The sequence below is a fragment of the Cnephaeus nilssonii genome, assembly GCF_951640355.1.
Source record: "Cnephaeus nilssonii genome assembly, chromosome: 13".
Classification (NCBI taxonomy): Eukaryota; Metazoa; Chordata; class Mammalia; order Chiroptera; family Vespertilionidae; genus Cnephaeus; species Cnephaeus nilssonii.
Genome location: NC_137084.1, coordinates 6,459,981 through 6,575,313, shown reverse-complemented (window position 1 = coordinate 6,575,313; position 115,333 = coordinate 6,459,981). Strand labels below are relative to the sequence as shown.

At 43.7% G+C, this 115,333-nt stretch overlaps 1 protein-coding gene across 2 annotated transcripts; it reads right to left on the bottom strand.

Moving 5' to 3' along the window:
* Positions 1 to 9,517: 9,517 nt before the first annotated feature.
* On the bottom strand, positions 9,518 to 96,535 carry KDM2A (lysine demethylase 2A). 2 transcript variants are annotated; one of them, XM_079787534.1, is made up of 21 exons: positions 95,699 to 96,535; positions 94,409 to 94,534; positions 60,372 to 60,510; positions 58,894 to 58,972; positions 57,973 to 58,019; positions 50,962 to 51,140; positions 45,315 to 45,421; positions 44,857 to 44,950; positions 43,537 to 43,690; positions 42,454 to 42,569; positions 38,121 to 38,247; positions 34,173 to 34,567; positions 23,798 to 23,881; positions 22,020 to 22,289; positions 21,343 to 21,474; positions 19,781 to 19,870; positions 16,616 to 17,328; positions 14,636 to 14,799; positions 13,908 to 14,066; positions 13,109 to 13,324; positions 9,518 to 12,651 (listed from the first exon to the last, which is right to left on the bottom strand). In XM_079787534.1, the coding sequence occupies exons 2-21, from the start codon at positions 94,448 to 94,450 to the stop codon at positions 12,470 to 12,472; spliced, it is 3,489 nt and encodes a 1,162-aa protein (XP_079643660.1). In that variant the 5' UTR covers positions 94,451 to 94,534; positions 95,699 to 96,535; the 3' UTR covers positions 9,518 to 12,469. The 2 variants fall into 2 exon arrangements, with proteins under 2 accessions (XP_079643660.1, XP_079643661.1); XM_079787535.1 differs by lacking the exon at positions 95,699 to 96,535 and adding an exon at positions 86,999 to 87,119 and having other exon boundaries at positions 94,409 to 94,517.
* Positions 96,536 to 115,333: the final 18,798 nt, after the last annotated feature.

The window sequence follows — 115,333 nt, the reverse complement described above, 5'->3', positions numbered from 1 at the left end:
CCTAAACCTTGAACTTGGGGGCAGAGCCCAGACTGGGTCTTGGACCATCAACACCAAACTAGGGTCCTAGACCCAACACCAAGAAATCTGGACACAAACCCAGGACCAGGACATCCAACCAGAACCCAGACTGGACTTAGAACTGTAACAGGTCGCCAGGAACCTGGGACCTGACAACTGTGGTCAGACTCCAGGCTCATCCCATTCCCCATCCCCACCCTTCCTGCTCCAGACCCAATCCTGGCTTCAGGACTCCCACTCAGGACCAAGGACACTGCACCAACCCTTGCCCTCCCTGGACCAGCTTGTAGACGCAGGTCCCTGGCCTGCACCCAACCCAACGACAGATTCATGATGGGATCATCGTAATTCCACAACGTGGGATCCAGTCTCTCTCATCCTGGGAGGGCACAAGGGTCTCAGTGCTGTCTGGCGAGGGAAACTCACTCTGCTGAGCGCACAAGGGGTTGTGGGGGGTTATCTATGTGTTTCAAAGCAGCACCCCTATCTCAACATGTTCCTCTTCTGAGTCTCTGCTTTCCAAGTTGACAAGGTCCTTTCCGAGGCTGGGCACAGTAACCAGGACCCTTTCGTAAGGCTACCTTCTGAAACCAGCCTCGGCAGACCTTGGGATCAGAGCACGTCAGAGGCAAGGTCACTTCTGTGTGGGTAGCTCCACCATCCACCCAGATACCCAAACCGGGACTCCAGTCATCAGCCTTGACGCCTCCCTCTGCCCCGGTCCTAATCTACTTTAGCACCACACCCTCCGGTTTGGCCTCTTGAGAATCTTCTTGAACCTGTCTGCTTCTCAGGATCCTCACGGCTGCTGCCCTGCTGCCGGCTCTGACCAGAGATGCCTCTTCCGAATCTAGATCTGATGGAGTTACTGCCTGGTTAGCACCCAGCAGCCGCTCCAGGCCAGAGGGAGCTCCAGGCTCCCACCCACTCTGCCCGGAGCAAATCAGGCCAACAAGTTCCTTAACCTGCAAGTCAAGGTCTTAGAGGCCTGTGCCCAGCTCCCCTCTCCAGCTTTGTGCCGCCACCTTCCTCTGCATCCTCAGTTCTCACTCTGTGCATTTGCTCTGCCCTGTGCCTGGAAGCCCTTTGTGTCCTCATCTCTGGTGAGCTCCTGCTCATCCTTTAAGACCTATCTTCTCCAGGTAGCCTTCCCCAACCCCCACTCGGTACATCTCTGCACTTGCCACTTAGTTCCTTGATTTGAAAACATCATCAATTGCAGGATGCATAATGTCACGTTTTTTTTGTTTGCTTGTTTTTTCATGTCACGTTTTTTACAGTGTGTGTGTGTGTGTGTGTGTGTGTGTGTGTGTGTGTGAAGCTTTATTAAATGTTTGCATCAATTGAGTCCGGCCAGTGTTGCTCAGTGGTTGAACGTTGACCTATGAACCAGGAGGACACAGTTGGATTCCCAGTCAGGGCACATGCCTGGGCAGTGGGCTCCATCCCCAGTGGGGGGTGTGTAGGAGGCAGCCCATCAATGATTCTCCCTCATTTTGATGTTTCTATTTCTCTCTCCTTCTCCCGTCATCTCTGAAATCAATAAAAAAATATTTTTAAAATGTTTGCATTAATTGGAAAATGCATCCTGATGCTGGAAGTGCTAATGTATGAAAAAAATGGTGTATAGATACCATCTGCAGCTGTAACTGATACTGCCAGTTTCTCTCTTGCTCCCAGTGCCCACCACAGGAGCTGACACACAGAAAAGACTAGTCAATGTGTGATGAATGAGTGACTGAGCTCCTCAGCCCAAGGTGGCACAGGAATTTGGAGCAGAACAGAGCAGAGGCACACAGAATGCCACCGCAGGAGGTCTCTAACCTCCCTCCCTCCCACCCCTCTCCAATTCTTTGGTTCTCTAACTATAGACACACGCTGGCCTGGGTTTTCTGGAGCAACCCCCATTTTAAAAATCCTTCCTGGTTTGGCTGGGTGGCTCCTTTGGTTGGAGCATCGTCCCATACACCAAAAGGTTTCAGGTTTGATCCCAGTCGGGGTATATACAGGAGGCCACCGACCGATGTTTCTCGCTCACATCAACGTTTCTCTCTCTCTCTCTCTCTCTCTCTCTCTCTCTCTCTCTTTCTCTCTCTCTCTCTCCCTTTCCTATTTCTCTCTAAAATCAACTTAGTGGGTGACTATTTAAAAAACAAATTCTTCCTGATGAACCTGTCAGACCACAGTCCCTGTGGGTTCTCAAATGCCAACCATCCTGCTCCAGGATGTGGCCCTCCCTCCACCACCTGCTAACCCAGACTGCCCTCCCATCCACAGCTCCATCTGCAGCCCCCGCAGGCCTAAACCAGGGTCCTACAAGAGAGCCAGTCTCCAGAGAGCCTCTCACTGATTCCTAGGCCCTGGAAAGTGGGAAGGGGCCAGTGTGAGTCCTTGGCTTCAGGAGGTAGTGCCAGTTTCTGATCGGGGGAGGCTGTGTTTTGGATGGTGCTGCCCTCTGGTGGCCGAGGGAAGGTCGATGGTAAACTTGCCTTTCGGGTTGGCTTCAGTCATTCCTTGTCTCAACAAACCTTTGTCCAGGGCTCAGGCTGCCAGCCTCCGGCCGGGATAGTGATAGTGAAAGAGGAGTGGAACCCCATCTCGGTCCAGCTGGCAGATCGGCAGACACATCATTACTTGGCATCTCCCCTGGATGACTAATAGGCATTGCAACTTAAAGCGTCCCACACTGAGCACTTGCTCCCACCAGGCAGCCCCTGTCCAACCGGCTCCTCGCCCGCCTCCCTGTTTCAGTCGTGGCTCCTCCATCTTCCAGAAACTTAGGCGTCACCCTGGATTCCTTTCTTCCCTCACTGCCTCCCCCACCCACACACACGTATACACATGCTATCATCCAGATCATACCTGGTAAGATGCTTCTACTGTGCCCTGCAAATCTCTGTCTGAGAGCCATCACCTCCCAGCTGATGCTGCCATCTGTACCACACTCTCCGTGGGGCTCCCTGCCTCTCATCTAGCCAGAGTTGTTTTTTTTTAAATATATTTTATTGATTTTTTACAGAGAGGAAGGGAGAGGGACAGAGAGCTAGAAACATCGATGGGAGAGAAACATCGATCAGCTGCCTCCTGCACGCCCCCCACCGGGGATGTGCCCACAACAAAGGCACATGCCCCTGACCGGAATCGAACCTGGGACCCTTCAGTCCGCAGGCCGACGCCCCGTCCACTGAGCCAAACTGGTCAGGGCTAGCCAGAGTTTTTACAGCCTAAATCACACCCACCTCCAATGACTGCCCCTGCACTGGGGATAAAACATACCCCCTTTTCCGTGGTCTGTAAGACCTGCACATTTTGGCCCCTGCCCACGTCTTTAATCCAGCTCTATCCTCCTTCCCCTGTCCTTTAGTCTCCCGTCTCTCTGATCTTCGGTCACTACAACAAACCAAGTTTGTTTCCACCCCAGGAGTCTGGCCTGAAGCACCCTTCCCCTGCTTTCTGGCAAGCTGGGCTCCTGTTCGCCCTGCATCTCACGGCTGAAAGGCTCTCCTGCGCAGGAGGCTCTCCTTTGGTACCTGTTTGTTGAGGTCACTGCTGCACGCCTCACACCCATCATGGCTCACAGCACCAAGTTAGAGCCACAAAGAGGAAAAGGACTCAGTAGTGGCCCAGTCCGGTGGGAAAGAAGACCGCCTAAGTCAGTGGTCGGCAAACTGCAGCTCGCGAGCCGCAGTTTGCCGCTCTGTTGACTAATGAGTTTGCCGACCACTGGACTAGACTAAATGTTACCGTGTAGTTGGAAGCTGTAAGGATTAGGTGATTGTGGCATATTGTGTGCAAAGAGGTAAAGGGTAGTATACAGTGGTCGGCAAACTCATTAGTCAACAGAGCCGCAGTTTGCCGACCACTGGCCTAAGCGCATACCTACAATAAATCTGACAAGAGCTCTGATTCGAGGAGGTAGATGATCAGGAAGATCATGGGAAGGGTTGGGCAGGACAAGGGAGGAACGGGAAAGGTCTTGAACTTCACATTGTGCACACGTAAATGTGAATGAGGCTGGGGGTGAGGACTGGCGTGTGCCACGGCCCAGGAGTGCGCCTCTCCATCTCCATCCTGGGCTTTGAAGACCTGGGAGGATGGATTTGGGAGCTCCCCTGACCTCACCAGGGGTGTACAGGTGACTGGGAGAAACTCCTGCCCAACACAGACAGCCACCTCTCTGATGCCTGGGAACCAGACAGTGCCGGGGTCTGCCTGGGATTCCAGAAGTTCACTTCATTCACTCACTGACACATCTGACAATATTTGTTGAGCTTCTGCTGCATGGCAGGCACTGGCACTTGGCCTTGAGGATCCAACCAAGGGAGAGAGACAGTGAACTTATGGGCAAAGTACACAGAGCAACAACCACTACATTTTTGGGGTTCTCACGATGTGCAGGGCACTGTTCCTAGAGCCCTGATGATCTCATTTTATACTGAAAACATCCTTAGGAGGCAGGTGGCAAGTTACTATAAAAGCCAGGCGCCTCCTTTAGGTAAGTCAGGGAACCCTCTCGAGCCTTTTTTTTTAAAATGTATTTTTATTGATTTTTTTACGAAGAGGAAGGGAGAGGGATAGAGAGTTAGAAATATCGATCAGCTGCCTCCTGCACACCCTCTACTGGGGATGTGCCCGCAACCAAGGTACATGCCCCTGACCGGAATCGAACCTGGGACCCCTCAGTCCGCAGGCCGACGCTCCATCCACTGAGCCACACCGGTCAGGGCGGGCCTTTGTTTTTGGCCAGAGCCTGAAGGACAGGAGGGAAGCAGCTTTGCTAGGGGCAGGGAAGAGCTTTCCGGGCCTGCGGAACAGCAAGTGCGGAGGCCGGTTATCTAGGAGGCTCCCCCCTCGCCAGGACTCCCTCCCACACAGTCCAGTAACCGTCCGGGGTGAATCTCGGCACACAGCCTTGGGCCGGGCTTCCCGCTGGCACCGCCCAACCTGCTTCCCGGGACCAGCACCTCTTCCTGGAACCCTCCAGAAGGTCACACAGTCCCCGCGCTGCCCAGGATCATCTCCTTTTCCGCTTCGGAACCTCAGCCTGGACTTGGCCCCAACCTGTAGCCCGCTCGCCGCAGCAACGGCCAGCTCCCCAACCTTGCCCAGGCCCCGCCCCTGGCTTCGGCCCGCCCCGCCCCGCCCCGCCCCGCCCCGCCCCTGGCCCGGAACCCGCCCCGCCCCTGGCTTCGGCCCGCCCCGCCCCGCCCCGCCCCGCCCCGGGCCCGGAGCCCGCCCCGCCCCTGGCTTCGGCCCGCCCCGCCCCGCCCCGCCCCGCCCCTGGCCCGGAGCCCGCCCCTGGCCACCGGCCTCCCGCGGATTCTGGCCTTGGCAGCGCCCCGCCCCCGGCGCCCGCCCGGAGCCGTCTCCAGCGCGCATGCGTCTTGTCTGCCTCGGCTCTGCCGGAAGCTGGAACCTACCGTGTTCACGCGGCACACGTTTCTGTCTTGACCTCCAGCCTGAGTATCCGAGGCATGATCACTGTGGCCACTGGTACTTGCGTCGGGGACCGGGACTTCTGTGTCAAATGCTAGTGCCACCTCTGTTGCTCCGTCTGGTTTCCCTAGGCAAGTTACTTAACCTCTCTGAGCCTGGCCTTTCTCATCTGTACGCGGGGAGCCTCCAACCTGGCCTCATTGAGGATTACAGGAGATGCGTGCGAAGTGTTGGGCTGGGAGAGATGGTTTTCCTTGTGGCCAGTCAGACGTGGATTATCTTGGGCCTCACTTGTATCTCCCTCTAAGCATCTTCCATGGTCTCTCCTCTCTCATTTCATTTATTTCTCCCCAACCCCTTTCTCCACTTCTTTTTCTGTCTTTCCTTTTCTGGGGTTTTCAGGGTGTTTTCTCTCTGGGTTTCTGTGTCTCTGCGTCTATCCCTGTCTTGCCTTTCTAGCACTCTCATGTCACGCTCCGGGGAGGGCAGGGGATAGCAGTGGGACCTTTCTGCCCCCCTGTGGCTCTCTCTGGAATGGGGCTGGTGGGGGAGGCAGAAGCTGGGTGACAGCACTAGGCTTAGGGCAAAACCAGGTGCTCCCGGACCGCAGGTGCCTCCTCTCACGTTTCCTGCCCACACATAGGTGTCCAGCGCTGAAGTTCCCTTCTGGGCCTGGGCACCTGGGAAGGTGCTGGTAGGACAGGTCTCCCCAGCTGGGAAGTGCCAGGTCTGCTCCGCTGCTGGCTACCCGAACGACACTGAGCACAGAGTTGGCCTGGGAGGACAGGGGAGAGCTGGATCGTCCCTCCCCCCAGCACTGGCTATATCATTTGCAGGGCCTATTGCAAGTGGACTGTGGGGCCCTTTGTTAAAAAATTAAGACTTTCAAGATGGTGACAGCAGAGCATTCAACCAAGTGTGAGGTCCTTCTGAGTACAGGGTCCTATGTGACTGCATGGGTCACTCACCCATGAAGTTGGTCCTGCCGGGTCCCCCTCCTGTACACCCACCTCTACGTTTCCTTATCCCCCACTTCTGGGACAGGTGAAGGGGGAGGTAGAGGTAGCTAAGGTTAGCCCCACCCTTAAGGATTTTGAAGTGCCATGGGAGAAGGGTGTGGGCACAGGCCCAGCCTGGATGCTCAGCGGGGCACGAGAGAGCTGGGACAAAGGCTCGAGTTCCAGAGTCCCAGGCTCACAGTTCACCTGTGTTCCAATTCTGCCACGGAGTCTAGGACTGTCCCTTCACCGCTCTGAGCCTTGGCTTGTCATCTATAGAATGAAGGCACCTCTCCAGGGTGGGGTGTGATAGTGAAATCTGATCACGCGTACACAGAGGCTAGGGAGCCAGTGCATCGGACCAGCGCTAGAGCCTGAGTCTTCAGGTTTTACTAGCCAAGACACTTTGGCTAGTAAATGGTGAGTGTCCACAATTCAGTTTCTCACCTTTAAAAGGAGGATCATGGTAGGGCTGCTATGAGTTACTACATGAAAGTGCTCAGAACAGTAGCCAACACATAGTAAAGTCCATTAGATGTTAACTGTTTTTCCTATGTTGTTACCTCTGAAAGGCACAGAATGTCCACGCTAATCCCTCCTAGGGAGAGGGGAAGTGGGAGGTGCTTCTGGAGGAAGAGGTGTTTGAAGGAAGATTTTCAGAGCTGTGGTGAGGATGGCATACCACATCCTAAACACAGCAAGTCTGGGGACCACAGGTTAGCCTCTTAGACAGAAGCACACACCTGCCACGTGTCAACTATGGTGTTTCCCATTTCAGAGATGTCAGTGGCAGGATGAATTTATTCTGTTTAGACGTGACCCTCGAGGGTTATTGAACATTTTTGTGTGCCTTAGGAAGATTAATGCAAAGCTGAATTGAGGTTAGCTTGGAACTACCCCTCCCTGCCAAAGCAAAAGAGGCTGGGCTTGTAGTATTGGCACAAGAAAGGAGAGGATGTAGGAGGTAGTGGGAGAGTGAGTTTGGAGAACATGGCAACAGATTGGCTATATCAGGGAGGGATGGGCCTCTCGGTTTATGAGCTACTGGGAACATTCACTCAACAGTATTTCTGGGGCATCTATTATGTGCCAAGCTCTGCATCAGGTACTGGGATGTGACATGGTGAGCAACACAGACTGATCTGTGTCCTAGTGGAGCTTCTGGCTAGCTGGGAGACTGACTTGTGGGAGCCCTGGTAAGCAGTAGGGTATTATGGGAACATGTGATCTGGTCTTGAGCAGGGTGGGAGATGGCTTCCTGGAGGAAGTAACATGTAAACTGAGGAAGGTGTACCAGCAGAGGGAACAGCATGTGTAAAGACTCAGAGAGGGTGGGATTGAAAAAAGTTAGCTAAGGGTGGAGAGGAGTAAAAGGGGAAAATGATGAGGAAGAAGCTTGAGGACTATCCTGAGACAAATTTAATGGGTTTTAAGCAGGGTAGTCAAATATATCCTATATAATAAAAGGCTGATATGCAAATTGTCCCTTTGGGAGTTCACCCGACTGGGAGTTCGACTGCTCACTATGATGTGCGCTGACCACCAGGGGGTGGCGCAGAATGAAGGCAGGCCCCGGCCAGCAGCTGGCAGCAGGGGGAAGGCCCTGATAGCTGGCCAGGCCTACGGACCCTACCCATGCACGGATTTCGTGCACCAGGCCTCTAGTGTGTGTGTATGTGTGTGTGTGTGTGTAATTTTATTTATTTATTTTTTTAAATATATTTTATTGATTTTTCACAGAGAGGAAGAGAGAGGGATAGAGAGCCAGAAACATCGATGAGAGAGAAACATGGATCAGCTGCCTCCTGCACACCCCCCACTGGGGATGTGCCCGCAACCAAGGTACATGCCCTTGACCGGAATCGAACCCGGGACCTTTCAGTCCGCAGGCTGACGCTCTATCCACTGAGCCAAACCGGTTTTGGCTGTGTGTGTAATTTTAATCCTTACCCAAGGATATTTTTCATTGATTTTTAGAGAGTGGGAGAGGGGAAGACAGAAATATTGATGTGAGAGAAACACATCAATTGGTTGCCTCCTACACATGTCCTGACCAGGGCCTGGGCCAGGGAGGAACTTGCAACCATGGTACCAGAATCAAACCCAGGACCCTTCAGTCAACAGCTCAGTGTTCTATTCACTGAGCCAAACCAGCTAGGGCTCAAATATATCTTTTTAAAGAGAAATGTTCTGGCTGCCAAGAGTTGGACCAAGGCTGGGAGGCCTCAGGGTTCTGAACAATGGTGGCTTCAACCAGGGTGGCAGGGATGAGGTGACGGAGACAGGTGGTTTCTGAGATATTTAGGAGGCCAAACTTGACACACTTCCTTTCCTGGCCAAACATGGCCACGCCCCTATCCCATCCTCAGGAAACCCACATGAAAGCAGCCCATCGTGCAAGACCCCATCCTTTACTAGAATGTGCAGAACTGGAGGTGGTCCTTAAATGTCAGCTTGGGGAACAGGTGGGCAGCTCCCCAGCTCCGTGCAGGTGGTGGTGAAAGCCTACTCAGGACTCCCGGTGGGATCCCAGCTCTCCCGAGATGCTGCCACCAAGGATGCGGGGGCAGTCTGCTGGCAACACCTAGCACACTTGTCTGGTCTAAAGGCTGGAAGCTTGTTCCCAACAAGCCAAGTGAGCAGCAGTGCGGGTGTGGTGGGACAAATGCTGACCGTAACGTCTGGCCCAGACCTCGTTCAGTGACCTGCGGTAGGCACTGGCCTTGAGGGGCTGGCCTTGGCTAACAGCTCTCCAGAGATGCCAAGATTAGAAATCCCAGGGTTTCCTGTCTCAGGTGAGCACCACAGGGGTAGCTCTCCTCCATGACTGTACAGAACCACTCTAGGCAATGCCATGGGTAGGGTGTGCGTGCACATAGGGGAACAGGTATCCTCATACTGAAATTTTCACATCCGTTAAAAAGTTCCATGAAATAAAATGTGTTTTAGAAGCTGCTTCTGCCCAGAGGAGTGAAGCAGGCAACCCTTGGCCTTGGCTTCTAACATGAAAACCTTCTCATTCTCTCATGCACTCACACACACACCAAGGCAGGAAAGGTTTTGTTGTTTGTTGTTGTTTTTAAAGCCTTTTATTATAAAAAAAAAAAAAAAATCAAAATTTTCCCATTGGAAGCTAATTCTTTTTTTTTTTTTTTTAATTTTTATTACACAAATATCTCCCATTCCCGTGTGTCAGAAGATGTCCTTGCTTTCTCTAAAACCAATAGTGGAGAACGTTTAGAAAACAAAAGTCCAACTAGCTTCCCTCTTTCCCTGGCCCAAAATAACCCAATGTGTCAACTGAGATATAGCATGACTTGTCCCCTTAATGCTTACATTTAATTTAAATTTTTAGCACAACATTGGAGACGGACTAAATCAGCAACAAAAAATATATATTTACAATATTTCTCCGAAAAAAACAAAAAACACAACCAAACCCTTTAAACATAGTGACTTTAGGAGTTTTATTTATGGAGCAGTTATTTTTTTAATCACCAAGTGATTTTATATTATATATATATGTATATATATATATATATAAATTTTCTTCCTTTCCTTTGTGGTTTTTCGCCCCGGTGCTTGGAAAGATGGAGGCAGGGTGTGTGGTCCTGTGGTCTGAGGGCAGGCTCTCCTGGCAAGGCAGATATCTAAGAGCAGATTGCAGGAAATGCGATGGAACTCCCGGGTTCCTCTGTCCCCAAACAGAAACATTTCTTTCCTCCACGTGGACCATCCCTCACCTCTGAAAACCATTTCCCCCTCACAGTCCCAGAGAAAAGGAAACCTCAGCAAGGGCATAGGTCCATCTGCTGCCACTCCTGGGTTCCTTTTTCTGTTGACCAATTACGTGCACGGTAAAAATGCTTATTTTTCCAAACCCAAAACAAACAAAAATACAAACCAAAACCCAAAACAAACCATCAGCTTGGAAATTTCTGTGGATGAAATGTCCCAAAGTCAGAGGCACTCTCCCGGCACAATCCCTGCTCTGAAGGGGTCTCTCCACCTCCCCTTTTATAAAAAGACAACAAAACAATCTTTTTAGTATTTTCCACAGGAGCAACCAAAAAAGGCAGGAAGCTTCCAATTATAGATCATTAACAATATTAATAAGGTTTTTGCTCAATACCCAGGGTTCTTTACAGAGAAGTTCCCCTAACTGAGGCACTCTGGAATAAGTCACTGGCGTTTCCTCAAAGTTTCAGCCCCAGGTCACTGGGCCTGGAGACCAATGGAAGGGGTAGAGGGTCATGGGAGCAGACTGCTGTTTTTAAGGTGCAGCCAAGAGAATCAGCAGATTGGAAGAAATACACCATCCCCTCCCCTCCTACCAGGACCCAGTTTTCTCTTAGGCCAGTCAATGCCAGGGTCAAAGCTGGGCTAGGTGGCAAAGAGGGGGCCCCTCTGCCTCTATTGCTTTGGAAGTGGCAAGGGTGCAGTTGGCGTCTCTCCTCAAGGTGCCTAGGCTCCTTGCCCTCCCCCATAGAGTTTCAGAAGAGCCTGAGACTGGGATGCAGAAAGGGGATAGGAAGGGATGGGGCTGGAGGACGAGGCGGGCAAGGTTGTGCTATCACTGTCCTTCTGGAGGGAGAGCAGAGTGCAAATCCGCATCTATCACTTATAAGCTCTTGCCACAGGCTGCTGCTATTGAGCATCTCCTCACACATTTCAATATTGACCCAAAAGAAATTCCGACCTTTCTTTCTTTCTTTTTTTTAAAGTGCAAAAAGCTCTCTGCTGCCCTAGAGAGAGGATCTTTGGACAGGCCGTTCAATGCAAAGAAAAAGGGGGCAGCTGATGGGGCTTGACACAGGGAGGTAAAGTAGGAGACACCATGCTCCCCTCCTTCCCTCCCCACACACACGCGTAATACACTCAGCCACACACACAGAGGCACATGCACACCCCCTTCCAGGGCCGCAGGCAGAGGGCAGGTGACTGGCTTCTAAGCAGGAGCTCCCCCTCCTCCCAATGGTGCCAGACCAGTGAGCCACTGGGACTGAACACAGGTCTGGGCTCTAGGGATTACACTACACTAGAGGCCAGTGCCTGCTGGGAGGCAGGTGGAAACCTGGCCCAGATCTCTGCTCCCCCGAGCTGGGGCAGACAGGCCGCTCCCTTTGAGGACCCGCATCCTGGGAAAGCCCTATTCAGGCAGGAATAAAGATATGGAAAAGGGCAGTGGGAGGCTAAAGGAGGAGGAGGGGGAACAAGGAGATGATGCCTGTCTCAGAATCTGCTTAGAAAGCAATAAAATGGGGGTGTCCCTGGGATACAGTTCCAGCTCCTCTGAAGAGCCTCAACCCCAATAAGTGCAACAAGGACCTCAGGACCTCATTAGAGACTGGCAGGAAAGTCTAGGGTGGGGTAGCCTCATTATGTGAACTGACGTGGTGCATCGGACAGGATCAAGCTAACTGGAGGAGAGGGGAGGACAGACACAGATGAGGTCTTAGACACCTCAACAGCACCAGTGTGATCTGTATGGGTCTGGCATTCCTGGGGCTCCTGGCCCCTCCTATATAAGCCGGGAGAGTGTGACAGAGGAGAGACACTGGGCACCAAAAGGAGAACCTGGCCACGGAGACAGGGCTGCCTTCCTCCCTGGGAGTTTGCTCAGAACCAGGCACTGCTGGGACCATGGATCGGGAGGAAGGCCCCAGGGCCTAGCACAGATGATAGTTGCACAGACAACCCAACTGAGAGCTTGGCCTCCTGGCAGGCAGGCGGCAAGCGTGCAGGTGAGCTGGCACCTTGACAGCACACAGCCTATGCTTTTCCCTTAGATCAATTTGCTACTCCCTTTTCCTTAGGAGGGAGAGGAGCAGGCAGGTAAGCCTGGTGTCCACCACACTCTCTGCCCCGCCTATAGGGGAAGGGCTCAAAGGACAGGAAAGCAGAGAGGGAGTGTGACGTTGGCCTCAGAGCCTGTGCAGGGTCAGGGAGAGAAGCTCTCCCGGCTAGGGAGTCAGGGAAGATCGGTTTCCTGTTCAGTCTGGGCCGGGTGTGTCTTAGCTGATCTTCTGTATCAGCTTCTCGTCAGACAGGCAGTAGAGACTGTTGATGGACAAGTCTGAGATGAAGTGCTCGCAGGCTTTTCGAGTGATCTGCTTGCATCCTCGAAGGTCGATCAAGGTGACATTGGCGATGCGCCGTAGGTAGATCAGGGTCTGGTCTGTCAATTTATTGCAACCTGTGGGGAAAGTGACTATAAGGACAAATGTATGTACACACGGCCATAGGAGCTTGCCTCTGCAGCTCAATTCCCCAGCTCTTCCCTTCAAAATGCTAAACCAAAGCCCTCTTTGTCCCATAACTATCTGGCTCAGGGACTAGAAGTGCCATCAGCACTGTGGCCTCTGAAAGCCCCCTGCTATCTCACTCCCTGCATTTTAAGGGTGACCAAACTGTAGCTGGGTGGTGGCTGTGCTCTTAGGCACCTGACAATTACTCTAGGCGTTGGCCACCCATCAGTTAGAAAAGGGATAGAAATCCATCTCTGTCCAGTTGTGAGGAAACAAGTTAACACAAGTTATCACAGTTTAGTCAACAGACCCAAGTTCTTTCAGTTCTACTGGTCAAGCTCCAGGAAGGGCTGGGACTTCCAGGAGGTATGGGGCAGTTTGCCATGAAACATTGCAGCAGCATACCTGCCATATTGAGCTCTGTGAGGGAGTAACGAGTGGAAGACCCGACAGCAGTGAGTAGATTGGAGGACTGATCTGTCAGGTGGCTGCAGTGACTGAGGTCGAGTCGAGACAGGAGGGGCATGTGGCGAATAATGAGGCGAAGCGTGGCATCTGTGATGTCAAGGCCTGCCAGCCGGAAGTCAGTCATGTTCCGGAGCTTGCTGCGATTGTCCTGACCTGCCCAAGCAAGAAAAGAGCCTAGACCAAAACTCTTAACTCTATTCTAGCTCCAAACCTACAGGCAACTTCTCAGGCCAGGTCCCTTGGAGGGAATAAGCAGAACTGCCCACACCCAGCCCTGCCTTCAAAGAGCAGTGTGTGTGTGTGGGGGGGCAGTTTCTAGGAAACCAGACACGTTTTCTTTCTTCCCAGCTGCTGGAATATGCCTCACACATCCAAAGAGTATGTGCAGTATGCCCCTACCTTTCCCACACGCCTATACTTTTCTAGATCATCTCATGCAAACAGTTCTTAATGATCCACCTCAACCAGGAAGCCTTCCCAGACTTCCTTAGGCTTTATACTTTCTGGACCCCAAATGCCACTGACCCACAAAATGGCTTACTCCTTTGTTTGCAGGTAGTTGTCTGATTGTAAATCATTAACTTGTACTTGTACATACTCTATCATGCTGTTCTCAATCTGCACAGCGTCAATTTTGAGACTACCTTTGCTTCTGAAGATGAAGTATACTGAAAGATAAAGCTACATACAAAGTATGTTGAAAGACTAGCACAGAGAAGTCAGGCACAGAGCATACCTGGTTTATCAGCAGGTGGAGTCAGCAAGTCCCGAATCTGAGGGTCCTTGATTCCTACTGCCCACCGAAGATCAAGGGTCCTGAGAAGGGGGCAGCTGGAGGTGCTGAGGGCAGAGACTGCAGACCAGGAACAGCCGGCTAGGAGAAGGTCTTTCAGTCCTGCAACGGAAGAAAATACATATGCAATAATATATACTCTATCAGCACATCCAAAGCCTTACTAGCAGCTGAACTGACTAAGGTAAATGGATTCCCAGTCTAATGGGAGAGAGAGACTATGTCCTTATCTTATTCTAGTAATCCAGCTCAAAGATTCCTATGAGCACTCTCCTATATTACATCTTCTACCTTTGGTCGTAAAACCAATTTCTTAGTTCCTACAAGAGCAATGCAAACGTGATTTCCTGTCTTTCTAAAACCTCAAAATGCTGAAAGGAATGGGTCCTTACAAGGAGCTGATCAAAGCAACATCTTATTCAAATTCCCTCTTCAGTAGCCACGTGAGGAGAGTCGCAGCACTGGCAGCAGTATCTGATCCCATTCTTTTCAGTGTCCAGTGCAGTGATTGGTCTGCCAGTCCAGAGTGGTACCTGGGAACTAGCAGTTAAGTTGACCCTGAATAAATCTCTTGCGAAGCAGAAAGGCAGCTATGGTATGGGACTGCTGCCCACAAAGCAGCTTTCCCTGCCCACTACGGGCCCTGGAAGGGCAGTGGCAGGGCTGCTCACCTGGCAGCCTATTGACGAGCCATGTCAGTTGTTTTTTAGAGATGTTGGTCCAACTGAGGTCAAGGCTAACTGGCTGCCTCTTGATGATGCCACTGAGAGCCTGGGGTACAATAGCCTTACACCTACTCAAGTCAATTTTTGTCCAAAGTCTCTTGTCACAGCACCTGTGGCAGAAGGAAAGAGAAGTAGCTGTCAATAACTCAATATCCTTTGTTAGAAGAACTTCCATCACAGGCTGCTGGAGGCTTCTGGGAAAAGCAGAGCATCTGGAGGGTCTCTCTCCCTGGGTTCTTCTACAAGCTTACAGATCATGCCTGTTGTATTTTCTCCGTGAGACTAGGGCTTGTCCTATACAGGCAACCCTACAGAGATTAAATGATGGATAATCTGACCAGTTCACCTTGATTTACTCTGAATGGGTTGAGGACACAGCAAACAATAAGCCCTCATTTGCATTAAAATGGTGTGGCTCCTACCAAAGTGCATTAAAGGGAGTATTAAAAAAATTTCTTGACTTCTTACTGCCTGAAGCTAGGAGTGACTATATTCTTTCTCTTGTCAGTCACTCCCAGCTGCATGGAGATGCAGGTATATCCACAGTTCATACTGCCTTAAGCTCTAGAAAGAGTCCATATTGTATCAAGCCAAAAGAGGCTCTTTATGACCAGGCCTGGAGAGTTCTTTCCCACGCTGGGTTTCTGCCTCAGTGCTTTCTCTACATTTTCTAGCCAGTCCAGACCAGAACCGAAAGAGAGAGGACTGCCTTTCCATTGCAATCTGCAAGTCCATAGGCCACAAATACTGCTGCCACATGCAGGCTTCTATTTAATATTTTACAGTGCCTGTTCCCTCAGCCCGGCTCAGAGTCTAGCTGACAGCAGAAGGGGAGACAGCACATAATGGGAATCTTATGTGATCTGGCCTGGAAACCAAGGGACAGAGCCAAGCAGGCCCACTAGCCCTACAAAGAGAAATATTAGAATTTGTGTAGCTCACATATTCAGATTTGGGAAATAAGCTTGTGTTTGTGAAGAATGGGGTCTTTAAGACTGAAAAAAACTTTACCAATGGCACATGAGACTTTTCTGGCAGAAACAAGCAGCTTACCTAAAGCGGTGGATCTCAGACTTGAATGTGTACCAGAACTCCTGGAGGACTTAAGTACAGATTGACTGGCCCTGCCCTCGGAGGTTCTGTTAGGTGGGCCCTGAGAACTTGCATTTCTAACAAGGTCCCAGGTGATGCCACTGGTTTGGGCATCATCTTTGAGAACTACCCAGATATGAAGGGTATGTCCTAGGGTTCAGAAGCTTGAGGGAAATCAGTGTCCTATGAAAATCTTTGTTCATCATCACTAGGGACCCTCCTCCCCCCACCCCCAGTCTCTTAATGTTTAACTTGAGAAGAAACTGTTGGCCTCACTAAGGACAACTAAGTCTCAGGAAGCTTCAAAACTGGACCCTGCTTGCTGGAGAAAGCAATTCTGGTCCAGATTTTGGGGACAAGAGTTAAAACTAGAAAATTCTGAGCACCTTCAATTTTTTTGAAAAGCATGCTCACCTCTCCCATTAGAGAGGTAACTGAGCAGGCAATTATTGGGTGTCATCTGTCTCCAGGACCAGGAGTGACTGGCACATCACAGGCTCTCAACAAATAAGTGACTAGTTTCACTGACTTGCGGGGAGACTTATGATGAAGTTTTCGCACAAACTACAGATCCATCCCCCAAACCAGTTTCCTGTGCCCAGTAAAGAGAGATGGAAAAGTATGGATAAGGGAGAGGATGCAAAGGGCCAAATTTCCCTCATGGACACAAGTACCTACATCTTGAACAAGACCCCAGTCTGAGGAACAGACTAGGTTGATTCTATCTTGTAGGTCCCGACAAGCCTCCAGATGCCAAATCACATGCTTGTCTCATTTGAAAAACCTGCCACCTACTCCCATACCCCTAGTCCTGATCCCTGTATCCCTGCTCACCATTTATACCACGTCTTGCACACTCGCATACATTCACAAAGTTCTCTGCGGCTGAGGTAGCGGAAGACAGACATCCAGACCTCCCGCTGCATCCAGCTTTCGTCTCCATCCTGAGCCCAACTGCCCCGGCCATTCAGCCTGGCTGCACCCCCCTCCTCTGCACTGTCATCTTCCTCCTCCTCCTCCTCCTCCTCCTCTTCCTCTCCCCCCAGCCCCTCCTCATCCCCACGCTGGGGGGTTCGGGCTGGGCAGTGCTGCACTAGCACGCGGGGGGAATGGCGAAGGTTGGCAGAGGAGGCCGTGATGGCCTGCAGCTTGGGCACAATGGATGTCCCGTGGAGCTCTTTGGTGGGCCTCTGCAGCGTGACAGTGAGGTACGATCCCCGGATCTTGGCTTTCTCAACTTCAGACAGCTCCTTTTTGCCGCTGGGATTGTTCTCCTTTTCCCGTACCATGGTGCGCTCTGTGGCCTGTAGCCGAAGCAACTGCCGCCGTTTGAAGCGCTCATCGCGGCTGGCACTGTGGTGGTCGCTGGGGCCAGCCCCAGGGGATGACCGAGTCACCATACCCCGGGGGGAAACCGGGTCATGGATGAGTTGTAGCATGGAAGTGGGTGAGTGAGGCGGGGGTGTGAGGGGCTCGTCACAGCTCCGCAGGGGCCGCAGGACTTTGGCTTGCACAGCTTCTTCATCACTCTCTTCCATCTTCCGCTTCTATAAAACAGGCCCAAAAAAGCCACATCAGTGCCTCCCTGTTGTTGTCAGTGGACTAGAGAGAAGACAGATCACGACTTTTCTATGGAGCAAAGTACCAAGAGAAGCTTCTGCTAGAAGAGATGCTAGTGGTGAAAGAAAAGAGGCCTCATTCACCATTTGGACTAGGATGCAAAACCCGAGAGCAGTCACCACAACAGACCTTCAGCTCCACCCGTGTCTCAGCTCACCTCTACCAGTCTGCTTCTTCCACTCAGCACCCCACCCTATCCCTAGAGACCAAGGGCAGATATGAGACAAAGCAGAGAATGAGAACCTCTGTGAGAAACCGCACTATTCCCAGAGGAATCTGCTCTGGATGGAAAGGAGGAATTCAGGTTGTGAAGACAACCTTTCATAAAGGAACACAACCTCATCCCATGCCACTTTGCTCTCCAGCCTCCTGTCCCTTTCTGGAGCCCACCTTGGCTATGTTGCGATAAAGCCTAATTAACATGTTTCACTAGGTTTCATAGCAGTAGTTGATTTTCGTGAAGGAGAAGACATTTTCTGTCCCTAAGCAATAATCCTCCTCCTTTTTATCCTCACATTTTTAGTGCACTATGGTTGGAAGAGAATAACCACCTTTTGGGTGTTGGCTTTTACCAAACATCAGAAGGTGAAACTAAAATACAGACCTGGCAACCCATCTGCTACAACAGAGAAGTAAACGCCCGCCACTACCAGTAAAGACAAATGTAAAATCTGCTAGTATGAAAAAACTTGGTCCTAGCCCTGTCCTGGTCGCTCAGTTGTTAAAGCATTGTACCGATGTGTCAAAGTTGTGGGTTTGATCCCTGGTCAGGACACATACAAGAATCAACCAGTGAATGCATAAATAAGTGGATCAACAAATCAATGTTTTTCTCTCTCCCTCATCAATAAATTAAAAAAACAAACAAGCCCGGCTGGTGTGACTCAGTGGTTGAGTGCTGACCTATGAACCAGGTCATGATTCAATTCCTGGTCAGCGCACATGCCCGGGTTGTGGCCTTGATCCCCAGTGTGGGGCCTACAGGAGGCAGCCTAGCAATGATTCTCTCTCATCATTAATGTTTCTATCACTCACTCTCCCTTCCTCTCTGCAATCAATAAAAATATATATTAAAGAGAAACAAAAACAAACCCAAAAAAAAACAAAACAAACCTGTTCCTAGTATAAGAACTTGAAATACAGAGAATTCTAGACTAGTCAACTCTAGAAATCTTTGTCCTCAAAGATATTTAGACTGAAAACTCAACTAACTCACTGCCTAGGGCGAAAGAAATAGAAAGACAAGGGCACTTGTCTCCACTCCTACACAGTGCATCTAGAGGAGACCACCGGGGCCCGGATGACGGACACTAGACCAGCTACCTTCTCTGCATGTGCCCTTAGCAGGTCTTGTCTTGCCAGCCCCAGTAACCAGAGTCCTTTTGGCCCTTTGACATTACTGGCGACCATTGGGCCAGCAACCACAGCTGCTCAGGGCCAAGGTCATGGGACTGGTCTCCTCTGGGGGAGGGGCTGCCTCTGTAGGACACATTTGGGCCTATGGGCAGACTTTCTGTGAGCACAAAGGTGAAGATGACAAAAATGTGAACCTGCTTAACTGGAAACTCCAGCACACCACTGTATTTCCCAGCTACTTCAGATCTCTGCTAAAGTTTCACGCCACAGCAACCCTGCTCAAACAGCCCAGCTGTGGTTCCTCTTTTTCTAGGGCCCCAGATTGTATAAGAACCTTAGCCATTTGCAGACCCCAAGTGGAACAATATTCAATAACACAAAAACCAAACATTAAAAACTCAAACAAAAGCCGAAACCGGTTTGGCTCAGTGGATAGAGCGTCGTCGGCCTGCGGACTCAAGGGTCCCAGGTTCGATTCTGGTCAAGGGCATGTACCTTGGTTGCGGGCACATCCCCAGTAGGGGGTGTGCAAGAGGCAGCTGATCGATGTTTCTCTCTCATCGATGTTTCTAACTCTCTATCCCTCTCTCTTCCTCTCTGTAAAAAAATCAATAAAATATATTAAAAAAAAACAAACAAAAAGCCCTCAAACAAAAGGCCCAGCTGGCATGGCTCAGTGGTTGAGCGTCGACCTATGAACCAGGAGGTCATGGTTCTACTGTTGCGGGCTCAAGCCCCAATGTGGGGCGTGCAGGAGGCAGCCTATCAGTGAGTCTCTCTCACTGATGTTTCTGTCTCGCTCTCCCTCTCCCTTCCTCTCTGAAATCAATAAAAATATATTTAAAAATAAAAATAAAAACTCAAACAAAAGAAAAAATAATTAACTAAAGGGAAAAATATAAAAAAATTAAAAAATATCCCTGGATCAGAAAAACCATGTGAATACAGTTGCAAAGGCAAACACCTCCTAAGCTTGATGCTTCCTTTCTTCTCACAATGCAAATCTGGATAAAGTTCCCTTACCTGGGCTTTCTCTGAGCTGTCCTCCTGGTAGCACTTGGGACACTCCCAGCAATTTGGCAATTCCTCGTTAAGCAACCCCTCTCCATCCATCTATAGGTAGACAGGGATGTTAAAAATCTGTCTCATTACAAAAAAAAAAAAAGCAAAAAAAAAAAAAAAAAAGCAAAAAATAAAAATAAAAAAAAGCAAAAAATAAATAAAAAAGCAAAAAATTAAAAAAAGCCTGTCTCTTAAGCCTCCTTTATTAAACACTAATCACCACATGGTTAGGAAGGACCTTGAAGAGTTACCCATTTCTAAATACATTGGCTCATAAGAGAAAGAACGAGAGCCATTTAGTCTCACATCACCACAGGGAAACGCTACCCTCACTCTTGGTTACTTGATCAGTCAGGCTCTATGAGGAAATCCTGAGTGTGGGGTCTCTTCTCTTGACACATATACTCCAGAGGGTCTCATGCCACTTTGCAAAAGGAACGGAACACACAGGAATGGTGCCAGACCCAATCTTAACAGTGGGGCATAGTTATGACTGCTTGGGTTCAGACACAGGGGCTTAGTCTCTGTGGTTCAGTGTTCTCAATGTAAAATGGGGATAAATATCAATACTCATTTTGTAGGGATGTGGTGAAGATTAAATTAATTATTACATAAAGTGTTTAGATAAATGCCTGGCATGTAATAAATGCTCCATAATTACCATTATTATCGTGGAGATAACATCCTATTTTATCGATTTTAAATGCATATTTTTCACATTTGAATCTTTCTGAAATTGGGCTGCTTCTCATAATTAACAGTGCTTTATAATCATTGTCATCCAGGTGCAGTCATGATATAATTGACACCTCTGGGAAGACCAAAAAGTACCAGCACCAATGCTTTTTAGATTTAAAGAAATATAAAGAAATGAGGCAGACCCAACTTCACATAGTTCTTAGAGATTAAACAAGGGAATGCATGGAAACCAGCAGCTCTCCGTCTCAGCTGCACATCAGAATGATGTAGGAAATTTTGAATGCCTCAGCCCAGGTCTGGGCTAGAAGTGTTGACTCAATCTCTGGGATCTGAACTTCCATATTACTTTTTTAAAGCTCCTCAGCTGTGCACTAAGCCTGATACAGACTGAGCACTCATTAAATGTTATTAGCTAATGTTATGACTCTCACTGCTTTTTAGGAACTAATATCCAGTGATAGAATGAAGTATGCAACAAAAGATGCTTACAGCCATGAAACATTCCAAAACAGACCTAGAAGTTCCATGATGGCCTGGAGACTCCAAACACAGTCTCTACAGGCCAGAATGTAAGCTCCCTGCGGGCAGAAATCTGGACTTTTCTGTGTACTGGTCTATCCTCAAGGCCTAGCACAGTGTATGACACACAGTAGAGACATTTGGATCAAGGGTAGATGTTACATCACTACATGACCCACAGCTGATGACCCACAATATGGATGCTGGCAATTTCTTGTGACATATATTCCAGTTTCCTCTGCTCCACTGTTTCTTTAGACACTCTATCAGCTGAGACCTCAGGAGTCCCTTAGGCTTCTACTCACCTGGAGGCAGCCAGGATGAACAATCTCATTGCAGATACAGCATTCCATGAGTTTCTTTTCAAAGTCCTGTGTCTCCTCATTTTGATCCACTTCTCCACAGAGGGAGCATGTGACTGAGTGAGGCAGTCTGGGCTACAAGAGGACAAAGATAGAAACCAAGAAAAGAGCAGACTTAGATCCTTATCATTTCAGCTTCCCTTTAACTGAGATGGGCAATTTGGTTCCTGTGACTCTATAGTAAACACGTAGGGAACATGGAGACCAGGTAGAGAAGTGGCTGAGGAAGAAGATGGGGCGGGGGTCGGGGAGATCAAGTAGCTACAGACCAACAGACCAACAGAGATCAGTTTATTTTCAGTGAGCCGGTCCTGGTCTTGGGGTCCTTTCTTTTCAATCCACTTAAAGAGGGAGGGGACAGATAGCAGTGATTTGCCCTTCAAATGATGGTTTCTCATTTGAAAACTGGATATGGCTGAAAGATTTAGTACTAGCTAAGTTTTAGTACTGGATGTTCCTTCACAACCCAGGGAGAAAAGGGACAAAATGAAGAAAGCTAAAAAGAGAGAGTAACTTTTTCTTTCCAACTCTCAAGTCTCAATAACTTTATATTACGCGTATTTCAGTCCCTTTGGCACCACCACCCCTCCCCCAAATTCTTTACCCAGTAGGTCACTCACTGCCAAGCACTGCCGGAGGACACAGGACTGCTTCATACGACCAGGCCCTCCAAACTTCTTCATGTCCCTGCAGTAGTGGCAAACACCACATTCTCCTTGCACACAGGCTTTGCACTTTCGACATCGTACTCGTCTCCGCCGGGCTCCAGACACTATGGGGGAGGCAGCAGCTGGCCTCACAGGTGTTAACCGTGGAGCTGGTTTCATAGTGTGAGGCTTTGTGATGGGGATGGTAGGAACCCGCACCTTTGGCCGGGTGGGGAATTTAAGCTGGGAAGAGAAAGCAGTGAGGTCAAATATATCAGGTAGCTTTAAGGACTAGAGAAGGTAGAAGATTACATGGCTTGGCAAACTATGGCCCATGGAGAAATCTGCCTGTTGCCTGTTTTTTTTGTAAATAAGTTTTACTAGAACACAACCACGCGCAGTTGCTTATGTATTGTCTATGGCTGCTTTTATGTGCACTGGCAGAACTGAGAAGTTGCGACAGAGACTGTATGGCCTGCAAAACCTAAAATATTAATCTTTATTATCTACATATTACCTTTACTGAAAAAGGTTGCCAATTCCACCCTAGCTGGTTTGGCTCAGTGGACAGAGAGTCATCTTGCGGACTGAAGGGTCTCAGGTTCGATTCCGGTCAAGGGCACATGCCCGGGTTATGGGCTCAATCCCCACTGGTGGGTCGTGCAGGAGGCAGCCAATCAATGATTCTCTCTCATCATTGATGTTTCTCTCTCCCTCTCCCTTCCTCTCTTAAAATCAATAAAAATATAATTTTTTTAAAAAAGGTTGCCAATTCCTTCAGACACATCTCTCATGCTGTTGAGCTTTCTAGGTACCAGTCACTTCAGGGGCCCTCCGACATTTCCTTATCCTGAATATTACTACTCAGAATATACTCCTAAAGAAGACAATCAACTACTTGAGGGTGAGGCAGGTCTTGTTCATTTCTGTATTACTCTCAATCCAAGTATAAAACCTGTATATAGCAGACACTCCAATAACACAGAAATGACTAAATTATTTTGAGGCAACCCTATGTGGCCAAGTAGAGGCCAAATGGGACCCCTGCACCTAGGTAGGAGGAGACAGTTCTTTAAAGACATCTTTCAGCTACACACCTTTATATTCTACCTAAACACTCCTAAAATGTGATGGCCCTGCAATTTCAGCTTTGGGAACACCAAAGAAGGGCCAAACTCACGAGCAGAATCAGAATGCTATCACTTACTTTTATATAATAACTTTGACAAAGGACAATGTGGGGAAAAATTATTCAGGGCCTAACTGAAAAGTCATCAAAATTCACAACTGACAATTTATTAGCTAATGGGTAATTCCTATCTTCTCTTTTCAATTTGATAGTGAAAAGTCCAAATTAAGAGGAAACTTGAGAATGTGGTCTCAATTCAACATAGAAACACCCTGGCCTTTTAAATATATATGTAATTATTTTAACCAGTTTTAAATCATTCTGTGGAAATAATTATGTCACTGGGCCAGAGGATAGGAACTGGTCCATTCTGGTGAACAAATGCATACCTTGGCATTCGAACTTGGAGACAGGTCTCCTAGTTTGATAGTTTTATTAAGAGCGTCACCTCCAAAGATAGCCAATTACCCTGACCTAAGAGTCAGAACAAACTGAGGAATGATTTTCAGTCCCTTTATATTAATGCGCCAAATGCTTCTAGTTGTCCTTTTTTCTTCCAGAATAATAATGGTCAGACAGCAAATACTTTAGAACCTGAAGGTCAAGAAGAATAGTTTCTTACCTTATCCCTTTTTGGCCACTGTACTATAGGGACTCCAGTGAGGGCTAACTTGGGATCACTGTTGGCAAGCTCCTCCAGCAAAACCTAAGGGTAGGATAGAAGAAAAGAGGGCACAGTGAACAAAGAGCCCATCACTCCTTAGCCTTAGTCCCCATAAGCACCAAGGGGAAGGCCAGGGAATCAGCTGTCTCTATTTTCACTTCATTATAGACTCGCTGCAGAACAAGTAAATTGAAACGAAAGAGAAAACTTAAACTAGTACAATACTGTCAAAACTTTTATCTTTGTTCCCAACCTGGTTCTTGTGTACGCACTATACTGTTGACACTTTCACTGAAGCAGCTAGCTACCCTGGTGACAAGTGTTATTTGTCACATTAGTTCTACAAATGACAGTAAAACTTTACTTCACCCCTTTACTTTTTCAAACCAGTTAATGAATACTGCCAGATAGCAAGTACTGACTTCAATTTGCAGCTGTCAGCAAAATGGCAAAAAAAAAAAAAAAAAATATATATATATATATATATATATATATATATATATATATATATATATATATTGGCTAATACTGAATTAATAATATGAATAGCAGAGTCTTAATGTCCAGCTCAACCCAGGGCTCTGTTCTTCTAAGGCTGATTACAGAAATCTCAACCTTAAATCTCTCTCTCTTACACACACACACACACACACACACACACACACACACACATGCGCGGTCAATTATTTGCCTTTATTCCTATAAATAGGGCAGGAACAATCTTAGGGACAATAGTTCTCTCATGGCTTTAACCAATCTAGTTTGAATGACTTAAGGAATAATACCACAGTAAGAAACTGCCACTTAAGTGAATCACAGTGGTTGAGTGTTATTTTGAAACCTTTAAAGTTTTACAGACAGAAATTTCTGAATTCCAAACCTAGCAGGATGAAATCCCTCTTACCTCATGAGTCTTAAAGTAATGACACCATCAAAAGAACACACATCCAGAAGTGACATGATTCCTTAGGTGAATATAGGATATTAACTGTTTAGAGAAAACTAAACTTTGATCCTGGACAGGTCAGTATGCTTGGGCCACCTTTAATAATCACTCTCATACCCTTGTGGGCTCTCAGCCTAGAGACCAAAACTTTCTGAAGCAGGAGGCATTTCCTTACCAAGCATTTTCTTCCTGAACCTAAGGATCATGTTCCAAATCCCAGAGTTGGGACTCAGAAAGACCCTTTAACTCATACCCAGGAAGCTTCTCTATGAAGATCCCCCTTTGCCAAGCCTCCAGATGCCTTTCCCCCTCCCCCAAACTGATTTAATTTCCAGCCGTTTTATTTACTCTGAGTTGCTATGGCACCCTATTCTGGAGCCTCCTGTTAGTACCACACTGCGTGGGGGTAAAGAGGCAGGGTGCGGTGCCTCAGGGGACAAGACTCTGGTATGGGCTCTAATCTCCCTGGGGTGAAAAATTCAGGTCCATTCAAAATGTGTGCTTGAGAATGCACAGCTCCCCTCCCCCACTTCGCACTGCTGAGGAGTAGGACTCTGCCCATTTCCTCTCCCCGAGAGCTCAGAGCTGTCCACAAATAGGGACTTTCCACTTTCGGCAAAACAGACGGCACTGAGAGATCCGCAACTGTTGGACTGTTTAAGAGTAGAAAAGGAGGCTAACTGTTCACCAAAAGCCGTCTAGTGCTACCAGCAAGGTTTTTGTGGGGAACAGGGGAGGTGGAGAAACTGTGTGGGGTGGGGAGGAAGTGGGAGGAGGGGGGCTGTTAACACATACAGACTCAGTTACTGGGGTCTGTGTGGGTGTGGAGGGAAATGCAGATTGCCTTCCAAGCCTTATTTTGCTGGGGCCATACAACCAAGCACACCCTGTTTTCATGGAAAAAGACTCCAGCTGAGGCTCTTCATGAAACCATATAAAGAAGCCACCAACCTTCACCAGAGGGGGTTTGGGACAGGGAGCGGGGGCGGAATGCAGAAAGGCTAACGCCTATCTAGAATCCTGGTTTTGAGGAGAACATTCAAACACAAGCCTACACCCCACACAGCACAGGAAGGGGAAGAGAACAGCGACGTCTGGGCAGAGAAGGGGAATGGATTCCCAAAAGCCAAGCGACCCAATTCAGAAGCACATCCCACAAGGCGAGGAACAAGTGCAATGACGGCTCCACCAACATGAAGTAACCTAAGCATTGTCTTGGACTCGCCCGGCAGACAGTCCTTCTGCCTTTTCGCCAAAGTCCCCACAGTTAAACACACCCTGAACCAGGAAGGGTTTGCCGCCCGCCCGCCCGCCCGCCCGCCCGCCTGACCTTGTGTTTCTCGTCCCTCTGGAGTGCTGAGGCTTTTGGTTGAAGTTTCCCCAGCGTCTTTGTTTTGTTTTCTGTATTGGAAGTTGTGCTGAAGGAGTTAGGTTTTCTGCCTCTTGGAAAATCCGATTTAATTGAAAATTCTGAAATCTCCCGGAGTACATAAGGCAGGACAGTCCAGGCTACCCAGAGGGAGCAGTGTGCAGCGCTCAGAGCTCCTTCCAGAGACCTTCAGCTCAGCCGCGGCTTCCTCTGCCTGCGAACAATGCTGCTGCGTCACCCACATGCAGCTCCCAGAAATGCTTTGCAACGGAAGATGGCAGGGGGGGGGGTGGGGTGGGGAGAGCTGGGCTCGCCGGCAGAGGGCCCAGGCAGCCTGCTGCAGAGTCGGGAGGGAGGTGCTCTTCAAGCCTCTCTTCCTGGCCATTGGAGGAGAGCCTGCCTGAGGAGCTGGGCCGAGCACCGCCCTCCTGCTCCCTCCCACCGCCACTGCAATAGGAGAACCAGGGGTGGCCCGAGGGCGCTGCTGGCCGACTTTGGCAGGCGCCAGCCAGAGGGAGGGAAAGCTTTAACCCATTCGGTATCTGGTCCCGCATTAGTCCTTGTATCAGTCCACACCCTTCCCTTCAGGGTCACCTCTTATTGTTAGTTAGCCAGCACTCTCCAGATTGCACACACAGGACTCTTCCTGCTCTCTCTCAAGCACAGCGAGTGGCCTGAAGTTCCGCCTCGGGAAGAGCCAGGCGGAAGCTGAGCCTCTCTGCAGGCACCTTCTCTCCTCTTACTTATATGACTTGCTTCAACTGCCCTCACTGCTGCTCTCCCAGCCCAGAATACAGAACCAGTATACAGGTTTCCAGAAAAACCTTCAGGAATGATACATTCCAACGAATATAGAGATATTCAAAACAATGTGTCTGTTTAACATCAACTGTCTACAACAGATGCCTGTCTCGGGTTGCGACTGGGAGCCACCATGTAAGAGTCATGCCTAGACAGCTCTTTTGACAAAGTCAAATTATCTGAGGTGTGACCTGAGGTCAGGGAGCCAGCAAATGTGTATTTGCCAGTCTCCTGAGACCTTAACTTATCGTGCTTATTCTGCTCCTCAGATTATCCCACCTTCAGGACACCAGCACTCAGCACATTTCCTAGTCTAGTGGTTTGTCCTGACTGCCTCTTCTTGATTCCCTAGATAAAGCAGCCCCGCATCCTGTCAGACGCCTCGATGCCACTTCTGACAACCACTGGAGTGATGCATGTCACCCACTCTCCTTGCACCAATCAGAAAGGGTGAAGCTCTGAACAAGCAGTCGCTCAGGCTACAGAGGATCATATTTTGGGTCGAGATTTATTTAATTTTTAATTTTTAAATGTAATCTTTAGACTCTCAGAAATGTAACCTGAGTTTTCTGAAAATTACAGAAGCTGCATTGAAATAAACGTTTCAGGCTACCCTAGCTCTCACCACTGGGAATTCTTATTTATTCTCAGCATGGCTGTTTCAGTGAGTTTCTAGTACAGTCAGTAGTCTAGTATCTTTCAGGGGCTGCATACTTTAATTTGTATAGTAGTCTGCCAAAGAAAGGAGGGACTTTTGTGTTCTTAGGTGGAGCTCTTCCTGGAAATATTTATATGGTCATTCTATCCTAAATCTCTTCTTTGCACTTATTCTTAAGACTCAAAGACTCAATCAGCCTATTCTATTATGTGTGAAAAACTTTCCTTATGTGACATCCCTCTAACCAACTGAGCTATCCGGCCGGAGCAGAAAATGCTTATTTTGATCTTAGTGCTATCTAACTTAGAGGGATGATAAAATACAAATACTTAAGAGAAACATGTTACGCTGAAACAAAATACAAGTTCAAGTTGTAGCAAGTATAAATTCTTGGAAGCTACAGGAAAGAACAAAAACAGATAGGGCACTAGGAAACACTCCAAGTAAGTCTCCAAATCACAAATTAATAGGCCGCCCCCCCCCCCCCGCCATTAATTCAGAATAAAAGATAGGCAACAAAGATCAGAATTAGCCCTGACTGGTATCGCTCAGTGGTTACAGCATCGGCCCATGCATTGAAGGGTCTTGGGTTCGATTGCTGGTCAAGGGTACATACCTGGGTCGTGGGTTCGTTCCCCGCCGCAGGTTGGAGTACATACAGGAGGCAACCAATTGATGTGTTTCTCTCACATCCATGTTTCTCTTTCTCTCTCTTTCTCAAATAAAATGAAATTGATCTGTTCATTCAAAAAAAATTTTAAAAAGATCAGAATTATTAAGAACATGACATTACATAATACAGAAATATAATGGAAATATTATGAAGACTAAATCTATTTTAACCTACTCTATATACCTTTTTAAAAAAAGATTTTGAAATAGATTTTTAGAGGGAAGCATTGATGTGAGAATGAAACATTGATTGGATGCATGTCCCCTACCGGGGATTGAACCTGGAACCCGGGGAATATGCCCTGACCAGGAATCGAACTGGCAACCTTTCGTGTACAGGACAACACCTGACCAACTAAGCCACACTTGGCCAGGGCTAACCTATATGCCTGTAACTGAGTTAAATTATTTAAAACTTTCTACTCAATAAGAATGTGAATTATTACAAATATATTGTTAGTAAGAATTGCAAATGAAGTTTTATTTATACAGGTTGCTTTCCCCCACTCCTAATCTGATTTATTGGATTAAGATCTAATTATACTGGGTCCTCTACCAGTTATTCTCTTTATTAATATCATATAAAGAAAATTTCTGTTCAGTGCTTCTGTATTTATTTGTAACCAAACTCTGGCTTCAATCCCATCATACTCCTGGGATGGAGTCTAGGGTAAATTTTTAGACCATAATTACAAAATAAAATGTTAGAATTTTAGATCGGAGCAGCAGTAGCCTATTGAACCACAAAGTACAGTTTTCAAATTTATAAATTGAGAGCTTTTACCACCTACATAATATTGAGGTAATCAATTTGTATCATCTAACAGGCAAGTTTATTAACTGGTGAATTAAGAAGACTGACATCTTCTTCCCCCAGGACAGAATCTACCACTGGACCCTCCCTGTGTGCTCTTAGTGCCCTCTGTCATGCACAGCATCTGTGAACCTAAAATGCACTGACTTTCTTAGCCCACTTAAATGCCGTTCCACCACTGGACTGTAAGCCCCTTGAGGGCTGAGTCCCTAAAATGTTTGTATATTTATTCCAACACTAAGCATGATTCCTGGCACTGACTAGGCATCGTTCAAAGTAGCAAAATAAATGAATTTCAAAGATTTGTAATATCTAATTTTTTCTGTAATAATACTATTTGTTAAATACTTTACTAACATCATTAATTTTCCTAACAGCCCCACTGAGGTAGATGTTATTTATACAGGAAAAACAGGCTTTGCCCCAAAGTCAAATGGTTGTCAAGCTTATCTACTAGTAAATGCTTTAAGAGCAAACAGGAAAATAGAAAAATATTCAACAACACTGAATTTTTCATTAAACGAGTTAGGCACATGTGTACTTTTGTTTTTTAAATCCTTACCCGAGAATATTTTTTCCATTGATTTTCAGAGAGAGTGGGAGAGAGGGAAAGACAGAGAGAAATATCGATGTGAGAGAAACACATCGATTGGTTGCCTCTTGCACGCGCCCGACCAGGGCCAGGACAGGGAGGAGCCTGCAACCGAGGTAGGTGCCCTTGACCAGAATCGAACCGGTGATCCTTCGGTCGGCAAGCCGATGCTCTATCTACTGAGCCAAACCAACTAGGGCTATATTGATATATTAAAAGCGTCTTTTACAGATATTAAGATCTTCTTTATTACCAAAACAAACACAAACAAAACAATAAAGTCTGATTAAAACTCAGTCTTCCAACTGACTCCCACCACCTTGCTGTGACCCACTGTCAGCAGTTGATGTGCCCTCCTCTGCCCCCCTGCCCCCTTCACAATGCACATACAAAGGGACTCTTTTTCTTACATTAATGGGACTGTACTATACACACTGCTCCAGGTCCTTCCTCTTTATTCAGCGTCTATCCAGGACACAACTTCTCAATTTTAGAAATGTGAAATATCTCACAGTAGGAGAGAATTCCATTCTATTTTTAGTCTACTTTTAGGATTCAAGGTTATCCACACTCCTCTTAATCAGAACTTTACACATACTAATTACTTTCCCTTGAATTTTACCATTAAGTCAACACTTTTTAATCGAATCCCCTTCCAACTCTATATTCTATGATTCACTCTTCATCACTGTAGAATTTAACATTTTGGCATCTTCAAAGCCCTTTTACCACATCACTAAAACGGACTTTTCTTCCAGAGAATATGTTTATGAACATCTCATCTCACCACTTTTTCTCTCCTCTCTTCTGCCAGTTATTTGCGGCTCTCAACAAAACCAATAGACTACAACAAAAACCAATCCCTTCCTCTGCAGGAAGGGTAAATGATGCTTGCTTCTGTCCTCCACTGCAGTGTAGCCTTCTGTGCTACAAACACTAAGTTCTCTAGCACTATAGTCTCTAGTTGTGTAGTTATTCGGCACTTACCCAACCCAATGCTTTTTTTCCTTCAGATTTTCAAGTGATTCAAGCTCCAAACTCACTATTATCTGAAGCTCAGATTAAATATAGTCAAACGTAGGAATAATTAATTCATTTGATCTTTTTTAAAAAAACATCTCATTGATATCAGAGAGGAAGGGAGATGGAGAGAGAGAGAAATATCAATGATGAGAGAGAATCATTGATTGGCTGCCTCCTGCACGACCCACACAGGGGATCGAGCCCATAACTTGGGTATATGCCCAGACCGGGAATTGAATCTGTGACCTCCTGGTTCATAGGTTGACGCTCAACCACTGTTGTCATGCTGGCTGGGCAATTAATTTGATCTTAAGTGAAAGTACCTGCAGAGCTGGGATCTGAAGTTGTTGTCTTCTGATTATGATTATGGTATTGGTTAAACAAAAGAAGTTGTGGAAAAGCCTCTGCAGGGGAAATTCAAACATTGTCAGCCTATGCAGTCATCTTAACTGTCAATTGGTTCCTCATGCTCTGGTCTCTGTGACATTGTATCTTAGCCAGCAGTGGCAGCCATGTTTCTCATGATTCCTGATAAACATAAGGATGCTCTCTCTAGACACTTTTATAATGCTAAGAGTCCTCCTCTTTAGATGTATCTTCTAAACTCATTGCCCTTCTAGTAGCCTCCTTTTACATTGCTTAATATTAACGACAAATCGTTGAAAATTTCCTCTTACCACTCTGCCTCCTCAAACATTCTTATTTAACTACTTAGGTAAGAGAGTTTGCCTATTTTGATCATGATACTTGACCTTGTACAAATGATTAGCAGATTATAATATGGCTTCCTAAAACTGGATTCTGGATATCACTATAGACATCACTTAGGATTGAAAATATATTTTTCTTTTTCATGAATCAGAAATACCCAGGCCAAAAGAATGTTAGTGAGATATAAATTAAGGAATCTTTCTTCTTAGGGTTCTTAAAGGCAATTATACAAATTACTAAATTCCCAAAGTCATAATTTTATGTTTCCCACATGTATCCATGATGGAATGGCTACATAAAAAAAAATTCTGGCCCTAGCTGGTTTGGCTCAGTGGATAGAGCGTCGGCCTGCAGACTGAAGGGTCCCGGGTTCGATTCCGGTCAAGGGCACATACCCAGATTGCGGGCTCAATCCCTAGTGGGGGGCGTGCAGGAGGCAGCCAATCAATGAGTCTCTCTCATCATTGATGTTGTTACTCTCTCTTCCTCTCTAAAATCAATAAAAATATATATATTAAAAAAAAAACCACACCAACTTCTGTAGAAAGAAAAAAAGACATTACACTCAAATTCTCAGGAAAATATACTTATATGTGTCTGATCACAATGGAAAAGAAAGAAACTAAGTGTCCTTTGATTACTTAAGGATGGGAAGTGAGTCTGAGATCTAGCTTGTGAGTCTGGAAATGTATGGCTATGTTTGTTTTGTGCTATGCATTAATCATTATAGAAACAGGACTGCACCTATCTCGAACTTTGTCATTTCCTCCCCTAAATACAAGGTAAAGTGATGCCACTTGCCTCTTCTAGAGCAAACCTTATAAAACCAAACTATAAAACCAATTGTCCAGGGAGAGAACCAACTTCACCAGGTTAGACTCCTTTTAGCCTCTCTAATTTTTTAAAAAATATGTATTTTATTGATTTTTTACAGGGAGGAAGGGAGAGGGATAGAGAGTTGGAAACATCGATGATAGCGAAACATCAACCAGCTGCCTCCTGCACACTCCCCACTGGGTATGTGCCCGCAACCAAGGTACATGCCCTTGAGCGGAATTGAACCTGGGACCCTTGAGTCTGCAGGCTGATGCTCTATCCACTGAGCCAAACCGGTTAGGGCATAGCCTCTCTAATTTTCACCTTTCTACTGATGCATAAACAATAAGATATAATGAAAATTCAATCATAAAAAGAAAAAAAATTTCAGGTCCTATTTCAGTCTTTGAAATTCTTTCCTGAGGTAGCTGCAAAAGGTAGGAAGCACTTCAGCTGGTTAGTGGTGACCAAAGAAAAACCTGAATCAGGAATGGGAAAAAAAAACCTTCTATGAGATATTTAGCCCATCTATCTTAAGGTGACAAAATTATTCCCTATAATCCTTCTGAGGCTTAAAATAATCTATGACAAGTTTTAAAAATAACACTTATTACAAATTGTGAGCTAGCTTTCTAATACACATAACCCAACCAAGTTTGGTTTTATAAGGTTTGCTCTAGAAGAGGCAAGTGGCGTCACTTTACCTTGTATTTGTAAGCCCTGCAACCAAGACATAGTTCCAGACACTGACTTAAAACTGTTATTCCCAGCTTTACATTTGTTGGTGTTCATTTTAATGGCTACCTATGAGAAAATACTTAAAAGAGCTCCCTCCAGTTCAGAAGGCTCAAATCTGTATTCCTTAAAAATAAACTCATTTTGCCCGGCTAGCATGGTTCAGTGGTTGAGCGTCGACCTATGAACCATGCATGGTTCGATTCCTGGTCAGGGAGCATGCACATGGTTTGCGGGCTCAGTCCCCAGTAGAAAGCATGCAGGAGGCAGCAGATCAATGATTCTCTCTTATCATTGATGTTTCTCTCTCTCCTATCCCTTCCTCTCTGAAATCAATAAAAATATCTAAAAAATAAGAACGTATTTAAAAACAAAACAAAACTCATTTCTTTGAGACCAACACATGAGGGGTGGGAAAGGCTTTCAAGATTGCTAATACTGGGAGATCTATCTTTTTTTAAAAAAATACATTTTTATTGATTCAGAGAGGAAGGGAGAAGGAGAGATAGAAACATCAATGATGAGAGAGAGTCATTGATTGGCTGCCTCCTGCACGCCCCCCACTGGGGATCGAGCCTGCAACCAGGAATATGCCCTTGACTGGAATCGAACCCAGGACCCTCCAGTCTGCTGGCCGATCTCTTGGGAAAAAAAAAAAAAAAAGAAAGACATATAACATGAAGAAACTTGATACAATAGGTTGCATTATGTTTAAAATGGTATTTAGAACTTGCCCAAATATATTTAAGTCTTAATACTAGATAAATTTGAAGCTAAATATGCTAAACCTACTTAATATAACCCAACATAAAACAATTTCTTTCTTCTGCTTGGGGTAAGACTGTTAGACATTGTTACTGGCCACATTTGTTCTGAAATAGGCCTGTTTATCTGAGGGTAACTTAAGTTTAAAGTAATATTTCTTAATATAAACACTTTCTCAGGCTCTTCTTTAAAGATTTTTAGGATCAGCCTGCAATTTGTGTTTTTAAGACTAAATTTAAGTCCTAACTAAAGATACAAATGTTAGTATTTTTACAACAGCACCTCTTTTTAGGAACTGAAACACTATGCAGTAATAAATATATACATAATTTCTGTTAAACCAGAAATTATTCACAATTTCTTTCTCAGAATCCAGAAATTGGCACCTCTAACCAGAATAGTTGCTGTCATACAACACAAGCAACTCTTACCTTTACATCAGCAATGAGAGCATCTTCATCTTCTATCCCTGTAGGGACACATTTCTTGTGCAGTGGCAGAGACTCCAACTTGTCCACAAGGCAGCGAAGGCCTTCGAGCTCAAAATGGGTGAGATGCACCTGCCTGTCCTTTCGGGGACTACACTGGGGATCCCACACTTGGCCATTGTGAGAGCCCCGGCTAGAGTCAGATGATGAGTCTCCAGACAAGCTTTTCTTCAGACTTGGAAGACTTCGGCAAGTTTTGCCCAGTCCATCATAATCCAGGTTGACCCCATTGGCTACAGGGCTAGTGAGGACAGAACGCCTACTGCTCAAGCGCCGGGGTTCTCGATCCACTGCTTCTTCATCTCCATTTCCAGATTCCAACCCATTTAACTCCAAATCTGTTGGTATGAGAAAAAAATGCAGTAAGAACAAGCCATTTGGCCAATATGATCAATGAGAGAAATAGGCAGCATAGGAGGGACCTTCAAGTTATAAATAATGAAGTTGTAACACGTTTAAAATGATCTCTCCTTATTCCAACACCCATATGTCCATTGTTAAAAATCATGGCTATAGGATTTTCAGAAGATTGAGAAGAGCCCAGTTTTGTGTGCTAAAAATAAGTTACCTATGAAAATTACTGTAAATTAGTTTCAAGTTCAAACTCAAATTTGGGGTTATGATTTAATTACCTTTTTAAAAATTAGACAGCAGGAAGCACATACTAGTATACTTAAAAAGTAGTTTTGTAAACTAAGAATTGAGCTACTATAAGACCCACGAATCCATCTTCTGGGTATCTACCCCAAAAATTTATTCATAAAGACATTTGTACTCCCTATGCTCATTGCAGCATTATTCACCATAGCCAAGACATGGAAACAATCTAAGTGTCCTTAGATGGATACAGACAATGAAATACTACTTAGCCATATATATATATGTGGGATGTAAAACTGAAAGCAATAAACAAACAAGCTCAAACACAGACAACAGTATGGTGGTGACCAGAGGAGAGGGGAAGGGGGGTGAGAGGAAGATGAAGAATGTAAAGGGGGCCAAATATATGGTGATGGAAGATGATATGACTTTGGGTAGTGGGCACACAATGTAATATACAAGTTATGTATCATAGAAATGTACAATTGTAACCTATGACTCTATTAACCAATAATACCCCAATATATTTAATAAAATATTTTTAAAAAGACACATACCAGACAATTCATTCCTTTCTTGAGGAGTGAAGTAATAATAAACTCAGACAAAGATGATATCCAGAATATTTCATTTAGCCTAGTAATTCACATCTGGGTAGGAGATCAGCTATTTTTTTTTTGAATGGTATATTTTTATTTATTTTATTATTTTTTTTAAATTTAATATATCTTTATTGTTCAGATTACAATTGTTTCTCCTCCCCCCCCCCCATAGGTCCCCTCCACCCGGTTCCCACCCCACCCTCTGCCCTTACCTCCCCACCACTGTCCTCATCCATAGGTGTACGATTTTTGTCCAGTCTCTTCCCGCACTCCCCACACCCCTTTCCCCCTGAGAATTATCAGTCCACTCCCTTTCTATGCCCCTGATTCTATTATATTCACCAGTTTATTCTGTTCCTCAGATTTTTAATTCACTTGATTTTTAGATTCACTTGATAGATATTTGTTGTTCATAATTTTTATCTTTACTTTTTTCTTCTTCTTCCTCTTCTTAAAGAATACCTTTCAGCATTTCATATAATACTGGTTTGGTGGTGATGAACTCCTTTAGCTTTTTCTTATCTGTGAAGCTCTTTATCTGACCTTCAATTCTGAATGATAGCTTTGCTGGGTAGAGTAATCTTGGTTGCAGGTTCTTGCTATTCATCACTTTGAATATTTCTTGCCACTCCCTTCTGGCCTGCATAGTTTCTGTTGAGAAATCAGCTGACAATCGTATGGGTGCTCCCTTGTAGGTAATTAACTGTTTTTTTCTTGCTGCTTTTAATATTCTGTCTTTTGCTCTTGGCATTTTAATTATGATGTGTCTTGGTGTGGTCCTCTTTGGATTCCTTTTGTTTGGGGTTCTGTGCGCTTCCTGGACTTGTAAGTCTATTTCTTTCACCAGGTGGGGAAAGTTTTCAGTCATTATTTCTTCAAATAGGTTTTCACTATCTTGCTCTCTCTCTTCTGGCACCCCCATAATTCTGATATTGGTATGCTTGAAGTTGCCCCAGAGGCTTCTTCCACTATCTTCAAATTTTTGGATTCCTTTTTCTTTTCTGGTTGAGTGTTTTTTGCTTCTTTGTATTTCAAATCTTTGACTTGATTCTTGCGTTCCTCTAGTCTGCTGTTGGGTCTCTGTATAATATTTTTTATTTCAGTCAGTGTATGTTTAATTTCTAGTTGGTCCTTTTTCATATCCTCGAGGGTCTGGCTAAATTTATCGGCCTTTTCTAGGAAATTCTTGAAAAACCTTATAACCGTGGTTTTGAACTCTATATCCAGTTGTTTGTTTTCCTCCATTTCTTTCGTTTGTGATCTGTTTCTTTGTCTCTGCATTTTCGCTGCTTCCCTGAGTTGGTAGGGTAGCTTTGTGTGCTAGGTGTCCTATATGGCCCAGTGGGTTGGCCTCCCCAGTTACCTGAGGTGGACACTCTTGGTGCACCCCTTTGTGGACTGTGTGTACAGCCTTGTTGTAGTTAAGTCTTGATTGTTGTTGGTATCACTGGGAGGAATTGACCTCCAGGCCAGTTGGCTGTGAGGATCAGCTGTGTCTACATCGGGAGAACTTCTGTGCTGGAGACACTCTTATGAGACAAGACTTGCAAAGTTGCAAAAGCCTCTGTGCTCAGCTTGGATGGGGTGGAGTCTCAGGGCTGAGCAGACAGTCTTGGCTTTCTGTCAGCCCTGCCCTATGAGGCCCCTGGGTCTCAGTGTCCCTCGGTAATCACTGCAAGCACCTCTGAGAGAAAGCCGCCCTCGAGTTTTGCCTGCTACCAGACAGTCCAGTTTCTCCCCCAATGAATCTGGATTCCCAAATTCTTGCCCGGAACTGGAGTTCAGCACAGTCGTGAGCTTCTGGTTCCCTCCAGCTAGAGAAAGCCAGCAGCACACTCAGCAGTTAGTCCTCTCTGCGCGCACTTGCGCGCGCGCCTCCAGACCTCTGCTTTTCGCGGCTCCCCTGAGTTTCCGCCTGACAGTCCAGATTCCCCCTGTAAGAGCCTGGGTCCCCAGGGGCTCGCCCGGAACTTGGGTTCAGTGCAGTCGGAACTGGGGTTCAGTGCAGTCGGGAGCTTCTGACTCCCTCCCACTAGGGAAAGCCAGCGGCAACCTCAGCAGTCGTCTCTGCGCGCACACGCGCGCGTGCCTCCAGACCCCTGCCCTCCGCGGCTCCCCCGAGTCTCCGTGTGCCTTTCTCTCTACCTGACTGTACAGACTCCCCCCGTATGAGCCTGGATCCACAGGGTCTTGCCCGGAACTGGGGTTCAGTGCAGTCGGGAGCTTCCTTCTCCCTCTCGCCAGAGAAAGCCAGCCAGGCACTCAGCCGCCCTTCCTCTCTGCACGCGTGTCTCCGTACCTCAGCCCTTTGCAGCTCCTCTGATGCTCCGTGAGCTTTTCTCTTTCCTTCTAGTTGTAGAATTTCCACTCAGCCAGCTTTCCTGTGGTTCTGGATGATGTCCATTCTGTCTTTTAGTTGTAGTTTTGAAATTGTTGTGTGAGGCAGCAGTTTAGGTGCTTATCTATGCCGCCATCTTGGTTTTCTCTCGAGATCAGCTATTAACCAGCATTCAACTCCAATGACTAAATTTGGTACTTTCAGGTAGATAAGTAAAACAAAAAACAAAAAAACAAAAACCCAGAAAATAAAATAAAAACAAAACTATTGAGCAATAGCCTGCGGAATATTCTTGGCCACACCCTCAGTCCTGCAGGGTGTCTTGAAAGTTCATATAGGCAGAACACTTACCCATGCTGAGGGACTCTTTCTGAAATTCCTTGGTTAGGTGGGAGCGGTTGGTTATGCAGTACACATAGCGCTCCAACACATACCAACACATCTCATAGTAGAATGGATAGCGAAACTTATTTGGAACCTACAGGAGCAAAATAATGAGAAAAGAAAGCTGATATCAATTTTAAAAGCGAGTTAGATAACTGTATCACTGCAATAATTAATCTAGAAAAAACTCTCTAGTCAACGTGAAAACCCAGGCTGGTATTTTCTATCTGACAACTTGGAAAATGTTGATCTTGGGAAACAATCACTAAAGACAAAAGGTACTTGGAAAGACCATTCAGAACAACCAAAAAACTGACATTATTTATAACTTCTGAGTAGGAAAGCATCAAAAAGAAGTTCTGGGACATCAAGTTACCATGTAAGACACAATATACTTAATTGAGAAAACTGTTTTAGAGTCCTTAGAATACAAAGACCTGTCAAGCATCTTGCCTTTACTATAGTTCTACTCTGAATAAGAAGGCCATGGAATAAAGAATCTAATGGAAAAACAGAACGTGAAATTAAGTTATAAGTTTTTATTATGTCCTTACATCTATGAAAATATAAGTAGAGACTCATTCTCTAGCTATATCCAGTTCAGGACACAAGACTGAATATTTTCCCTGCTATCAACTCTCAGCTTGCCTGTCTTGTACTTTGTAGTTTGCCAAGATGTTATGTCCACAAATCAAGATTACTGTTCCACATGGCCTAATCAGTCACTATCTTTAGTTTTCTTTCCATTTTCCCCAAAAGTGGCATGAAATTATTTCAGCTAAGTAATAATAAAAAGAATTGTCCTTTAGATCTACCAAAGCCAAGGAAAAGGCAAATCCGTATGTATTATTATTCAGTGAAGAAGACCAGTGATGGGGACTATCCTAAATATAGTTTGTTGTCTTCATTTAGAGAGGCCACCTTTCAGAAGAATAAGCAAAACAACATTTTAAAGACTGTTCTAAATATGCAATTCCTGAGAATGTTCCCAACTCCTTTTCAAAGCTCCATGTCAGGTAGTCTTCCTAAATCAAGGTGATCTGGATGCGAGTCCCTTTTCAAAACCCTTCACCAAGAAAGGGTACAACTCAATGGTAGAACATGTGACTGCAAAACCCTTCAACAGGTCACAGGGCACTTTCCTCATCCCAAGGCAGGGGAGGCATGTACTTCTCATTAGTTTTCCAACACAGAGAAGCCAGGCTCTGGGTCTGGGTCTCTTACGTGGCTACAACAAGAAGAGGTTTCCTCCTCTCTTATTTAAAAGTCAAATTAATTTACTTCTCGGTAGATAGGGGGATGCACCACAAAAATTAATAAATAGATGATCTCCCCAAATTAAAGCCATTTGGGACTCTTCAGAACTGAGTAATACTGATAAGGAAAAAAAAAAAAATATATATATATATATAAATAATAGGACATTAAACTTTTTATTTTTTACTTGAACTCATCAGATTATATTAGTAATAGTCAAGATATCACATACCCATCCTGCCTCGTTACATTTTACCTATACTGCCAGACACCAGAGAGCATATCAATTTCTGAGACTGGGTTCAAATTTTTTGCAAAAAATTTTTAAGGTCCTCATTACGAAATTATTGATCCTTTAAAGCACTATCAGGAGAATAATTAACCAACACATAAGTTTATATAGTATATTTCTACACTGGCATGGCAAAAGTAACCAAAGCATTGCCTTAAATTTATATTTCTTTCATAAAACATCTTTTTATATTCTCCTTCAAACTTTGTAAGTTTATAGATCAATAATATATTAAACATATACCAGGTTGGTATTTAGTACATAAAAGATTGATAGAAAGCATTTAAAAACAAAACACTGCTTCATTTTATAGAAACATAGAAGGGTTCCTTATTTGAAATAACAGAATTAAGCCATACTTAAGAAAAATGGAATAATATGTAATAATATTAACTCCTAGAGGCCTGATGCACGAAATTCGTGCAAGGGGCTCAGCCCTCGCAGCCCCGGCTGCCTCAGCCCTTGCAGCCCCAGCTTCGTCTGGAAGGTCGTCCAGGTGGTCGTTCTGCTGTTCGATCTAATTAGCCTATTAGCTTTTTTATTATATAGGATTATCACAATTTCAAACTTATTAAAATCCTTACTATCTTTTGTAGTTTCATTATGCTTAATAAATAAGCAAAAGTTCACCTTTAGATAATTCATTTAAAAAGCACCATATCCTCTCTTAATTCTACTAATAGGGCAATCTCTGTAACTCTAACGGTACCAACCTTGTGTTAAGATACGTAGAGGCCCAGTGCATGAAAATTCATGCACTGGAGGGGGGTCCCTCAGCCTGGCCTGCCCCCTCTCACAGTCCAGGAGCCCTCAGGGGCGGGAGGCGACCCGGCAATCAGGGGAAGATGACGCTCCCATCACACCTCTGCTGCTGCCACTGCCAGCAGTACAAGCCTCGGCCAGCCCTGGTTACTTGAGCCTCGGGCGGCCCTGGGCGGCTGGGCAGCCGCCATCCAAGGCTTGCCTGGCATCTCGGGCTGGCCCTGGGCAGCAGGGGGTCTAAGGGGACTGGGGGACTCCGGAGGCGGGCACGCAGAGTGGCTGGACCCGCCTGGGGGCAGGCACAGCCGTGCCACGCGCCTGCTGCCCTGGAAGGGCTGAGGGGACCTGGCGCCGCTATCTCGTGGCTGTGGGCGCTGCCATCTTTGAGGGCATGACAGTCAATTAGCATATTCCCTCTTTATTAGATAGGATAAGTAGTTCCTAACCAAAATAAATGTTTCAAAATAGACACCAAAATAGTTAACTGACCATGTTCACAGTAAACAGGCCAATACCTATTCCTTCTAAAAGTTGTAAATTCTTTACTAACTGCTATTTTTAATTTTAAAAACTTTCAAGTCTGCCCTGGATGGTTTGGCTCAGAAGATAGAGCGTCTGCCTGGGGACTGAAGGGTCCCGGGTTCGATTCTGGTCAAGGGCACATGCCTGGGTTGCAGGCTCCTCCCCAGTAGGGAGCATGCAGGAAGCAGCCAATCAATGATTCTCTCTCATCATTGATGTTTCTCTCTCTCTCTCTCTCTCTCTCTCTCTCTCTCTCTCTCTCTCTCTGAAATCAATAAAAATATATTAAAAAAACAACTTTCAAGTCCACCAAAAAGTTTCAAGTGAGGTACCATGAAGACTTCTCTAAGATTCACCAATTGTTAACATTTCTCCATATTTGCTAATCTCTATTCACATATGCTGTTATTTGCTGAACTACTTCAGAGCAAGTTATGAACATCACGTGCCCTAAATATTCTGTACTCTAATTGCTGTTTAATGTCAAAATATTCTGTACTCTAATTGCTGTTTAATGTCAATACCATTTATACTTCAATCACATACAGATATAATTCAGCCCTTACCAACTAGGGTCTGCTAAAGAATTGAGCCTATTTACCCCTAAGGCATGGGTCAGCCAGCAAGTAGCAGCTGATGGATTTGGTCAGCTATCTGTTTTATAAGGCCTGTGAGCTAAGAGTGTTTTTCACATTTTTAAATGGTTGAAAAAATACCCTAAAAGAGCATTTGTGACACAGGAAAATTATGTGAAATTCAAATTTGTGTCCATAAATAAAACTTTATTTTATTTAAGCCATGCTCATTCTTTTAAATATTTCATTCTACAAGGCAGAGGTAGAAAATAGACAGATATTGTATGGCCCACAAAGCCTAAAATTTCTACTATCTGGTCCTTTACAGAAAAGGTTTGCTAAATCCTGCCTTAAAGTACCTACTGCATGTAATGAACTAACTTTTTTCCTATACATCTAGAATGAAATCAGTTCTGTACCATCCAAAGGAAAACAGAAAACAAGACACACAAATCATTTTCTACAATACTTAATTCTCTCATACATTTCTCTCAGTTGAGAAAGGAAGTATACACATTTCTATATTAAACTACAATAGTTTGAGTGTTAGTAAAGAAAGATACATGAACTTAAAGTTGTGGATCTTGAGTTGATAAATCCCATTACAACAAATTATTCTAAGAGCATAAAAATGAAAAACATGGCTCAAGAGACAATCCAATGTCTACCTCTAGCCCCATAAAAATCTGCGATACCAAGAACCACTAGGAATTGGAGTCCCCCAAATCAAGCATGCAGATATTAAAACTTTTCTTTCAGTGTTCCCAAAATGTGAACACTGCATTTTAATTCAAAGAAAAATTAAAGTTTTGAGATAGACTATCAATGAATCTCTAATAACATCTAACTGGAGTAATCTTGTTCACATCAACTGTTATACAGAATTACTTACCCGTGTCCGATCTTCAATGTTGTATATTTTTAACTGCATGGGGATATTGAAACTGTGCAAAAAATTGCCTCCAAACACTAACGTGTCTGTAGGAGTATACACAGCATGAATCCAGCCTAGAAGAAAGGAAATGAAGGGTAGTAGCTGTAAGCACACATTATAAAATGGGCTCTCTCAGAGAACTAGTACAAGATTCCTACACCACACTTTTTTTCTGTCTCTTAGTGGTTGGTCAGGTTATTTAATCTCTTGCAGTTTCACTATCCTCTATAAAACATAAATTATACTTTACATGCTTGTTGGTAAGCATTAAATGAGAAAATGAATGTAAAGTGTTTCGCATATATATATTTTTAAAGCCTTGTCGAAACAAGGCCACCAAAAATTTTGGTTGCCTCCCCCCAAGAAAATTGGAGAGAGAGAGAGAGAGATATAAGAAACTTTTAATAAATGCTGCTTCTATTTATTGGAGTACCTACTATGATCAGGCTCAGTACAAGAGTTTACATGTATTCTCATTTACTCCTCACAACAAAATAAAACAGAGATTTAAATACTTGACAAAAGTGGTTTAGCAGGTAAATGCAGTCAGAATTCTAATACATTTCTGTGACCCTAAAAGCTATGCTCTGAGTACTTACTTTGGAATTAATGACCTGATAAAAAATATCACTGATTCAGCACTTTCTCTAGCCTTCACAGCCATCCTTTAGAGGAGTAGGTAGTTCTTTTTTATTTATTTATTTATTCTTTAGAGGAGTAGGTAGTTCTTAACCTGGGGTTGTATATCACCTGCAGAACTGGTTTTATCTAGAGATTCTGAATTTCTAGGGCTAATGTGGGGCCCAAACATATAGATCTGAAAAGCATCCATTGGCAATTCTGATATATACCTTTAGTGGAAAATCACTGCCTTTAAAAAAAAAAAAAATCTCAGCATCCACTCAATAACAACAGGAAAGGACACTGTTGTTTCTGCCTACCCCAGCATCATAATCATTGTTGGTAGTAATGCATCAATTCCTTTTGACTTAAGAAAAAAAGTGGCTAGAGTAGATAATCCACTTTTCCTATCCTGCTTACCTGAGGGAATGACGAAGGTATAGCCCTGCTTGAGCTCAATGCGCTGGCAATCTGACACCCGGTCACCCAGAAAGATGTCTCCCTGTTTCCCTGACAGCAGCCAATTCTCGTACAGCTCCAGGTTGTGGGCTGTAGGGGGGATGAGCCAGAAGACCTGTGAGTTAAAAAACTTCAGTCTGTTAACAGCCATTGACATGACCCAGTCACCCCCTCAACTGATAAATAGGTACCAAGTTAAGACCAACATGTAGAAGAAAGGCAAGTAATTCTCCCAGCCAACAGAACTTGATCACTGGGAAATTCTAAGGGCCCCAAAAAGTACATAATGTTTCATCCTCCACTTGATCAAACAGCATTAGAGTTTCCCTGAGATTTGAATGTAGAACAAAGAACCTATCTAAGACTCAGAAAGAACTGGGGCATTGGGCTTATTACCTAGGCAGTCCCTTATTCACCCCTAGCTGTCTGGCCTCTGTAGTTTTATTGTTAGGTACAAAATCTTTAAGAGACTGGTCTGGGTTGCTTTGTTCCAAGGTAGCAACCAAGACCAAAATAATAAAATTTAAGATAACACTTAAGTGGTTCCAAAGTAAATAAAATGATTTTGGATTTAGAGGTACAATTGTTGTAGATTATGACCTCACATTTTAAAAGGTTTAAAACTTTATTTGTTTTTATTCCGGTTTTACATTTCTCTCACAAATGCATTCAATTCTAAGGGGGAACAGGGTAACAACAAGAGTATAACACTATAAACCCCTATGTTCTAGATTTCCATTCTCACACCATTCGGAAACACTCCAACCAGCTGAAATATAGTTTTTTATAAATGAGAATAATCTTTCAAAATCTATTTATAACTTCAGAAACGTCTTAAAGGTATCCTTTGGTCCCATTTTACACCAATGCCTCCATATAGGGAAAGGTAATTTGGATCTTAATTTTCTGATTTCATTTTGAATCTATCCAAAATTTGTGTGTCCTTCTATCTTATTATGCTCCCACATAGAGAAATTATCTTGTCCTCCTAAAACCACTTCCTTGCCTTCATTTGGAGAATTCTACTTTGGGATCTACACACAGGATTGTTGAGGTTTACTAAGTACTATGCAAATATTGGCATGATCATAGTGGCCTACATGAATACTAATTCCAACTGAATTCTAGCCAAGAAGGTCAAGTAAATATACAATTCTCTCTAGATATGAGTGGGACAATCTCCTAATAGATTCATCTCTACGTATATTAAGCAAGCATGAACTAAAGCAAAGTCATATAACCAGTGTCAGATTCCAACCCTCATCACAACTACAACCGTACCTTTCCCCCTTGATGGATGTGATACCAGACAGAGGTACCACCAAAGTCGACATGGAAGTCAGTATAGCAGCCTCGAACACTCATTAGACAGTACCTGACCCCAAAAAAAGCAGCAGTGTTAGTGCACTGATGAGAAAAAGAGGGCCCACCCCACCACAATGCCATACTCTCCCCTGTGCACTCCCTCTATCTTTCATCTAATCCACTCCCGGTCAGTGAGAGGCATGCAATTGCAAGTCATCTCATTACCAGGGTAAATTTCTTTCTTTAACTATGTGATTATGGGCTGTAATACTCTTACATACACTCTTCCCTTTGGGACTTTAAAGGCTACTCTAAAGAATTCATGTTTTTGATCATTTAGGAAACGGAGAATGGCTCCTAAAGGAGGAACCAGTCCTTGCTATCACCTTGGTCTCCCCTAGCATACTGAGGAAAATGCAGGGTAAGCCACTTACTTCTGCACTTTAGGGTACTGCATCTCCAAGATGGCATTTGTTGATTCAGTCTGACTTTCCTTCAAATGCCTTGGCCACATGTTGTCTACCCAGTCAATGAAATCCACCTTTAAAAAGGAAAAGAAAACATTTAGGCTTCAAAGGTAGGGTCAGAATTAAAGAGAATTTTAAAATCAAGAAAAATAGAATTTTGCCTGGCCGGCGTGGCTCAGTGGTTGAGCGGTGACCTATGAACCAAGAGGTTGAGGTTTGATTCCCAGTCAGGGCATATGCCTGGGTTGTGGCTCGATCCCCAGTACGGAGCGTGCAGGAGACAGCCGATTGATGATTCTTTCTCATCACTGGTGTTTCTATCTCTTTATCCCTCTCCCTTACTCTCTCTGAAATCAATAAAAACGTATTTTTTTTAAAAGAAAAATAGAATTTCTCAAAATACACACTGAAAGACTGACTATAATTATAAGTGAACTAAAACAATCTGTTGCTGAATCTTAGTATCGGTGGACAAACATTCTAGAAATTATTATTTAATGAGAATAAAGACTAATGGTTCTATCAACATGATCATAAAGACAGCACTAATCAAAGTGAAGTTATTAAATAACAGTAGTATCCAGCCAAGTCCTCTCTTCTGTGTTGGTTCTGGTGTAATCAGCTCTATTTTTTTTTTTGATACAATTAGAGGCACTCCCTGGAAGGTACCTATAAACTAACAGAAAGCTATAACAATATTAGAGCAACTAAAATATCACAAGTTAAAAAAGAAAGAGAGACATAAAGAAAAAAAATCCAGTAGGGATTTGAGCTTTGCATGAATCTACATGGTTAGGAATCAGAAGTTCCAGGTCATGTTTTCTCAAAATCATATGTGACTAGTGTGGCTCAGTAGTTGAGTGTCGACCTACGAACCAGGAATCACAGTTTGATTCTAGGTCAGGGCACATATCTGAGTTGTGGACTGAATTCTTAGTAGGGGGTGTGCAGGAGGCAGCCAATCAAGGATTCTCATCATTGATGTTTCTCTCTCTCTCTCTCTCCCTTCCTCTCTGAAATCAATAAAAACATTCTCTAAAAAAAAAAAATTATATATATATGAGGCCTGGTGCACGAATTCATGCATGGTGGGGTCCCTCAGGGTGGCCTGTGGATATCAGGCCCCACCTCGCACCCCCAGCCTCGCAGCCCCGCCTGGCACCACGCCTTGGCCTGGCGCCACCCCCTCATCTGCTCCAACATCCTGCCTCCAGGGTGATTGACAGGGGCCTCCGCCTGGCTCCCTCAGTACCTCGGAACCAGGCCCCCTCTCGCACCCGCCTTGGCCTGGTACCACCTGCTCACTTGCTCCACCATTCTGCCCGAGTCCCGATCTCATCAGGGCCCATCGGGCTGGCAGGGCCTCCACTGCCAGCACCGTGTTGTCAACACCCACCATATTCCGCGCCGCCCCCTGGTGGTCAGCGCATGTCATAGCAAGTGGTCGAACTCCCAGTCTCCTGGTCAAATGACCACCCGAGGGGACAATTTGCATATTAGGCTTTTATTATATAGGATATGTTTATTGATTTCAGAGAGGAAGGGAGAGGGAGAGCTAGATAGAAACATCAACGATGAGAGAATCATTTATTGGCTGCCTCCTGCACACCCCCCACTAGGGATCGAGCCCGCAACCTGGGCATGTGCCCTTGACCGGAATTGAACCTGGGACCCTTCAGTCCACAGGCCAACGCTCTATCCACTTGGCCAAACCAGCAAGGGCAGAAATCATTAAAAATATATTTTAAAAAATCATATGCGAGCCCCTGGAACTCATCTGTAAAATGAGAATAATTACCTGAAAGGGATATTATGAGTAGTAGATATATCTACATGTTAAAATTTTTTTAAATTAATATTATTAGAGTTTAGGAATCTGTTTGAAATAATATGTGCTGAAAGAAATAAAAAGTGAAAGTATATGAACTTATTTGAACACTTTACACTGAATTGTAACATATCCTGGACCTTCAAATGTCTATACCCAAGCACTGAACTCTAAGAAACAGTCTCAGTAGATGAAGTGTGAGCCAAACAACCATGAATCCAGCATAGCACTGACATTGTAAATATCTAACTTATGACTGTAAAAAATATATAGCTAGTAAGCTTTATAACATTTATGTTTGATTAAAAATACACATCTAGACAGATGCATAAAATCTGTGCATAATGATATGAGACAGGTGTCCAGTGGACACCCAGATGTAAACTGTGGGAGAGTGTTTGGAAAGGATCACCAATGACAAGCAAGTTGAAACAAGCAAGATGAGGAGCAACTATGAAGGGTTAACTTGTTGCTCCATTTCAAAGAAATTCTGCTTAGGGAGTCACCAGTTTTAATTAACCAAGCATTCACTGGGCCTAGAACACTGAATGAAACCCAGATTCTTTTCTTTCTCTCAATCAAAATCTACTTTCTGTTCACTTAATGTAGTAGCCAGCATCTCCCATCTCCTGGTAATATCCTTTAGAAAGTCTTTAACAAAATAATGAATAATTGTACTTGCTCAATACACTCTAAGTTCTTATGTCCGATGGGGAAGAGGAAAATTAAGAAACACATGAGTGTTCCTTTATCAAGTGTCCATTCAGAGAAAGCTGAATTATTCTGGCCAGAATTTCTCACCTGCAGCAACAAGTCACTCATCCTGGCCACACTTTATTTGGAATTATCAGGTATTGTCTGACTTCCAAGCTAATACTGTGGTAAGGTGTTCATACTTTTAATCTTTAGGCTCTGGATAGGCTTTTTGCTAAATGGCTTCATCCATTTGAGAGCAAGTAGGGATAACCACCAGTTTCTACCTATTCTGCACCAATATAGGGCCAAATTGGCAAGAAGTCTAATACCTAGGATGTAATGTATTCATTCATACACTGCAAAAAGAGCTCATGGCCTTCCATAAACTAATTTCCCCATCACCAAACAAATCTGCACATTTTATCTGTTGCTAATTTTTATCTACCTCCCAGTTACTGCTGGAATGACAGCAGTAAACAATCTCTCTTGTCTCCCCAAAGAACCCCACTTTATGCTAGCATCCACAATGGCACTTAAAGTTGCCCACCTTACTCTCCCTGTGCACCTGCTTTTACACATTCTATTCCTTCTGCCTGGAATTCTAGTCTTCCTTTGATTTTTTTTAGAGAGTGAAAGGGAAGGAGGGAGGAGGAAGAGGGAGAGAGAAACATGCGCCCTGACAGGGCTGGAAGTGAATCTTGACCAGGAATCTAACCCGCAACCCTCTGGTTTGTGGGTCTGATGATCTAACCACTGAGAAACACAGGCCAGGGCTAGTCTTCCCTCCCTTTGCATCATTATTTCCTTCACGTTAAGTTTAGGTATCACGTCCTCCAAAGAGCTTCCCCAATTCGCCTCCAGTTTAGTCCTTCCTATTGGCTTTCACAACATTCTCATTCTGTATTTATTCACTTTGAAGCATTTCCATATTGAAGTTTATACAAATGCCTATCCTCTAGTCCAGTGATCGGCAAACTGCGGCTCGCGAGCCACATGCGGCTCTTTGGCCCCTTGACTGTGGCTCTTCCACAAAATACCATGTGCGGGAGCGCACGTACAGTGCGATTGAATCTTCGTGGCCCATGAGCAGAAGTCAGTTTTCGGCTCTCAAAAGAAATTTCAATCGTTGTACTGTTGATATTTGGCTCTGTTGACTAATGAGTTTGCTAAACACTGCTCTAGTCTTTCTCCCCATGAGACTCCGAGCATTTTGAGGATAAGGATGGCCTTATTTTCTACAGTACCTCTAGCACCTAGCACAGTGCTAAGCATGTGGTAGGCATTTGAACTAATAAGCTAAATTGGAAAGTATGAAGATCTTAGTGTACAATTGTTTATGTAAAAGACATGAATGAATACACTTGTCAAAACTCACTGAAATGTACATTTAAAATGGGTACATTTTATTGTATGTCAATTGTACCTCAATAAAGCTGATTTTTTTTAAAAAGCATTATTGAGATATATTAGAAAAGACCTAAATAAATGGAGGGGTATACTGTGGGCAAGAAAACCTCCAAAACAGTAAATAAATAAATAGTAATCCAGCAGAATAAGTATGTTACTGGTTATATAGCAAGGCCATAGAAAGCTTGCTTGATTTTAGGATGTGACCTTGGTAATAGCTTACTCAATATTTCTGGCCATGCTTTAGGTACTTAAAAGATACTTGTGCATTGTCCTTTGTCCTCTAGAAAATTTTCTACTTCTGAGCTCTTCCACAGATTCTATTCCTCCATTTAATGGTACAATATTTTTCTAATTTTTATAAAATGATTTTTTATCAGCATTTTAAAATCATTAAAACTAAGGACATAGTGAATCAATTAAGGATGTTACAAAGAAGGCTTCATGTGTAACACATTTCTAAATTTAAAAAATGAAAAAGTATGATCCAGATCAAGTTTTAATTTTATAAGTACAACCACATTTCTTTTAAATTGAAATTCTAAAAATATTAAGGAATACATTTATAAAAATAGGTTATTGTAATTATTACATCCCTCACTTAATTGAACTATTTATTAAGTAGACCAGGTTTGGCTAATAACAAAGCTAAATGTACCTATATTTCCTGTCTTTCTATATTATTTGACGTAACAAATAATAATTACTATTAAAAGAACTTAGTGGGGGGGGGCAATGTCTTCTTAATGAGAAATTCTGTATTTAATTATAGCATCTCCAGTTATAAGAAGCAATGACTAAAAATCATCTCTTCAGATAACAGTGAAATACTATGAACATTTTCCCATTGGTTTATACATATCTATGTATTAGTATAACAATGTAACTTAGTAGTAAGCTATATATACACACATACACATAATGATGTTATAAGCAATTATAGTATCTCAGCTTTGAAAGTCAAAGGGATAAAACACAGAGACCCTGACTTTAAACAAATAATTAGTATATTCCAAGTTCTGTTGTTCCAGGTGTAATACTTGACAAAACTGAGTTCTGAGTCAGGAATTAAATGAATAAAATTTGTTTGAAAATGACTAGGTGTATTTCAAAAGTGAAAGCAATCCCCATCAGAAAAAATAGTTTTCTCAATGTCCTGTAGACAGCCACTACACTTTGCCAAGAAATGGGTAAAATCAGCATCTATCTTCAGGAGAGCTACGGATCGAAGACTAACTTTCCCTAAGTATGGGGTGTCAATTTATTGCTAATAGTCATCCAGTAGAATCTACTAAAAAAATAATTTCATAAAATAATCACTTAGCTCTAAACCAGTTTTCTCCCAAGCTTCTCAGCAAACATAAACCTGTAGGACAGAAACTTATAAGGCAAACTTCCTATTGACAGTACTTACAAGAGTGAATTTTAGGATTATTCTTTATTATGTACAAAGGCCAATGTTCTAAATTAAGTATATTGGTGATGTAAATCAGAATGGCCCCTCCCTATATAAAATGAAATTATTTAAAAAAAATGATGGACCATCTAAAATGCAAGTTATCCTTATCCAATTGTCTTGTTCCTCATTTTCATCTTGGTATATACAGAAAGTAATCAATTCTCCTAGTAAATATACAACTCTCTTGGTGACAATGACAATGTGGAAAAAATGGTTAGACTAACCGTGGAGGGCCTCTGCACCATGTTCTCCAGCCTGGTGTGGCTAAACTCTAGGCTGATGACATTATAGAGTTTTTCTCGCTCCTCCTCTGGGGTCTCATAGTAGCGTGTCCACTGAGCCATCGTCATTTCAATACCTTTCTGTGTGTTCACATCCATGACATCCACCATGCGACGACTCCCTGCCATGAAAGATGCATTGATTATCACTACTGAGCCATTGATATCCATAAATATATTAAAACTATAAAATACAAGTGAAAGGAAACAAACTACCCTTCTTATTTAAGGTATTCAATAACAAAGAGCTAGTTGTGACTTGAGATAATCAACAGAAAATCAAATCACAGAAAATGGGAAAGACAATGGGTAATATTAAAAATAACAATCACTTCCCTAGGTCATGTTTATTATATGGTTAGGCACTGAATCTTATATTCAATATATCACTCAATTCTAACAAGTCTAAATACTAAGTAGTAATCTCCATGTCATAGATGAGAAAACAGGTGATAGGTAACTTGCAGGACAAGAATGCAGGTAGCCCAATTTTAGAGTCAATGTACTTATCCACTGAGCTACACTGCTTTGATGCAGGTTTGAAACAGAATCTAATCTCTCCCACAAACTAAGTAAAAGACCCATTCTTTAGTGAGTGCTAGATTAAATTTCAATCTGTCTACTCTTTTGTTTAAAAGGGTTATTTCCCAAACCTGTCAAGTATTTCTAATATAAAATTCCCTTTTCATATGTTCCACAAATACTTACTGAGAAAGATACCATAAAGGATATAAATATCTATTTATATCAGATTCTCAACTGATCATAACAACCACAACAAAAGGCAGAATGCTAGAAGAGGTAGCATAAAATACTAGGGCAGTGGTCGGCAAACTCATTAGTCAACAGAGCCAAATATCAACAGTACAACAATTGAAATTTCCTTTGAGAGCCAAATTTTTTAAACTTAACCTTCTTCTAACACCACTTCTTCAAAATAGACTCGCCCAGGCCGTGGTATTTTGTGGAAGAGCCACACTCAAGGGGCCAAAGAGCCGCATGTGGCTCGCGAGCCGCAGTTTGCTGACCACGGTACTGGGGGAAGAAAACAATAGTTTTGGAGCCAAAGAGATCTAATGTACATCTCAGCTCTAATACTACTTGGCCAAGTTATTTAACTGCTCTAAACCTTAATATCATCTTCTATACCTTATGGGCCGCTGTGAAAATTTAGTCAATGAAGTAAAATGTTTAACATAACGTAGGCGCTTAAAATTAAACACTAATTAAAAATAAAGGAAAATATATTTAAAACACACACACACACACACACACACACACACACACACACACAAACCTATACTGATCAGAGAAGAAAAGAGAGGGTAGGAGAGTCATTGAGTTTGGCTCTAAAGAATAAATAGAATTTCAGCAAGATTCAATAGAGAATTCCAAATAGAGGCAACAGCATAAGAGAAGATATGGAAAGGCAGCACAGCTAAAAAGTTAAAAAAAAAAAAAATGGTGGTTAAGGGAGAGAATAAAAAGCTACTGTTGGAATATTAAGAATACTGTTCAACTTGCATGAATCTAACAAATACCTACTACATACCTGGCCTTGGCAGATATAAAGTAGTATTAGGACCTCATCCCTTGCCTTCAAGGAGTTTACAGTCTGGTTAGAGATAAAAGATAATAGGCAAGAGGACAAGAATATGGCCACAATGAAGTAGACATGACAGAATACATATTCAAATACAACATAAGGCAACGGACCAAACTACCCTTCATATTTTAGAAGAAAAAGCAAATGTTAAATCATATTTCAAATGCCTTGAAATACTACTTCAGACACATTAGAATGGCCACAATAATAATAATAATAATGAAAAATAAGTGCTGGCCAGGATGCAGAGAAACTGGAACCCTTAGACTTTGCTGGTAGAAATGTAAAATGGTGCAGCTGCTATGAAAAAACAATTTGTGGTTCCTTAATAAATTAAACACAGAATGGCCATATAACCTAGCAATTCCACTGTGAATATATATTCAAAAGAATCGAACTCTGATGTTCAAACAAAAACTTCTACATGAATGTTCATAGGATCTCTGGTCCCAATAGCCAACAGGTGGAAAAATTGCCCATCAATAAATGAGTGGATTAACAAAATGTGGTATACCCAGCACAATGGAATATTATTCCACCATCAACAGTAATTAAGTACTGTTACATGCCACAAGACAGATAAACCTCGAAAACATTATGCTAAGTGAAAGAAGCCAGACATAAAAGGTTACATTTTGTGATTCCATTTATATTGAATGTCCAGAATAGGCAAATCCACAGAGACAAGAAGATTAGTGGCTGCCAGGGCCTGAGGGAAGGAGGGAATAAAGATTGACTATTTAATGAGTAAGGAGTTCCTATTTGGGGTGATAAAAAAGTTCTGGAACTATTTATTAGTGGTGGTTGCACATTGTGAATATACTTAATGCCACTGAGTTATATACTTTAAAATTATCACAATGGTAAATTTTATATTATCTGTATTTTACAATAAAAACATATATCCTATATAATCCTATATAATCCTACATAATAAAAGGCTAATATGCAAATAGACTGAACGGCGGAACAAGTGGTCGCTATGACGTGTGCTGACCACCAGGGTGTGTGCAGAACATGGCGGGCATTGGCCACAGTGGGATGGTGGAGCAGGTGAGTAGGGACGCCAGACCAAGACAGTGCGCTGGTCACTGTCATCAGGGCGAGCCTCTGGTAGTTACTAAAAATTCTTTGCTCCCACACGCTGCGGTCCCACCTGGTGCTTGCACCTGCTGTTAGCGCTGGCCCCACTTGCACCCACAGCCAGCACTGGAGCTGCTGCTTGCATTCACTGCTGGCACTGGCCCAAATCACACCGCACTATCAGTGGGTGCAAGCGGGGCTGGTGCCGTCAGCACATGGGAGTGGCAGCAGCGGCAGAGCAGGGCTGCTGGCAGACGGGACTGAGGGCTGTGGCAGGAGGGGCTGGGCCAGGGCACGGAGGATTGGCCAACCAATCCTGTGCCTACCGCAGCCTTGCGGCCCACAGTTCCTTTCAGGGTGCACGAATTCATGCACTGGGCCCCTAGTCCTATATAACAAAACCCTAATATGCAAACAGACCGAACGGTGGGACAACTGGTTGCTATGATGCACACTGACCACCAGGGGGCAGATGCTCAATGCAGGAGCTGCCCCCCAGTGGTCAGTGCGCTCCCACAGGGGGAGTGCCGCTCAGCCAGAAGCTGGACTCACTGCTGGCAAGCACAGTGGTGGTGGCAGGGAGCAAGCCTAAGCTGGCAGTAGACATCCCCTGAGGGATCCCGGACTGTGAGAGGGCACAGGTTGGGCTGAGGGACCCTCCCGACCAGTGCACCGGGCCTCTAGTATATATATAAAAAGCCAGTATTAGCTGGTTTGGCTCAGTGGATAGAGCGTCGGCCTGCAGACTGATGGGTCCCAGGTTTAATTCCGACTAAGGGCATATGCCCAGGTTTTGGGCTCAATCTCCAGTGGGGGGGAGTGTGGGAGGCAGCCGGTCAATGATTCTCTCTCATCATTGATGTTTCTATCTATCTCTCCATCTCCCTTCCTCTCTGAAATCAATAAAAATATATTTAAAAAATAAATAAAATAAAATAAAATAAAATAAAATAAAATAAAATAAAATAAAATAAAAAGCCAGCCACTGGAACACTGGAACAACTGGAATGACCGGTCACTATGATGCCCACTGCGGTGGGCCAACCAGCCTGATCGGGGGCAGGGCTGGCCAACAACCTCCTGTGGACACCCCTCTGACCTGCCCAGCTCCCCCCACTCCGATCAGGGGTGGGGCCGATCAGACAACTTCCCGCGGCTCTCCCCGCGCCCCCCAGCCGGCCTGGCCCTGATTGGCCCCATGCACAAATTTGTGCACCGGGCCTCTAGTTAAAAATAAAAGTGACTGTTTTCCCTCAAGAATGTAGATCAAAGCAAAAGCAGTTCCACTCCGATAATGCCACCAGAGCACTTAGTACTCTGTGTATGTACCAGAGCACTTAGATAAAATAATGGCATAGTGCCCTAGCACTGTGGTTCAATGAATAGAGCATTGGCCTGCGGACCGAAGGGTTCTGGGTTCAATTCCAGTCAAGGGCACCTACACCTCAGTTGCAGGCTCCTCCCCGGCCCAGGCCCTGGTCGGGGCTCGAGCAGGAAGCAACCAATCGATGTGTTTCTCTCACATCGATATTTCTTTCTGCCTTTCCCTCTCTCTTCCACTCTCTCTAAAAATCAATGGGAAAATATCCTCAGGTGAAGATAAAAAAAATGACATAGTAATAGCTAACATTAATTGAGCACATACTATGTTTTACTTTACACTTAAGTAACATTGTCCAAGGTTACACAGCTAGTAATTAGTAGAGCTGGGATTTAAGCCCGGACAGTTTTGCTCAAGTCCATACTCTCAATCAATATATCCCATCACATAATGTTTACACCATAGAACGTTTTTCTTCTTTTTGGGACATGAACTGACACTGGAGATGTGACATTCCACTTAAGTATAAAAGAAGACTGGATTAAACCATAGTACATGTACTGGTAGTGATAATGGATTCTCGTAATTACTAATAGTCTATTCATTGCATTTTGATAATCGTTAGTTATCCAAGAGAAAACCTCCCCCAACTATCCTCTCAAGTATATGATTGCGAATGGAAAATAGGGGACAAAAATCAGGTATTGGCAGTTTTTCCAATTTCATTTGTGAATTTTTAAAATATAAACGCAGGGATACAAAGCATTCATGCAAATCAAAATGTTTCAGTAAACAAGCTTCAGCAGTTCAACTTTATAACAATTATAAATAAACCTGTTCAAATTTTCTGAACAATGCCAGCATTTGGATTAAAAAAAAAAAGTAAATTTTTTACTGATGGAACTAAATGGTGTTTGTAGCATTTTTGTCACACAGTAGATGCCATCCATTCACTATACTTTGAGTTGTCCCACATGCAAGTACATATTTTTAATGTCTGTCTTCTATGCTGTTCCTATAAGTCTGCTATTAAAATACATTGAATTATAAAAACCAAAACCAAAACCAAAACCAAAACCAAAACCCAACCACCTAGACTTCAAACAACCTGGATATAAAGTTAGGCATCAGTTGAAATTTCTGAAAGTCTGTTAGATTAGATATAATCATTGCTTTATTTTATTTTTAATCCTCACTCAAGGATATATTTTTATTGATTTTTAGAGAGAGAGAAAGGGAGAAAGAGAATGGGGGGGGGAGGGAGGGAACATCAATATGAGAAAGAAACATCATTGATAGGTTGCCTCCCATATGCCTTGACCAGGAATCGAACCCAAAATCTTTTTGGTGTATGGGATGACACTCCAATCAACTGAGCCACCCGGCCAGAGCATCATGGCTTTATTTTAAATCACAGCAAAGATATCTGTGACTATTCACAAGTCTATTTGGAAAATAAAAGGTTATTAAAGGCTTCCAAAGATCATTATTAGCATTAAACATTTAAAAATGGTAAGAAAGTGGTAAGAAATCCAAAAGGAGACTAGTGATTGAATGAGTCCTTTTAGATCATACATTTGGATAAGTCTATGATGAGATCCTGAAGTTTATATTTTTAACAAGTACCAGTATCATAGGTGATTCTGATACAGGTCTTTTGTGGCCCACAAACCCTTAAGAATGCTTGACCCATAGAGAAAAGCTGTGGTGGTCCATTAACTTAAAGATCTAAGGAATTAGTGCTCTGGAGGTCCATTAGGAAAAGAAGTCAAGTGATGGACTGATAAGTACTCAAGTAGGTCTTTCTGATGCCTCCTGAGAGAGTCCTACGTTGAAAAGAGTATAACAGAAAAGCATTTTACTCAACAGGTTTATTGAGCACCTACATACTCCAGAGAATATGCTAGGTACTAGGAAATACATAGTGACAGGCAGATAAGTGGAATCTAATGTAGAACCAGTGAGGGAGTAAAAAATACAGGGAATGAGAGAACTTCCCTCTACCTGGGCTATCTATGACGTTCACCTCAGATAAACAGAAGTTATCCAGCTGTTTAAAAAGGGCCCTCAAGTGGCCAAGAGATAGTACTGCACTATTTAATTTTCAAAGCAAGCGATTTCAGTGCAGCTTCAGCATAGAGGAAATTTAGTGGTAGAAGGAAAGCATCAAAAAACTTTTGTTTCATGTCCTGTTGAAAACCTTTCTAAAAGATTTTAATCTACTTTATGGCCTTATCATGTATAGGAGAGTGACCATCTCTGAATTCAGTACTGTCTCACCGAACAGAAATGGTCTGCAAAAATTGACCTGAACCTTTACTGACCACAGGAAGTGTTCTTCTTTAACTAGATTGTTCCAATTTGGTTTCTTTTTAATAATTTTGAATACAATAAAACATAAATCAGATTAAAGATTTAAGTTAACCAGTCACTGATGAAGAGAAATTTTAATGTATCTAATCAATTTATAAGTTTCAAACCTTGGCCTAGTTAACAAATGTAGCATTGGTAATTTCCTGGAAATTTCTCTACTGCTTTTAGGGGGGATAAAGAGAATCAAATATGAATGAAGCTTCATTCATGGCTCATAGATATCAAATTTCACTATCCAGGGGAGGTTTCCCTGGAAGGCAGGATCTTCTGGAGAGAAAGTGGTGGGGAGTGGGAGAGGGATGCACAGAGATAAAAATGGCAGGTAGGAAAGAAGTAGCAGGTTCAAATGTTCTACCTCAAATGAGTGCTAAACAAAGCAACTTTAACTCCCTCTGAGAAAATTCTCAGTTGCTGAATTATAGTTTCTAATCAATAAACTATCCAATATATACTTCAATCCAATATATACTTCAATGCTCCTAAACCTTCTCAAATCTCAGAGATTTAAGACTCAGACTTAAGTGTGAAATCTCTGCCTCAAAGACACAAAGGCCATATGCTTAATACTTACCCACACACATTTTGACATCATTCACAGTGAAGTCTGGATCTGGCATCCTATGAAACAAACACCAATAAGCACAACTTAAATGGGAAGCATAACTTCTTTAGTCAGTGTTAGTTTTTTTTCTTTCTTTTTAACACTCTAACTTTAAGAAAAAAAAAATGTTTTTATTGATTTCAGAGAGGAAGAAAGCGGGAGAGAGATAGAAACATCAATGATGAGATTCATTGATTGGCTGCCTTCTGCACACTCCCTACTGGGGATGGAGCCCGCAATCCGGGCATGTGCCTTGACCAGGAATCATACCTTGATTTCCTGGTTCACAGATCGATGCTCAACCAATGAGCCATGCCAGTTGGGCTATCTTTTTTGTTTGTTTAAGTTTTTTTTTTATTTGGAGGAGAGATATGCATGCCCAAGGCCGATGTGATTTTATTTTTAACATTTTTTTTAATCTTTTTTTTTTTCAGAGAGGGAGAAATGGAGAGGGGGAGAGAAACACCGATATGAGAGTGAAACATCTATTGGCTGCCTCTTGCATGCAACCTACCAGGGATCGAGCCCACAACCTGGGCACATGCCCTGACCGAAATTGGACCAACAACCTTTTGGTGCATAAGATGATGCCCAACCAACTTAGCCACACTGGCTTGGGCAGTGTGAAGTTTTTTCTTATTGTACTAAGAACTCCCCAGTTGAGACACATCAATCTTCTTACTTGAGCTGAAAATATATTTTAAATATAAATGACTTGATTATCTTATCTCAACTATATTTTCTCATTTACCTTTAACAATCATTTGTAACAAAAGAAATATAAACCCTTTTAAAACTTAACAAGAAATATTATCAATACTGCACTGTCTATAGCCTGAGGTGTAGTATGGGCATTTCTCAACCATATTCAATCAGGCCAACAACACTTACTTTATTCCAAGTCCATCAGAATTCTTGAAAATCAGAGGGTCTCTTAAGCCACCCCGCTGGATATACTCCACATTAAAATCTGTCACCAAAGGAAAACAATTATTAGAACAGCAAGAGGTATAGGTGGAAAAAGATAACTGAGAAGCAGGGTTCAGGGATTTGCTAAGTCTGTATTTCCAGAGTAAATTAAAAATTTAACCAATAGGGGGTAGCTCTATTAACGAGTCATCTCATAAATCCTAGGCAGAAATTATCATCATCCTTCCTCTTATTTATTTATTTTTAATATATTTTATTGATTTTTTTACAGAGAGGAAGGGAGAGGGATAGAGGGTCAGAAATATCGATGAAAGAGAAACATCGATCGATCAGCTGCCTCCTGCACACCCCCTACTGGGGATGTGCCCACAACCAAGGTACATGCCCTTGACCGGAATCGAACCTGGGACCCTTCAGTCCGCAGGTCGACGCTCTATCCACTGAGCCAAACCGGTTTTGGCTCCTTCCTCTTTTTTAAAGAATATACATTTTTATTGCTTTCAGAGAGGAAGGTAGTGGGAGAGATTAGAAACATCAATATTGAAAGAGAATCATTATTGGCTGCCTCCTGCACACCCCACAATGGGGATCAAGTCCACAACCCGGGCATGTTCCTTGACCGAGAAATCGAACCGTGACCTCCTGGTTCATAGGTTGACACTCAACCACTGAGCTACGCTAGCCGAGCATCATCCTTCCTAATAGCCAAAAACTATAATTCTGTCCACTACATTCCTGTTGGTTTGTCAAGGAGCAAAGCTGCATGGTACACATGAAATCACACATCTCAGTTTTGGTGGGCGGTACAAGCATAAAAAGGCTTTTACTGTACTACTAGAGGCCCAGTGCACAAAATTTGTGTACGGGTAGGGCCTCTAGGCCTGGCCCGCGATCAGGGACGATCTGCAGGGTGACCGGTGGGGTGATCAGGGAGCCCCCACTGGCGCCCGCCTTAGCTGGCCTGGCGCCGCCCACTTGCCGGCCCAGGCCCCTGCCGATGTCAGTCAGGGCCTGTGGGCTGGGGACAGCTCCTGCGTTGAGCGTCTGCCCCCTGGTAGTCAGTGCGTGTCACGGCGACCGGTCGTTCCGCCATTTGGTTGATTTGCATATTAAGCTTTTATTATAGTACAGGATTTATAATTAAACCCAAACCAAGGAAAGGGAGAAAAAGGAGGAAGAGACCTTTAGAGAAAAATTCTAACAACATTCCTGCCCTAATAAATGCTTGCTTCTTCTAATATAGCAAAGAAATGACTCACAGGGTGGGAGGATTTGGGGATGGTAGTGTGTGAGTGGCACTGTGTAAAAAGAGAAAATAAAGACAAATAGCAGCACAGCATCAACAGGTAATATTCTGGCTGCATAGATGCTTACTACAGTTCCAGAATTTAAACTTCGTACATCAAGGGACTACAGGTCTGAACCAAAATAATACTAACCTTTTCCCTCCATAAAAGTAACAAAATTTGCATTATATTTATTGGTGTGAAGTTTCTCTTCCAAGTCAAAAGTTCTTTTCCCTTCAATTTCATCATCTGAAATGCCATCATCTTCATAACGTCGTCGCATGGTACCACGCTGGGGAGAGAGGGACATTAAAGATGAAATCATGTACTTTTTCATGCCTATCTAAAAGTGGTCAGTTTTCCCTACATGTATGGGCAAAGTGCTACTTTCAACTTTAGTTGCTATGTCAAGCATCAATATTCCTTGCCTTAAGATCTTCCTCTTAACGAAAGGTGTTTTCTGAGAATGTATGGAATAAAAACAAGTTTTAATGAGACACTGGGTTCCCTACTTGTGATATGTTCCCTCTGCTAACTCTTTCAGCCTAGAGATATAAATTTATAATAAAAATTTGACCAAAAAGGGTCTACTAAACATTTTACTTGTCAATCACTGCTTATCAGAGTGGGAACAAACTGTCTTTATGAACATTTCAGGCCAGGATACAAGATATAATTTTTTCACAGGGGAAAGCTGAATCTACATTACCTTCAAGAATAGAGTACAACGTTTTAATTAATGAAGCAAAAACTCTAACATCAGACAAAGGAATAAAGTTAATTTGAACAATAGCATTCCAAACAGTAACCTTCAATATTTAGCTTTAAGGATGTCTTCCCAAAGAAGATATACAAATGCCAATGAGCACATGAAAATGCTCAAGATCATTAGTTATTATGAGAAGTGCAAATTAAAACCACAATGAGATACCACTTCACACCCACTAGGATGACTATTATTAAAAAGATGGACAATAAAAAGCGTTGGCAAGAATGTGGAGAAACTGAAACCCTCATACATTGATGAATTGAATCTAAAATGGTACAACCTCTTTAGAAAACAGTTTGGAAGTTCTAGCAATTCTACTCTGAGGTTTCTACTCTGAAGTGTGTATGTGTGTGTACACACACACACACACACACACACACACGAGGCCTGGTGCATGGAATTCATGCACTGGGGGGGTGGGTAGAAGGGAGGAGTCCCTTAGCCCAGCCTGCACCCTCTCGCTGTCCAGGAGCCCTTGGGGGATGTCTGACTGAGGGCTTAGGCCCCAGCTACAGCGTGAGAGACTCCCGCCACTGCTGCTGCTGCGCTCACCAGCTGTGAGCCCAGTTTCTGGCTGAGCGGCGCTCCTCCTATGGGAACGCACTGACCACCAGGGGGCAGCTCTTGCATTGAGCATCTGCCCCTGGTGGTCAGTGTGCATCATAGCGACCGGTTGTTCTGCTGTTTGGTGGATTTGCATATTAGCCTTTTATTATAAAGGATATAAAAAGAATTTAAACAAAGTCCATACAAAAACTTGTACACAAATGTTCATGGCAACATTCATAATAGCCAAAGGTAGCAAGCCAAATTTCAATCGATGATGAATGGGTTAACAAAATGTGGTATCGTATACAATAAAAGGCTAATATACAAATTGTCCCCTTGGGAGTTTGACCAACCAGGAGTTCGACCGCTCGCTATGACATGCACTGATCACCAGGCTGTGGTGCAGAATGAAGGAAGGCCCCAGCTGGCAGCCAGCAGCCGGGGAAGGAAGGCTCTGATCGGCCTTGATTGCCAGCCAGGCCTAGGGACCCTTCCCGTGCACAAATTTCGTGCACTGGGCCTCTAGTATTTACACAATGGAATATTTTATAAAAATAAATGAATTATTGATAAGTGCTACAACATAGAAGAATCTTGAAAACACTATGTTAAATGAAAGAAGCCAAACACAAAAGACCACATATTGTATAATATTATTTACATGAAATGTCCAGAATAGGCAAATCCAGAGATAGAAAGTAGATTAGTGGTTGCCAGGGGCTGGGAAGACAGAGAGAGAAGTGACCAGTATGATTTTTCTTCTTGATGATATATTACAGAATTGTAATTTTATTAGCCAATGTGTACCTCCAAAATTTTAATTAAAAATTTTTTAAAATAAAATAAATAGAATAAAAAGACTTCTTCTTGACAGTTGATTTAAATCAGAGGGAATAATGGTGGGCTTCCTTTTAATGCTCTGCAACTTTACATTTCTCTGTTATTTTGCTATCGAGGAAGGCTTCTTCCTTTGCTATAGCAGCCTATATAGCTAAGTATTACACACCAATATTTAATATTGTATGTGGTTTTCACAGAAAAAAACAACCTGTAATTATGTAATTCACAACTGCTGAATTCGTTAAGTAAACCATTCTAAGAATTTCTAATATTACCCAATTACTGTCTTAATGGACAGTTTTATTTTCTTTATAATTATTTAAGCACTAGAGGCCCCATGCACGAATTTCGTGCAGGGGTGGAGGGAAGGTCCCTCAGCCCGGCCTGCACCCTAATGCAATCTGGGACCCCTCGGGGGATCTCCAACTGCTGGATCCCCGCGGGATCAGGCCTAAACTGGCAGTCAGACATCCCTCTCACAATCTGGGACGTCTGGCTCCTAACCGCTCGCCTGCCTGCCTGCCTGATCACCCCTAACCACTGGGCAGCCTGCGTGATCGCCCCTAACAGCTCGCCTGCTTGCCTGATCGCCCCTAACCACTAGCCTGCCTGCTTGATCACCCTAACCACCTCTTCCTTGGCCCCCACTGTAGCGGCTTCATCTGGAAAGTCGTTCGGCTGTCCAGTCTAATTAGCATATTACAGATCATATGATAATCCATGTGGTTTCTATAATGATCATTCAGCATTTATTAGAACAATTACATTTCACTTGAAAGACAGTTTTCTAAGGGAAACTTAGATTAATTAGGTTTTCCCACACTTTCTTTTTCTTTTTACAACTCTTTTTTTTTTTAAAGTTTTATTTAAATTGATTTGAGAGAGGGAGAGAAGAACACTGATGTGAAAGAGAAACATTGATCAGTTGCCTCCCATATGCACTCCAATCAGGGATCAAACCCACAACAGGATATGTGCCCTGACCACGAATCGAACCAGCGACCTTTCATGTATGTGACGACATTCCAACCAACTGAGCCACACCAGCCAGGACTTTCATAACGCTTTGAATTGCTTTTCCTTCCCTGAAACTACCTGAAATTTTATGGTAAAACCATATTTTGGATCAGAATTTGCTAGACGGCTTTCTTATTTATAGGATAACATCACACTATAAATTAAAAACAATAGAAAAAAAAAAAGTGACCACTGCCGTAGCTGGTTTTGCTCAGTGGATAGAGCGTCGGCCTGTGGACTGAAAGGTCCCAGGTTTGATTCTGGTCAAGGGCACATGCACGGGTTACAGAGTCCATCCCCAGGAGGGGGCATGCAGGAGGCAGCCAATCGATGATTCTCTCTCATCACTGATGTTTTAATCTCTCTCTCCCTCTCCCTTCCTCTCTGAATTCAATTAAAAAAATACTTAAAAATAAAAGAAGTGACATTAATGGTATGGATTTCTTTCAAGAGTTATGAAAATGTTCTGAAAATTAGGTAGTGGTAATATTTACACAACTCTGTAAATATACTAAGAACCAGTAAATTATACATTTTAAATGGGTGAATTTTATGGTATGTGAATTATAACTCATAAGCTGTTATTTTTTTTCTTAAAAAAATAACATGTTGCTTATACTGCAAATTTTTCTTTTGGTATATTTTACTTTAGCCAATGTTGACATTTGCTATTCTTGAATACATACACAAGGGACAATTGGTGTGGGAGTGGTAGGTGCCATACAAGGGTAAAGTAACTATACCCTACTATGTGCTAAAAACAACTAAAATTGGAATTTGAAGTTAGATATTGATGATCTAAAATTGATTACATAGCACCTGATTTTACATAAATATGTAAGAAAATGAGACATTGGAGGAAGATCTCTTAAGGAATGGACAGAAATGAATCATAAGAAATAAAAATTAAAGGAAATAAAATACACTGTCACACACCTGAGAAGAGCAAGATTCAACTTAGAAACTTAGAAACACTGAGGGATATCTGCTATCTTTTCCGTTAAGCCACAGCTCAAAAGCCCCCCCCAAAAAGGAGACTAATTTTAATAGAACTTTCACTTATTCCAATAATGCCATCTCCGTTCAAAATACTTTTAGGTACATTTATTTGGGGGTAGGGGAGTGTATTTTCACTGACAATTTCTTACATGGGTTTTTTTGGAAAGACCATCACTCAGTTTTCTTCTTCACCTTATTCCATATGTGTCTTTGAAGAGAACGCCAAAAGACGATTTCCAAGCACATCATACAGTAAGGGCAATACCATCAGAATAAATGTAGTTTCCCAAAATAATCAGTTTTAAAAAGCATTCATTTGCACTATAAGTTCTTTTTTTAAAAAAATTTCATTTTTCTTCTTCCGTGACAACATATTCACCCTAATTACCCCAACATTTCTAACATGGTAGCCAGAAGTTCCCCTATCCTTTCTTCCTTTTTATATTATTTTCTTGATCTTTAAAAATATATATATTTTTAGAGAGGAGAGGGAGAGATAGAAACAACAATGATGAGAGAGTCATTGATCAGCTGCCGCCTTCTGCATGCCCCCTACTGGGGATCGAGCCCGAAACCTGGCATGTGCCCTGACCTGGAATTGAACTGTGACCTCCTGGTTCATAGGTCAACACTCAACCACTGAGCCACTCTGGCCTGGTGATTTTCTTTATCATATATCAAGAAGAGTCCTATTTGCACTTTCAGTTTGTAGAGTATAACAATATTGGGAAGGCTCTTTTTCCAGCCACGCTATACCCATTACTTAAAGACATAAAAATTAATTTGAATTCTTATTTTCTTTTTGATTGTTGCAACTGGGAAGTCAACACTGATGTGAAAATTATTTGTGTCGGTTTTAACATTGTCAAGGATAAGGGTCCCCCCCCACCCCCACCCCACGACTTAATGTAAAACCTGGGAAAAGTATCTATAGCAAATCTCTAGGAGCTTTGAAAACATACTCAATCCTCACAATAACCTGGAAATCAGTAGGCAATAACACAATCTACTACAGGTGAAACCCTAAAAGCAGAGACCTACTTTAACACTAAAGCAAAGGCTCTTCCCCAAGGCAGGAAGTTTCTAATGTTTGCTAAGGGACACTACATTTCTAGCTATGCCACTATTTAACATTCTACCATTCCTGATTTCTAATTCTAACTTTTATTTGACAACTTATTTTACTAGTCATTCAGCTCTTCTGGCTGAAATAAAAATACTGCTATTTCTAACCAGAGACAATTTTACATCACAAAGTGTTTGGAAATTAATACATCATTTATTGTTTATGCTGTTCAAATGTGTTTTCATTCTCTACATTTGTAATCAAACTATTTCAAACCTTCTGTAAAGATTAAATTGCCAATGTATTTTTACCAAGTTTAATTTAATCAACTCAGATTTTCTCTAAGATTCTGATCTATCTTATTTCACTACCTAAGAAAAGTTTTTTACAGAGCCTCTTTGCTAGAAATGGTGTAAGAAGCCAAATAACAACTAGATTTTCATGTCCCACGTCATGGGTGAAAAAGTTTGGGGGCATCTTTTTAAAAAATATATACTAGTGGCCTGGTGCACGAAATTTGTGCACATTAGAAGGGGATTAATTAGAGGAAATATTTTAATATTGCTATTTGCCCTTTCTCTATAATAGAAGTGTCAGAGATGAAAGAAAATTAGTAAAAGGTATATGAAAATCTTCCTCCTGTCAGAGTCTGGGGTGCACCATGGGACCCAGAGTCAAGTCCCGCCCACCCACGTGCACCTCAAAATCATGCGAGACCCAGACCTGGCCAGCCTCCCCTCCCACCCCCCGCATTGGGCTAGATCCAGACCTGGCTGGTCCCACCCTTGCCAAGCCCCGCCGGGCAGGGGGCACAGCCTCAGGTCCCCCATCAAGTCCTACTGGGCAGGGGGTGTGGCCTGAGGTCCCCCAGCCCAGGGCAAGGGGAGCAGCCTCAGATCCCCTGGCCTGGCGCCAGGGAGGGGCACGTGGCCTGAGGTAACCCAGCCCGGGGCAACAGGAGCAGCCTGAGGCCCCCCTGGCCCAGCACTGGGGTGGGGCGCACCTTAAGGTCCCCTGTCAAGCCCCGCCAGGCGGAGGGCGTGGCCTGAGGTCCTGTCAAGCCCCATGGCGGCGGGAGACGGGGTGGCACAGCCTCAGGTCCCTGCTGATTGCTCGTTAAGGCTTGTTACGGGAACTCGGCCTCCCTGTGGGTGCAGCCATCTTTGTGGCGGAGTGACAGTCAATTTGCATATTCCCTTTATTATATAGGATGGATTAAATCTGAATCTTTGCAATGTATACCAAATCCCCACTTTATAGCCCTAATATGCACTTATTTTCACTTTAAATCCCAGTCAAGGGCACATACCTGGGTAGCAAGTTTGGTCCCTGACCCCTTTTGGGGCTCCTGCAGGAGGCAACCAATGTGTCTCTCACATTGATGTTTCTCTGTCTCTCCAAACTGACTTTTGTCTACTCCTGTATGTGAATCTCCCAAGGCAACACCGAAAGGTTGTGGGTTCGATTCCCAGTTAGAGCACATACCCAAGGTTGTGGGTTGGATCCTTGGTCAGGGTGCATATGGGAGACAACTGATTAATGTTTCTCAAATAGATGTTTCTCTCTCTCTCTCTCTCTCTCCCTCTCTGTTTCTCTCTCTCAAATTACTAAAAACGTATCTTCAGGTGAGGATTAGAAAAAGAGAAAAATAAAATTTGGGGGAAAGTATTTCATGAATGTAAAAAACTGGCTCTAGAGAGCTGAATACCAACGTTTGATGATATATTTTTTTATTTTTAATGATAGACAAATACTTTTATCTATTTATTTACTTGAGAGGAAGGAAGGGGGGTGGGCGGGGAGAGAAACATCAATGTGAGAAACATCGGTTGCCCAAACACACCCTGACCGGGGATCAAACCCACAACTTGGGTATGTGCCCTGACTGGGAATCAAATCCATGACCCTTCACTGGACAGGACAACACTCCAACCAACTGAGCCACACTGGCCAGGGCCAAAGTTTGATGATTTATTAAGCCTAATGTCCCACATTTCTTGCGAGTAGGGCTTATAAGAACCAGGATAGGGGGCGGGGGGTTGGAGGAGGAGATACATGATGATGGATGGAGACATGACTTGGGATGGCAAACACAATACAGTGTACAAATGATGTGTTGTAGAATTGTGCACCTAAATACTGTACAATTTTGTTAACCAATGTCACCCCAATAAATTCAATTTTAAAAAAATAACTGGGTTGAGGAGTATACCTGGTTCCTGGATCTTTTTCTGGGACAGAAAAACATCACTTTTCCAAGAATGAGCTTAATCGGGTAAAAAGATTGATAGGACCATTTCTCATGGACATGGATATAAAATGTACCATAAGCACCACAAGAGGCTTTCCTGGTAAATCACTCACACACTCTCTCACACACACACACACACACACACACACACACACACACCCATACCCATGCACACAAAACATGACACATGCATGCAAACTGGCACTGTAATCCTATATTTCCACTGACATAAAATTAAATTTAAAAATATTTTCCCCGTCCTAGCCAGTGTGACTCAGTTGGTTGAAAGTCATCCTATGAACCATTATCAGGGTGTTTTACATTCTTTTTTCATATTAAGTCTTCAAGATTCAGTGTGTATTTTGTACTCACATCTCAATTTAGTCTCATTTGTGGCTTGTGGTTTCCTATACTGGACAGGACAATCTAAATCTTGGAAGAAGCAACAGAAGTAAAGCTTAGAAAATGAGCTATCAAGAAAGCTACTTAAAAGTTATGTACAGGACTGAGCAAAAGCAGGAGTTCTGAGTATACACAAAACACAGAATTCTTGTATTATTTTCCATACAAACAACTGCAAACTGACTCTTGCCCACCCCTGTATATGAATCGCCCAAGGCAACATATGCTGGAATTTCTCTCTACTTTCATAAGATAATCAGCCAAACAAGCATTTACTAAGGTATAACTTACAAACTAAACTCAAACCAAGCTCTGATATCCTCCAACAAAGGTGGTTATCCCATCCCTATTATGGGCACAGAGTGGGGGCTTTACCACAGACCTCCCCACAAACACACACTGAGTTTGGGAGTTCTGTCCTTTGGCTTTCATTCAGGTTAAGTCTGAATACTGGGATAAAAGAGGACCTGAATATATTGCTCCACTGTATATCGCTCTCTCAAAATGGTTAGAACTAGCACTACTTTACGTTAGCATTTTCCTGTGTCCACTAACCCCCTTTTCCTATAATTTTGCCCAACTGACCTCTAATTCCCAAGAGAAGAGAGATTATGTCAAATTCTCCAACTCTTAGATCCCTGCTACAGTAACTGTGGCCTCTTCTTCTTGATATTCCCTTACTTAAAAAGAAAATTCTGTCATAACAAGAGGCTTTAGGAGAAACATCACTTCATAATCCATCTTCTTCAAGTGGCCTGGAATCCACTTACCCAATGTACATGTTATAAACAAAAATACCCTAGGTGCCCTGGCTGGGTGGTTCAGTTGGTTAGAGCATCATTCTGTGCATCAAAAGGGTGCAGGTTCCATTCCTGGTCAGGGCACATATCTAGGTTGTGGGTTTGTTTGATCTCCAGTTGGGACATGAATGGGAGACAATCGATCAATGTTTCTCTCTCACATCATTTCTCTCTCTCTTTCCCCCTTCCTCTCTAAAAATCAATTAAGAGAACATATCTTTCTGTGAGGATTAAAAAACAATTTAAAAACAAAATACCATCGGCAATTACAAAAACAATTTAAATATACTTGAGGATCAATAATATGCAGTTTTAATTACTCTTTCCTACTACCCTCCCCCAAATACCTCCCTTGCCCCAAAAGGATGGTGGCAAACTTTTCACATTTTTGAGAAAGGGAAACATTTCTTATTTGTCAGACTAACAAACAATAACTTTAACCTCTTGTTGTGGAACTTAAGGTAAACTGAGAGACACTAAATTTCATAAATTCTGATTTATTGGCTAGAAAAGCAACTGTATTATTTCTGAGCTAAATGGCTAAAGCTATGTTTCTTATTTCTTCTGGCTTCTTTCCTTTGATTAAAACTTTCTAGGGTTATAAAGAATTTTATAATTTGGCCCAAGATCTGACACTATATAACAAGTTGAATTTTGCTATCCTCTGATTATTGAGCCTATAAAATATAGATTCTAATAACTGACAATTGTAATATTTACAAAATCACTTCATTCCTGATATATGAAAAAAAAAAATATATATATATACATGTGTATATTTTTGTACTTTAAAGGCAAAAAAAGACATGGAAGGATACATGAATTTATAAAATGGTTACTTCTGGGGAAAGAACTGGGATTACAGCAGTTAAGAAACTCTTTAGCCTTATCTGCAAAACTTTAATTAATAATGCATTCATATTTTATTTGTATAATTAAAACCAGTCAGATTAAAATATGTAGAACTAGCTGTTATATACTTATTAAGTTTTGAAAATTATAATAGATATCATTTATTGAAAGTTCATTGTTTGCAAAGCAGTCTATATTTATTATCCCATTAAATCCTCAAACAACCTTAAAAAAGTAGGTATCATTATTACCCAATTTAGAAATGAGTAAAATGAGACTCAGAAAGGTTAAGATGTGTCCTGTTCAAGGTCACACAAGTGTTGGAACCTGGGACTCCCAAGACCACACTAAGGCAAACATACAGGGGATTTAATACATTGGTTATATATAGCCTTGCTAAGGGAATATTCAGTTAGTTCAAAAGCAAGAAGAAAATATTTTTTAATGTTTGTCATTACTAGTAAAAAGCTCCAGAAAAAAAAAAAATCTGCTTAATCTATTTGCCAGCAGTATAAACACTTGGGGCATTTCTTGATTGGCTTATTGCCATGTGAACATGGTGTAACATCCCAAACCTATTGAAAGTCTTAAAGTAGATAGTGATAGGAGGAAAAAAAAGTAAATAAAAATTTTTAAAAGGAGATTTAAATTGAATTGTAGTGCCAAGCCATGTGCCACTGGCCCCTACCTCAGCTCTTTTGCTTAGTTCTAAGCAAAGTATAATAAACAATTTCAGCTGGATTGCACTTTAGGATATGGATTATTTGTTTCTGATAAAGTAAAAAAAAAACAAAACACACACACACAAAACCTATGGTTTGAGTTTTATCTGCCAAAAAAAACATAATTTTCTTAAAGGGCAGCAATAGTGACAATTACTTGCACCAATTATAAGTGATCTGTTAAAGACTCCAAGTTAATCAACTGACAGGTGTATACTAAATTAGTTTACCACTAGAAGATAAGCTACAAGTCTTGCTACAAGAATCTCTGTCGCCCGGCCAGTGTGGCTCAGTGGTTGAGCATTGATCTATGAATGAGAAGGTCAGGGCACATGCCCGGGTTGTGGGCTCGATCCCCAGTGGGGAACGTGCAGGAGGCAGCTGATCAATGATTCTCTTTCATCATTGATGTTTCTATCTCTCTCTCCCTCTCCCTGAAATCAATAAAAAAAGAAAAGCATCTTTAATGTATGGGAACTACACAGTCTCTGGGGAAGCCCTTGATCCTTGAATTTTCCTTTCCTTCTTTCTTTAATAAGGTTTAGCTAGGTTTACTGACTCCTGAAATCCAGTGAAAGGAATACCTTTTAACCTAACCTTTCCCATGATGGTACAAAAGATGTGGTTAAGCCTGAATGAAATACAATCAAGGCTTATTTATACTCTCATATATCAAATCTTCCACAACATTGTTTTGAACTTGATTACATACTCTGGACTTACACTGCAGACATTCTCATAAATCTTAATTCTGTTTCAACTTCCATCTTGCATAGCTTTTCTGCTATTTATATCTGGGTTCAGGAAATCTTTACTGTTAGTACTACAAATTAACTTTAGTCCTCCAGCCAGGTTCTGAGATGGTTTCAAACATATTAACATGATCCCAAATGAGATCAGAAAGCTATGCAACTTTAAACACTTTTATAAAACACTTTAATCCTCTAGTTAAGGAATAACTACATTAAACACATTAAAATGAGGAGAAGGGGACCATGGCAATATAGTTAATAACCAATATTAAATTGAAATGTTTTCTGCAGCAAAAAAATGAGAATGTTTCTTTTCATCCACAGTTTCCACATTGCTCATTTTGTATTTGGTAGCTTCATTTCGTACTATACGTGGTTTCAAGTTCCTTTTCCACTCTATTCCCAGTTCTACCTTTTCTTACAAATGATGACCATATGACTTAAGTATATAAAAAATATCAAAACCTTTAAAAGCTTTGCCCTAGTCAGTTTGGCTCAGTAGATAGAGCGTCAGCCCACAGACTGGAAGGGTCACAGATTCTATTCTGGTCAAGGGCACGTACCTGAGTTGCAGGTTCGTTCCCCCTGATTGGGGCACGTACATGAGGCAACCAATCGATGTGTCTCTCCCACACTGATGTTTCTCCCTCTCTCTTCCCCCTCCTCCCTTCCACTCTCTCTAAAAAAAAATCAATGGAAAAAATATCCTTGGTAAGGATTAAAAGAAAAAAATTGATGGATGATTAGTGAAAAGTTGTTGGGGAAATCTCAAAGTACCATCCCATAAATTACTTTCTAATTACTAAAGAAAAATATATTATAGGAAAGATCTGACAGTCACACACTTAATAAAGTGATCAAGTCTAGCATCACCAAGAATGAGACAACCTAACACTGTCTTCTGGTATGATGCAATAAATATGAATAGTTTTTTTGCCAAAATGTTAAACCTGAATTTAATCACTTAAGTATATCTAAAATGCTCCTTTCTCATTTTTAAATTTCAATTTAGCCACTATCAAAGAGCCTCTGAGAGGACTCCTAACAAAAGGACTCATCACAAAAAATGTAGTAGTTAAATGAGTATGGGTTTGGAGCTAGACAGACTTAAGTCTGAATCCTGATGAGCAACTTACTAAGCTAACATAAACTGTAAGCCTCAGTTTTCTCATCTATAAAATAAGGTTGTATGAAGTACCACCAATTTCAGAGATTGTTATAAGGATCAAATGTTATATCTACTGTATGTAAAGTATAATACTGCCTGGCACACTAGCTGGTGTGGCTCAGTTGGTTGAGTGTCGTCCTGTGCACCAAAAGGTTGACAGTTCAATTCCATGTCAGGGCACATGCTCAGGTTATGAGTTCAGTCCCGGGTCAGGTGGGAGGCAAAAGATGGATGTTTCTCTCTCTCAATGTATTTTTAAAAAAATGTTTTTATTGATTTCAGAGAGAGGAAGGGAGAAGAATAGAGAGATAAAAATATCAATAATGAGAATCATCAATCAGCTGCCTCCTACATGCCCCTATTGGGAATCGAGCCCATAACTCGGGCATGTGCCCCAACCAGGAATCAAACAGTGACCTCTTGGTTCATAGGTCGATGCTCAACCACCGAGCCACACCAGCCAGGCTCTTATTGATGTTTCTTTCTCTCTGTCCCTTCCTCTCTCTAAAATCAATAAAACTAAAAATAAAACAAAGTCATTAAAAACATATTTAAAAAATAAAAGACTGCCTGGCTATTAGAGCTGATCATGTTGCTTGCCCTATCATACTACATAATTGTTCTCTATAATGTGTCGTGGCTAACAAAGGTCCTTTATATTCATACTAATAGCCCTGCACACTAATCCATGCGCCAGTAGCTCGCTGCTGCCCTCCAGTAGCTCTCAGCCTGCTGCCCCCCCCTGTAGCTCCCCCTGCCCCCGCATAGCTTGCTGCCCTGCCCCCTCCTGTAGCTCTCTGCTGCTCGCTTGTAGCTCACCGCCCACCCTCCTGCTGATCCATGATCCGGTCGTTACACAGTTGGTCGTTACGCTTCATGGCATAACGACCATTTGCATATTACATCTTTATTATATAGGATACTGGGGGCCCGATGCATGAAATTCGTGCAAGAGTAGGCCTTTGCAGCCGCGATCCCTCTCAGCCGTGGCACCTCGATCCGGAAGGTTGTCCGGTATAATTAGCATGTTATGCTTTTACTAGAGGCCCAGTGCACAAAATTTGTGCACGGCGGGGGGGGGGGGGAGGGGTCCCTCAGCCCAGCGTGCACCCTCTCCAACTCTCCAATCTGGGACCCCTCGAGGGATGTCCAACTGGGCTGTCGGATATCCCTCTCACAATCCAGGACTGCTGGCTCCCAACTGCTTGCCTGCCTGCCTTCCTGATTGCCCCCAACTGCTTCTACCTGCCAGCCTGATCATCCCCTAACCACTCCCCTGCCAGCCTGATTGATGCCTAACTGCTCCCCTGCCAGCCTGATTGCCCCCTAACTGCCCTCCCCTGCAGGCCTGGTCACCACTAACTGCCTTCCCCTGCAGGCCTGGTCCCCCCCCCCCAACTGCCCTTCCCTGCTGGCCTGGTCCCCCCCAACTGCTCTCCCCTGCAGGCCTGGGTCCCCCCCAACTGCCCTTCCCTGCAGGCCCGGTCGCCCCCAACTTCCCTCCTCTGCCAGCCTGGTCACCCCTAACTGTCCTCCCCTGCAGGCTTGATCACCCCCAACTGCCCTCCCCTGCTGGCCTGATCGCCCACAACTGCCCTCCCTTGTAGGCCTGGTCCCTCCCAACTTCCCTCCCCTGCTGGCCATCTTGTGGTGGCCATCTTGTGTCCACATGGGGGCAGCCATCTTGTGTGTTGGAGTGATGGTCAATTTGCATATTACTCTTTTATTAGATAGGATTATTATAGACAGTATCTCATCATCTGATCCTACCTATAAACCAGAGCTACAGGTCAGTAAAATACAATGACATTAATCTCCCTACAAGGAATTAATCTTCTAACATTATAAAATCAAAGCATTTGTGCTCATTCATACATTCTTTATACTGGTAGTACTTGCTTTGCATGGTCCCAATATGCACACATTTCAGTTACCACAGTTTAGTTAAATAACATCAATCTCCTAACAATATAGTTCAAATTTAATTTACCATTGTATATGAACTGAGAGTAGTCGAATAAAGTACAAACTTTACTGCTAGTTTCTCAGTCCACAAAACACTCTGTAAATAAGAGGTGTGCATCATGATCAGTGAGCAATCATACTACTTCTTTCAAAGTCTGTTGGTGATGAGTTCACATACAAACAATAAGGCGAAGTATATTGCCTCCTAGTCTCCCAGTGATAAACCACATGACATTTTATTAAAAAAAAAAAAAAAAAAGAATAATCAAAAGAGGGAACTGGCCTACAAAAATAAAAATGAAGCAAAGAAATAAAAAGTGAGCCCTATCTGGCTTGGCTCAGTGGAGAGCGTCGGCCTGAGGACTGAAGGGTCGCAGGTTTGATTCCAGTCAATGGCACATGCCTGGGTTGTGGGTTTGATGTCCAGTGGGGGGGCGTGTAGGAGGCCACTGATCAATGATTCTCTCTCATCATTGATGTTTCTATCTCTCCCTCCCTCCCTTTCTGAAATCAATAAAAAATATATTTAATAAACAAACAAAAAACCCGCCTGTTTAAAAAAAAAAAGTGAAAATGCTGGAAATGAAATTTGAATAGAACATGAATGGAGTTACATGCATCAGAGGAACTAAGTGCAAACAAGCTTATCAACATAAATGAGAAAGTGATTATAATGAAAAGGATAAAGACATCCCAGTGGAAGCAACACCAGCCAAAAAAACCCCACAAAAACAACAACACTTAAAGGAACTCAAGTCCTTTGTATTACTTCTGTATTTAATTACAGTTTCAATATGAGTCTTGTTAATATCAAATTAATTCCATAGTTCAACTAGCCAATAAAATACTTTTAGAATTTAATAGCATATAAAAAAGCATTATACCCAAAGAAACATCTCCTTTTCAGAAACGGAATAGAGATTATTTCACACCTAAGCCAGTGCACATAGTTTAAATTCCTGTGGCAATGAACCTATCAAATGCCTGTGAAGTGAACAGATTTTGATTCATATGGACATGTGTCTGCTTGCCATTCTATTCCCATTAAAGCTTTAGTAGAAGCCAATGAATTTGATTAATATGGGTAGGCATACATAAGTCACTCAAATGATTATTACAGAACAAGATAGTGAAATTTGAGCCAACATTTTTCTGTTTTCAGATGTGTCTTAAAACTAAGTCTCTCTCGGTCAGAAAACTCTTAATCTATGAAAAATGAGAGAAAGTTGTTCTAACATAGAAAAGGCTTGAGAGGCCTAGAGATGTGATGCCTTCCCAGGTCTAAAACCACCACCACCACTACTTGACACTTGACCATGATGTTAGAAATTCCTATTCTACTTTTACAAATGGAGTTCCTTGGCTTATGGCTGGTAAGTCAGAGTCCCTCAAGTTCCAACTTGACATAGGATGGCACAAGTATCAGCAGGGGCTTTCCCAAATGTGCGGTTACAACAGCCACATGGATTCCATAAAGGGAAAAATTCAAGAAATATATTTAGAATTATAAACACCTTTAACAAGGCTTCTCTACAGAATTTTTAAATTATAGAATCTGGAAGAATTAAAGAATAAATATAAAGAAATACGGAACAGACACAAATGGATGTCTGCAGATATTTGTCCTCACAACACAATGTTTGGAACAGTTCCTAGTCCTATATAATAAAAGGCTAATATGCAAATTGTCCCCTCTCCCAGGAGTTCGACCAGGGAGTAGGGCCAGCTGGCCAACCGACCTCGGCACCTCCCCCTGGGGGCTGGTCCCGCCCCTGACCAGCCCCTTCCCCCACTGGCCCGGCCCCAATCAGCCCGATTGGGGTGGGCTGACCCCACCCATGCACGAATTCATGCACCGGGTCTCTGGTATTTTCATAAAGATACAGAAGATAACATGGAGTAACATTACAAACAGGGGTATAAACTGAGAAAGAGCTTAAAAAGTGGGTAAGTACAGTGGAACCTCATTTCTCGAACCTCTCCCATCTACACCTGTATGAGTCATTCATCTCGAAGGTGAAAAAGGAGAGAATGTGAGAATATGAACCAGTTTACCACTGTCAAAATCTCAGGATATTGTGCTGTGAATATTTTTGTTTTTGTTGCTGCTTATAATTATTGTAAAATTTTTATTTTTACTATACATTTCTTTTCCTTTTTGTTAAATTTTCATTTACATTTCATGCCCTTTTTATTTCTAAAGGGTTTATTTATAAACAGTACAATAGACATGTACTGTAGATAAGGAAGATTAAAACACGGACTCATTTGGGGGTCTGAAACAGATTAACTCAATTTACATTATTTCTTTTTCTTTTCCTAGGCAGGGGAGGAGCCTGCAACTGAGGCATATGTCCTTGACCAGAATCGAACCTGGGACCCTTCAGTCTACAGGCCAACAATCTATCCACTGACCCAAATAATGTAGCCAGGGCTACATTATTTCTAACTAGAGGCCTGGTGCACAAAATTCGTGCACAGGTAGAATCCCTAGGCCTGGCCAGCGATCAGAGTTGATCTGTGGGGCGACCAGCAGGGTGATGGGAGCCACCCACTCACACCCACGTTGGCCAGCCTGGCACCGCTGCCTGTCACCTTCCTCTACGGGGCGACTGGCGGAGTGATTGGGGGGGGGGTCCCTGCTGGCACCTGCCTTGGCTGGCCTGGCACTGCCCACTTGCTGACCCCACCCCCCGCCTCCCTCTGTGGGGTGACTGGTAGGGCGATCAGGGGAGGGGGGCGGGAAGGCCGCTCACACCCACCTTGGCTGACCTGGGGTCTGCGGGCTGGGGGCAGCTCCTGCGTTGAGTGTCTGCCCCCTGGTGGCCAATGTGCGTCATAGCGACCGGTTGCTCTGCCATTCGGTCAATTTGCATATTAGGTTTTTATTATATAGGATAGGAAAAAAATTATTCCTATAATTTTTTGAACAGCCTTCCAGAATGAATCAAATTTGAGAAACGAAGTTCCACTGTATTATATTATTAGCTTTGACTTGGGCAAGCAAAAAAGGCCTATTTTACCTATATAGCTATCATTCATAGTTCAGAAAAAATGTCCACAAATTCAACTGGTAAGAAACACACATAAAGAAAAGTTTTAAAAATAACCTTAAGCTATGAAGTGTAAAGTAGTTAACTCTAATTTTTTTAACACAGAGAAAAACAGACAAACTACTAAGCTAATTTCAAACTTGACCATCTATCAGAATTAGCTGCCCGGCCGGTGTGGCTCAGTGGTTGAGCATGGACCTATGAACTAGGAGGTCATGGTTCAATTCCCGATCAGGGCACATGCCTGGGTTGCGGGCTCGATCCCCAGTGTGAGTCATGCAGGAGGCAGCCGGTCAATGATTCTCTCTCATTGATGTTTCTATCTCTCTCTCCCTCTCCTTTCCTCTCTGAAATCAATAAAAATGTACTTTAAAAAAAAGTGCCCTAGCTGGTTTGGCTCAGTGGATAGAGCGTCTGCCTGCAACTGAAGGGTCCTGGGTTCGATTCTAGTCAAGGGTACATACCTGTGTTTGCAGGGTCCCAGCCCTGGTTTGTGCCATGTGGGAGGCAACCAATCCATGTGTCTCTCTCACATCAGTGTTTCTCTCTCCCCTCCATTCTCCCTAAAAATCAATGAAAAAATAGAGAGAGAGAAAAAAAGGAATCACCTAATGGGGTTGTTGAGACACAGATTGCTGGGTTCCACTCCCCGAGTTTCTGATTCAGTAAGTTTGGAGAAAGACCCAAGAATCTTCATTTCTTACAAGTTCTCAGATATGGTCAGGGACGCCCTTTGAAAACAATTGTTTTAAACCATTATGCTGAGAAAGAACTTGCAGGTAAATAAAATAAAGCTTAGATAACTAACAGGCTTCCTGATTATCAATCTAAGGTTCTTTCCATTGTTAGGGTTCAGTTATTATATATTTTTATGTATTTTTTAAAAGCTCAAACATATTTTTGTTAAGTTCTATAAATATTTTTGGAGCACTTGAAGAAGACATGGTCTCTTTCTTTAAAGAAGAGACTCATAGTCAAATAACTACAACACAAAGTGACTGTTTCCACAAAAGAAATGCATATAAAGTGGTTTGGGAATATAACTGAAGAGAACTCAAGAGAACATCTGGGTCCTTGGAGAATAATTATTAGCAGCTTACCAAGAATACAGAATGGGTGGGATGGAGAGCTTTTAGATATACACATTCACAGAAAAAAAAAAAAAATCCATCAAGCACCTACTGTGGACCAGGCATTATACCAAGCACGAGATAAAATGGTGAGAAAAGGCATTGTAGCAGGCTTTAATGATGCTTACACTCTAAAAGAGAAACAGACAATCAAATAATTATCCAAGTAAATATAAAGTAGCAATTTTGATAAGTGCTATGCATAAGAGGTATTCTATACTATGAGAATTTAATCAGACTTCTCTGAGAAAAGGATCTGAACTATGGTATGAAGATAGTACCTTATCATTCTACAAACCATGTTCAAACCTTTGCACATAAAAAGAGTGGCTGTAGATACTATTAATGTTAAGTAGATATCTTTGTCTCCTTTATTTTATTTTAAAGGTTTTAAAATTAAATTTGAGAGAGAGGGAGAAGGAGAAAGAGAAACACTGACACACCATCAGCTGCCTCCTTGCATGAACCTGACAGAGGATTGGGCCCAAAACCAGGACATGTGCCCTGGAGAATCGAACCAGCAACTCCTCAGTGAGCCACAGCAACCAGGGGTATTTTTGTCTCTTTCAAGTTCAAAGAAGAAATTTTGGTAGGCTAATAATCAATTCTACAGGACAAAAGAACTTATAGGTGATTTCTGGTAATGCCTACCACTGACTATGAATATTTATGCCCACTATCCAAGGAACCCATTTCCCAGCATCAAGGAACAGGGGAACCAAGCTAATTACAAAAGAAGCTGGTGAGCACCGTGTAGTAAGAGCAAGGATAACTGGATGGTCTCAAGGAACATGAGCAGCTTATTTCTCCTTTCTCTTATGACCAGAACAAGTGGGGCTATCGTTTATGGCCAATCCTTGTTTCTTGGATCCCCTTCTTTGACTGTGTTCTCACCACCACCATCCTGATAACTGTCAGCACTTCACCAGAGAATGGAGTAATTTTATTATAGTATGCTTTGTCTTTTTTTTCTTTAATATATTTTATTGATTTTTTTACAGAAAGGAAGGGAGAGGGTGAGAGAGTTAGAAACATCGATGAGAGAGAAACATCGATCAGCTGCCTCCTGCACACCCCCTACTGGGGATGTGCCCGCAACCAAGGTACATGCCCTTGACCAGAATCGAACCCGGGACCCTTCAGTCCGCAGGGCGACGCTCTATCCACTGAGCCAAACCGGTTAGGGCTGCTTTGTCTTTTTTAAATTATTATTAATTTTGAAAGACAGACACTTGTTTAAGGCAGAAAAATATATATGTTTTTATTGATTTTTTGTCAAGAGAGGAAGGGTGAGGGAGAGAAAGAAATATCGTACGCACCCTGACCTGACCGAATCCACAACCTGTGCCTATGCCCTTTTGGTGCACAGGACAACACTCAACCAACTGAGCCACACCAGTCAGGGCACATTCTGCTTTGTCTTTATGATAAATTTAAACAACTAGTAATGTTAATCTCAATGGTATACATGGGTACTGTGCTTTGTGTATGCCAGGGAAGTCATGATTTTCCTCAAGGAGCATATAATCTGACATAACTAAACTTGTATCTTGTATCCATTTAGATATCATGAGAGGTAGGGAGAAAAAAAGTATGAGGATTCAGGAAAGAGGTTTCCTTCAGTATGTGAGATTAGTAAAACAATATTGCAAATGGGCTTTAGAGGATGAAAAACAAGGTAGGGATAGGGAGATAGGATATCACAAGCAAGCAAGTAGCTTGGTTTTACTGGAACATAAATAGGAGTAGATAAGCCCTAGGCTGAGTGGCTCAGCTGGTTGGACCGTTGTCCCATATATCAAAAAGGTACGGGTTTGATTCCTGATCAGGGCACATACCTAGGTTGCAGTTTCAATCCCTGGTTGGGAGGCGTACAAAAGGCAACCAATTGATGTTTTTTTCGTATTGCTGTTTCTTCCTTTCTCTCTCTCCCCCTATCTCCCTCTCCCTCCTCTCTCTTTAAATAATAATAATAAACAAAATAAAAGTAAATAAAAAAGAGTAGATAATAAACCCTGGCTGTGTGGCTTGGTTGGTTGGAGCATTGTCCCGTACACCAAAAGGTTGCAGGTTCATTCCCTGCACATATCTAGGTTGAGGGTTTGATGCCCAGCTGGGGCGTGTGCAAGAGGCATCCAATGGATGTTTCTTGTTTCTCTCTCACATGAACATTTCTCTCTCTCTCTCTCTCTTCCATCCTCTCTCTGAAAAATCAATAGATGTATCCTCAGGTAAGGATTTAAAAAAAAAAAAGAGGAGATAATAAAACTGTAACAGTCAACTGAAGCCTGAAGGCCAGGCTAAGGAATTTATGCCTACAATGGCAAAACCTAAAAAGTTAACCAAGTAGTTTGGCTCAGTGGATAGAGCGTCGGCCTTCGAACTGAAGGGTCCCAGGTTCGATTCCAGTCAAGGGCATGTACCTTGGTTGCGGGCACTTCCCCAGTAGGGAGTGTGCAGGAGGCAGCTGATCAATGTTTCTCTCTCACCGATGTTTCTGACTCTCTATCCCTCTCCCTTCCTCTCTGTAAAAAAATCAATAAATATATTTAAGGAAAAAAAAAAAAAGTTAACCAAGCATTTATAAGCAATTTCCAATATAAAGTTAAGCTTTATTTTCACTACTCCACACGTGAAAAATTAAAGTTCATCAAAGCTAAGTAACTTGCCCAAGATTACACAAAATATGAGCTAAAATTCAAAGCCACATCTTATGAACCAAAGTCCAGTGTCCACCCCACACCACCAGTAACTAAGAATGGGAATGTCACAGAGGATGGGAACAACCTAATCAGAACCTTGGAAGCACAAAATAAGAAATAACAGAAAAGATACTCAGAATAAAAATCTAAGAAGGAGGCTACTGCAACAGTGCAGACTGAGTCAAAACTAAGAGTGCTAAAAGAGTTGAATATCAAAATCCAGCAGGTCTTAGCAATTAATTAAATATCCTATATAATAAAAGTGTAGTATGCAAATTGTCCCCTTGACCGGGAGTTCACCCAGCAGTTGACCAGGAGGCAGGGCCGGCTGGGGGAAGGGAGAGAGGCCCTGGCCAGCCTGCAGGTGGTGGTGGCTGCAGGAGGTCCTGGCTGGTGGTGACGGCAGGAGGTCCAGCCAGAGGCAGCAGCAGGCGGCTGGAATACCCAGCCAGCAGCCGCTAAGGACCCTACCAGTGCACGAATTTCGTGTACTGGGCCTCTGGTGGAAGATAAAAGAGAAAGAACTAGTAGTTGACAATGCCATTAACAAAAAAATGTAATGGTCAGCCCAGGCCGGTTTGGCTCAGTGGATAGAGCATTGGCCTGCCTGCGGACTGTAGGGTCCCTGAATTCGATTCCGGTCAAGGGCACGTGCCTGGGTTGTGGGCTCGATCCCCAGTGGGGGGGTGTGGCAGCCAATCAATGATTCTCTCTCATCACTGGGGTTTCTATATCTCTCCCCCTCTCCCTTCCTCTCTGAAATCAATAAAAATATATTTTAAAAAATAAAATAAATGTAATGGTTACTCCCATCTTAAAAGAAAATGAACAAAAATCCAAGAAAACCTTCTCTAGATTCTGCACTTGAACTACGATTTGCACCCCTTCTCTCTTAACAGCCAAACTTCGCTAAAACTCACTGTCTCTGTGTAGCCTCACATTTATTTTGAAGAATGTCTTCTGTCCCCAGATGCCACTAAAACTTCTATTTAAAGTCACCAATAACCTCTATATTGCCATATCCATGGCCATCTCAGTCTTCAATATACTCAGCCTCTGAGCAGCATCAACCTCAGCTGACCACTCCCTCCACTTTGAAACACTATCAGTATAAAGAGATGTTTAAAAATACAAACTGGAGCCAGTTGAGAACCTAAGTTCAAAAACCCACTTTTCCAGTTACTACCTGGTGGTGTTGGACAAATCTATTAATGCTTAGAACAATGACTGATAAACAGTAAGTACCACAGTCACTTGGCTTTAAAGACACAACTACCTTGATTTTCCTCATACCTTTCTGGTCCCTCCTTCTCACTCCCTTAGTATGCCACTCCATGTCTACCAACTTCAATTATCATAATATGCCAATGAGACTCAGCCTTATGCCAGTAAGTCCTTCCTTAGGCCCAGAACCATGGTTACCTACTCAACAATTCTATAGGCACTTCACATTCAAACTGTCCAAACTTAACCAAAACCGAACTTATGCTATTTCCCTCAATCTCCAAACCTGCTCTTCCTTCAGTGTGCACTATGTCAATAATTACAGTCACCCACATAAGAAAAATTTGGGAGTTATCCTTCCATGTACCCCCTAACTTCACCCTCCACACATCCAACGAACCAAAATCCTATGATTCTATTTTCTAAATATTTCTCAAAACCTCTCTAATTATACTGTCGGCACTCTCAACTATACCACCATCATATCTTACCTGAATCTCTACAGTAGCCTCCTACTTGGTCTTATCAAATCCATTCTTGCTCTCTCGATCCTTTCTCTATACTCGAGCCAGTTATTAGTCCAAGCATTTTTTTTTTAATCCTCATCCGAGGATATTTTTTCCATTGATTTTTAGAGAGTGGAAGGGAGAGGGAGAGACCGAGAGAACACCGATGTGAGAGAGACGCATCGATTGGTTGCCTCCAGCATGCCCCCGACCAAGGCTGGAAGCCTGCAACAGAGGTACGTGCCCCTGACTGGAATTGAACCCGGGACCCTTCAGTCTGCAGGCTGTTGCTCTATCCACTGAGTCAAACCAGCTAGGGCTAGTCCAAGCATATTACTCCGCTGCTGAATGTCTGCCTTTCCTGCTGCCTTCAGGATAAAACCCTACTTGGACTGACCCCTAACAACCTTGTCAAGACTGACTCTCTCCTCCACTCTCTTCTCTCGTTACACTGGACTTTTTGTTTTTGTTCGGTTGATAAGTTCTTCAAACATGTCAGACTCCTTCCAACCTCAGGGTTTTTGCATGTGCTAGTCACTTCTCTTTTAAAGTTGGTTACCTCTTACTCACCCTACAGGTCTCAGCTTTAAAGGCTTTCTCAGGAAAAGTGTTCTCTGACACCTTCTCCCACTCCTGAAGTTTAGATCAGGTTTATATACTGCCATTGCATCCTGTACTTACCTTTGCAGTCCTTTGTGTAACTATAATTAACATTATTAGTATAAGTATTTATTTAATGTCTGACTTTCCCACCAGACTGTAAGCTTCATGATAGAAAGACCATGCCTGTCTTATCTCTATATCTATTGCAAGCTTTGCATGGTGTCTGACACATGGTTAAGTGCTTGCAACATTTTCTCATCCCTACCATTAGGCTTTGCATTAGCTGGTCCCTCTACCTAGAGCTCAGTTGACCCAGATCTGGTCCCCTAAGTTCTTGAACTTCACAAAATTGGCTCCTCATCACTCAAGTCATAGTTACAAAATGCCTTCTTCAAAAGAAGCCTCTAGTGATCACCCAATCTCAAGAAGTTATTCCCATCATACAACAATTTTATTACCCTTTTAATTTCTTTGAAGTATTCAACACATCTGAAACCACAGTATAGTATTCAGAAGTCTAACAAGGCAAGGCCCAAGCAAAGTGCCTGCCACAGTGTAAGCATTCAACAAACACTTAAATGATTGAATCTCCTGAATGAGAAAAGATGACATGGGGAACACCCCAAATCCATCAGCAAAACATTTACAAACTGTGCTCCAATAAAATTGAAAAAAAATGGCAGTATTAGCCTGGTAGGCTTGAAAGCCAGACTGCCTACTTTGAATCCTGGCTCTTTCCCTTCTTAACTGGATAACCTCAGACAAGTTACTTAGCTGCTCTATGCCTCAGTTTCCAAACCAGTAAAATGGGAATTAGAACAAAGTGCCAATACAAGCACATAGTGTATTATTATCCATTAGATTGGGCTTTTCCTCCCAATGTTTCAAATACATAGGGTGATTTTTCCTTTATCTTATCCACCCCAAAAGGGCCACCATTATTTCTGTATACTGCACAACTCCAAAGACATCTTTCACATAGATTAAGACATGTGAAGAGCACCTTCTAGACTTGTGCTACATGGTAGTACCATCTCCGAGTTCCAGCAATCCTTTGTGATAATCAAAAGATTAAGATGATCAAAAGTCACAAGAAACAAGGAAGTACTTTGGAAACTTAAAAGTATTATAAAATGATCACTATATTTACAAATGTACATTCTCTTGAGGTCAGTGTCAGAAAAAAAGTTGGCCAGATTACTGCTCTGTGATCCAAGGCTATAAAGAGATGGAATAATAGTCAGGCTACCTTGAATTCACACCGAGGGCTACAACCAGCCCATGAGGTTGTTTCTCAGGGATGGTCATGGGTATCATGCAGCTGCAGGGCAATTCATAATATTTCAGTATTTGCTTACATCTAACACTGCAGCTTTTATCTCATTTTTCTATCCTTCAAAGAGAATATCAAAAGGAAATTTCTTGTTGTAACATAATTATTGATCTCAAGACAGTGAATACTTATTTCGGGTACCCAAATAAGTTGATTTTAGGATAAGTTAAATGGAGTAATAAACCTGCAACTGGGTTGAGGATTTGTCATGACCATGAAGTTAGCTTTGTGAAAATTCAACAAAAATGCTTCATGCTTACTTTGGGCGAAGCCCTAAGAAACAAAATCTGAGAGTGCTTTCAAGATGTTTTGTGATAGACTTTAAATTCAAAGATGAATAGCAGCTCATCAGAATAACATACATAGAACCATCTACTGATTTTCAATCTTACACTACTGACATTTTGAGTCAATGATTCATTGTTGTGGAGGTCTGATCTGTGCATTAGGATGTCTTAGCAGCATCCCTAGACTCTACTCACTGAAATACCAGTAGTACTCCCCTAATCCAACAATAAAAAATGTCTCCAGTCCTGGCCAGTATAACACAGTGGTTAGAGTGTCATCCTGCAAACCAAAGGGTCTTGGATTCAATTCCCAGTCAAGGGCACATACCTGGGCTGCAGCTTCAATCCCTGGCCCTGGTCGGGGCATGTGCCAGAGGCAACCAATCCATGTGTCTCTCTCATATCGATTTCTCTCTCTCTCTCTCTCTCTCTCTCTCTCTCTCTCTCTCTCTCTCTCTCCCCCCCCCTCCCTCTCTCTCTCTCCCTCCCCTCTCCCTCCCTCCCTCCCTCCCTCCATCCTTTCCACTCTCTCTAAAAATCAATGGACAAAATATCCCCCTAGCCTGGCCGACGTGGCTCAGTGGTTGAGCATCAACCTATGGACCAGGAGGTCACAATTCAATTCCTGGTCAGGGCAGGTGCCCAGGTTGTGGGCTTGGTCCCTAGTGCAGGGGCGTGCAGGAGGCAACCAATCAATGATTCTCTCTCATCATTGATATTTCTGTCTCTCTCTTCCTCTCCATTCCTTTCTGAAATCAATAAAAAAATGTATTTTTAAAAAATATCCTCCTAGGGTAAGGATTAACAACAACAACAAAAAGGCTCCAGATACTGCCAAACGCTCTTGACTGGACAAAAATTACACCCAGATGAGGACCCCTGCTTTAAACAAATCTGTTCCGTCTAAAACATCCACCCAAGTTCTCTCCTCTTTCTTTCAAAAATCCCTCCCTCTGATCTTCCTGGGAATCCAGATTTAACCTCAGAGTCCACCTCAATTCTTCAATTGCCTTTGCCTCCAAAATCCTCAAAAATCAGTTAACTCCCTCAATGACATGTCAGTACTCTTGTTAAAACCACAACTGGTGATAGACTTAATACTAGTACTCAAGGTTCATGATCCCTAATCAAGCACTCTTTTCCATCATAGCACATTGCTATCCAGCAGTCATCAAGTTTTAACAGTCCTTCAGTGCCAACATGTCTTGCTTCCTTCCACCCCTTACTTTCCATTTCTACTACTTATACCCCAAAGCAGTGGTTCTCAAACTTTTTCATCAATCAGAATCACCTAGCTTGTTAAAACACATTTTGCTGGTCCCTAACCCCAGAGATTCTGATTTAGTAAGTATGGGGAGGATCCAAAAATGTGTGTAACTAATATGTTCCCAAATACCCAGATAATGCTTATGCTGCTGGTGAGAGGACCACTCTTCAAGAACCACTGCCCTAGAGTTCAGGTACCTTTCATCTTAAGAGGTAACTTATTTCAGTATTCTTCCAGACCTAAAACTGAAAAACTATTACTTCTAAAATTTTGATCAAATTACTATTCAATTAAAAATAAGCCACAACTTACGGCTATTTTCCACACGTGGCTTTTCGTTATTGTTTAAAATGTGTGCCCAACAGTATCAACAGTGCCTCCCTCCCAAAACAAATCTACTTTAATCCTACTAATCTAATGGATATCTTTAGCATAGACCTTATAGACTTCCCACTCCATAATACAGCTTCTGCTGTCTTAACCTCCTACAAGGCCACCCTCTTCCCTCCTCCTCTCTACCTACCTGAAGGAGGCTTTCACCACTGTATTTGCCAAAACCACGTTTGGTCACTATCTGCTGCCTTTTATCTTTATGGTTTTAAGTTTTTACCAAGTACTCACAGATAGAGAAAACCCCCAAGAACCTAAAATTTAAAACAGAAAACAATGATATAAGTGACATGCATAAATAAAAGGCCTGACATATACACAAACTACACAAATACTGGTGTTTTAATAGATTAAGTGCAATCAATTAAAAGTTCACAAAAAGAATGTGCTGATCTTTTTTAAAATATGATTAAACACCGGCTGTCAAAAATTTATAGCTACCTCATTTAGGATGTTAAGCAGGCATCTGTTAGGGAAGAAAATTTTAAAGTAGAGAAAGTACTAAGTTTAACCACTTCCTACAACGAAGTGGGTATCATTTGTTTTCTGTATGAAATGCACCACAAGAGAGTTGGTATGTTGTGAAAGAAGAAACATGGGGTTCTACTCCGACCGATCTTAGGCAAGTTGATCAAGGCCTTCCCCAAGCTTCCATTTCCATAATTAAAAGAAATTAAGGTTTAAAACTATACAGTCTACCTTACAGGATTGCTTTGAGGGTACAATAAGGTAACGTATATTGAAGAACATAACTTACTAGTTGGCACATGATAAGTGTTTATTGAGTTTTAACTTTTTTTTTTTAGAAAGCACAATGCAAAAATACAGTGTTATTCCAAAAATAAGATAAGCAGAGCAAACTAATGAAACCTGAGTATGTCCATTTCCTAAGGGAAAAATGTTTTTTTAAAGAATATAAGTCCCTCAGTGTGGTATACAGTAAATGTATCAATTCCCTGACTTAATGGCCAAAACCAACACTTGAGAATAACATCACTTGCAACTTCACAACTTTAAGGTTGTCTAAAAGTCAGCAAAAACTTGCCCTAGCTGGTGTGGCTCAGTGGATAGAGCATCAGCCTGTGGACTGAAGGGTTCCAGGTTGGATTCCAGTCAAGGGCACATACCCAGGTTGCAGGCTCAATCTCCAGTAGAGGGCATGTAGGAGGCAGCCAATCAATGATTCTCTCTCATCATTGATGTTTCTATCTCTCCCTCTCCCTCTCCCTTCCTCTCTGAAATCAATAAAAATATTAAAAAAAAAAAAAAAGTCAGCAAAAACTTTGACATATAGGGTTTAGGACAGGATTAGAGGTAGAACTTAAATTCACCCTGAGCTTTTAAAGTTTAACTAGACATTTTCTTTTTTTTTTCTACTGGCCCAAACATTACAAATGGTGTTCATCTGGCATGTATGTGTATTAAGCATAAGTTTTTAATCTGTTATAGCTTAGACTTTCTGGTCCTTACATATACTGCAAGATCCAATGCCCAGATATTTTGCTTATCCCTGTGCACCAAAACTCTCCTCAATTCTAGTGGCCTAGCACTCAAGAAAACTGGTAATACAAAAAAGTATTTATGAAGGCTTCCAACAACATAAATACTTATTGAGCACTTTCTATGTTTAGATTATCATCTTTTTTCAGGCTACTTATTGAACACTTTGTATGTGTCAGACACTGTTCAAAGCATCCAATACACAACATAAACAAAAACAAAGTCCCAACTCTCAAGGAACTTACACTAATGGAGAGATATGCACAAATAAACAAATTTAAGTATGGTAGCTAATGACTGGTGCTCAGCAAAATAAAACAAGAGAAAATGATAGAGCTTAAATATAATCCTTACTCTGGGTCTCCAAAATAGTTTACTGTGGAAGACTGATACATAAAAATAAAGAATTAGATCCCTCGCTCTAGCTGGGTTGCTAGAGTGTAGGCCCGCAGACTGAAGGACCCTGGGTTTGATTCTGGTCAAGGGCATATGTCCAGGTTGCAGGCTCGATCCCCAGTACGGGGTGTGCAGGGGGCAACCGATCAATGATTCTCTCTCATCATTAATGTTTCTATCTCTCTCTCCCTCTCCCTTCTTCTCTGAAATCAATAAAAATATAATTTAAGAAAAAAGAAGTGATGTTAGTTGTGGGTGTCCTTTATCAAGTTGAGGAAGTTTCTTTTTATTCCTACTTTGTTTTTATGGAAAGTGTTTGAATTTTGTCAGATGCCTTTTTTCTGTGCCTATTGATATGATCATGTAACTTAAAAAAAAATTCTATTATGTTACATCAATTTTTAGATGTTGAATCAACCTTGTATTACTCTGATAAAATTCCATTGGTCATGCATGGTGTATGATTCTATTGTTACTAGATTTGGTTGGTTAGTATTTTATATTTATACTAGAGGCCCAGTGCACAAAATTCATGCACAGGTAGGGTCCCTAGCAGCTGCCAGCCTGGGCCTTCCTTCGTTCTGTGCCGCCCCCTGGTGGTCAGCACACATCATAGCAAGCGATCGAACTCCCAGTCAGTCGAACTCCCAAGGGCACACTTTGCATATTAGGTTTTTATATATATACTAGAGGCCCGATGCATGAAGATTTGTGCAAGAATGGGCCTTCCTTCCCCTGGCTACCAGCACCACCTTCGTTCCCGCCGGAGCTGCTTTTCTGCCTTCCCACGCTGCCCAGAGGCCTGGAGTGGCTGGGGCGGTGCGGAATGCCTACGTCGTCGCCATGGTGTCCCGCCCTGCCCCCAGCTGCTCAGTGCATGCAAATTAACCCACCATCTTTGTTGGGTTAATTTGCATACTCACCCCAGATTGGCTGGTGGGCGTCGAAGGTACAGTCAATTTGCATCTTACTCTTTTATTAGTGTAGACTAGAGGCCTGATGCACAAAATTTGTGCAATGGGCTCAGCCCTCTCAGCCCTGGCTTCATCTGGAAGGTCGTTCAGCTGTCCAGTCTAATTAGCATATTACACTTTTATTATTATAAATTAATAAGGGATATTGGTCTGTAGTTTTCTTGTAATGTATTTGTTTGGTTTTAGTATCTGGGCAATGCCTCATAGGATAAGTTAGGCAGTGTCACCTCCTTGTCTACTTTTTGCAGGGTTTGTGAATAATTGGTATTAATTCTTTATTTTTTTTTACTTATTATTTTTAAATATATTTTTATTGATTTCAGAGAGAGAGGGGGAGAGAGAGATAGAAACATCAATGATGAGAGAGAATCATTGATTGACTGCCTCCTGCACTCCCCCCCCTGCCCCGCCCCCCCACCAGCACTGGGGATTGAGCCCAAAACCTGGGCATGTGCTCTGACCAGGAATCAAACCGTGACTTCCCCGGTTCATAGGTTGACGCTCAACCACTGAGCTACACTGGCTGGGCATTAAGCATTTACTTTAAATACACATTATTTTGCCCCTGATTTTCTATGCAATAAGTAAGGATTACTCAAAATCGGTGTGATTTCAAAAACCTGAAAGATCATCAATTATAATTGCAATGAACAACATAAACTGATGAACAAAAACAGATCCAGAGACAGAGAAACATCTATCAGAACGTCAAACCTAAGGGAAGGTAGGGGAGGGTGGGGGTAAGGGGGAGAGATCAACCAAAGGACTTGTAGGCATGCATATAAGCCTAACCAATGGACACACACAACAGGGGGGTAAGGGCATGAATGAGGGGGTTGGGGGGGGGGGGTAATGGGGGAATAAGGACACATATAATACCTTAATAAAGAAATGTAAAAAAATGAAAATAAAATAAATAAAAAATTAAAAAATATATATAATTGCTAAGGATTTAACTAACATTTTAGATTAAGGAACTGTACAATATTATGCTGAACATTCCCTATAAATGAACTTAAATATAAATGGAGAGTCACAAACATCCAACACTTTAGCTCCTAAAATCAAATGAAGAAATAAAAGATTCCATCTTTAGTACCAGTCAATGTTTCTTAATAAGGTCCTACATCTAAATTTATTAAAATACAAAAATAGCCCTAGCTGGTGTGGCTCAGTGGATAGAGCGTCAGACTGCGGACTGAAGGGTCCTGGGTTCGATTCCAGTCAAGGGGATATGCTCACCCTGCAGCCTCAGGAGGCAGCCGGTCAATGATTCTCTCTCATCACTGATGTTTCTCTCTCTCTCTCTCTCTCCCTTCCTCTCTGAATCAATAAAAAATATAATTTAAAAAAAATACAAAAATAAATCATGTTTACCTCTGGACAACCAAATATCCACCCATCATTAAAACTAAAGCTTCTGTTCCTCTCCTCAGGTATACCAATTTGACTTGGAGATCTATCTGGCTTTATTCTAGGAATCCATACACTGAAACTACTAATGTTTTTCATTAAAAAAAAAATAAAAAAAAAATCTAGTCCTGGTTGACATGGCTCAGTGGTTGGAGCATCGGCCTTTGGGCTTGCATGGGTTCAATTCCCAGTCAAGCACGTGTACCTGGGTTGCAGGTTCATTCCTTCCCCTCCCCCCCGCAAGTTGATGTTTCTCTCTCCTCCCTCCCTTCCACTCTCTCTTAAAAAAAAAAAAAAAATGGAAAAAATATCCTAGGGTGAGGGTTAACAAAAGTCTATGTCTTGCTTTGAAAAAGCCAAACAGGATCTATTTTGTTCATCAGTTTATTTTGTTTATTAACCAGGAAACTTATATGCATATATGCATAGCCAATAGACACAGATAATAGTGTGGTGAAGGCCTGGGAGGTGTGGGTGCTGGGTGGAGGGGGTCAATGGGGAAAAAACAAACGAACAACTGGGATATCCGTAATACTATTGACAATAAAAATAAATTTAAAAAATTAAATTAAATTAAAAAGCCAAACAATATTTACCCTCCCATGTCATTTCCTACACTACAAAATAAGTTTTCTGGTTCCAGAAAGTAGAGTCAATGCCCAAATCTACATATACACATCATCTTCAAAGGTACAATTCTCTTCCACATGTAATAAGTAAATAATAGTTTGGTAAAAGACAAGCCAACTTTAAAAAACTAGCTATTTCTGATTTTTTTTTAAATTACTTGTCATAAAGATGATATAAACCTATCAAATTTTACCAAATTCATCCTGTGCGCTTGAAATAGCTGTGTCATTAAAAGGATCTATTCAATCATGAATATAGCATTCTTATTAATACGCATACAACTTTTTTTTTTAAAGATAGGTAAAGGATCACCCTGGCCGATATGGCTCAGTTGGTTGGAGCATCTGCCAATACACTGAAAGGTCACAGGTTTTATTCCCAGTTATGGGTACTAGGTTGGGGGTTGGGAGTGTCATATGGGAAGCAACCAAACAATGTGTCTCTCTCACATCAATGTTTCTCTCTCTCTCTCTCTCTCTCTCTCTCTCTCTCTCTCTCTCTCTCAAATAAAATAATAATATGCCCGTCTGGCATGGCTCAGTGGTTGAGCATTGACCTATGAACTGGAAGGTCACAGTTCAATTCCTGGTTAGGGGACATACCCCAGTTGCGGGCTCAATCCCCAGTGTGGTATGTGCAGAAGGCAGCCAATCAATGATTCTCTCTCATCACTGATGTTTCTCTCTTTCTCTCCCTCTCCCTTTCTCGCTGAAATCAATAAAAAATACATTAAAAAAAAAAAAAAGATAGGCAAAGGGTTTTGAATACAAAAAAGTCATTCTTGTTCCTAAATGAGTTTAGAACATTTAGGTTCTGTCCCCAAAAATAACATGAAGTAACAGTCAATAATAGTAGTCAATGTACTACCGAATTCAATTAAATTTGACAAATATATACTGTATGAGACCAACACAAACTTTAATCACCAAGCCAAATTGATAATTCAATTCTGTAATACGAACACTCACTGAAGAGATATTAAAAGTATGGTAGGCAAACTGCCACATAAATAAGCCACCAATATGCTCTCATATCAAAAGTTATGCTATGGAAGGGATTTACACTTCAGATATAATTTTGTCATGTAATCTTAGAAAGGAAAACATGTCACCCTAAACTTCAAAATTATCACCCAAAATTCTAAGAAAGGTCCCCCAATATGTGGTGTACCTTCTTACATAAAATGACTACAATTGCACATGAACCAAGAGAAAAAAAACAGGTTAGATAAGGAAAGGATTAACTGTGCAACAGGTAGCAATCACTGTAATTAACAAACAAACAAAAAAAATCTTACCAGGACAAAAATCATTGATTTCTTGTATCTCCCTACAACTACCTTTGAAAGACTGGATCCCAATATCCCTTAGAGATGTATGTAACAGGTCAACAATTCTACAAGTTTGACATGATAAGCATAATCTTTCTTTTTCCCCCAAAGAAAGTTTAATTCAAGAAAAGTCAAAACAAAATAATTCCTAAATGTACAAAATTCCACTACTGATATACTTTCCTTGGAAAAGTTAAAGATAAAGAAATATAATCTCAACACATGGATTAGAGGAGGCAAGTCTCTGAAATAAGGCTTGCCGGAACACATACCTGCTGGATATACTTGCCAATACACTCCACACCTTTTTACCAATCACATCAAGGGGAAAAAAATATAGTCTTTTCTCAAAAAGAGTGGAGATCATCAACAAACGGATTAAAGAATTACTCTTTTTCCCCCTCCAAACTAAGTCTAAAATGCAGAGCCAAATAAAACCACCATAAATTCCTTTAGTGTCCTCTAGGTCTTTCAATTCACCAAATTTCACATAATAAATATAATTTTGTGACTTTCCTCATACCCCACTCTACAAAGACAAATTCAAATTTGTGAAATAAATATATGGTGAGAATACTAATAAAGCTCTCTGACTAGGAAAGCAAAATCAAATTCTTAAAGTCCAATAGGGAAACCTTGAGAAGAAAGCAGGGCCTAAAGGAGCGCATGCATATTCATATCACATACAAATGAATTCCCTCCAAATCATTACTAAGTAAAAATTTACTTCAACAAGATGTCATGTATCATACATTCCTCCCAAAATACAAAATACAGAACTTCATCAGCATCCAGTATTTTACCTTTTCTCAACTCCCCGCTTCCTTCCAAACCTATCCAAGTATTGTTTAAAAAAAGAAAGACTCAATAGTTTTACTCCCCAGCTCAAGGCCACAAAACCTGGCACACCATAATCTTTAAAAAAATTTATCCAACTATCCTTCCTCAAACAGTTTTGCCTCTGAAATTTACATTCTAACTTAATTTGAATTATTACAATATCAATATTGCAAAATTAGGAATCCTTGTCACGTTGTAAATCCAAAAAGTCCTCGGATTTACAATGGTTTCTATAGAAGTTAAAGGCTCCATATATAACTCCATTTCCAATCAAGATGAATATGAAGGCTCGAACTATTTGGCCTAAAACCCAAATGAGGTAGTCATGATATACCTCCCCTCCTTCTCTAGTGTACAGAAAAGCCACCTGAAAAGTTGTAATTGCAGTATGTTCACAAATGGAAACATTATAGTTATTCTACTTCAAAACTGGAAAAAAATATAACAAGAAAATACTAACCAATCTCTGGCTGTAACGAATCCTTTCTTCTTCGGGTTCCATCTCTCACTCTTCTGTTGAAATTACTGTAAAGAAACCACTCCAGGGCTGCCTTCTTCCTCCTTAGGAACCAGATTGATTGCAACACTGAAGAATAATGATATGAGCAGAGATGAGAACTCAAACTCAACCTTTCCTTCCACGGAAAAAAAAGTGTTTAAAATATGTGTAAGTTAAAAGCTCTCCGAGAAATCTGGTTCCTCTTCATCTGTTTGGGACCTCTCTGCTCTTGGGCAAGTGGTTCCATGTCATGACCAACATTAATCAAATTACAACAGTCCAAGGCCTAAGCAATAGGAGATGCTGGTTTCAGTTCCTTGTGGTCGGGCCACACCACTTGTTTCTCCCCACAGGATACAATTAGCAAGGATCCCCTTCATGGCAGCATTAGCAAAAAAAATAAAAAATAAAAAGGGGGGGGGGGGTGCACTGACCAGGTGAAGCAGGTACTGAAGTAATCCAGATCCTAACCAAATTAGTTCTCTCTCACTGGTAATTAGAAACTAGAGGAAAGAAGGGCAGACTAACCATATAAAAAGAGGACAAGAAATTCGGATTTGAAGACAGACTTCAAAACAATTTCCCACACCCCTCTAGAAAGCAACAATCTTCGTCTTCCTTCCTAAGGATCTTTTCATTCCCAAACCCAACCCAAGATGAGTACAACTCTGAAATTCAAGAGTTGCAAAATCAGGAGCAAAAATTCCACCAGATACTTTGGGTAAATAAATAAAAACAAACGATTCTACCTATAGATATAAGTAAAATACATCTTTTCCAAAAATTAAATAAAGAGGTTTGCGCAACGGACTCATAATACCAAGAATGGTTTTTCTTTTTTTCTAAATATTCTTATAGATGATGGCTTCCATAGGGAACGCAGATTTGTTTTCCCTTTTCTAACTACATTACCGCCACGTTAATAGCATCCTTTCAAAACTGCTGAGACCAGAGGACCCGGTGACACAGTTTGTGGAACAGTTCGCGGCAGTGCTCTCCGGAGGAAGCCCTCGCCCCAAGTCGGGAGAGAAACCGCGTTTGCACCCCCTGGGCGAGGGGAGGGTCGCAGGGGCTTGAGAGCAGCCGGGGCCGGAGAGCAGAAAACGGCAAATCGCGCCGGGCTCCCCCGGGGAAAGGCGTTTCAATGGTTCGCCCATCGGAAAAAGAAATAGAAACTTTACATTAAGTCTTTAGATAACACAGAGAACCAAACTTCCAAAGGGGGGGGGGGGGTAGAGAGGGAAATCTCACCGGGGGTTTTGCTCTTGAGTTCTTGACCAAAAGAGAAGTAAAAGATTCCAAAAACTGAGAGAAAAAATTAAATCCCAAACGTCGTCTTCCTTCGTTTTTTTCCGTGGATCAACCCAGTATCCAGAGAGGGTCAGAGCGACCCGGAAAAGAGAGGAAACAGTTGCTGAATCAAACCTCCTCTTCTGGCTTTGGAGACCGGGAGTCGGAGGCGTCAGGAGAGGGGAGCGCGACCCCTCGGCGCCGAGCCCGGGGCGCCCCCGCCTCCCCCGGGCCAGCGGTCAGCAGCCGGAGCCCGAGACCCGGGCCGGCCCCGGCCGCGGGAAGCACCCTCCTCGCCGTGCCCGCGGCCAGCAGCCGCCTGACCGTCTCCGGAGCCCGAGATCGGCGGCCGATCAGCTGAGACCGGCCGGCCCGAGGCTCCCCGCGCCGCCCCGGCCCCCCGGAACGCGGGCCCCGGCCCCGGGGGGCAGAGAGGGCGGGAGCGGCAAGGCGCGCCGGGCTGGGGGCCCGGGCTCCCCTCGCGTCTCCCCCTCAGCCCGGGCTCCGCGCTGCGGGACGAGCCCCCGGTTACTCCCCAGTCGCAGAGAAGGGATTCCGGGGGATGGGCCCCCTGGCGTTGCTCCTCCTCCCGGTGCGCCCCTTGCCCAGAATAGACAGAGCGGCGACAGGCCCAGCCGCTGGAAAGGTGCTCTGCGAGCCGCAGCCGCCGCTGCTGCCGCCGCTGATGCCGGGGAGGGGTGTTGTTTCCCTCACACAGGAGGAGCCGCTGGAGCAGCCGCCGCCATTTTGAACCCGTCAGACTCTCACATACACACAGCTCCTCCGCGGCGCACTGCGCAGGCGCCGCCTCCCCACCCCTCCTCCGGCTTGCCTCTCCACCCCCCACTCCCCTTCAAGCCTCCCTACGCTCTTACCGCTCTCCCGGGCGCACGTGAACGCGCACGCGTCACTCTGCTCTACGCGGACACTCCGCCGGCGCGCGCACGCGCGGATGCGTCGGCCTCGAAACGCCCGCGCCCGGCGACGCCGACGCCGACGCGGCTCCCTGCCCCCGCCCCCCCCCCCCCCCCCGCTTCGGCTGCTGGCCCTCCCGCAGGCCCGCTGCCCCCTCTCCCCGCGGGCTTCCTTCCAGAGCTTGGGCCGGCCCGCTGCTCGCGCCTGCGCGCAGGCCACGGTGCCTCCGCGCGCGCTCTCCCCCCACACGCCCTCGTTCTAACACACAGACACACACGTACACTTCGCCTCTGTGACCCCGCCCCTCGCCGGCCAGCTGCGCCGGCGGCCCTCCCCCACCTCTCCTGGGAGGGTGGTGACCCCCGACCCCCTACAAAGCACAACCACCCCCCCACCCCCCAGCAGTGGGAGAAGCGCCTGGATCCCCTGCAACCGCCCCAAACAGCCGGTCACAGTCACACAACCTGAGATCCGGGCGGCCTGGGCCAGGGTGGCCGTTGCCCGCCTCAAAGCGGGGTCTCCCGGGGTCAGGAAGCTGGGCCCGGCCGACCCGACCTGGGCGCCCCGCTCGGGCCTGCCCGGGGCGAGGGGGCGCGGGGAAGGGACGCCTACCCGTCTGCTGCCCTGTCCTTGCGCCCGCCAGTGGGCCGAGGCCAGCCTGTCCGCCATCCCCGGGCAGGCCCGGCGCCCCCGCCGCGGGACCCGTCCGCCCTCGGCTCGGGGCGGGGGGGGGGGGGGCTTCTCGGTGCAGCGGCCTGGCCCCGCCTCACCCACTCCTCGCCGCTCCGAAGGGGCAGGAACCGGGAGTAGCATGTCTGTCCTGGTTTCGGCTACCCGGGGGCAGCGGGGGGGACTCCAGGCGCTTGACAAGGGCGTCCACAGGTACCAGGTGCCCCAGTGGTCTCCGCGACGACCTGGGGGCGGCGGAAGCCGGCGCGCCCACGGCAGGCCCGAGGCGCCCGGGTAGGTGGCCCTGGAAGCCCCCGCTCCTCGGCCACGCTCAGGTTTCCGCAGCGCCGGTGCCCCCGGCGGCCCGGGTGGGACGTGACCCCGCCCCCGGCGAGTCGGGGCGCCCTCCACGGAGGGGTGCGCGGGCCGCCCCTAGTCCCAGGTTGGCATCTCTGCCCCGGGCCGAGGCGGGCGCGGGAGGCCCAGCCGGGAAGATGTCTCCTCTCGGTGCGCGCAGCTTCGCGCGAGGGTCAGCGACGGGGCAGCGGCCGCCCGAGGCGCGCCGGCCCTGCCCACGAACGGGCTCCCGCGGCTCGACAGCTGCCCGACGGACTAGCAGGCAGGGGACGTCGACGGAGCCGGGCCAGAGGTATCTGAGCAACGCCATGCGAGCAGCCCAGCCGCGATCAGGGCATTCCCCCAGCCAATCTCGTGCTTGGGGGCCCGTTTAAACGATAAATCCCACAAAGGACCTGGGCTTGGGCGTTACGCATCCGGGTCCGCACCACTGGCTTGACTACACTCCTGCTGAGAGGTGTCACACAGATCTCCTCCTCCCTGTCTGGGTTTCCCACTCTTTCACCTCTGATTCCTGGGATGAGGGGATGGAGGAGAGAGGAAGGGCATGGAGTGAATCATACAGCTTGCATAAACAACCTCCGACTCTTTGAGGAAGACTTTGGAGAAAGACCATTGAAATAATGATACCTTCTATTTCTATCAAGGTTTGAATTCTGGCATAAAGGCACTGTGTAAACCCAAGGTATTCTTTATTACCACTCTAGGTTTTCCTACATGCAAACTCTGGGAGTTTTACAGACATTCTGTACTTGGTTTCACAACACCCTTCGGAGACAAGCTCAAGTGCCAGGTAGCATTTTAAAGTCAGACACTTGATGTATAGAAGGATCAGAGCTTTCATAGTTACTCTAACAGAGAGGAGTCCAGCACTCTGCAATAGCAACATCTCACAAAGATTTGTTAATATGGTATCACCCTCTTACATTCCAGTCATTGGGAAATATTCTTTACTCTGATATCAGTTTTGTTCAGACTTCTTAGATGTTCAGAGCGCTGATACCAAGATCTTTACCAAAACTTGATCAGGCCGACAGCCTTCTTAAGTCTTTCAAACAATAGTAGATATTTAAAAGTCTTTCACACTGGCACCACCAGATGTGATCCCATAGGCATCTGGGTCTCTGTAGGTATAGAAAAACGCAGCAGCTTGTTTATTTTGTTAAGTAGGAAAGATTTTTGCAATTTGTCAGGTTAAGGAAGAGTTGGGCCTCATTGCTATTTGCAAAATAAGTGCCTTTATTTTCTTCCCACTCATCCCTGTAGCCCACGGGATACGTGGGGGCAAACAGAGAAAAGGAGGTCTCTTGCTGTAGGTCAACTTGGTCTTGCCCTTTATCTTAAGGTCCAGAGCCCCTTAACTAATGAATCCTTATCTGAATTGCTCACCTTCAGCAAACAAGTGCCTTCTACAGGTTTAACTCAGGTGAGTATGCTGGGAGGAAACCTAAGAAGAATCCAAGAACAATAATAGTAATACTTATTTTGGGACAGGACTGCAAATAAAGGTTTGTCCAATTGCAGCCAGGCCTTTTCCAGTTGAAAACCATTTGTTGACTTGTCTGCATTGAGAGAAATGATGTTTAAACAGACATACACAGCCCTAGCCAGTTTGGCTCAGTGGATAGAGCATCGACCTGAAGACTGAAGGGTCCCAGGTTTGATTCCGGTCAAGGGCATATGGCTAGGTTTCAGGCTCAATCCCTAGTAGGTGGCGAGCAGGTGGCAGCTGATCAATGATTCTCTCTCATTGATGTTTCTATCTCCCTCTCCCTCTTTGAAATTAATAAAAATATATTTAAAAAATAAAAAAATAAACAGACATATACAATGGTTTCTCCACAAGCCAGCTTTGTTAATATTCTAAGGCAGATGTGCAGGGTGAGATAAAAGATAAGCAGATGGCTAGTGATTCCCCCACAATCACAATGGCTGTGGTTGGCAAGGGCATATCATAGGGTTTACTGTTTTGTCCTTAAAAAAAAAAAAAAAGGCCATTTTCAAGGAGAATAGAGCTTGGGGAAGTCCCCAAGAAGGCCGCTAGAATTATGAATTGCATGACTTCAACTGTAATGGCAGGGAGAGGGGAAGAGTGGTAGATGAGAAGAAGGAAAGAAAAATTCCCTTTAGAATCATTGAGAAGAGGATCCCTGGCTGGAACAAGCTGGTGCCTTAATAAGGTATTAACAAATCTCTGCCTTCTTGAGCAAAGCTAAGACCCAACAAATGCTGAGAGTCAAAATCCAGACCACCCACTTCTTTTGTGAGACTTCAGTGGGTGAAAAAAGAACTCTATAGTCTGGTCAACTAAATTAAATTATTTTCAATTTCTCTGCACTCCTTAAATGTTAAGGAGGAAGTGGGGATGTCCCAAACAGTGGCGGTCTGAACCAAAATAAAGAAGTTGGTCTAGCCCTAGCCAGTTTGGCTCAGTGGATAGAGCGTCTGCCTGTCAATCCAGTGGATTCCTCGGTTGCAGGATCCTCACCGGCCTGCGCCCTGGTCAGGGCACATTCAGGAGGCAACCAATCGATGTGTTTCTCTCACATCGCTATTTCTCTCTGTCTTTCCCTCTTTAAAAATCACTGGAAAAATATCCTTGGGTAAGGATTTTTTTCAAAAAGTTGGTTTTTAAGATCCCGAGAGATAGCGTAACCAGTAAGTAGTTTAAAAGCTCTGGAATTACCGAAACCGGTTTGGCTCAGTGGATAGAGCATCGGCCTGCGGACTGTAAAGGTCCCAGGTTCGATTCCAGTCAAGGGCATGTACCTTGGTTTCGGGCACATCCCCAATAGGGGGTGTGCAGGAGGCAGCTGATCGATGTTTCTAACTCTCTATCCCTCTCTCTTCCTCTCTAAAAAAATCAATAGAATATATTTTAAAAAATAAGTAAATAAAAGCTCTGGAATCAGCCCTGGCAGTGGTTAGAGCATCGGCCCTTGGACCAAAGGGTCACAGGTTTGATTCCTGGTAAAGGGCATGTACCTCAGTTGCAGGTTCTCTAGCCCCAGCAGGGGCGTATGCAGGAGGCAACCAATTGTGTCTCTTTTACCAGTCACCAATGTTTCTCTCCCTCTCCTCCCTCCCTCCTACTCTCTCTATAAATCAATGGAAAAAAATATCCTAAAAAAACAAACAAAACTCTGGGATCAGAGACAGAATGTTTACTAGCTAATCAGTCTTAATGAACTCCTCAGAGTCTTGGTTTTCCATCTATAAAGTTGGGAAAATACCTTTCAAAGTGAAATAAACATTGTCTTAAAGCTCAGTGTCTGGCACATTTACTATTTCCGATCTCTAGCTTTAAAGAGAGTTTTTAGTAATGCTTCAATATGCCCTAGTTGGTTTGGCTCATTGGTTAGAGCGTTGCAGATTCGCTCCCCACACCCTCCCCCCTTCCTGGCGATACATGATGTTTCTCCTCTCTCCCCTCCTCCTCCCTCCCTTTCACTCTCTAAAAATCAATGGAAAAATTATCCTCCAATGAGGATTAAAAAGAAAAAAAAAAAAGATCCTTCAATATTTAAGCAAATTTACAGAGTGTAAGTCATGACTTACTTTTAGCTTTTCTTTCCTTTCCTAGTTCCTAGTCTCTCTTTCCTCCCTCATTCTGATCTTGATTTTTCTCTCTTCCCTGACTCTGTCTTTCTGTCTTTCTCTCATCATCACCCACCTCCTGAGGTCCTGTTATTTCCATCCTTCTCTCAATCACTGTGCAGCTCCCCACCTGCTGTGTTCATTCCTCTTTCCTAGGGCTGTTGTCATCTGCTCTTTCATCATCAGAGTAGACCTTGCTTGCCCACTTCCCCTTTGGTGTACTTAACATGTGCACTCTAGTTTTGTTACTTAATCATTTCCTGAACATCTCCCTTCACCTCCCTCCACTAGACTATAAGTTCCTTGAAGCCCACATTTGTATCCCTCAAAAGGCCTTCCAAAATCAATACCACATACTTATTGTGTCAACCCGAAGGTGGATAAAAACTAGGTGTTGGGTGGTTATAAATGTTAAGGGATAGAAATTTTTCTTTTGAGCCTGGAAGTAAAATCTGAATTGAGCAAGGTGGCACTGGGGAAGGAAGCAGGAAATGTCCTGCAGATTGTCATATCATTGAACATGGATGGCGCATGAGATACTTGTAAGTTTCAAGGACTTTGGGGCTACAGTACCACCACCCTCCCCGGCCCAGTGGCTTCTTGCTGCCACCCACTCTCCCCCCAGGCATATGGCCTGTCTTTGTGCAGACCTGCCTCTCCTGAGTCATGAGGTTGACTTCAGCTACTGGGGCAGCTGCAGCAGCATCCGGGATCCACCTGCTCTTTTGGCAACTTTAGCTTCTCCTTGGGGCCAGGCCACCCTCACTTCCACTTTTAAAAGGGAGGGATTTCCTGCCCTTCTTGAGAGTGGGGCCTCACTATACCTGTGCTTGGTAGGGAGCGTTTCTTGCCACCTCGGGGTTTCAAAGTCGGTTTGTAACCTTGTGTTTGTTTGTGTGCTGGCTCAGCTGGTGATAGTTCTGTAGTGCCCAGCCTCATCCCCAAGGGGCCAGTTGCCTCAACACTTAAGCCTGTTCCTAGATCCTCTCCGAGGGTTTCATCTTTGCCCATCTTCTTCATGGGCATTCACTGCCTCATGGCAGCTTCGGCTAAGGCTGGCATTCCTTTGGCTGCTTTGTGTGGGGTCCTTACCAGCTGTGTGTAAAGAGCCCAGTCTCTTAACTCCATTCTCTCTTTAATTAAATTAAAAAAAAAAAAAGCCGAAACCGGTTTGGCTCAGTGGATAGAGCGTCGGCCTGCGGACTCAAGGGTCCCAGGTTCGATTCCGGTCAAGGGCATGTACCTTGGTTGTGGGCACATCCCCAGTAGGGGGTGTGCAAGAGGCAGCTGATCGATGTTTCTCTCTCATCGATGTTTCTAACTCTCTATCCCTCTCTCTTCCTCTCTGTAAAAAAATGAATAAAATATATATTTTAAAAAAATAAAAATAAAAATAAAAATAAAAAATAAAAATAAACAGATCATGACTCCTGCCGGATTTCCTTCTAAGGTTATTGAGGAGTCAATTGGACTAATGGACATAAATGCCCTATGGAAGCTGGAAGACAGCATATTTTGAAAGTAGTTCTGGTTCTCCTATTTTTTTTTCCCTACATGAAGGATTTGTTGCAGTTACTTAGTATCATGGGCCCAACACTGAATTGAGTGCTTAGACGGAGAAAGTAGATTTGAAAAATTAGAAAGCTTGCTTTTACCCTTGAAGACTTCAGGTCATGGAGGAGATACCAGAAGCTATGACATACTTAAAGAACCACCGTCATTGTAGTGAATCATTGGAAGACAATGTAGACAATAAAGACTGGGTATAAAAAAAAAAAGACTGGGTATAGAATTCCACTTGGATGTAGGCCCCATAGGGCAGGAAGTTTTATTCAGTTGTTCATGTTCATTACTGCATCCCCTGTGCCCAGAACAGTGCCAGGCATAGTTGGCACTCATTCTTCGTATTTATTAAATCAATGAATAAAAAGTAATGCAGTGAGTGATGCTTTTGAGGGACAGAGGAGTGTGAAGGCTTGGGGGGCAGAGCTTAAACCCTTGCAGAGAAGTTTGATTTTGATAAAGAGAGGCACATACGTCCTGGAGCAGAAGGTAAGGTAATAGCTATTATTCCAGGTAAACTGCTCCTGCAGCTGTCACTTCAGCTGGAATAGAGGTGTTAGAATCTAAAGCCCCTACTGCTGCAAACCAGCCAGGAGGTAAGTATGCAAATCTCAGTTCTTCACTGTCTTTTTATTCCAGCCTCTCCTGTGATCTAGCCTCTCTGCTCCACTTATCTCCGCAGCCTCCATTTGCTGGCCCATGTCTTTAGAGTCCATATTAGAGCATCGCTTTTGATGTGATATTATAAACTTAATATCTCCAGTCAATTGTTTTTCACAATGCCCCTTTAATTATACTGTTTATTATATTTGAAGTGTGTAATTTTAAAATGACAACTTTCTTTTTTCCCAAGATGTTTGCTACATACTTAAATTCTGAAATGTATTCAGTCTTATTTTCTTTCTGGCTAAATCTATTTTTGCACTCTCTGAGGAACCACAGGAAAATATTGACTGGTGTTTAAGGTGAGATTTCCATGTTATATTTTTGCAATTATACTTGATTTGCCACAGCTTGGAGTTGATGTTTCTTTTTGTTTTATTTTTTAAGTGTTCATGTTTTGATTGGTCATAATTACTAGATTTGCTTACACTTTGATCTAATTATCTTCTTACTAGAGGCCCAGCGCACGAATTCATGCACCAGTAGGGTCCCTCAGCCTGGTCTGTGGGATTGGGCTGAAACTGGCTCTCCGACATCCCTCAAGGGGTCTTGGATTGCAAGAGGGTGCAGGCCAGGCTGAGGGACCCCACAGGTGCACAATCGGGGCTGGGGAGGGACGAGGGAGGTTGGCCAGCCCGTCTCAATCAGTCCCAATTAACTGGACCCCAGCAGCAAGCTAACCTACCCGTTAAAGCATCTGCCTCCTGGTGGTCAGTGCACATCATAGCAAGTAGTTGAGCGGCCTTAGCATATCATTAGCATATTATGCTTTGATTGATTGAGCCGACGACTGGACACTTAGCATATTTTATTATATAGGATTGGTGAGCCACATATCCTTATTAACTTTCTATTCCTGTATAATTGTATTGGTAAGGAATGTGGGAGACACTATATTTATTTATTTTTTTGGGGGGAGACACTATATTTATACCTTAGTCCTTTATTATTTTAACTGATTACAAGATTTACCCATCTATTTTTTTATGTTTTTATTGATTTTAGAGAAAAAGGAAGGAAAAGGGAGAGAGAGAGAAACATTGATCAGCTGCCTCTTGCACATCCCCTACTGGGGATCAAGCCTGAAACCAGGACATGTGCCCTGACCAAGAATTGAATGGATGACCTTTTGAGACAACACTCAACCAACAGAGCCACATGGACCAGACTACCCATCTATGTTTTTAATGCATCTGTTTATATTGATGAAAGCTTATGGTTTCCATAAATTTTAGTATTTAAACATTTTCTATTTCATGTTGGTCTTTAGTACTCATTTACTATTTTTTATATTTTATGCATTTTACAGTTAAAAATGCATAAAAGTAGGAAATTGAATTCTCACTTCTGGCTTGCTGGAAGATAAATATAGAATCTACAGGGGCTTCCTTTTCCTGAATCCACACTCTTCCTCTTGAAGGGACCACATTTCTTTCTATATGCATTTAAGTTGCTCTTTATTACACAGGCATGTAATTTAGATGAAATTAATAGTAGAACAGTGCCCCTAATTTCCAATGCTTTCTCTTAATTCTTTAATGTACTTATGATTAAAACTGCCCCACATCTGAGTGGATCTCTTTATGACCATTACCCTCATCAACCACAAAATACGTGCTAATTTCTAACTATCTGCTGGCTCCTCAGGATTTAAAAAGTATAGGATTTGGATCCTGCCCTCAGGAGCTTACAGTTTAAATTGAAAAACAAAACAAAACCCACAAACAAACGCTACTTCAAAAATGCCCAGCACAGCAGAGCCGGACAAGGAGAAACGAAGGCTGTTCCTGCACTGCATAGCTTTCAGAGCTGCAGCAACACCTCTCTCTCTCTCAAGACTTCCCAGTGTGTTTATTTGGGATTGCACTAACTTCTTCCCTATAGAGTCTGGTAGGTCCTCATTGGTGAAGGAGATATTAGCACTGAATCACAGAGTCTTAGAGCTGGCATGGAGCTTGGAGGTCATTTAATCCAATCAAATCATTTTACTTTAATAGCTACTATTCCAGGTAAACTGTTCCTTTTCTTCCTTTCTTTCTTTTTTTCCCCGAGAGAGAGGAAGGGAGAGAGAGAGAGAGAGAGAAACATTGATATGCTGTTCCACTCATCTATGCATACATTGGTTGACTCTTGCATGTGCCCTGATTGGGAATCGAACCCAAAACCTTGGCGCATCGGGACAATGGTCCAACCAACTGAGCTATCCAGCCATGGCTCCAATCTGAGGCCTGAAGATGTTAAACAGCTTGGCCAAGGTCATGCAGCTAGTTTAGTAATGAAATTGGAACCTTACACTATGTCTTCTGATAGCGCTCTTTCTGCTACTCCTTCAATTGATAGCATTTTTAACCAGATCTAATGGGTGTTTTTTTTGTGTGTGTGTGTGTGTGTTTTTTGAAATATATTTTATCGACTTATTACAGTGAGGAAGAGAGAGGGATAGAGAGTTAGAAACATCAATGAGAGAGAAACATCGACCAGCTACCTCCTGCACACCCCCCACCGGGGATGTGCCCACAACCAAGGCACATGCCCCCGACCAGAACCGAACCCGGGACCCCTCAGTCTGCAGGTCGACGCTCTATCCACTGAGCCAAACCGGTTTCGGCCAGATCTAATGTTTGTTCATTTGTTCCTTCCCCAGAAAAAGCACCTGCCTGTGCAGGGCACTATGCTTGGTACTGGGGCTGCAACATGAGTGTGCATGAGAGCACATTTTGGGGGTCTCAGGTGACCATGTAAATTAGCCTCTAAGCCGAGATGCTTTGAAAGAGTGGAAGAGTCTAATAACTATATGTACATCAGGTATAAACCAGGACAAGTGCCCCGATGGGCATCAGGTCTGTGCAGGATATATAGTTGGTCTATATAGGATACTTACTGTGAGGGCACAAACGTGGGAGGGGCCAATTCCGCTGTGAGGGCGGGATGTCCAGTCCTGAAGGCTTTGTGGAGGAGGCAATGCTTGAAAGTTACTGGGGTTTTGATATTCATCAAGAAGACAAGGTGGGAAGGGCATTTCCCACCCCTGGCATGCTCTAGACGCAGCAGGGCAACCAAGAAGAGCTGAGGCTGCAGAGGGGGAGGACTCCCCCACCCTATTCAGCACATGGGCGGGGCTTTGTCCTTTGTAGAGAGGATGGGTATTTGGTCACCCAGGCAGCAAGTATTGTCTACTAGGTAGTAGGCATTGTTGTAGGCACTGGGAATACTATGGACACAACAGGCAGATCCCTGCTCAGACATGGGGACCCCGGAGATATACTGTGCACCACACAATGAACATATCACCTTGTTCAACCCACACAGGTCTCAGGATTTCAAATGGGAGCTGAGTCTCTCCTTGTAGGTCATTGTCCTAGGATATAAATGAGTGAGAATTCACAGTACAAGAACACTGTCAGGACCATAGGAAGTGCTTATAAAAAAATTTGTGGCCCGGACAGTGTGGCTCAGTAGTTGAGCATCAACCTGTGAACCAGGAGGTCAAGGTTCGATTCCCAATCAGGGCACATGCCTGAGTTGTGGGCTCGATCCCCAGTGTGGGCATGCAGGAGGCAGCCAATCAGTGATTCTCTCTCATCATTGATGTTTCTATCTCTCTCTCCCTCTCCCTTCCTCTCTGAAATAAATTTAAAAAAAAAAAAAGACCATGGGAGAAACAAGATGTCCCTGGAAAGTGTAGAAAGGAGGCCAGAATCCAGGGACAGCACTGCAGGGAGGAGGACTCTGCCCAGCTCATCATAGGTGCTCAATTAGTGCTTGCAGAATGAATGGATGTAGGAAGTGTTGAGCAGAGGAAGAGGAATCCATGAAAACAGCTGAGCAGGAGAGAGCAGAGAGATAAGAGAGAAAAAGGTGCAACTAGCATGGAGAGTGTGAGCAGGAGGGAGGCACCCAGGCGGCAGATGAAGCTGGAAGACCAGCCTTGGATGGGGAACCATTATGACATCACTGTCAACCTTTGCCAACAGAGTCAATGCAGTTGGGGGTGGGGGCGTTGGAATGCAATGAGCCAAGAATGAATGGGAAGCCCAGCTGGTGTAGCTCCGCGGTTGAGCATCGAGCCAGGAACCAAGAGGCCACTGGTTCGATTCCCGCTCAGGGCACATGCCTGGGTTGTGGGCTCGATTCCCTGTGGAGGGTGTGCAGGAGGCAGCCGATTGATTATGTGATTGATGATGTTTCTCTCTCATCATTGATGTTTCTATTTCTCTCTCCCTCTCCCTTCCTCTCTCTCTCTCAAAAAAAATCAATAAAATATATTTAAAAAAAGAATGAATGGCAAGTAAGCAAAGATGGTGAGTGTACACCCTTCTTTCAAGTAAGAAAAGAAGGTGTACACCCTGTGAAGAGAGAAGCCGAGGGAAGACAAAAAGCGGGGTGGTCATTGGAAAGAAACAAGCTTGTGTGTCCTGCAAGAAAGTGTCCGGTAGAGAAAGGTGGAGCTTGGAGCCCTAGCCAGTTAAGCTCAGTGGATAGAGCGTCAACCTGCAGACTGAAGGGTCCCGGGTTCGATTCCAGTCAAGGGCACATGCCCAGATTGCAGGCTCGATCCCCAGTGTGGGGCATGCAGGAGACAGTCAATCAATGATTCTCTCTCATCATTAATGTTTCTATTTCTCTCTACCTCCCCCTTCCTCTCTGAAATCAATTAAAATATATTAAAAAAGAAAATGAAGCCTAGAAATAAGGTATGAGAGATAGAGCAGGAGGTTCTCGGAGCGGAACAGCCAGGGAGGCAGACTGGCCCATGAGATTAGCTCCTCTGAACCTGAAGAGAGGTGTGGGAGCAGTGCACAGGGAGGGTGCTGGGGGCAGGAGGTTGAGGGAATTTACACTTGAAACCCCTGGAATAGCCACAGGGGTGGAGAAGGCAGTGTAGCTGAAGTTTTGAGTTCAACCCCTTTGTGACCGTAGTCACGTCTTACTGCTCTCCACTTCCTTGAAGGGAGAAGTGTGTGGATTTGGGAAGCCGTGCAAGTGGTGGCCCACTTCCTGTGACTGCTAGTCATGCCAGAGGCCAGTGGGGACCCGGGCAGGTGCCTGTGAGGACCCGGGCAGGTGCCTGTGAGGACATGGGCAGGTGCCTGTGAGGACATGGGCAGGTGCCTGTGAGGACGCGGGCAGGTGCCTGTGAGGACATGGGCAGGTGCCTGTGAGGACCCGGGCAGGTGCCAGTGAGGACCTGGGCAGGTGCCTGTGAGGACCCGGGCAGGTGCCTGTGAGGACATGGGCAGGTGCCTACACAGGAAGGAGAGCTTAGAGTCCAAAGCATGGCCCCTGCTGGCAGATAAACAGCTGTTTCTATCTCCCTCCGTCCCATCCTCAGCTTCTCTCTCCCACCCATTGCCCTTAGGCTTTCTGCAAAGCCTAGCCCTCAACCCTCAGCCCTCAGTTCTTCTCTGCCTTGAAGTCCTCATTTATTCTAACTTCAAATATTGTCTCTGTGGAGGTGACTCCCAAGCAACCTTGGCCCTGACCTTTCCGAACCCCTTGCCAGCAACTTCATCCTTGGCGTTTCCCCCGAACTCTCCCATGAGGAACCAGGCCTCTTACAGGACCCTCCCCTCCAAACAGGCTTAGGCTCTGCTCCCTCCTCCCAGCCAGCCGCCTGCTGCCGGGTGGATTCCTGCTGCGCTGTAAACCTCGGCCCAGCTGGGTGTTTCCTGGATGCCCTCTTGTGTTTTAAGTCTCTGTTCTCCCTCCAGGGGAGGAAGCCCGCTGAAGACTGGGAATCAAAGCCGAGACCCTTTCGTGCTTGGGACTGCGCGCCAACCGACTGAGCCACGCTGGCTAGGGCAGTCCACGCACATTTAATGAGCATTGTCTGCACTGACACAGGACCCAGAAGAGGGGCTGTCGCTAGGTCTCTGGGACCTGCCCTTGGCTGGTTTGCCATCTTGGTACCATTCAGGAAGCCCCTCGAGGTACAGGGGGCTCTGGCCGCGATGATTACATCTTCAGAGGCTCTCAGTTGAAAGATTCCGGGGCCCTATCCTAGCATAGATCATAGGATGTCCCGCCGCCTCCGGAGATTTCTCCTGGTAACTACTTCGCTTAATTTTTTAAATAGCCTTTGTATTTTAGAACTTTGAGGTTTACAGAAAAAGTGTGAAGATAATACAGAGAGTTTTGCTATGCTCTTGCCCTTATATCTTAACCTGAAACAATTGCTGCAAGTAATGAACCAATATTGATACATCAGTATTAACTAACGGCCATACTTTATGCAGATTTCCTTAGTCTTTACCTAATGCCCTTTTCTGTCCCAGGAGCCCATCCAGCTCAGGGCACACTACCTCAGAGGGTCCTGTCTCCTCAGGCTCCTCTGGGCTGGGACAGTTTCTCAGACTTGCCTTGTTTTTGATGAGTTTGACAGTTTTGAAGAGGGCCTATCAGGTAGCTTGTAGAATGTCCCTCAGTTGGGGTTTGATGTTTCTCTCATGATTAGATGGGTGCTATGGATTTTGGGAGAAAGATCACAGAGGTGCTTTGATTAAATTTAATATAAAATAAAATTAATTATAAAATTGTTCATTTTTTCTCCTTCCCTTTCCTCCCTTCCTTCTTTCCTGCCTTCCCTGAAGCACCTGCTTTGCCTCTTCCAAGCACTCCCCCCCACCTCTCTCTCTCAGATAGTGGAGAGATGGACCTAGAGTTGAGGGGCAGGGCGCTCAGTGCGATGGGAGGATCAGGAAGGCTATGGCTGCAGGGTAGGGTAGGAGGGGGCCAGTGCAGTGTCGTGGTTAAGATCATGGAGTTCCTGGGTTCAACTAGTGGGAAGTCTGGCACTTTCCCCATCTATGTTAAGAACACCCACCTTGTTAGGGGTGTTGGAAGCATTTCATGAGCAGGAAGAGAATAACCCTGCTGGAGGGGGCGCTTGAGGTGAGCCTAAATAGTCCTGCAAGACTGGAGTGGTGGGAGATGAAAACAACCCCCCCCCAAAAGGTTCCACGCGGAACTGCCCTCTGGGCTGGTTCTCAGGCTGCAGGGGCATCACTGATGACCGAGGGCCTCCGTGGAACACCCACTAGCCACCCCTTTGCTGGGCACTCACCAGGCCAGAGTGTCATGGGAAAAGCCAGCAACCTTAAAACCTTCCTTCTCTAGTTGACTGATTCCTGGGCTGAATAAAAGCCGCACTAGCACTTTGACGGGACAGTTTCAATTAGGGGACAGTCACTCCGTGTAGGATTTAAGAGCAGGAAGACCTGAGCCTGCACCCTGCTAGCACCGGGTAACCGTGGGTGGGTCTGCTAACCTACGTTTCCTTTTCTGCACGTGGGTGTGTCTGTGTGTGTGTGCGTGTGGGGGTGATGCAGGGCTCTTGAATAGTTAAAAGTACAGCTGGTCCTAGACGGTTTGGCTCAGTGGCTAGAGCCTAGGCCCTGCCAACGGAAGGGTCCCGGGTTAGATTCCGATCAAGGGATGTATCTCAGTTGCAGGAGGCAACCAATCAATGTGTCACATGGATGTTTCTCTCTTTATCTCTCCCCATCCCTTCTACTCTCTAAAAATCAATGGAAAAATATCCTAGGGTGAGGATTTTTAAAAAAGTAGCCCTGGCTGGTTTGGTTCAGTGAATAGAGCATCAGCCTATGGACTGAAGGGTCCCGGGTTCGATTCTAGTCAAGGGCACATGCCCGGGTTGCTGGCTCAATCCCCAGTAGGGGGCGAGCAGGAGGCAGCCGATCGATGATCGATGATTCTCTCTCATCATTGATGTTTTTGTCTCTCTCTCCCTCTCCCTTCTCTCTGAAATAAATAAAAGTATATTTTAAAAAGAACAAAAAATGAACAAATAAAATTACTTTTTAAAACAAAGTACTGCTGATCAGAACTCCTATTTAAGTAGCATTTGTTGTTTTTTAATAAGCTTAAAAGCAGAAAAACTAGAAACAATGCAAATAATGCAGAATAGCCAATAAGTTTTAAACTTTTTAGAATATTCACTGGGTGAAATAATATGCAGCCACAGAAAATGATATTCACCTAAACACACCATGGTATCCTGCATTGGATCTTAGAACAGAGAAAGGATATTAGAGAAAAAAACTGGGGAAACCAAATAAAGTCTGGAGCTTAATAAATAGTATTAATGTGACTTTCTTAGTTTTGGTAAATGAATGTTAACATTAGGAGAAGCTAGGGGAAGGGATTATGGGGACTCTATGTACTATTTTTATAATTCTTGCTTAAATCTAAAATTATTCCAAAATAAAAATTTAGTGATATTCACAAGTTGTTTGCAATATAGGAATGTTTAGGCTAAAATGTTAAATGAAAAAAGCAGAATTCAAAATTGTGTGACAGTGTGATTATAACTATGCAAAATTTTTTTCATAGAAAAAAAGAGGAAAAGAAAATATGCAAGTTATCAAGTCATTTAATTTGGTTGGTCATGAAACTGAGAGTAATTTAAACCCTTTTTTTTGTTTGTTAATCCTCACCTGAGGATATATATACTATTTTTCATTGATTTTTTTTTTTTTTTTTAGAGAGAGAGAGGGAGAAAGGAGAAAGGAGAAAGGAGAGAGAGAGAGGTTGTTGCCTCCTGCACTCAGCCCGCATCAGGCTGGAATCTAACCTGCAACCCAGGTATGTGCCCTTGACCAGGAATCAAACCCTCGAATCCTTGGGCCAACGCTTCAACCACTGAGCCACACCAGCTCAGAGTGGCTGAAATCCTATTTCTTTATATTTTCTCATTTTTCCTTAATATGGGATCTCAACCACTCCGAGGGTGTGAATATCAGAAGAGGCTGATTAATTTTATCGGGAAAGGGTCTTATGGGAAGGCTGGTGAATCACTCTCAGAGGAAGTGAGAGGGCTGGGGAGCAGGCAAGCCATCACAGCCGGCGTTACACCTACTGGATGCCGCCTACTGGCTTGCCAAGCCCACCCCTCTCTGGATGCTGCATAGATCCAGCCCAGGCTCAAATCCTATACCTGTCACTTGCTAGCTTATAACATTGGACAAGTTTCTTAGCCTCTCTGTCCCTCAGTTTCTTCATCATCTGTAAAATGGGCTGCTGATAAATGTACCTACATTATAGGATGGTTATGAGCATTGAATGAGTATTAATATTAGAACCATCTGGCATGTAATAACCTCTATAGACTTGTTAAAGAAAAAAAGTACTGCCAGTGTCACCACAATGCATTTAAACATCCCGCTTTGTCTCTTGACCCAGATTCAAAGTCCTAAGGGAGGGGAGCCGGCGGGGGTAGGGGGGGGGGTTGGGAAGGGGGAAGAGAGAGCAGGAGGAATGGATGTTGGTCGTGTCCTCGCTGCTGGGGTCAGGAGAGAGTGAGTATGGTGGTGGTCTGGCTTCCCAAAGGGAAGGATGCTGCCTCCCAGCAAGGCTGCACAGAGGATGGAGAAACCAGGGACAGCGCCAGAGACAAGGGTTTTGTAGTAAGTGCTCAACAAAGAATTGTGAATGAACTGAATAGGCGACCAATACAAAAACACAACAACCAACAGCAGAGCTTATGTGGGAGGAGATCCCAGGAAGCAGGAGGAGGGAGCTGGGCAGGTGAGACAGGAAAGAGGAGCTCTCAGTGGGTCACAGAGGTGGCCGCCAGGGCGATGGGCATTCACTTCAGCCCTATACCCTGTGCTGAGATGGTCCTGGCCTGGGGGGGCGGGGCGTAGGTGAAAGGGAAGTGGCAGAGATGGACCTGTGATAGGCAGGTAGGCAGACTTGAGCAGAGCAAGGACTGTGGGCCAGACACAGAAGGTCACCAGGGTGGAAAGCCCTGGGTGCCTAGCCACAGGCAATTGGAGGGTGGGACCTCACCCCCAGGGATTTTCCTCCCCTAAGCATATCACTGACCCCCTGACCTTTCCTCCCGAGAGATAACATCTAAGCCTCAGTTGTATTTCAGCCCAGATAAGCAACAAAAACCAGCTGGCTTGCCTTAGCTGATTTGGCTCAGTGTGGCTCAGTGGATGGAGCATCGGCCTGCGGGCTGAAGGGTCCCAGGTTCAATTCCGGTCAAGGGCACAAGCCTGGGTTTCGGGCTTAATCCCCAATAGGGGGTGTGCAGAAGGCAGCCAATCAATGATTCTCTCTTATCAGTGATGTTTCTATCTCTCTCTCCCTCTTTTTTTCCTCTCTGAAATCAATAAAAATATGTTTAAAAAACCACAAAAAACCCAGCTGGCTGACCTCTGGACCAGCTGCATTAGATAATGACCCCCTGCCCTGGTGCCAGCCAATCAACCAGTGGAGATCACAACCTGAATGGACACAGGAAAAGCCGCTGAATATTCTATTGAGATCTTCCCCCGGGGACCTTCCCTAAAATCCCCGGGAGCACGGCGTGCCTTTCCCTTTCCCTGCTCCCCTCCCCCACCCCGCACGGTACCTTTAGCTTCCTCACTCCCAAGTCCAAGGGCCCTTCCTTTACCTCTAGAACTTGTTTCCTAAGCCCATTTCTTCTAGGAATTACTTCTCCTGCCTCCATGATTTACCAAAGAAACGTTCTTTTACAGTTCGGGCCTTGGCTCTGAATGCTTTTCTAGCCAGAGCCCCAGTACCGAGGTTGCTGAACCCAGATTTGTTCTGACCCCACTGGTCAGACACCGGTGCCTTTCCCACCGCCTACAACAGGCCTAGGGCACATGACAATTGTAAAATACTTTTTATCTGGCCTTTTATTTTTTCTTTCTTTCTTTTTGGTGATGGTGGGGGGAGTTGGGGTGAGAAACGGAGAGGAGAGCCCAGGGTGTCTACAGTGGCATCCTTGGGCCAGAGGGAAGCTCTGAGTGGTGTCACTCCTTGGTCACATGACTTTACGTTGTCACATGACTCGGCTCCTTCAGCTGTGGGGAATCCAGGAAAAAGAAAATTTGAAACTTTCTCAGCAGCTTCCCGCCCCCGCATCACAGGATCTGGGGCTTCGTGTGAGCTAGTCCTCCAGAGCCTCCTCTTCTTCCCCTTCCTCCTCCTCCTGCCAGCTCCCCAAGATAGTTCTGGCCCCAGGTGCCGGCTCACAGCACTTTACATTCTGGGAGCACACCCTGGGTTCCTTGACATTCTTGGAGAATTTTGATTATCTCCCCAAACGATGTTACAGATTCTGGGGTGGAAATTTCAGGGACCCCTCAGTCCCCACCTGCCTCCCTAGGTGTGTAGCATAGAGGAACAAGCAAGCCTGGGTAACGACATGGCCCCTGGGAAGTGCTTGGCCAAGGGGGTTCCTTTGAACCATCTCATTCCAGCCCATCATAATCTTACAAGGTGTTCATTGTACGGCCAGCATTCAAACCCTAAATTCTGACCTAGAACCATATCAAACTGAGCACAGCAGGCCAGACTGGCCAGAATGGTCAAGTCACTTGGCCATTCTGAGCCTGCTTTTTCTTCACTACAATTTTGGGGTGGGCGTCACTCAGTAGGTGACGGCTGGTGGGAGTGGTTTGTCACCGAAAGTGCCCCAGGCAGGAGTGTTGGGACAAACCTGCTCTCCTGGCTTGCCTGCCAGCCTCGGAAAAGGCCCTTCTCCTTGGGCCCTGCTGCCCTCTGCTGGTGGAGGTCCAGCCGCCTGCCAGAGCCCATGGGAGGTCAGGAGCCCGGAGTCGGGACGCATCCTGTGTCCCAGCACCCCACTCACTGCTTTTGGCCCTGCCTTTAGCTTTCTGCACTTGTTTCCTTAGCTGTAAAGTGGGGATTTAAGGACAGAACGAGGTAGGCTGTGCAGAATGTCACCGCCAGGGCCTGGCCAGACAGGACTCTGCTGCCCTTCTGTTGGGCAGACACAGGAGAGTCCTAGAACAACCCTGTTTCAGATGCCTGGGTGCGGTGGGTGAACTTTTG

What these genes read in the sequence shown, in the direction of transcription:
- KDM2A (XM_079787534.1), bottom strand. Translation starts at nt 94,450, where the DNA reads ATGGAACCCGAAGAAGAAAGGATTCGTTACAGCCAGAGATTG. An exon ending in TGATGTCAAAATGTGTGTGG is followed by an intron (nt 51,141 to 57,972) that starts GTAAGTATTAAG and finishes CTTTCATGGCAG; the next exon opens with GGAGTCGTCGCATGGTGGAT. An exon ending in TCCACCTGCTGATAAACCAG is followed by an intron (nt 13,325 to 13,907) that starts GTATGCTCTGTG and finishes TTGCTTGGGCAG; the next exon opens with GTCAGGACAATCGCAGCAAG.